Raw genomic sequence first — 113,109 nt, 5'->3', positions numbered from 1 at the left:
GTGAGCAGATAACATGACTCTTATCATTGCAACTGGAAAACATTACAGTCATGAGAGGGTGCATGGCTCAAATGTCACTTTGAGGGTATGGCTTTCCCCTGCATCTCTGACACAATTAATTACTGGCTTTGAAAGTACCTCTCTGGTGCAAGAGAAACACAGACCCGAAGTTTTCTGGGCTTCCTGGGCAAATGTCAGCTGAGGGGTAAGCCAGCTCTACATAAAGGTCATTTTATGCTAAGCAACTGATGCAAAATTTCTTCTTAAAGCTGCTCTGACCAATTCACTGAGATGAACCCAGTGGGACAGCTCCCTGACTCAGTGAAGATGCTGCAAGAACAGTGTTGTGAACCTCAGCAGCTGAGCACTGAGGTCAGTCCTGCACAGCTGGACTTGGCTCTGGCTCAGTTTGCTGACCAGGACTGGACACATTTCAGCAGTGAGTGGATCAACCCATGATTCATACAAGGGAGGCATGGAAAATTGTATCTATGCTGCAGGACTCACCTTCAGCCTCAGGCTGACTCATAGGGCTAAAGAGGGGAAAATTGGTTTACCACTAATCTTGTAGGAAGGGCTTTCCTCTCAAAACCAGTGTCTGTAGTTAATAATCACATACAGCTGCTTCTCTGCTGGGGATTCCCTTTCCTTTTGCCTTCTACTCTCTTCCCATCCCCTCCCATCTGTTTCTTTGCTAGTGGAAAGAGGTTATATAGATACTCTCAGGTCCAATTCCAGAAGGTCAGACTACTCAAAGCAAACTGTGAACTCTGGGCAAATCCAAACTTTCCAGCTCAATTGTGAGTGGTTGCAGGAGCCATGGAGACACTCCCAGCCAGCTGGCAGCAATGCTGAGGCAGGAATGCCATCCTCAACCCACACAGCCAAGGATTTTTTTCTGGCCCAAGAGCAAGTAACAGAAAGCAGAACCCTGGGGAGGACAGGGCTAACACCACCTCCCTCCTACAGCCTCTACAATTTCCTCACCTTTATCCATGTGACTAAATTTTGCAAGCTCAGTCCTTCTGCCGTCTGGATCAATACGCAGCAATCAGTTTTACATTATGTTCATGATCTCTTTGCTCACTTTATTGCTGCCGTGTCGTATTTTAGAGATTAGGAGTCAGGCAGACTCCAACTATTGTGACCCCCAGGGGGAAAAAACCCCAGAAAAACCCCAAGCCACCATGTTTTGCGCAAGAGGAGCGTCTGAGCACATCGGAGGCTGCAAGGCACAAAGAGATTTCTTTGCTGTGTAGGGGAAAATATACTATGAATATATTGTGAGTGACATTTACAGGTTGCTGGAGGGAAATCCCCACTGGCTTCCTAACAAGCATTTAATATTTAACATAGTTGTGTTTTTTGACTGCTCTTGCTGTTCTAGCTTCCTATGAAGCCTGTTCGAGCTGTGCTAATATTAACTACATTTAGCCAAGGATGGAATTCTGAAGCATGAGAAGATATATTTTTATTTTCCAAAGCATGTCTATGAAAGGTATAATGGATGGTCACTGACACTGAAGCCCACGGTTATGAAGTAATAATAATATCAAACTAGTCTGTCTTTCTGGTAGTGTCACATTTTTGCTCTTTAAACTCAACTTTATAAAGGGTGAGCATCGGTCAGGACATACACATCTCTCAAGGAAGTCATCAAGGAGTTCCTGACCCTGGTGATACTTATTTGGGATTTACTGGCTGAGTCCACAGAACAAATTGTACCGAACCAGCCTCTGCCAACCTTGACCACCAAGGAGAAAACAACATCTTCAGCCCAGTCTGTCTGGGCCAGCACCAGATACAAACACGAGTTAGTGAGCTGCAAACCCAGGCGTGAACCCGTGTAACCCATGGATTTCCACACTCGTGCCCATAGCCACACGCTTATGCTATTAAATACAGCCGGAATCGCTGCTGCTAATAATCAGAGTTTCCCTGTGTTTTCTTGACTGGCACAGCGCTACGGCCGAGAATTTAAGCCTGTTTAAGGCACGATCAGGCACGAGGCTGCTACTGCTTCAGTGCGACCCAACGCGCCCCTCTATTCCAGCAGCCTCTGTGGCCTGAGGAAGAACTGCAGCTTAAAATATAAATCTGACTCAAACCGGCTGCGGAGCGCCCGTGGGGGGTTCGGTGACGAGGGCTCCCAAATGCCGGCACCGCGGGCCCCCACGGGACCGGCACCGCAACCCCACGGCGGGCGGCAGGCAGCGCAGCCCCTTCCGCCGGCCTCGGCCGCGGCTCCTCCCCCGGGCGGTGGCAGAGGCGGGGCCTGGTTCCTCCCGCCGCCGCCGCCCGGGCCCTTCCTGCGCCGCCCTGCGCGGGGGCACCGACGTGTCGCGGCGGAGGAGCCGCGCTAGGCCGCGCATCCCGCTCGGCGCCCCAGGTACAGCGTGGGGGGCCCGCCCGCCGCCGGCCCCGCCGCCTCCCGCCCCCGCCCGCCGCCGGGGCTCCCCGGGGAGCGGCCGGGAAAGTTTAATTTCCCCGGGTGCCCTTTGTGTGGGCGGCCCGGGCGGCCTGGGCCGGGCGGCGGAGCGGAGGGACGCGAGGGGAGGTGGGCGGGGGGGCTGCCCGCGGCCCGCTTTCCTTCCTTCCTTCGTTCCCTCCCTGCAATTCCCCGTTCCGAATTTCCATGGTAACCCCCGGTGGGCAGCGGGCGGTGCCCGGCGGGAGGCGCGGGGAGGGCGCGGAGGTGTCGGCGGGAGGCCGGGCCTCCCTCATGCGGTCACTGTCCCGCAGGTCCCGGCAGCATTCCCGACCATGCCACGGGGAGAGATATGACGACGGCCTCCGGGAGATACTCCTGGCGTGTTCTCCATAAGGTATGGCCGGCTCGGGAGCTAACGCTTCGAGCAAGTATTCAGTGTTGGCGCATGGCAGCCAGGAGAGACTGGGATGTGGAGCACTAAAAGGGCTGGTTTGGTTCCATAAGCCGTGTAGGAAGGCGATGGTTCCTGGGTTTGTAGATGATCGTAAAATTGTGTGTTGGGGAGATTAATTTCTTGCATTTCTTTACTGTAATTTTTCAAAGACGGTATGTGATGTTGAGAGAAGTACACATATAGGGGTATAAAATACCAACCTTCTGCAATCCCAGCAGAAGCTTTCCCCTTCTGACTGCCCAGTTTAGGCCTTAGTATGTCGCTAAGTCCCTTTTTCTTCTCCGTTATTCTTGTACTCTCTAAATACTTAGGATTTCTGTTGCAGGACATAGAGTTATCACAATCCAGCGTAAAAAAATATAGAATGCCTGTTTTAAAGTTCATCAAAGTAATTACTGGGCTACAGATTTGTTTTTTTGTTGTTTTGTTTTGGGGGTTTTTTTTGAGTTCCTATCATAGGTGGTGTATTGACTTTCCTGTCTTACCTGTACTGATGAAGTCCTGAATGAGAAGTCCTGTGGACTTGTGTGGCTGTTGCTGTGCAACCCTGCTAGAAATTGCTCTCTTACTCAAAAACCCAAGTGCAGTGTGTTAATTGTTGTAGTGGCTGCAGTAATTACTGTTGTGACATGAGAGTGAGTGTGACTCTTTGACACACTCCAGTGCAGACAAAAGGCCTTGAAATGCTTTGGGCATTAGGTTGGTGTATCTGTTGGGTAGAACAGTGCCCAAAATGGACTGACAGACAGGAGATCCACGGCTGTTCACGAAAAAGTCACTGGGCAGCCTCACCAGTGAGGCCAGGAGGTTGCACAATGAGAAGCATCTCTACCTCTCCTATCCCATTTGCCAGTAACAAGATCTCTCCCAAGTGTCCCACTGTCTTCAGCACCATCTTTCTCTCTAGTGGGAGTCTGGCATGTGTGCAGGAATCTTGCCTTGTTGACGAGCACAAACTTCATGGGAGGAGAAGGAGGTGCACATTTCCAGTGTTGAACAGAGATATTGTTTGCCTGGAAAATGTCAGGCACTGCTAGAAATGAGTGGAGAAAGCTGAGTGCAGGCTTCTCTTTGGCAGTTTGAGCAGGAAGAGGTTGGGAAATGGAATCATGATCATGTAGGTGTTGTTTCTTCTTTTGGGGCAGCAACTCTGTGAAGAAGCCACTTCTGCTTTCCTTCTCCAGAGTGTGGGGAAAATGAGGAGCTGTGAGCCTGAGGAAGAGAGAAGGCCCATAAACATCATATTGTCCTTCCAGCTGAGAAGCTCACAATTTTTCTTTGGTTACCTTTTTTTTTTTTTCCCTTCACACTTTGTTTATTCTTGTCTTGTTTTATGAATGTAGCAGAAAGAGTGAGCAAGTGAGCATGAGTGTGGATGTTCTATGCACATTTTTCTGGGGCCTCATATGAGTAAGTCCAAATCATATTTACCAGCAAATCTAGGATTTGTCTTAATATTTCTAGCTTTTTGCACCCACCTCACATAGGTGCTAGATTAAAAAAAAAAACAAAACAACAAAACTGAATATTCTCAGCAGAAGGTAAAGAATTGTTAACATGGCTCCTTCATACTCAAAACTGATAGGTCCATGTACTGATCAGGTGTTCCAAGTTACTCATACCTAATAGCTTGAATATCCCAGCTTTTTCTCTGTCAGTCTGGTTCTTAAATTTAAAAAAAAAAGGGTGCCCTTTTGGATGTGTGTGGGTGTGTGTTAGGGCTAGATTATTAGAATTGGGGTAGCATGTCTGGCACTTCGCAATATGTTGGAGAGTTCCCATCATTTTTATACAGTCACTGTAAGACTGTATACAGCAGTATGGGCTTTACACAGCAGTGTAAGACCTTCTTTTTGGTTTTGGCATTCCAGGTGTAGCATGACCATGCTGGGTTTTATGCTGTGGAATTATTTATTCTTTTTGTCAATGGAAACTGTTTAAGGGATAAAAAGGAAGTGATGTGAATAGAGGTGATCAGTTTTGTTTGATCTTCTGTTGAGCAGGCATTAATACCACAAGGATGTCAGCAAACATGGATGGCATGCTCTGTTGCTCACCAGGTTAAAGTTTGGATGTTCTTGTTTGCAGAGTACCTGCCCTGTAGAGTGACAGTGGACTGGCATCCTGTGTCAGGACTTGATGTGAGGTGCACTGGGCCTACTTTTTGATAGTCTGGCTGCAGCTTTATGCACAATGTCAAACTCTGGAGTCTTTTTATGTGGCTCCCTCATAGCCATTTCCAGTTCAGGGCTTGGATAAGGCTTTGGAACACATGATTCCCATGGAAATTCATATTTTTAGGGAGTTATTTTCTGATGGACAAGAGCCTGGTCCTGCTGAAGATGGCAAGTGGAGGGGCTGTACAGGGATCGTGCTGTTGACACAAATTGCCGTGAGCATCTTGGACTCCTTTTATACGTCAGGACCTCGGTGTTGGGATTTTTGCTGGGGCTGGTGCAGTTCTCCACATGTCACTGCTCTGCAGTCTCTACCTTTACCAGACTTGTGGCAGGAATGGCTGCTGGGGCTCCTTGGTCTTTGTTCAGCTGTGTGGACATCTCTGGAGCTCTGTAAGATGCTGGTATTTCACTGTTTGCCAAGGGGATAGTGCACACTGTAATGCTGATGCCTGGAAAAAAGGGTACAAAGAGACTTCATTCTCATCTTGTGTGATAGTGTGGGCAACTAACCACAAGGCCTTTTCTGACACATATTTTTACTGCTTTGATGATTGTTTCTGAACAATTCTGAACCTCTGGTGTGGAAGAACTGGGTGCATAATGACCTAAATAGCTGTAGGTAGGTCTGTTTCTCCAGCACAGAATCTGCCTTCTGATTTCAAATTAGCGTTCAGCATTGGGAGCTTGGTTTTCCAGCTGAGAGGAAGTACATTTGCTACAGTGGGTACATCACAAGTGTTTAGGATAATTGTTTATTTGGTACCTGAATGAAAGTGAAATGCTACTTTCCAGATAGTTTATCTAAAAGGAGATAAATTGCTTTCCAGTTTTTGACAAAATGTTTACACTTGTGGATTTTATTAAATAACAAGATGTTATTCAGTGATGGGACCTTTTGGGATAATTCTTTTCAGAGGATTTTATTCCTGTGTTTAAAGAAATGAAGCTCAGCTAAAGCTTTTTAAATTTTTTTTTAAATCTGCTGTTCATGTGGCTACAGCTGGGAAGGGCAAAAGAAACCAGTACAAAATGTGATAATATGAAAGTCAGATGTTGTTTTATCCTGGCCCTGTAGGCTACCCATGGTGCTTTGCAGTGGAGATGCAGCTGTTCTGTTCTTTCTTTGGAGTCACTACTGTTTTTTCTTTCTCTTTCCCTGTTTGAGGAGAGTGTTTTGAGATGTTCTTATGAAAGAGACAATTCAAGGGGAGGGTGGTGGCATTACTCTTTGGGCTATTCAAGAGTTTTTGCTTTTCCACAGCCCCTGTTCTGCACTTTGGTGGGAAAGCAGCACAGTCTGAGGAATTACAGAGTCTGCTGGAGCATAACAGCAAGTGTGGCTAAGCAGGCCTGATGGGAAATGCAGATAACTTGTACATGGCTTTCTTGTTGGGTTGATTTCATCCCAGCAAGGCTAACCTGGATGGTCATCAGTGATGCTAACTTTGCAGAGAGGGTACACCCTCAGTGTGAGAACATGAGACTGGGGATAATGTTGGGGTGTGCAGAATGCACTCAAATATGTGGAGATTTTTTGTGAATACAAATACAGTTATATTTATTAGGCTCTCAGAGAGGCCAGGCTCATGTGGCCTCCTCTCTAAGTTGTGTGAAGAGGTTTTATGTTGGAGTGTGCTCCAAATGCAGGTGGCCTGCCATGGGGACAAGTCACAGCTCTCCTCTGACTCTGGCCTCATCATTGCCCTGAGAGCCATCACCTTCCTCCCCTGAAACCCCAGGGTGGAAGTAGGGGCTCAGAAAGAGCTTGGCTTAGCAGAACAGCTCCCACAGCTTTAACCTCAGTCTCTGAAACTGCTTAAATGTTTCTGCTTCAAGCTAACCTTGGCTCCCCTGCTGCAGCAGGGGTGTCTGTCTCAGGGCACTGGGAGCAAGCATGGAAATTTCAGCCTGAGGAATTAGCTAGTTGCTAAAAAAAGTGAAAGCTTGCACTAGTGCAGTCTGGCTCACATTGTCTTACAAAGGTGCTGTGTGCTTGGCTGGTACCATGGTTTCCCTATTACAGGGTGAAATCCTGCTGATTTAGAGCTCTGTAGTAATACATAGGGAAAGCTCAACCTTTGAGGACAGAGTAAATATGTTAGGCCAATAACAGTATGCCATTTATTAGCTGTTGAGGTCCTGGAAGCAGTCCCTTGTGTATTTTTATCTTTTAGTTATATTTCAGGAATGCTTTTCTTTAATAAATATCTTTGGTATTTATCACATCTTCTAGAAATGGTGCAATATCTTGCTTCAAAATAGCTTCTTGCTATTTTGACTTGTGGGTGGCTTCTGATAGTTTTCTCTTCCAAAGCATGTTAGGTAGCCAGAAGAGTGCTTGAAATATTTTAATTTCACTCTGTTGTTGCCAAAGCCATGACAAGCAGCAGGAACTTTAGCATGCCATTTGTGTTCACAGAGAAACTTCTCCTGCCTTACCTTTGGGATGCAGAGCATACCCCTTGAAAAGTGCCTGCTGGTGTCCAGGTGTGGCTTGTTGTGGACAATGGGGAATGCTTGAAGGAAAGCTTGCTCAGTGTTGCATGTTCAGTTGGAACCCTGAGGGCTGAGTGTCTCTTCTTAGCTGTCACTATTTTTGAAGCTGAAATAAAATTTGGAGAGCGGAATCTATAAATGATATTGGAAAAGCAAAGCATGTGAATAATTACACTCAGAATATGGGAAGGCAGTTTCTGAAGAACTTCTGTACAAGTCCTGATACTTAGAAAAACAAGCACATTCTCCAGAGTTACAACCACCCTGTGCAATCACTTCTGAGTAATACACTTTGTTGTTGTTGTGCTCTCTTCCAAGAGCTGAAACCTCGGGTGTGAAACTCCAGAGTCACAGCGCAGTCATCTCAGAAATAGCCTCATGTGATTAATGCAGTGCTGCCTCACAGAGCTGCTCTTTGCTGACTCTGCAGTGCCAGGCCTGTGGCTCTTCTCTCCTCACCACAGTGTTTTGTTCATGCTGTGTTGTACAACTGTGCCATATTGTACTTCCTGAGCGTGTTACTGAACAAGAATGTGTTTAAAGAGGAGGCTGTAAGTTGAAATACAACTCCTTGTGTGCTCAGACTTTAGGAATACTGTCAGTTCAGATAATCAAAGCTATTTTTGTTGTTGCCGTGGCTGATTTGGTTTAACTTCAGTGGTATTAAGTCATTACAGTGACAGTGTAATTTAATATAATATTTTTAAATAAGGAAATTAATACAGTGTGTACAAAACAGATGTAATATATTGAAGGCATGTTGCAAGTCGAGCCATAATCCTGGGTTCCAGGCTCCATCACTACTTTTGTGTCTAACCTCTAAACGTTTTCTTAATTGCATTAGTTTAATATACATTGCTAGACAAAATGTGAGTAAATTATGGTGATTACTAGCAAGAACACAGTTGATCTAACCCATTTTAATTGTATATAATTTAAACACTGATGTCATGAAGTTACCCAGTTGCATATTTTTACTACAGCCATATGTTCTTCTAAGTAAGAGACTCGGGGACTCACCATTTCATAATTGACTCTGCACAGTTAATGCAGTTAACTGCATTTACCTGCCTGTCATTTTGCACAGTTAGTGCAGTTAACTGCTTTTACCTGCCTTTCAGTTGCATGGAAAATAGAATGAGTTAAAATACTCTGCAGCAGTTTTGTTCTGTGTTAACACTGAGTTTCAGTTTTTTTGGTATGTTTAAATCAGCAAATTTGTTTATTTTTGTGTGTTTTAAAATGTTGATTTAGGGGCTAGTTATAGATTCATTTGTCTATAAAATGTTTAGTCGTGGAGCACAAGGAGCTGCTGTTTTGCTGGTGAACAAATTAAAGGTTTTCAATTATGGGTAAGGTTAGTGTACAGAGATGAGTGTAGGGCAGGATTTTTTGCCTTTATATGGGCTTGGCACATATTCCTTTGTAATGTGGATTTAATTCAGGTACTATTGCCCAGTTTTCTTTGTCTTTCTGAAGTTATACTTTGTTGGTCAATTTAAGGACTGCATTTTGAGCAATGCCTGGTTTTGGGCAGTACAGAGATGAGTTTTTTCCTGTATAAATGTGGTTGTTCATTGGGGTTAATTATCCATAAGGTCCTGACTTATGAAGGTACTAGAATAGCTGCTAGCTATGAATAATTTAGTACAGCATCAGATTGCGTGCCACTTCAGAAGGCCTCTGCCTATGAAGCCTTGTATCTTGTTGAAATCCACTCAACAGTATGAAGGTTACTGCTTGCACTGGTATTTTATTGTAGTCTTTCCTTTCTATTTTAAGATTTCTCATTAAATATTTCATGATGATAAGTAATGAAAATACCTGTGCAAGAGTAGGCCAAGCTTGTTTTTGAAATGCTGAGGTGTCGAGCTACTCTTCAGTCTTAACTTGTCTTTGAAATTTCTTTTAAATCTTTGGCTGGCATCACACAGATAGCATTTTCTCCACTCAGATTTATGTAGTTGAGACAATTTATATCCTAGACAATTCTTTGAGATGGTACTTCATTGTGGGGAAAGCAGAAATGCTTAATGAAAGGCTTGCAAGAGTTACAAGATTTCAGTGCTTTCTACAAATTGCTCGAGTTGCTCATACATCTGACTAGAGCAGACTGTGGCTCATATTACAGAGGCTTTTTCAGGAGGAAAAGTGCAAATACAGCACTTTGAAGCAGTTCCAAGTGCAGATAAATTTACTGTATGCCTTTAAGAGACTTGGTCATGGCAACATAGCACTGGATGTGTTTTTTAAGAATGCTAAAATAGGTGTTTTTTCATAATATACTAGATTTTTCACAAAACCACCCCAAACATTTGAGAAGACCTTAATTGAGAAGTTACTTTGGAAATGTCCAGGGAAGAACATTAGCAATAAAAGTAGTAGAGAAAAAGGTTTTTGTGGGGCTTTTGGGGGAGAGAGATTAATGCTTTATGATACTTAAGGAAGACCTGTCAGATGTCTGGAAAGGTTTTTTGTCTGAAGGCTTCTGACTGTTCCCATTCTCTGCTAGTAAGTTTTCCTTGCTATTGACCTCTTCATTGGGATGCTCTGTTATAGGTGAACATCTCTTTTAGAATTGTTTTGTAGGACACTTTTAACAAAGTAGAACCTGTTCCTTTTCTTTTCCAAATGAGATATGTAATATATGTGCTGCTGCTGGAAGCCAACAGGGTGAGATACAGCCATCCCTTGGTGCCTGCTTTAGCACTTGAAGATAAAATTGGCCTTTAATCTTTTTGTGCTCCTTCACAGGGTAGTGAGTGATTGAAGTGTCCATTAAGGGTTAGTAGTTAAATGCTAAGATCTTGCTAGATGTGTTTAATTTCTCCTTAAAGGTGAGGATCCAGACGAGTCCCTTTGAACAGGCACTCCTTGAGCTGTGCAGTTTTAATAAACTCTCAAACCCTAATAGTTGTGTGGTGTACTACTGTCTGATACTTTGATGGAAATGCAGTTTTGTTTACAGATGGAAAAAACTCAGTAAGTTCAGCCCTGGTGTAATATTTTTAAGGCTATTTATTTTCAAACTGCAATCTTAAAATTGAACTGAAAATTAGTGGGACTTTGCTTACTCTGGAGCTTTTTGATCTATGATTTGTCTTCTCTGCACTAATACATTGTGCTGGAATAAATTGTACTTTACTGGGCAGCCATAAAAGTTGAATTGTCAGTTTTTCTGATTCAGGTACAAGGTTTCCTGATATTTGAGAGGAAATTCTATTGTGAATGTATGCACTGTGGCTGCAATAGTTATGGCAAGTAAGGAAGAAGTGCCTGAGAGACTTTTTTTTTTTTTTTTCCCAAATGTAACATTTCCTGGGCACAGCAACAACAAACAGGCTATCCTCCAAACCTACAGGTGTGTGAAGAACAGACCATGAAGTTACATTCTGCCTTTTATTTTTGTGTTTAAAATAAACTTTCTCCTGTTGTTAAAATGTGTCAGTTGAAGTATTGCAGTTGAAAACACTACTGGAGTGTCATTGTTTTGATACAGTGTCTCTCCAGAGCTTTATTAAAGCCTTGATATCTGTTGTTTCCTCTTTAGCTTTTATCAAGTGGTGATTTTATGCAATGGCATCAAGCCACAGTTCCTCACCAGTGCCTCAGTCGAAGAGCAGCGATGCTTTCTGTAGAAAGGAAGCGGACGCCACGAAACGCTTTCGGCCTGTGCAGTCCCTGCCAGACGTGTGTCCCAAGGAGCCCACAGGTAATGCTGCTGTGCAGGCACAGGGACAGAGCAGCTCCATTTGCTGAGCCATTGCCAGCTATCCAGTAATATTTCTTGTATGCCGGGGTAGTGTACTAAGCCATAGTCTTCCAAGCATGCTGTGATTCTTTTTTATACCGCCCAGTGTCCCTTTGGAGCAATAGGAGAGACTATTTGCAGCTTGTTTTAAGGTGTCCCCATTATAGGAGGGACTTTGCTTGCATCATTCCACATTACAGCTATGGTCCATGCTCCATGTAAGCAGAGGGTGTAGTCTGACAGAGCTGGTAGCAGACGTGTCCAGTGTGCTTGGAGCCTGACTGCATTCCTTCTGGGAGACATCCCAGCCCTTCTGCAGGAAGAAGCAACTGACCTGCCTGTAGTACTGAGTCTCTGGTGCTGTTGTTAAACCAGATTTTGGTCATGGTTCCAGCTGTTGTGTTGCACTAAGGCTTAGTTTACACAAAGGAGTAGGTGGGATGGGATCTTAAAAATTATGACATATAATGCTAACGAATTGCAGCTCTCATTCTGATCAAGATCAGATTATTAGAAATATGTTTGTGGTTGGAATCTTTTTCTCTTCAGTAGAAACTAATGTTGAACAAAATCTGTTTAATGAGTGTCAATACACCACTTCTGTGTTCAAAACTTGAGTTGGTTAATCTCACAGAAGAAATGCAAAGTGAAATGTTGCAGGAGAATATCATCAGTCGTTTGCATAGATAATTCTAATCCGTATGTAATTGGTAAAATATGATTTGCTTAAGAGCCACATTTTAGCAAAAGCTTTCAGCTTTGTTTCTCACCCTAACAAACTGTCTTGTCTTTTGTGCTGCAGGCAATCCCAATAGCTTACATGACAGCCCATCTCTAGTTGTGGATCAGCAAAGATGGACTATTTATCATTCCAAAGTCAATCTCCCAGCAGCACTAAATGATCCTAGGTTAGCAAAAAGGGAATCTGATTTCTTTACAAAAACATGGGGAGTGGACTTTGTGGACACTGAAGTCACGCCTTCATTCTACCTCCCACAGATCACCAAGGAACATTTTGCATCATACCAACAGGAAATCACTCCGGTAAGAACCCCCAGTTAGGTGCACATAGTCCTAGGAACCAGAAAGAGAACCTTCTTCTAATTAGATTATCCTGGCTAGTAGCCCACTGTACAGTTAGTTGATAATTTATTTACTTTTTCAGTGTTGTTTGGGTCTTCATTAGACATTTCTGGTTTTATAATCTCCGAACCCATCGTGTGGAAAATGCTCTCTGAATTGTCCTGAGGCAATTTCATGTTATTTTTAACTTCTGAGTACCAAGCTCTGCACCAGGGCTTGCAGTTCATATTTATTCTTTCTGGTTGTTAATCCTTTTTTCCTGTAAGGATTGGGCTCTACAATGCAACATAGCATTCTCAGACCTTTGGATCAAATGACTACATGCTGCAAGGGTTGGGAATATTTTTAGGAGTCTTCAATCTAAACATTGAAACATTTATACATTAACTTCTCAGACTATAAAGAGGCCTATTGTCTTGGTGGTTTCTTTTGTAACAGGGAAGTGTAAGCTACACCTAAGGACACCAGGACCAGTAGGAGACTTCTGCAATCTCTTAAAAATACAAGTGTCAGTAAGTATGTAGTATTTTTTTTAACTGAAAGAACATGTAGAAGTCTCCTGCTGTTCTCTGCTTCCTTGGTTTGTAACTTCCTTATTTTTTTTTTTTGTTGGTTCAGAGTTAGCTGCAGGAAATGTTACTTGTGTAATTATAGTTAAAGACTGTAGAAGGGAATTGTTTATAAATGAACTGAAACTGAACTATTGCCTTTAACTCACATATTCAGCATTTAAAATGTTTTAAGATTTCATCCTTTAAAATTAGTACTTCATGCAGTGACTGCTAAATGAAGGAAGGTTTTGAAACTGGGACCTGAACTGTGATGTATCTTCTTGCAGAAATCTAGTTAACATTGGTGCTCTTTGGAAACATAGTTTATCACCACTATGGTCTCTGGTGGTGTTTCAAATTCGAAGCTCAGCATGATGAAACAAGATATGTGGTTTCAGCAAGGTACTCATTAGTAATATGTGCAAGTAATTTCTACTTCCATCCAATTTGATTTAGCAAGGAAAAAGGATTCTTTGTTAGTGTGATTCCTGGATTAGTCAGCAAATAAGTGTTTGTATATGTAATTACAGTTGATCTGTAATTGTATATCATTATGTGGAGAAGTTATTACACCTCTTCAATAATGTCTGTGTTCATTTTCTCTTGAGATGTAAAGATACAGGAAAAAAACAACACATCCACTGTCGGTAGAAGTTTTTAGTACCTTTCACCTGGACAAACTGTCTGAGCTTATAAGAGGAAGAAAATACTGTGAACTTGCCAGAATTATTTTGCATAATTTAATTGTGTTTCACTAAATGTTTTGCTTCAAATGAAAAAAATCTGGGTTTTAAGCATCAGAATAATTCTTTAATATATTTTCTCTTCTACAGAGAGAGAAGGTTCATGAAAGGTGCAAGAATATTTGTACTCCTAAAGATACCTTTGACAGGACACTATTACACACTCACGGTACAGTCAAAACCTCCTTTAGTCATTAAAAAGTGCTGTCTTTTTGTATCAGTATGTTATAACATCAGTAGCAAGTGTTATGAATGTTACTCATCATTGATTCTATAATGTGCTAATTGTCTCTGTTACTTGCTTGAGATCTTCATGTACAATAATAGCTGATGATTTCTTTGAAACAAGAATTAAAAACTCAGATGTGGTAGGCTGAGAGGTGTTCATGACCACTGCTGACATTTTGTAGGTCAGAATATTAATGATACCTGCTTTTAAACTTTTTCTTGGCATGTTTGGATTTGTGACAGGTCACTGTAGCCCTGGCAGTGTTTTCTTTAACTGCTTTTTATTAAAAGATCCATTGAAACTGGTGTGTCAAATTTGTATCACCTTGGCTTCTCAGTGAAGAACTGCAGTGCCATTCCTGTATCTCTGCCATGAGAGTCATATCATGGCTGAGGTGGGAAATTATAGCTCAAGGTGATGTAGTCTAGACCATCTGCTCAAGCCAGGGCTACCTATGGGAGGACAGTGTCCAGTTGGGTTGTGAATCTCACAGATGGAAGTGACACAATCTGTCTGGGCAACCTGTTTCAGTGTTTTGCCACCCCCACATTAAAATTCTTCCTTGTGTTCAAATGAAATCTTTCATGTATCAGTTTCTGCCCATTGCCTCCTGTCCTGGCACTGGGCACCACTGAGAAGAATCAGCTTTGTGTTCTTTGCACCTCCCCATCAGATCTTTAAGCACATTGACCTTCCCTGGGCTTTTCCAGTCTAAACAGTCTCTCCTCCTTTTTTCTTAATAATCTTTGTGGCTCTTGACATGATTCATTCCAGAATATTTAGGTCTGCCTTGTGCTGGGGGGCTCAAACCTGCACTTGAAGGCTGAATTTCAGGACTTCATGGAAGTGGTTCAACTAACAGGAAACTAGACAGGAAGGAAGGCAAGGGGCAAAATTAAAAAAGAAAAAATATACATAAAAGAAACACTCATAACTTGGAGGAAGTTTTTATTTTATATTTAAATTTACTTTCTCAAAAACATTAGCATAAAAGCGTTCATTTATCAATCTCTTTGAGTCTTATCTATGTCAATGTCTACAGGTAAAACAGCAAAAAAGATTCAGTAGTTTACTCCTTCTTATCAAGTTATTTCGGCTGACTTTCTTCCTCCTCTTCTGTGCAAAAGGAAGCCCTTCTGGGGGTTTCTCTCTATCGGTGTTACTTTGGAGTAGCTGTTGCAGAATGAGTCTGTCTGTGCTGCACACTGAGACATAAACTTTAAGGAATTTAGAGATTTTAGAGGAGCTAAGATTTTAGTTAGAGATAAGCTTTATTGGAGTTAATTAAAATAAGTGGGTAGGCCTTGATGAAGTTAGGAGTCAGTAGTTAACTAATAAGTGATTGCTTGTCAGCACAATGTTTGGTTAGCTGGGTTTATAATGAAGAATATAGAAACTGATAAATAGCTTTTAGAAACATAAGACAATTGTAGGCCTCCTCTGTTCTGAAACCAATTGAAGATGGGAATGGGAGTTCTATCAGTGGGTTCATTTGTCATATTTGCATTGAAAATGTAGAAAGGTCAGAACAAGGAAGACTTCATTTACTTCCTCATTTTGGGACCCCTCCTTGTGAAAGGGTCCACTGACCCATTTCAAGGGACAAACTACACATGCTTAATGGCTTTTGAACTAATTACCATACAGAGCAGGGAATGGGATGTACCAGAGTTATGAATATGCATTTGTGTTTTGGGTATTCAATACTTGTATAGATAAAAGGGCTCTGTAATCACCAGTAAATCACAGTGTGTATTTGGGAGCTATCCCCCATGCTGCCCAGAGTCACAATAAACACACACTTTCTGACTCTAAACTGTTAGAGAGTCTTTCTTTGTCACAGTTGGATATCGGTACTAGATCAATATCCATATTTTTTAAAATAAATCAATAGTGCAAAATCAAAGTGCCTTCTTCATCTTACCTAAATCCATCCTCAAAGAGTATGAGTGCGAGTTCTGTCCTCCCACAGATGAGTGTTTTTAAAAAGAGAAGGTTACAGGCACCAAAGTAACTGGGAGCTGCTTGTGTAGCTGGACAGTTCTTAGTAGAAGCATCATTTGGTAGACTGAAGCTTGTGATTTTCTATAAATTCTGCTGTTGCTGTTTCCTCTCTTCTTCTAACTCCATCCCACAAGACTTAGCCTTTCACTCCTGTAAGAATTGGTCTGTCCAAAGGCTGAGGACAGCAGGATGATTCCAAGGTTGCCTTCTGTACTTTGATACAAATAAAGTAAGAAACAAACGGAGTAAAAACCAAAGAGAGCAGTATGGGAGCTGATGCTGGGGTAGTGTTTGCCACCTTTGTCAGGGTTGAGCAGACTGTGCAGCACAGATATGGGCTTGTTGCTTTTAAATTCCTCAGCTTTTTTGTCCACCAGTGTGCCCCATCTTCATAATGCCCACTAAAGTAATGAGTAAGGGTGGGACAAGGGATTTTGGCTGAATCTCAAAAGTCTGAATTTGCTGTTTAAGTTTTGCTGGGATATAATGAATGAACTCTTTTCCCAGCTCAGTTTTCTCTACAATTTCTTCTACCCTCTACAATTGTCAGGTCAGCATACTCCATGGGAATTGGTGCTGCTGTGCTGCTTGGTCAGTGCTTGGGACTCTGGCCCTAGCCCTTGTTGGCAGTCTTTGTGCATCCAATCTCCAAGTGCCGTGCAAAAGTGATTATATGGGCAGCTTCAGTCTGAAGCATTAAAACTGGGATGATGTTAGAAGGACCTTTTACTGGCCCTTGCCAGTGCACTAATGAATGTGAAGTGCTAAGTGGATTGCTTTGTATGACAATCACTGACACTGCCAAAGCAGCCAAGTCAATCTCCCTTGAGTAGTCTGGGCATGAAACCTGAACTGCAAAGGACAAAAGAGTACTTCAAGGAATCAGAATATTTCAGGTTGGCAGGAACTTCAGAAGGATTTTACTGCAACTGCCATCTCAAAGCCAGCTCAGCTGTGAGGTCAGACCAAGCCATTCAAAGCTTTACCAAGAAAAATAGAAATATCCAGAAAATATCTCCAAATATATATCCAGAAAATCTCTGAAGTACCCAGCCCTTCTGGGCAGCCTGCTCCAATGCTTGACTGTCCTCATGTCATCAAGGTTCTCCTCATGTACAGAAAGTTTCATTTCAGTTTGTAAGCCTGTTCCCCCTCTGTGAGGAGCATGGGATCATTGTCTTGAAAACTTCCTCATGGGATTCACTTGTTCAAGGGAATTGTTTCCTGTTGTTTGCTCATGAATGACTACCTGTGTTTTGTTTCATTTTAGATAAATCCAGGACAGATCTGGAACAAGTACCTAAGGTATGGCTTCTGGGCACTTGGAGCTGTTGTAAGGCTTTCTCACATGAAGTGTTGAATATATGCATGTACTCTGTAGAAATTTTGTCCTCCCTGGTGACTTGGGTTGATTCTCAAGAGGATCTGTAGTGCTCAGAATTTCAAGACTAAGGATGATTTGCTTTGTCTTTTTTTTCCCTATTGTTTCCATGGTCTCAGTTTTTCTCTTAAAGTATAATACAACTACCATTATTTTTTCATCTTTAAATAAATGAAGTTAAGACCTCAGAGCTGAGCAGAATTAGCCAGTCTAGGAGGAAAGGAAAACTGAAGAATTTGAGAAAAGCTTGAATATTACCTGGTGTACAACTCGGCATTAGGTTTAACTACTTGGATCCTTGATTAGAGCTCACTTGCATGTAAGCATGGAGCATACATGATGTGAATTTTTGTGTCAGGTTGACACAAAAGGTACAGCTCCAGATTCCATTTTAGTCTGAATAATTTTTTTATAGGTGCAGTAAGAAGTCAGAGCATTAACATGGGTCAGCATCTCTGTGCCAGTTGTGTGGGCTCTGACTTGAGTAGCTGTCACTGCAGTGTTTAAAGTCCAGGAATAAGAATGCTTGAGTGTGGTGTGATGCTGCAGTCTGTGTTGAACCTTTTAAAATTACACTTCATAAATAAAAGGAGGAGAGTTTTCCTGCCTGCCTGTGAGCTCAGGGTTTTGTCAAGTATAAATAATGTTACCTGAGAGAATTTTAGATGAATAGTTCTCCAGGAGGTGTGGTTAATGTTATGTGTTACTGACTCTTCCTGTGCCCAGCACAGTTGCTACATCCTGCCTAAAGGATGTCAGGTTGAGGCTCTGCTCCCTCCCTTGCTGCACCCTGACAGCCAGCTGGATGATCAGCCTGGTGGGAGCTGTGGCCCCAGGAAGGAGCAGATAGCAGCAGGATGCCCTTGTTAGTGAAGAAGCTTTGCTCAGATCCTTGAGAGGTCCCACCTGCACTTCAAAGCTGCCTATGTTTGCACACTCGGGGTGTTTAGGTCATCTCAGGTGGTTGAATCCATATGTAATTTTGGAGCTGTGACTTGCCCTTTCAGAAGGATATGACTGTCAGATCACAGAAGCTTTTAAAGTACATTGGTTTGTAAGGTCTGGAATGAATTTGTTTGCCTGAATAAATGAAAATCTGGATTTTGAAATCAACAATTAAAGTCTCTGTTAGCTTAATGAGACAGGAGATATGTTTAACTGGGGCAAAAATATAGGGGTGAGTGAGGCACATTTATTTCTTTTGTTTTTCTGTTTCAGATTTTTATGAAACCAGATTTTGCCTTGGAAGATTCCTTAACATTTAATGCCGTTTTACCATGGTCTCATTTTAGTACCGCTGGTGGAAAAGGAAATCGTGATGCAGCTTCCTCCAAGTTACTTCAAGAAAAGGTACAACTTTGACACAAGTTATGGTTATCCATCAGTGCTGGTGGATACTGCAAAGGAACTCCATGGCTGCTGCTGTGTAGTGTTTCTTGAGACATCATTGTGGGCTTTGCTATCTCTCATTTTACATCAGGCTGCAGATTGTTAGGAAATCATGCAGGAAGCACCCTGCTGGAAGAGAGCTCTTTTTCCCTGCTCAGTAAATCTGTCAAATGTGGAAAAAAAGAATCTGTGTATGATGTAACAACTGGCTTTTCACGATAGCTGTGACTTACTGAAACAGCTGGATATGGAGAACTTCAGAGGCGTGGAGTAGTTTTCTTAGGGAGGAAGAGCAGTTCTGTGAGAAGGGAAAGCTGGATTGCACAGGTTGTACACTGTGTCAGACCTATTTTCCAACATCTCAGTGGTTTCTATGCTAAATCCTATGGTGTTTGTGTTTTAGGAGATTGCTCTTTTGTTGTTGTCTGCACTGATCTGTTTTTGCATTTCACAAAGAAGAACATGAAAGCAGAGTGGTTTCTTTCATATTGGAAACAGACGTCTCGTCTTGGTTGGTTTTATCTGTTTTTGCTAGTTATGTAATCGTAATATAGAAAATCTCATAATGAATCATCTTTACAGTACAAATGCCCATAAAATGCTTTTAGAAAATCTGAGTAGTGAGGTACATTAGGAAAAAATAAAGTACCTTAGGAAAAAATAACATGAGATTGTCTGGAATGTGTTTCCAAATTTCTGGGAATTAGTCTTCCTCCTCTCCTGCCAACTCAGGAAGAAGTTACAGGCTCTGCTGGGGGCTAACTCAAAGGTTTGTTAGGTTGTCCTTCACATCTAAAGTTGGAGGAAGGCTTCTTAGGAGTTTTTTGGGGCAGTTGCTGTCTGAAGATGAAAAAGCAATGTCTGGCATATGCTGTGAGATTCCCAAAATGTACCTGGAAGCAGCATGGACACTCAGAAAGGAGTTGTGTTGAAGCAGATCCAGAGCCCTCACTGATGCAGAGGAGTGAAAACACTGCTTCATATGACTGAAATGAGCCCACATTTGTTGTTTTACTTTTTAAAGCCTCTGAGCTGCACGAGGTTTACACTTACCACATGTAAATATGCACCCTGCTGCTGTAATTGTCCCTAGCTCCAGGCACCATTTTCCAACAGGATTTTGAAAACCTTGTCTTAAGTAAGATCTTTTGGACTGCTGTTGATCTACTTCAAAAATTTCCTCATGGTGTTTTCTTCTTTACCTCCTCCCATGTGTTGCCCTACATTGGGATTGTGAGCTTTTTGAGGCAGGTGCTGTTTGCTCTGTTTGTTCTACTTTGTTTAGCATAGTGAAGGGACCTGGGGCATCTGGTTGGTACAATCACATAAATAATTGTTTGTAATAGCCCTTTCTCTGATCCCTGTGTCAGAGTCTATCTTGGCTTTCCCTGTGGCTAGGTGTGTCACAGCTGGTTGGTGGAGGATGCTTTTGATTAAATTAGATGTGAACAAAAAAGAGGGTTTGTATGTTGTATAAATCCCTAGTGTATCCATGGGAAACAGCATGAAAATAACTCCAAGAAGGAGACATTCTCCAGCTGATTTCCTTTCCATCTCTGGTTGGCCTTTTGGAATTCAGCAGGAGGTTTGAATGCTTGGCACCTCTGAGAAACCAGGTCATCTGAGCATTAACATTCTGACGAGCATCCTAAAGCCTCAGTCCTTAGAGTTTGCATATTCAGTTTAAGCCAGAACACAGAGCTATTATAGTGAAAGAATCAGACCAGCACAGTGGTCTGGTAACTGTTGGACATAGAGAATTGGAATTTCAGGTTCTGAACATGTGGGTGTACTCTGTCTCTGGGAATCCCACAGTGCCAGCACACAGGAAATAGGCTTAGTACTAATTCCAGCTGGTTGTCAAAAGTACAACTGCAGCCAGAGACACTCTGGAGATTTTTGTACAAAGAAGGTATAACAGCTTGTTAAATAAGCAGAGCCATTCCAGTGGTGTGTCATCAAATATAGTGGCTGCAACTTTATCAGCTTCAGTGACCCAAATTTCATAGCTTATCTGAATGTATATATTGTTGCTTGCAAGCCAGTATCCAGAGCTGTCTCCTGGTTATTGCCTGTATTCTGTGGCCAGTGTGCAACCATGTGGTATAAAACTTTGAGTATTGTAGATTTATTTGCTTTTCTCACTTTTTACTTTCAAGCAGGAAAGGCATCAAATCAATCTTTCCACAGTGATTTTGAGTTAATTTAAAAATAAGTTACTAAACCAGAATGACAAAGGGATTTAACTTTTTATTAGCAAAATTTCCTTGTGATACAATGAGACAAATACTCTGAAAGTGTATTTGCATGATGATAAAGCTTCCAGGTCATAACAATAATGTTGATTTTTCCTCTTCCCAGCTGAGCCATTATCTGGACATCGTGGAAGTCAATATTGCTCACCAGATTTCTCTTCGTTCAGAAGCATTTTTTCATGCAATGACCTCACAGCATGAGTTGCAGGACTACCTCAGGAAAACCTCCCAGGCTGTAAAATTGCTTAGAGAGAAAATCTCTAAAATTGATAAAGTAATGTGTGAAGGATCGCTTCGAGTTTTAAGACTGTCACTCACCAGAAATAACTGTATAAAAGCATACAATAAACTGAAGCTAATGGCTACTGTACACCAAACACAGCCCACAGTACAGTTGCTGCTCTCCACTTCAGAGTATGTTGGAGCTTTGGACTTAATAGCAACAACACAAGAGGTGTTACAGCAAGAGCTTCAAGGTATTCACAGTTTCCGGTAGGTAACCATGTAGGAAATACATGAAATTCCAGCAAGAGAGCTGGAATGTGTTGAGCACATTATGTTGGCTGAAGGGATTTGTTCCACCTTTGTTCATTCATTCTTAGAAGACCTAATACAGAAGGTATAAAATGTAAGTGTGGCATAAGCAGTGTGACTAATGCCTTTGCCAGAGATGGGATGGGGTTTTTTTGGAGTGGAATGAAATTTTGACATGTAAATGCTTTGTCCTCTGTTCTGGTTTACAGATGTTTTAGGGTTGCAGAGATGAGAGCCAAGCTGTGGCTGGACTTTCATCTTGCATGGCTTCTAGCTGAGAGGTGTTTTCCACATGGGGGTCTGCCATGCTCCTGCAGGCAGCACCCCAGGGATGGGTCCTTGGGCCTGTGTCTTTAGTGGCTGACCCGGGCTGCAGTTGTTAAAGGAGCATGCAGGAGTTTTAGCACAGCAGAATCCTTCTACTTGTTGTAAAATAAGCTGTCATAAGGTACAGGTTCTTTAAAAGTGGTGCATGCAAAGCTGCCAGTGTGGCATGATGCTGGCAGAAGCAGTGTGTGGTTAAATCAGCTCCAAAGCTTGCATCAGCCAGCTGAGGAGCTGTGTGCTGAGTATTCTGAGTTGATGCTGGGTGAGGGGTGCCTTGTTTAGAGCTTTTGGGGTTCTGCAGCCCAGTGGTCCACAGCTTGCCTAATGGAGACATGATTGCAGCTCAGTACCTGCAGCATGAATGTTCAGAACTTTCTGTAATTACTGCTCTTGTCCTTCTCTTTTGTCAAGTTCCTAACACATCTTCTAGCTAGTTCAGAAAAACCTCAAATTTTACATAGAAAACATCTCAGGAAAAAGTCAGAGAAAAAGTATTAAGAATTAAAAAAAAATTTAAAAGCGCTAATAAATTATTGGGGTAAAGTTGCTGTAACTGTTTTTGTTAAAAAGCCTAGAAACAGACCATCTAAAAAGTGTAGTGTGTCTCTCTTCAGATGCCTCAGAGCAGTTTGTCCTCTTTAGTGTTCCTGCTATCAAGCACTTGATTCTGGTGCCCAGCCCTTGAGTGAGTCACCTTTGGATTGACCTTGGTGACAAGTCAGTGCAGTTCTACAGCCCTGTGACAGCATCACTCAGAATCAGCTGTGTTCTGCAGCTGGGTGACCTGTGTGCTCTGTCAGCAGAGAGTGCCATTCTCTTGTCATTGATTGACATGATGTCCCAAGAATGTGCCATTGTTTCAAAATTACCCTCAGGTGTGGAACATATTTAGATAATCATCTTGTCTGTAAAGAATAATTTCTGTGAGCAAAGCTTAGCTGGTTGTTCTGGTAGTTACAGACAGTGATGTGTGTGGGAAATGGCCTCTCTGCTTTGGAAGTGAAGGCTCACAAAGTTGAGTTAAGAGCTACCTAACTCATGTACCCCACCAGAAATGCAAGTGCAGCTGGGAAGCCCAGCACAGTTTCCAAATCTCACAGTGGCCTGTGTATAAGCTTTTGTGAAGAAATAATGTGCAGTGGAAAGATGGAAGTCTTGATAAAACTTCTCAGTAGAATGTAGTGTTTCTAAAAATAAATAAATTTTAAAAAAATCTGAATTGGTGGCAAGCATATATTCTTCAGTTTTTCCTAAGAAATACCAAAGATATCTTCTTGCTTTATTCTGAGCAAGAATGATATACTTGTCAAGTGAGTTAAATACCCAGTTTATTTAACAAGATACTTCCAAAGTAATAACACATTTTCTAAACAATTACTATTTTTTACTAAATATCTGATGAAAAAACTCCCAACATCTTGTTTTAGTGTTGCCATGGCAGCTTGTAGAATTTGGTGTTTTCAATTGAGTCATGTCAGAATCATTCAATATAAAGCAGTAAGAAAACAACACAAATCATAATTAATATTTCCCTTGTCATACTGTATGCAGAGAAAAATGTTGTTTCTAGTTGTAGCACAAAATGAAAAAATCATAAAGGTTGTGTGAAATAATATATTGGTGTCTTTAGTCTGGGTTACTGTCACCAATGATATGTGTCAGTTGTAACTGCTTGCTACTATAGGATAGAATTAAAGTTTTAGAGCTCTAACCTTTTCAAGTTCACCCTTTTAATTTTACAAAAGAAAGCTGAAGTGTTAATTAACTTAAAAATCTGTGAAAACACTTTCTGCATCCTTTTCACAGTCCTTGTTGGGGTGATGGAGATACAGTGATTTTGTTTGTTGGGGGGGGTGGTTTGGTTTTTTGTTTTGGGGTTTTTTCCCCACAGGTGTGCTGGCAAACCACACTTTTGCAGTATTTTATTCAGTAAAAGCGGATACATGGAAAAACAGTTCTCCTTTGTGTATTTTAAAAGAATCTTTACCCTGCAGTTGTCATTTTCCACAATAGAGTTGTCATATTCAGTATTCATTGAAAGGGTCTGATGTGTGAGTGGTACCTGTTAAAAGATAATTACCAAGTTGTTTTTCTGGAGTGTGAATTAAGGTTTGACTTGTTCCTGAATGTTTCAGGTTGGAGGGATTTTTGTGGCTGCTAGGGACTGGAACCTCTTGGACAAAGTGTTGAGGGCCACTGCTGGGAGCTGTTGTTGGATGTTTCCATAGCTGAGTTTTGAGAGGGCAGGTTTTTGGTGTGTTTCAGTGCAGTTCAGCACAGAAATAATGTACCAAGGAGCATCTTCATGCTTATCTCAGTAACAGCCTTTGTCTTGTGGCTCCTAGTCCTGCAGTCAGTGCCTATGATGCAACTGGCTTGAATTTTCTACAGGCTATTTTTATTTAAATTAGATATTTTGAATATGTTTGCTTTGTCCATTCCATTGAGTTATTGAACAATTTCAAAAGCAGGTACATCCCTGGTCATCCTGAAATTAAAATAAGTAAGTTAATCTGCTCAACTCAGATCCAGCAAGATTCCTGGCCTTCAGCTCAGTGCTGGCTCTGTCAGTTTCTGCAAGGAGGAGGAACCAGGAGTCATAACTTGTGACAGCAAAGGATCCAGCTACACCAGCACTGAATGAAAGCCATGTTCATAGCCCCCATTTTGTATCTAGGCTTATCTAAAATATCACAGCTCCACTTAATTCTGATTTGCAAAGTGTCTGTGTTTGTTTGGTTTTGTTAAAGAAAAGGCAGTCTGATTTTTACTGATATTTGTTCCCAGCTGTTAGTGGAAGTTGAAAAGCCTGTAGTGTTTGACATCTCTGAAGTTCACACTTTTAAAGGGTGGTTGACATTTCTGATGTGAGAAATTCCCTTGTGGTTCTGTATGACAACAGACTGCAAAATATAGTCTAAAATCTCCCATACTTGGGAAAAATATTTTTCATTTAGAGTAGCATAAAATATGGCAAATTTAAAAACTCCTATGTATTCTTTGAAAGCAATCCTGTCATGTGAATTTAATCTGTGATCACATCAAAAGTTCAAATGTTTGAATTAGAAGAACTTGTGGACTGATGATCTGAGGAACTCAACAAGCAAAAGAAGTATTCCTTCTTTTTAACACCTTTATGCTGACAAGCAGGGAGTATTCTTAGTTCTGGTTCATCTCATTGGGCAAAGAGGTACTTGGCACCTTCCAAAAAAAGAAAAAAGCCCTACTTCCAAATTTTATCCTCCATCAATATTCAAGTCCATATGTTTTGGTGTAAGGTGACAGTGCCTCTGAAAAATGCATGATTTCAGCTGCTCTGAGGAGTGAAACATTGGAGCCTCCCATTAAGCCAGCATTGATTGCATGGAAATTTCCTGCTGGGTGGTTATTTTCTTCAACTGTGAACTAATGATTCGTTTTCAGGTTGATTATTTAGCTCATATCTCAATGGCTGTTTTTCTTAGGCATCTTGGCTCACAGCTTTGTGAACTGGAAAAGCTGATAGATAAAATGATGATTGCAGAGTTTTCAACTTATGCTCGCAATGATTTAAATAGACCCCTAGAAGATGATTGCCAAATTCTAGAAGAGGTATGTCTGTTATTGAAATTAACTGTCTCATGAATATGTTTGCATCTTTAACATACTTAATTGGCACCAACAAATTCACTCAGGTCTCTAGTAGCAACACTATAATTTTAGACTATTTAACTTCTCATCCACACCTCTCCCCGCCCATTTATTTTTGTGCTTGATAAGATTAAATAATTCTAATTAAACTCTGAACTGCAATCGAGGCCCACTTCATTTTTTCAAAATAATCCGTTCTCTTTTCTGTGATTAAATGTATACTGAGTTCACTTCATGAACCTAAGCATGTAAGTGGAAAAGAACATGGACTCTGATCTACTTGGTTGTAAAAACTTAAGTTTTGCAATGAAAGCTGATATTTGTGTGTTGTTCTCATTCTGTCTCCCCATGGTTTTATGGGTGCTTATACCAAGCATATGCTTGCCCTGAATGCATGCTTTATTCCCTGTAAATATAGATATATATTCCTCATTCCTCTGAAGATCATAAGCATATGAGGATTAGGCTATTGTGGTTGCTTTCTAGCCCAGAAAAGATTTTTCTGGATTTTGCCTGTAGGGCTCTTTATTAATTGCTAGAGCCTATGACCTGTTCAGCCTTGTTTAATCCATTTATGAGATGTGGTGGTTGGCAGTAGCACTGCAATGCTCCCCTTTCTGCCCCTTATTTCCTTGCCCTCTGTGCTGCAGCCTCTCACTCGGGCTGTGCTTACTGTCAGCCTTGCTCAGGCTCAGGAAACTCACTCATGGTTAGAAATATCCACAGGTTTAAGCACTTGTGAGTCAGCCCAGTTCAGGAATTGGCAGGAAAAGGGGTGGGAGGAAGAGACTCAGCTGGTATTGCCACAGGGAACTTTTTTGTATAGGCAAAGCTTGGCATTAGTCTGGAGGAATTGGATTGACCTAAATGCTCTTCACTGTGTGCTTGATACATGAACTTTCTTACTGCTGTGCAATTTCTTGAAATTGTTTCTTGTCTTCACCTTGATATTTTTCATGTGTGGTTTGTTTTAATTTTCTTTTTTCTTGATAGGAGAGACTTGTATCTCTAGTATTTGGACTTCTAAAACAAAGGAAGCTAAATTTTTATGAAATATATGGAGATGAAATGATTAATACTGCAAAGAATATAATTAAACAGGTAAGACAAACATTTCTAATGTACCTGACAAGCTTTTCTCTACCCCTTGCAAATATTTTTTTTTAGTCATTAATAACAGCTCTGATTAAGTTTTTTGGGTGGCTGATGGTCTCTCAGTTAGAGCAGCTGAACTTGCAGACACTTAAAGGGCTCCCTGAAGCACAAAGGTCTTTACAGAATAATTTTGGGAGGTGTGGGTAACATAAGCTCACTGTTTTCTGTGTAAAATTAACATTGTTGTGAACTTCCCTTTCTCTTAACACGTGGCTCTCTGAAATAGTAGAGTTGTGTCATAGCACTACATTTCATTAAAACCTACAACAAAACAAACACTCCAAAACCACACTAAAAACCTCTCCTTCCCAACACACTGTAAAGCAAAACCCTGGAGTTCTTGGTGTAAACACATAAAGGAGAATCAAAGAACTTGCCAGTTTAAACAAATGAATTCCCTCCAAATGGTACAGAAAATATTTCTTGCCTTTATGTGAACACAGACCTAGCACAGGCGCATGATAAAAGGTTGGAGAATATCCTTGCCTGTTTCTGAGAGAGCAAGGTGAGGTAATGGAGAAGGTAAAAGTGCTTACCTTTAAAAAAAACTTAAATTAAACCCCAAATCCTTTTCTTCATCAGTGTGGTGGTTTGCTATTTAGGGCAGAGTATTTCAAGCCAAAAAACCTTATTGATAAAACCAGCTAAAATCAATAATTGAACAAAATTCAGATTCTTGCTTTGGGGGAAATACATTGGGTAATTTGGATAGTGACATGAAGACTTCTGTTTGCAAACAGATCTCAGGCTGAACTTAGGGGGTGTGTGTGGTACTTTCAGTTTTACTCACCTTGTTTGTTTTCCCATATATGTAAGAATATTGTGTAAGAATGGAGTTTTTTTCCTAGAGCTAGGTGATTTTTTAGAGTTATGCTCTGATGTGCTATGAACTCCCTCTGATTTATATCTCAAAGGCTGGGAGATAGGTGCTGAGTTGGGCATCTCCTGTCCTCATAGCATAGTCTGCAGTTCACAGCTGTATTGTGAGCTGGGTTGGGAACCTAGTTTTTAAAAGTTTGGATTTGGTTTTTTAATACTGTTATTTGAAGTTTTTGTTTTAAGCCAGACTTGTCTGTTCCAATCCCTTTCACATTGCAGCCTCATGGTTCTGTTGGTCTGCTTGTACAAGGTGGATAGGCCCATATTGCTAGTAAATTAAAAAAAAAAAAGGAATTAATGAATAACACCAGGATAAAGCTGTTCATCTGCCTGGCAGTCTCCACTGGCTTTTCACTTGCCTGTATCAGCAGTCATTAGGAGACTTCTTTTTCCCTTCAGATTCTTTGTTTGATCATATAATAGACAGGTAGCATGCCCTGTTTTTCTGCTCATTCTCAGTCTCAAAATGCTTTTCCCATTCTGCTGGGAAAATTTAAGTTGGATTTTCCAGGTTTCCCCTCTGCTTAATAGAAGACAATGTTTAATCAAATTCCAGTGTAAATTTCTGTTCAATAAGGAAAATAGGCAGGATTTGTGTAATTCCTGTGTGGTTTGTGCAATGCTTTTGTATGGTGGCCCATTGTCTCAACTCTTAGGGGTACTTTTCCTTAATAAAGGAAACTCTTTTCTTGCCACACCTCAAATGTGCTTCCTCTTCAAATGCATTGCTGGGCTGTTTTGGTCAGTGAATTTTAGTAGGCTCTGGTTGCCAGGCAAGTGTAAGAGCAGAGGTTTGTAAGCACTGAGCACACTGCATAGTTCAAGAACAAGGTTGTGTTCTTCTTCAGAAGCTTCTGTACTGACCACTATTATTCAGAACAGGGGTAGAACCCATGTAGCTTGAGATGGCAGCCCTCAGTCACCACTGGGATTGTACAAACTTGCTTAAAGGCAAGATGAGTTCACACTCTGCTACTCATTTTTCAGTTTATTGACTGGCATTTGGGGGAAAAGCCTTTTTTCAGTCTGAGTGGACTTGATTTGTACCTTAGGCTTACAAGTAATGGGAAAAGAGATGAATGAAATGGCTGTAGAACTGTAGATGTGTTTGGAATGAAAATCGGTTGTACTGGAGACCTGAAGAAGCTGGCCAGTTTTGTATGCACCAGTTGCTTTGGGGGTTTCTTTTGTTTTCTTTGGGAGGGGATTTGATTGTTTTTTTGGGTTTTTTTTTGGTGTGTTTTTAGAGAAATAAGTTGTTAAGTGATACAAGTATCTCTTTCTTTTCTTCTTTTACTTTTCCTTATTTAACTTAAGGATTAGTGTGTTTATTATGACCCTCAGCAGTGGTTAGAAAGAAGCTAAGATCTTCTTTTGTCTTGTTTTTTTTTCCGCCTTAAAATTTGCCAGTGTGTGGTTAATACGGTATCGCAGATAGAAGAAATAGACACAGAAGTGGTTGTTAAGTAAGTATGCAGCCAGATTTTTTTGTTTTGTGGTGCTGGTGGGTGGGGATAGTATGATTTTTAGCATAGATAAATTTACTGTTCTAATTTTTGCTTAAATTTCCCTATAATTAAGGATTATTCTTCTCTTGCATCCTAAGACTCTGCTTTTGTCCCCCTCTGGGTGGATATTGTTTTACTTCTCATTCGTATTCTAATGTTACCTTAAATTTACCCTTGAAATAAATACTAAAATTCTGTGAATCCCACTACATGAAGCATATATTTTTGAATACATCTCTACGTGAAAGTGTTCCCTGTTGCCAAAATCTGGGACTTTGTATTAAAACATGTCATGAGTTTAAGTTCCCCATAATCAAGAACAAGGGAGACCAGACAACTTCAGGAATGGTCCATCAGGGACCTCACCAAGCCCATCAAAGGCAAATGCCAGAGCAGAGATGGAGATGGAGCCAGACTCCTCTCAGTTTGCCCCAAGGGCAGTGTGGAAGAAGAGAAATTCCAGTTGAATGGTAGGGAGAATCTGTTTCCCAGAAGGCTGGTCAGACACTGGAACACAGCCCAGAGAAGCTGTGCAATCTGTGTTCTGGGACATGGGCAGGCTTTGACTGACCCAGAGCAGCCTCGTGTAGTTGGACCTGCCTTGAGCAGGGCTTGGCCAAGGCAGCTCCAGAGGCCCCAGCTCCAGGGGCCCCTGCCAGCTTCTGTTTTTTCTATGGCTTTATGATTCACTTGACTCAGCAAAGTGTTACCCCAAGATAATAAAAATAGTCCAGCTGATAAAGCAAAGTGAGTTGCAAAACCTGCATGGAATTCATACCCAGACTGAGAAATTATTTGGCACAGGGTCATTTTTACACATTGATATTTGGTCACCATTCTTTAGTGTTTAGTCTTCTGCTCTTGGGTCCTAACTGTGTATTACAGGGTTTAATTTTTGTTCTGTCAATGATTTTTCTGCCCTTTTGCCACAAACTGCTGACTTGTACTTTAATAGCAGAAGTGGTCTCATTGCAATGCCTTGCAAATAGAGCCTTTAAATGGCTTAATAACACAGCTTTTTAACACTAGAAAAGTATTTTCATGTAGATTTTTTTGTATTTTTTTTTCCTCCCACATGGTTTGTGAAAATGTTATTAACCCCGCCTCTTGTAGGTAACACATATTTATCCTAGGGAAGAGAACATTAGGCCTAGGAAAGAGCTAAAGGGTGAATGTGAAGCTTTCATTTTCTGATAGTGTGATCTAATGCTATATCCCTCCTTTCCCTCTTCACTTGCATTGTGTTGATCATGACTGTTGGTTGGGTGGTGTCTGTCCCTTGCCAGGTGAAAGTCTACACACATTTCCTTATATTTGCAATTCCATTTAAAGCATGTTTTCTTTTCCTTTATGTGCCAGTAGGAATCATGGCCAGCAAACAATTGCTGTTTTCTGAATACTGCTCTTTTTTTAGGCTTGCAGACCAGATGAGGATGATGAATTTTCCTCAGTGGTTTGATTTACTGAAGAATATTTTTTCAAAATTCACTATCTTCCTCAAGAGAGTAAAGGTAAGACATTCATCTACAAAGAACTTCATACAGTTCAGGCATGAAAGGGAATGAAGTTGCTTTTCCATTTGAAGTCTTAAGATGTTGGTTTTGCTTGTAGAGTTCAAACTTCTGATTGAAAGGAGATGTGCATATTGGCATCCATCCTGGGCAAAAATGATTAGTGCTAACCAAGAGAGCAGTGACAAAGAGATAATACCTCTTTTGCTCTATTACTTCTATTCTAAGCTGCTAGGGATTAGGACAGGACTTTTGTACGTGTTAGATTGCTCCAAATGAGGTTTCTTTCACCTCTCTCAGAAACATCAGATATTGGTTGCCATCAGACAAATGGATCTGCCTCTAAATACTAATTACACAACAAAGAAAATCTCTTTCTAGCACAAGCTTGTGGCACTGGGTTTTGGGGTGTTTTTTTGTAATAAAAGTTATATTTCATTCTAGGCAACGTTAAATACTATCCGTAGCGTGGTTTTCTTGGTTCTAGACAAGAACCAAAAAACCAGAGACCTGGAGGACACGTTGCAGAAGAACTCTGCTAAGGAGAGCCTGGTGGACAGCGAGGTGGCCTACCTGACCCACGAGGGGATGTTCATCAGCGACGCCTTCGGCGACGGGGAGCTCCCGGCCGGAGCGGCCGACTCGGCCTCGCAGAGGAACACGTCCCCCAACAGCGAGCCCTGCAGCAGCGACTCCGTCTCGGAGCCCGAGTGCGCCACCGACTCCTCGTCCAGCAAGGAGCACACGTCCTCCTCGGTCACTCCGGGAGGAGTGGACATGATGTGAGTGAACTCCCTGCCTGTCTCCGCCTGGCAGCGTGGCCGGAACCAGGGGTGAGGTGCAGGCGGTTGTTTCTGGTCACACAGTGCAAAAATGACTTTGGAGCAATGTGCTTTTTAGGTAGGTGAAGTGTAGTGGCTCTCCCCCTAGAGACTGCCATCAGAGTGCACTGTTATATTTGCCTTTTTGTCACCTCCATATGTAGTGATGCAGGGACTGATTTATGTCACTTCTTCCAGAAAAGAGCCCCTTCTCCATTAGTTTTTCTGGGGAGGTCACTTGTGTAGAGAGAAGGAAAGAAATGAGTCCCTGGAAGACAGATTGTTTGTCATGTCTTTAGCAGGCAGAAGCATTTCTGTTCCCTGTCCATGTGTCCTATGGTTATTTTTCCTGTTTGGTTTTTTTTTTTTTTTTTTTGGCTTGGTTTTTTAAGATGGCTTCATAGGATACACCTTGATCAATTCTAGAGAAAAATCTTCTCTTTGTCATCACCTATTTGACTTGCTTGTATAAATAAATAAATCCATCTCAGTGCTTTGGTTACATAGGCAGTGCTACCCTGAGGTGCTCCAGTCTCCAGAGTTCCAATCTTCTGACATCCTTTTGTGCACCCCTTACTTGTGGCTACGAGTAAGAGCTATCTTTTGAAAAGAACCAGGCATAATATGTGGGACTCAGGCATGAACCACTTCAAAAGCCAGCATGTCTGGATACAGAGTTATATGAAGCAAAACTGAAAATATCACTTGTTACCCTTCTGAGAGATGGAACACAGCAAGTGGCCTGCTCTTGCTGCTTGGTCCTTGAGTATCTGTACTTAGGTGTTGAAACAGGTGTTAGTTTTGATGGAGACCTTCCCCACCAAACAACAATGCTGGCTGAAGGAGATAGAGTCTGAATAATTATGCTGTGCATAAAACACAGGCCTTTGTATGTCTGAACATTTGTCGTGTGCATGAAGAGAAATGAAATGTGAAGAGGAGTCCAGGGTTACATGGAAGAGCAGGAAAAGGAAAGGGGGTTGAATCCAAACTAGTCTGGAACACTTTGCCAAGTTTGCTAAAAATACACCATCCAGCTAGAGCTTCTGAGAAGTAAAGTTGTTTCTGAGGCTGGTTGCATAACTTTGTTCTAAAATTAACTTATTTCATCACTCTTCTGGTTTTGTTTGCACCTTTGCTCTGTGTTTGGAGCAGGCTAGTAAAAATACACAGAACAATGTTGGCCCAGTTCTTGCTCTGTGGTGTTCTGAGTTCTCTTCTGTTGTGCTGTCAGTCCTTGGCCCAGAAGATTGTGATCTTCACTAATGGCTTGAACCATGAGCAGCAGAGCTGTGCTCAGTGCTGGCCTCAGAACAGTAGACAAGTCATACAAGGTCTTTTAAAAAGTACCACCTTAAGAGCCTGTAGTCCAAAGAGGTAATAGAATGACAGCCTGTAGATTAAGGCTGTGGGGAGTGCAGAACTATCTGTTTTAGGCCTTACACTTGCATTGGAAGGAAAGTGCTGTGTTTTATTTGTCATATGCTTGTGATGCTGAAGTCTCACAGGAGCTGGGTCAATTTTAGCTCAGTAAATTGTTAATTACATTTATTGTATCAGTAATGGCTATATCATGTTTACTCTTAAATCATTAATAGCAATCAGAATGCAAAATCAGAAAAAAATAAAGGAAAAGGATGTGCTGTAATGCATTTCCTTGCTATGAGGGGCTGACAGAACCTTGACAGCAGCTTAGAAGATCCCATCTGTATAAAGTGACTTTGGTGATTAACTGACTGTATTTGACAGTTGCTGCAAGGCTTTTTCTTTCTGTGTGCAAAAATACTGTTTGCTCCATAAACTGATGCTCAGCCAGCTGGTTCTGTCGTTTTTAGGATTGGTGAGGACATGAAACTGACTGACCTGGAGCTGGGCAGGCTGGCAAACAATATCCAGGAGTTACTTTATAGCGCCTCTGATATCTGCCACGATCGCTCGGTCAAGTTCCTCATGGCAAGAGCAAAGGTGAGGAGCTTGGGTCAGAACTGCTGGTGCTGCCTCATGCTTGGTGAGCATTTGCTTCCAGGTTACTGCTTTGATGAGGGTTCTGAAGTGGCATCCGTGAAAGGAAGCTGTTCCTGCTGCCACAGGCTCTGTATGGTAATGCTCAGAGCACACCAGCGTTAACATAAATTTTTTAATATTCTAATTTGCTGTCTTTGATGCTTCATGCAGAAAATGTGTGTCTGTGACAAGGTAGCAGCTTGCACTGCAGTCTACTCTGTCTGTCATGTGTAGGGTTAAATAATGTGCCTCTTCAAACTGTAGTAGGCCTCAGACATGCTGACTAGTTATTTCTGTATGTCTCTGGATTTTGGTGGTGGTATGTCTCCTTACAATGGTTTTCTTTGCATACAGGATGGCTTCCTAGAGAAGCTGAATTCCAACGAGTTCGTTACTCTTTCTCGCTTGATGGAAGGCTTTATCTTGGATACTGAGCAGATCTGTGGCAGGAAAAGCATGTCCTTGAGAGGAGCTCTTCAGAGTCAAGCCAATAGATTTGTGAATAGGTTTCATGAGGAGAGGAAGACAAAACTAAGGTACCTCTCTGGTAGACAATATTTGCGTTCTTCCATGAATAATTTTCTGTATCGTATGCCAGCTGAACACAACTTTTTGTTGCCTAGAACATCAGTAAGCTTGTTATACTTAAAAGCAGGGGGTGAAAAAACTGTGTTAAACCCCAATTATTTCCAGTTGGTTTAGACTTTTACTGTTTTCAAAACTTGATTTCTTCAAACTGGATTGTTCTACAGTTACTTAAATAAGAGCAGTAATGGCTACAGAAAGTACACAAAACTAGATTTGAAGAGCAAGATTGCTCTGTTTCAGGGGTTTAAGAATAATTCACTTTCAGCTGTTTTCTAAAAAAAAATACAAACCCAAACCTCTCGGAGAAACAGCCTGGCCAGTAACATCCATCAAGTCTGTTTGCTCTTCATCCCTCAAAAGCTGTTAAAATTCCAGTATTTACCCATTATTTCATTGGCAGTGATCTCATAAATACCTTTATTGCCTGGTGTAGTTTTTGGTCCCCTATGACAGGTTGAATGAATGAATTGTGAAATCTCTAGACCAGCACAGAGTTGTTCTGTTTTGCTGCTGACAATTGTCAGGCACCTCCTTCTCATGAAGACTGACATGACATCTTGGGCCAGTGGTTTTTGTTAAAGTTGTTTTTCAGCATTACAGTCAACAGAAATGTCAGGACAAGGTATTTCTTTCTCAGCCTCCTCTCTTTTGTGTTTGTCCCAGCCTGCTTTTGGACAATGAGCGCTGGAAGCAAGCTGAAGTTCCTGCCGAGTTCCAGGACCTCGTTGATTCGGTGTCAGATGGCAGAATTTCTCTCCCTGAAAAAAAACCAACAGGTGTGTCTTGCAGTCCTGCTGTGAAATGGATTTATTATCTGCACATTCTGCTGTTGAATGTTGATGAACATATTCTGATGACACACTGGATCTGTGTTTGCTCCCTGTCCTTTGGGGGGATGGGAAGAAAGTTGATAGCTCTTCTCTTATCTTTTTATTTTTTTCTGTTACTGGTGTTGAAATATCTTGTGCTGAAAGTTTATCTGTTTATTTTTTGGAAACACCAGAAGAGTTAGCACAGGGAGAGAGCTGCCTTTTTATACAAATATTCCCAGGGTAGAGGCTTGCAGCCTCTGCACAAATTCAGTCTTTTCCCACAAGGTACCACTGAGGAATTGCAAGGGACTGAGGAGCACGTGTGTGTGCTCAGCCCTCCTTGTGTGAAACAAAGCCTGCTCCTTCCCACTGCTTCATCTGCCAGTTCAAATGAAAGGCAGCATGCCATGTGGCTGCTCATGGAAGGAAAACTCATGTTCATTCAATTATTTACCTTGCCACAGAAACCTCATTTGACCTCAGAAAAGTCACTTTTTCCTCCTCCTTCCCCACTTCCACATGTGCACAGTGGGAATGCGTAATGTGTTCTTACCTTGTGGGGATGCTTATCCAGTATTGCAGTGCTGGGGGGGAAGTGAATAACCAGAAGAGGAAGAAAGCATGCAGAGAGGGGGAGAAAAATGGCAAGAGATTAGAAGGAAGAAAATACAGTGATGTCATGGTGGAGAAACCCTGATCTCCCAGAAGGAACATAGCAGATAACAGAGAGTGTATTAAAGCAATAATCACTCCAGTTATGGAACATGACACCAAAATGTTTGTCAGCCCTTGCTGGTAAAATAACCTCCTGCAGCCTCCTTCAAGCAGATAATTTAGCATGAAAAACTGCATCAGTAAGAGCTTCTGTTAGGAAGCCTGAGGAAAAAGTGATTTGAAGCTAAAATATTAATATACACAGCAAATCACTTGACAATGTATAGTAGAAAACCTAGTGGCTTTTTCTGCCTTTCTTCTATTTGTAACCTGTTGTATTTGGAGTTTTTAAGTCCATAATGACTGTGGGACTATGAGATTTTTTTTGATCTAAAATCATAGCAGATAATGAAGTAACTTTGTGGGTCATAAAAACTTTGATGGATGATCAACTATTTAATAAATACTGTAAAATTTAGAGAGAAGTGCTTGCTACAAAAATTGGGTTTTTTCAAACCTTATCAAGTGAAACTGCATTTTTATAAACAGCATTTTTTGCACTTGTTTTTAGTTCAACTCACTCTTTTTCCTGTCTTACTAAAATATCTAGCTACTGAAGAAAGAAAGCCAGCTGAATTCCTTATTGTTGAAGGACAAAAATATGCAACAGTTGGGTAAGATGCACTTTTTTCTTTTAGCAGTGGATTAGTTGGCAAGAACTTCGGAGTAGAACTGTGATGAATGCTAACAGCTTTAGCAATCGTGTTTAAATTAAAAATCCCTCTCCTTTTACAGACTAGTTGCTTTTTGATTCCCAGCAGTTATAAAACACTACAAGCTCTTAGCTACATTAAAATGCCATTTTTTCTCTTAGTGGCTAGGTTCTAATTTATAATTTTGTTTGAATAGTTTTTTCCAATTATTTCATGAAAACACACACCTGAAAATACAGGTTTGTCTTCTGAGCACATTGTTATTTCTTGCAATCTAGGTTATTTCTGGCAAAAATTGTAGGCTCTTAGAATGGTTTGGGATGAGAGAGACTTCTAAAGATCATCTTGTCCTGCAGTGAGCAGGGGCACCTTGCACTTGCTCACGACCCTGACCAACTCAACCTTGAATGTTTCCAGGGCTGGGACATCCACCACCTCTCTGGGCTGCCTGTAACAATGTTCTACTGTTCTCATTGTAAAAAATTTCTTCCTTGTGTCTAGTATGAATCTACCCTGCTTTACTATAAACTGTCTGTTGCTCCTTGTCCCTCCACAGTTTGTCCCTGTCTTTCCTATAAGCCCCTGTAAGTACTGAAAGGCTGCAATAAGTTCTCCCCAGAGCCCTCTTCTCTCCAGGCTGGACAGCACCAAAAGACCTGAGTCCTGCACTGAATGGTGGTTTATCTTATTCAGAATAAGATATGGGCCCTCTCAGAAGCTGCATATGCTATTTCTTAGTATCCTGGCTGATTTGAATTGGAAAGTGGTTTCTTAAAGCTGGTTATATCAGAGACATTTTAAAATGTATGATATTCACTTATTTCTTTCATTTAAAAGCATGCTGTGTTTCCAGAGACTGTGAGGCTTAAGCATTAATTATGTATGAGAGTGTTTTTGGAGAGGGAGTAAAGCCTGGAAGATCTCACTCCCCAGAGTTCTAACATCAATTTGCACCAAACTTAAAAGGTGTGATGTACAGGATGTCTTGGACCAGCTGTCATTTTATGAGTTGCTTCATGATGATGTGTCATTTTTCAATTGGAAACAGAATCTGATGGCTGAGAACTTCTGTGCCAGGCAAATGATATCACTGCTGAAGAGCATTTCAGGTCGAGTAGGAGCATTGCTCTAAAGGATAAAATTTGCTTAATATATGATGTGTTTGATAATATTCCTCTGCTCACTTGAAGCTTGTTAAATTTAGCTCTGTGAAGCAAGTGAGAGCTTCACAGTGCAAATATTTGTTTCATTCCTACACACTTCTACATCCAGTTTCATTGCATCTAATCAAATAAAATGCATTCATTACGAATGCCTCGTGTTCACAAAACATTCTCCAGGTGTTTCAGTTGACTTGTCATCTTTTTGCACTCTACTGCCTTAAAGAAGAAAGAGTTAACTTTTTGAAATTTTAAAATATCTACTCTGAACATTTGATCTTGCATCAGTTTTCCTGCCTTTTGTGAATTTGAATTCTAAGGAGCATGCTTGCTCTATGGGAGCCTTCTTAATTCCATCCAGTAGCTCCCAAATTCTCCAGTGCCTGCTGACTTCAGGAGAATTACAGGTGTTGAGCATCTTTGAATATTTGGTGCTGTTTCTTCACAGCTGCCTTCTCTGTTTGTGACTCCTTAGCATTTTTATGTATTTTTCAGAGATTTTCTTTCATATAAAATACTTCTTCTACACACCACCTTGTGGAGTGGGTATTGGTTGTAACTTGGTTTATCTCTATGTAAATCTCCTTTTATGTTACACTTCTGCTCCACATCAGTTAGTGAATTTATTCAATGCTATGATCTCTAGCATTGGGTAGCTTTCTATCAACATGGCTGGCCTGTGTTTGACTTTTCAGCTTCTTTTGTGCACTGAGATGACATACTTGGCTGTTTCCTCTCTTTCAGGACAGTATTGCTGCTAATAAGAATAATCCTGGAGTACTGCCAGTGTGTGGATAACATTCCTTCCATCACCACTGACATGCTGACCCGCCTGTCGGATTTACTGAAGGTATGGCTCCAGATGTGCCCCAGTGCCCAGCAGGGGCAGGCAGGCTGCAGAGAACATGTCTTCCTCTCAGTAATGCTCATGTGTTTTGGGGATTTCATTTAAATTATAAAAATTATCTAGAATCATTGTGTTTGCCACTGTGCCATAAGGAAAGCTTTCAAGCCAAAGGCATTAAAGATGTAATTTGTTGTGGGAATTAACTCTGGCTGTTCACCTGGAATATTGGAAATCCTATCTAGTAGTATTTGACATAGCTGCCTGTCCTTCAGGCTGGGTGTAGAATTAATGCTGCTGAAAAAAAAGCAATTTGATCCCAGATGCCACAGAAATATGTATGTGTATTGAGGAAGGAAACAAGTCCCTTGGTTTTTACAAATCAGTAGAAGTATAGTCAGTAGAAGCATGAAAAATAGTATGGGATAAAGGTTCTGTTTTAAAATGTAAAGGTGATGAAACACAGGACCTCTTGGACATTTATTTCTCACTAGAGAAGAGGAAAGCTGCTAAAGCCCAGGCTTTTACTGCAAGGTAAAATAAATAATCAGTAATAAAAGAAGCACATTAATGCACCTTAAAACTGTCATATATATATACACACATGCATACACACATAGATATGTGTCTGTACAGGCTCCAAACCTTAGCAGCTAATTTATGTCAAGGTGTTCATTTGTACCTTTGCCCACAAAGGTCATATCAGGTATTTGAGTTCTGAACATGAGCATAGTCAATGAAAGGTAAACAGATTCAATCTCCAAAAGGATATTTTACATAAGGTGGGGGACAGGGGAGGGGAAACTGTAGGAGACAAACCTTTAAATATTTGTCCTATTGGTAGCTGGTATTTGAATAACCAGATGCAGGAAGACTGCTCCCTGCAGTTGTCTTTCATTCATCCACAAATTTTCCCTTTTAAAAACACTATCCAAGGCAAATCAGTCTGTCTGAGCCTGTCCCTGTTCAAGTCTCCTTCTCCAGCTGCTGCTTCCCTTAGGAATTGCAGGACCTTTTCACAGGTAGAATAGCAGTGGATGCATCAAACTTGGCCAGATTTGCATATCTGTGTTACTTCCCTCACATTATCTCACTCTAGCTCTGTCATTTGTGATTTATTTCTTGGTATTCAAGCATCATGTGCAGTTTATTTGCTGTATTTTTTATCTGTCAGCAAGGTGCCATCAATTGGAGAGACGTCAAGAACAGCTAGAAAAAACAAAAGCTCATTTATTACACTTTGAACAAAATAGAGCTACTCCAGGTGTCCTGGCACTGTACTTTTTGTTTGACAGCTGTCAGAACCAGCAAACTTTGAGAGTAGCAAGAGCTAGACTTGATTGTAATGGAATTTGGAAAGCATTCCCAGGTAATGAAATTCCTGGTTCTGAGCTGTGACTGCAGCCTGAGTGAAATGACACCTGTGTATGGGAGAAATCATGGAATCCTTTACATTGGAGAAGACCTCTAAGATCATTCCAGTCCAGTTGTTTACCCAACACTGCCAAGGCCACATCTACTCATCTTTTAAATACCTTCAGGGATGGTGACTCCAGCACTCTCCTGGGCAGCCTGTTCCAATGTTTGACAGCCCTTTCAGTGAAGAGATTATCCCTACTATCCAGCTTGAGGCTGTTTCCTCTTGTCCTGTTGCTTGTGGAAGAAGAGACTGACCCCTACCTGGCTACACCTTCCTGTCAGGGAGTTGTAGAGAGCAGAAAGGTCCCTCTGAGCCTCCTTTTCTGCAGGCTGAGCACCCCTGGCTCCCTCAGCCATCAGACTTGTGCTCCAGATCCTTCTCTGGGCACACTCCAGCCCCTCAGTGGTGTGAGAGGCACACGTGGCTGGAATTACTGGGGTTGTCCAGGTGGTGCAGACAGGAGAAGGCTCCTGGCTGGGTGCAGGAATGCTTTCCTCCCAGCAGGCACAAGGAGGAGGTGTTGCTCTTTTCCAGGCTCCCTCCCTGCTCTGTCTGCACCAGGCCATCTGGGAACAGTCATTGCCACAAAAGGCAGGGACAGTACGTGTGGCCAGCACCCTTTACAGACCAAGATTTTGCTGGTTTGCCTCACAGGCAGCACTAACCTGAGCTAAATACCTCAGAGGAGCTTAGGCTGTGTGAAATGTGTGAAGGGAAAATCTCCAAAAAACTCCATGAAAAACTCTCAAAGTTTGAAGGAAAATTCCCCAAAATTACAGGAAAACCCCCTGAAGCTTGACCAAAAATCCTCCAAATTTTAGGAAAAAAACCCCTGAAAATTCCAGAAAAGTATTGAAAAAAATCAAGGAAAAAGGGCCAAAATTCCAAAAAGGCCAAATTCCAGGAAAAACATCCCAAAATCTCCCTAAAAACCCCCAAAAATTCCAGGGAAAATCTGGTAAAAATTCCAGGGGAAAGCCTTAAAAATCTGCTGAGAAAAGCCCCAAAATTTTAGGAAAAATCTCCAAAGAAATCCAGGAAATCCGTGCAATATTTGAGGAAAAATATTTTTTAAAAATCTTACAAAAATCCCCAAAATTCCAGGATAAATCCCCAAAATGAAAAAATAATGAAAAAAACTTTTTCATGAAAAAAATCTCCCAAAAATTTGAGCCTTTGGCTCAGTGATTCTATTCAAAATCCACTCAGAGGTGTAAGGAAAGTTGTTGCTTTCTGGAGAAGTGGAAGTGAGGCAGTTTCAGCCCTGCCCTGTCTGAGGGCAGTGCAGGTTTTGCCTCTCTCAGATCAGGGGCCACATTTGGCTTTGGGTCTGTTGTGGGATGAGGTCTGGGTTGCTTTTCCAGCCCTGGATGCACCCTTCTGGCAGCCCAGAGTTGGGGGGTGGTTCATGGTGCCTCTGTGGGCCTGCTTGTTGTGACTGACATCAGGCAACAGCCAGAAAATTATTTCCCCTTTTTGCACAAGTAGGGTTGAAATTTTGGGTTTGTTCTTGTGTTATTGTGAAGCAGAATAATGGCCCTGCCCTCAAAAAGGAGATCTTTGTGAGGGCAGTTCTCTGTGTGGCAGACACAAGCTGCAGGGCAGCCTTGTCACATTTCTTCTGCATCTTCAGGTGTATGAGAAGGGGTCAGATCTCTCTAAGCTTTGCCTCTCAATGTCAACAGACAGTTCTGTTCAAATATGGGCCCTAGGATTTCTGCTCTACATTCAGTGCAGGAGGTGGGGACAGCAGCAGTGGCTTTTCTGCTGCATCACCCAGGCCCAGTCTGGTGTCTCAAGCTGGGTGAGGAAGCAGAATTCCAGTGTAAGACAGAGCCTTCTGATAGCAACTGTCTTACTGTCCAGAGGCTTTGTTGGCCTATGTGCTTTTAATGATAACTTCTTTTCTCCTGGAAGTAAGTTAGGAAAATCTCAGCATGAGTTGTCCACTATACCTGGAATTCTTACAGAATTGGCTTTTCATCTTCTGTGCACTGTTTGTTAAATCCAGTATTCCATAGTGTTACAAACATAGATTCAGTCACCTCAGCAGGAGGGAGGCTCAGTGCCTTCAAGTTTCCTTTAACATCAGCAGTGGAGAAGAGAGCCTGAGCAGAAACCTTTTATCTTGATGTTTTCCACTCTGATATTATGTGGTTACTCTGCTGAGAAAAACTAGTGAAACTCTGGAACTGGCCTTCATAATGACTTAGTTAATCTTGCAAAATTCTATTGATGGTGTTTCTAAACTGTGAGTTTGTGTAGATGATCAAAAGTCAACAGGCATTTTCACTGTCCTTCTTTTCTCACAGTATTTCAACTCTAGAAGTTGCCAATTAGTGCTTGGAGCCGGTGCATTACAAGTTGTTGGCTTGAAAACAATCACTACAAAAAACCTAGGTATGGATTTCTGTATTTAAAATGTCAAAATTTGTTCCCCTGCCTGTTAAAAAACCCAACTGCAGAAAAGCCCTAAATATCTGTGATAAGCTGGGTTTGAGTTGTGGGGCTGTGCATGGGCACAGAGGGTGGTAAGACCTTGCCAGTTACCTGCCTGGAGTGTAGTTTTAAACTTTCTCCTGAAATGAAGAGCCTTTGATGGGTTGGAGCAGGCATTTAAACTTAGAATTTCCATGTTTCAGAGTGAGAAACAGAAATTACCAGTCTGTGAAATGACCAGACTGCATTTCCCTTTTGGAAAGGGAACAGCCTGATAAGAATGGGTTGAGAAGCTGTGGGCCACAGCTGGGTCAGGTTTTTGCTGCAGGATGTTTGGCCAGTGACCACACTGGCACCAGTGTGTGTCCTGCTGCTGGCTCAGGCCCTGTTGGAGTTGGGAGAAGCCTGGTTTTGGGATCCTGCTGGCACTGCAGCAGGAGCAGGTTCAGGGCAGGTCAGTGCTGGCAGGGCAGGTGTTTTGTACACCACTGCAGCAGAAACACTGCTGCCTTGAGAATGTGGTTGCTGAGGCTAAGCAGCTGATGAGTCAGGTCTTTAGAGATCTCCCCGATGTCTGTGTGTGCTCAGGGCTCAAAATGTCGAGTAAACACTCGAGGAGCCTCTTGGAAAATCAGTCCCTTATCCCATCTTACAAGGCTGGGTGTGAGCTGCCAGGTACCAGCCTGGCATCTTCACAGGGTGGGGGTTCCTGGGGAAACAAACGTGTACCTCCATGCTTTTAGAACAGACCAAAGCCCACCATGTGAAGTTGTGTCAGATCTGTTACTCATGTCACAGGAGACACAGTCCATACAGAAATGACTCTTCTGTGTAATAACTGTTATTTCTCCTGGGTTCACAGCCCTTTCTTCACGTTGCCTCCAGCTCATCGTACACTACATTCCCATTATCAGGGCTCACTTTGAAGCTCGGCTGCAACCGAAGCAGTTCAGCATGCTCAGGCATTTTGACCACATCACAAAGGTAACTCTTCTGGCATTTCCTGAAACACAGAGTTCTGCTTTTCAACTGTGCTCTGAAGAACATGAATGCCACTAGAAAATGAAACCTGCTTTCTTCCCTTACAGGATTATCACGACCACATAGCTGAAATTTCAGCAAAGCTCGTTGCCATAATGGATAGCTTATTTGACAAACTATTATCAAAGGTAATGATTTATGGAAATAATTGTACACTCTCTGAATTGCAACTGGAGGTCTCATTGTATACAGTCTAGATGTTTCAAATGGAGTCTTAAACTTTCCTAACGAGGCCTTGTTTGAACTTCTTTTAATTATATAGATGGAAAGCTCTGTGCTGTTCTCATGAATGTGTCTTGTGTTCACATTTGCCACCTGGGTGTCAGTCACCTTCGCTCCCAGGAAAGTGAAATGTTCCATTGGCTGTTTCAGCAGGAATGGCAATGCTGTGGCTGGCACAGATGCTCGAGTGTTCAGGAGCTGAAGTGCTCTCCTACCACTGACAGCTCTTGTCTGCAGCCAGGCTCAGCAGATCCCATTTCCTGCTCTTTCCAACAGCGAGGGCGGCATTTCCGGCACCTGAGGAAACAGCAGGAAAGTGCTGAGGAGGAAGGGTTTTGGAGGGGAAGGACCAGCCCATCTGTTGGGCTGCAGGCCTGGGGACTGGAGGTCTGTGCTCAGCAGTTCCTGCTCTGGAGCACCATTAGGACTCCTGGTGTCTTTTGGTGTTTGAACAGTGCTACAGTGCGGTCTTGGGCTGGATCTGCTCTGGGTCACCTCAGGGTAGAACACACATCCTTGACCCACAGATACATAAAGTACATGACCTTTTAAAGCTTAGTGTTGTGCTTTGGACCTTAGGGTTTGGGCGGAAAAAAGAGCTGTTTCATGACAGGGATGAATTAATTTTTTAGTGACAAATTTGATTGATTGGCCTGGGCCTATATCTTCCTTCAAGGAGCTCATGAGAAGCACAGGAACACAGGCTGGGGACAGGCTGATGAGAGCTGTAGTGGAGCAGTTGCAACAGGCAGCTTTTCTGTCTTCCTTGCTGTTTCTGTTATTGTATTGTTACTTCATGTTGTGCTTTTTCGTTTCATCTGTTTCTTTGGTCTGTCAAGTAGTGCTGCCTAAACTTAGGGTGGAAAAAAAAAAGCATTTAAATTGGGATTTCCCACTCCTGTTGTGTTTACTTTTTAAAAAAAATGTGTTTATGCTCTTCTCTAAAGACCAAAATGGTCTGCTGGTTTTTGGGGGTTTTGTTCCACATAAATTATGTGAAGTAACATGGCTGTTTGGTCACTGGATCTCTTGAGAATAAAAGACAAATGCAAGAATTTACATTATTGATACTAATCAAGTGTAGCCCACAACAAAGCAGGAATTCAATTTATGTTCTTGATGGCAGTTAGTGAGAGCTCATCTCTTACTGTCCCTCCATCTTCACAGCCCACTGTCCCTTTGGGAGCTGACACAGGATGTAAACTGGGAGTTTAAGGTTCTTGAAGGCTGAGTGGCAGTGCTTGTTCCACATGAATGCAGCCCACAGAGCCCAGGACCAAAGGATGGTTGATTTGCTTCCATTCATAGCACATGCCATCATTTGGCTCATCTTGTTCCTAAAAAATGAAATCTTGGTACTGAAGGCTGTGAAGAGCACAAACCCAGGACATTTGCAAATAGGCATGTCAGTACAACCATGCCAGTGTGTTCTGGATTCAGGTGTTTTTCTGAGTCCAACTGTTTCAGTGTCCTGTGGATGAAGTGGCCAGCTGCTCTGAGGTGTGTAAATCTGTACAAGTGAGTGCATAGCAGTGAGTGCCTGGCACACCTCAAGCCCAGAGATCCCAGCTCTGTAGGAGATGAGCAGTTGGTGCAGTGGACAGGATGTTGACCTGGCACTGAATAATGGTAGCAAGTTACTCCTGCATTTCCAGGCTGTGCTTCCCCTGGGAGCTCCATGGCATGGCAGCTGTGTCACCCAGTGCCACTGAGACACGGCAGTTCACAGCAGCATGGACACTTCCCAACAGCTGCCTTTGGCAGGGAAATACAACAGCAATGGGGATATTGAACAGTGGAAATAATAAATTCAGCAAATGGGAAAGGCTCATTCATTACCACGAATGAAAAAATCCAGTACGAGTTCTGAGCTTCTCTTGGAACTTGCTGCCTTGTGACTGTTTGGGCAGAAGAGCAGTGAGGTTCTTTCTCATCCCTTGTGGTTTTAAAGCTGTTGACCTCAGCTGCACATAAAAATGGCCAGGAGATCTTGGGGTTCTTCCCAGGGCTGTTGATTTTCCCCATGACAATGAGAAGAGTTGGGTGTGGCTGTAGTCATGCAAGAGCCACTGCTGCAGCCTCCCAGTTCCCCCTGGTTTAACAACATGCTGGGAAATTGGAAATAATTTCTTGCTTAACTTACTTGTCTTGAGGTATGCTTGATCCCTCATGCTGGGTGGTTGTTCCCTGGAACAAAAAGCATTTTTGTCTGCTACTTCTGTCAGAATTAGGTCATTGGTTTGTATTTTCTGTAAAGACTTTCTCAAAACTCCCCATTTCTTTTTTTCTCTTGTGCTCAGACAAGCTTTGTTCTCTTTTACAATTCAGGCCTGCATGAAAGCAGACATCTCCTCCAGTCTGTTTGTAAATGATGTAGTTACAATGATTTGGTTCGTTCCTGACCTGTGCAATGCTCCCTGGGGAAGTGTCACCCTCCCAAAGGTGACCTGCCAGTGTGTCACCCAGGCTGTGATGGCACAGCCTCTCCACCTGGAACTGCAGAGCTGGCTTCACTGTTCCTGGGATGGGTTTTCAGTGTCTCTGAAATCCTGTTCAGATCCTCCCTATCCAGAGTGGGAACATAAGAATTTTGTTCCCTTTGTAGCAAATCTCTTCCCATCTGGTGTTTTCCAGTGCCTTGTTTCTTGGATTTCAGGCACTGGGAGGAGGGACTTTTTTTTTAACTCTGCTTTCCAAGGTATTTGTGCAATATTCTTGTGGGGTTGTGATGTGATGTGGTTGGGTTTGTTTTTTTTTTTTTTAATGGGAGATAGAGATTTCAGGAGTTTACATTTCTTTATGGTTTCCTTGATTCTTCAGAAATTTGGATATGTATGATCCTAGACAAGCAGATTTCTTGGGGAAGTATCAAGGGGCACATTTCTCAGAGGCAGAAGTGCTTGTCTGTCCTTGGCTTGTATCAGTCTGAAGGAGAGGGCCAGCTCACAGCCACAGGACTTGCATCTGCAGCTCCTGGCTGGATCAGATCATGCCCAGCCACCCTTTTAATTTGTGGTGTGCTAAATGGATCTTGATTCCTGATGTTATTAGCAAAGCAGAGCCCCAGGTGGCTGTTGGGAGCTCTCCTACATAAACCATTTTAAAGTGGCAGAAAGGAGTTAACTGGTTGTGTGTTTATTTGCAGTATGAAGTGAAAGCCCCTGTTCCTTCAGCATGCTTCAGGAATATCTGCAAGCAAATGGCAAAGATGCATGAAGCTATATATGATCTCCTTCCTGAGGAGCAAACTCAGGTGAATGTTATTTTTGAGCTTCATCTCACAGCTCGCTTGCACATGGCCTTGGGAACAGGAGAGACTTTATCTGGGGAGAGGGAATTCTTTTTTGAGTCCTGGTGAAACCCACACGTTAACGGGCTTGGCAGCAGTCACACGGACAGCTTGGGCTGATACAAGGAACTACAAGGAATACAAGAAGTATTCCAGTGTGTAGGGAGAGCAATGAGGTACACAAAAAGAATGGATTTCAGGATTTTGAGCTGCTTTTTAATGTCTAGAGATGACAATCCAGGAATTAGTGCTGAAATGCTATGCAAATGGCAACACTTCGGGCTTGAGTGCAGCCTTCTGAGAGGATTATTCTGTAACGCTGCTCAGAATCAGTAGCTTCCAAAAGTCCCTAAATGTATTACACACCCAAATTTTACCAGATGTGCTTTTGCAGGAGTCTGCTGCAGTCATTGCTACTGCAGAGTTGCAAACCTTAAGGACAGGAAGGACAGATTTAGTCATTGAATACAAGTTGTCATTTCTCTTTCACATTGAATTAAATGGTCCCTTCTAGCACAGGAAAGAGATTTGTTATCTTCTAGGCTTAGTACAAGTTGCTAGATACTTCAGACATCAGAAGAGAAAAGTTCAAAGTTCACATTCCAAAGAACATGTCCTGCAAGTGCCACACGCAGTGAGTGGGTGAGGGTGTCCTGTGTGGCACACACTGTGTGTGGCCAAGGGTGAGATTGAAGCACTGGCAGGACGAGGAACCACATGAGTGGCAGAAACAAAACCAAAAGTCAGTGACTGAGGGTGCTGGCAGTGTGTTTCACCTTTGGAGGCAGCAATGTGAGCAATTCCTTACTCTGCTGCTGTGCTTTCTTCCAGATGCTGTTTTTACGAATTAACGCAAGCTACAAACTCCACCTGAAGAGGCAGCTGGCCCACCTCAATGTGGTCAATGATGGAGGACCTCTGAACGGGTGAGCTGGGCTCTTCTCTCCTTTCACTGATTAAATAGGCAGGCATTGGGAGGGCATCTTCTGCAAGGAAGTCATGATTCCAGAATCACAGCTCCATATTTTAGTATGTCCCATTTGGAGCTTGCTTACAGTAAAGGGCATGACTTGTGCCATTCCACAGTGACTAGGAGTGCAATCCACTTGGTAACAGACTGGGAGCTGGACATTGTCTGACTGGAAACCTGCTGGTAGCTGTCCTCAGCTCATGGATTGCTTTCTCTCCCTTTGTGTGACAGCAGCAGCCACAGTTTAATTAGCAGGAATTGTGTGATTCCTGAAGCAATTTTGAAATGTGGATGGTGACTCATGATGCTGGCAAAGTAAAAATAGGAGAAAGCAGTATTTCATCTGTGCAGTGGGCAGCTCTGCAGGAATGGAGAGCAGAACTAGATCTGGAACAAAGATTATGCTCACAGCTTTTCCCCTTCCCTACCACAGCCCACTCCATCCCCAAACAGGTCTGTGGTACCTGTCCTGAGAGAGGGTGCCTGGCTGTGCCTGCTGTCCCCACCTCACAGGAAAAGCCTCTTGCAGGCTGAATTCTGTTGTCAGATGGATTGTCCCCTGAAACAGTGGAGTTTTTAACTGTTCCTGATGACCTGGGGGCAGTGATGTGTTTGCAGTGTAGCAAGGGTGAATGAAACTCATGGGCCTACCCACATGCAAGAAGAGATTGTCTTAGGTTGCAGGAGTCAGAGAAGAAAGTTGATAATGCTTCAAGTGTCACTGCAATGGAAGTCTTGTTCCTTTCCAGTTTATTGCTGCTTCTCCTGTTTATGTGCATTCCTCCTTGTACTTTGTGCAAGAGTTTATCTGAACTGGTTCTGTGTACTCGTGGTGTGACATTCCATTGCCTTTGGTATTTATTAAAGGTGTCAGTAACCAAGCTCACAGAGTATCCTCTGCAGCCCCAGCTGAAGAGAGGCCCTGGCTGTGCTCAGGGTGTCTCTCACTGGCATTTCCAGCCCCACATGGTGCTGTGCTCTCTTCATCCTGTGCTGTTGGTTTTGTTCTGTCCTCGTGGCTGCGTGGCCTGGATCCCTTTTGGAGAGAAGGGTTGGGGCAGGTGTTCCTGGTGACCTGCTGAGGGTGTTTCCCTGCAGTCAGGAGGTCTCAGCTGGCCCAGGACTGTCTGATGGCAGCAGTTTTGTACTTCAGACACATCTCCTAGCGAGCTGGGGCTGTTTGACAAGGGGAACATCAAACCCTGGATGGCACTTGCTGTTGTTGCAGCAGTCTTCACTGACCAGGTTTTTAACATGGTTTTCCGATCCTCATTCTGTTTAAACTGCTTGTTTCTGTAATAATAGTAAAAATCCAGTCCTGTGAATCCTGGTTAACTTTTTTGCTATGCAAATGCAGCTTCTGTTCCTCCTACCTCTTGCTAGCAAGAAGCATCATGATCCCTGACATGTTTCAACAGTATCTGAGGGATTTTAATTCTGTATAAACTGTTAATACAGCTGTTGTGCTGTTCAGTTGCTTTTTACATTAATGCTAGAATCATAGAATCATTACCCTCTAGAATACAGAAGTTAATGTTGCAATAATTAATATTCTTAGTTAGAATGGAATGGGGGGTTTAAGTCTAGATAAGCCTGGGATTACAGCAAGAGAATAGAAGTTTTAAATGCCTAATTCCTGCTGAGTTTTCTGAACTCATGGTTTGATCTCCCTTGCCTAGAACTAGTTTTACACCCAGCACTAATCCTGTTATGGATGATCACTGCTGTAAAATAAACTACATCCATAGCATTGAGTTTTGAACTGATACTTCAAATATCTAATCCAGGCATAGGATTTGAACATGTATTGTAGCAGTTGTGTGCCAGAGTCCTCGACAAACCCTGTCTGCTTGTCCAGGCGCTCCAGATGGATGTGATGGGGTCACATTGTAATCTTGTCCTGTGTTTCACTGCAGGCTGGTTACTTCAGATGTGGCTTTTTACACTGGAAACCTTCAAGCTCTGAAAGGCCTTAACAACTTAGATCTAAACATGGCTGAAATCTGGGAGCAGAAGAGGTGATAATCCATTGGGAGCAGTCACTTGGCTCTGACAACAGACTGACTCTTCTAAGCAGCGTGACATGGTGAGGTGAATGCTTGAGCCCAGAGCCCCAGGAAGGGCAGGATTGAGTCGGGGGAGCTTAGACTCAGAGGGAGCTGCAGGGAGAGATCCTTCCGGTGTCCTTCAGCAAGAAACAAGTGATCAGCTGTCTGTGCAATGTTTTTTCATTCTCTCTGGAAACAGACTCAGGTTTCTTTGGACCAAATCCAAAAGAACACATAGCTGTAACACAGCTGTAGTTGTCTAGAATGCTCTGTATATCTTTATATTAAAAAGATGCTTTGCATTTCTTCTAGTGCAATGAAATTCACATGGTGTCCCACCTTATTTAATGATGGTACAATATAAAAATCTTGCAGTTGGAACTCTGTAGAAAATGTTTTTCTCTATGAAACTATGCTGTTCTAAAATTTATTTTTTTACAGAACTTTATATAAATAAATGTCTTTTGATTGCTCGCATATAGGATTCAGCTTTGTTAGGGAGCAGTCCTGTTCCAGGGGATTTCTCAGGGCCTAAAATCTGAAGACAAGATTTTCTAAGCAAGGGCCAGTTCCTCAAAGCTGTTCCTGTGGGGGAGAGGAGTGACCTGACCCTGGTTGGCAGTGACAGGGTAGCAGTGGGGGAACTGGGAGGTGGGAAAAAAGCTGGTGGAAGGATGGCCACCTCCAGCTGCCCAGCGCCTCTGCCAGAGGGGAGGGACAGGGACACAAAGAATGGGCAGGAAGAATTTTAAAGTTTTTAGGCTGCTTATAAAAGGCTGCACCATTAAGAAGAGTGCAGCTGAAATCCATCTCTTTTGGAGTTTTTAATCCTACCTTTGACAGACTGGAGGCTGCCAGTGCTCAGTACAAGTGCCTGTGATTCTCACCTCACCCCTCTGTACCTGACCCCCGTCGAGTGCCTAACCCTGAGATGATCATGTCTGATGGAATGGTCTCTGCTGCAGTGTGTGTGTGCCTGTGGTGCCCTCAGCCAGGCATGCTGACCTGGTAGCATAACACGTGTCATTCATTGTCAGTCAAAATAAAGCTCTAAAATCACAGTTGTTTTTAAAGACCAACTTCTTTAATGATACATACCAGTGTTATACTAAGCTTATAAAATAAAGTTGTCTGCATGTAAATACAAGAGAAACATTAAGAAATCAATAGTGATCAGGACAGGGATTTCGATTCCTGTACAAATTTAGAAACTCAAGAGAAGATAAATTAACATACATGGCTGTGACAATATGAACATAGGTGTAGTCAACGTGATCCATTTATTGAAAAAAGAGGGCAGATCGAAGATTAAGATATTGACAGGAGATCCAGTCTTAAATGGGATGTGAAAAAGCAAACACCACACGTGGCTACTGAGGCATTTTTCTCAAGTATTGGATTCTTTGGGCAAGTTTGGAACACGGATGATTCCCACTCTCACGATACGGAAATGGAGGTATTGACAGCCTTACCCCAGTACCTCGCCGTACAACTGGGATAGGACATCCCACTTGTACTTTGGGGGGGTTGAAGAGGGCTACAGCTTGTGAGCACATGAAATACAGGGTTTTAAGAGCCTGTTTAGCAGTAGTGAAACTTTTGGTTTTCAACTGTGCCTTCCTAAAATGTCACAGGAGTTGCCAACCATGTTGTCCCTCCTGTATTGCTTCACAGCTTTATTTCTGCAGTTACAAGCAATTCAAAACTACTGAATGGTCGAGGGCGAGCCTCTGAACTTCTTATCAAAGAGGATCTGTCCATCTTCCCGCAAGACAAACAGTATTGCACTTCAAGGTTGTATTAACTGAGTTACAGAATCTCTTTAAGGACTGAAGCATTACTTACGCACATCCATGGCGCTTATGTGGCTGCTTAAAGATAAGCAAGAGAAATTAATTTTAAATTAATACTGCAGGGTACTGTGAAGATGACAAAGCATAGGCCCTCTGTGTACTTAGATTTCTAATGCTTAAAAGGTTCTTCCACGACAAGGCTGGTTGGGCACAGCAGCCCCAGCCCTGACCGTGCCCTCTCCTGGACTCAGTGGTCCAGGATCCGCAGGTTGCCAGACACGATTTTGTTCTCTAGTAGAGCTCCAGCTGGGATGTCAATCCTGTCACCATGGTTTGCAATGATGATGACTGTTCCCTGGGGAGACAGAAAAGAAACAAGGGTTCAGAAACCTGTTACCTGTTGACGTGGAAGGAGGGCAGAGGTTGTCTGGAGGAGCAGTCAAGTGTCAGCTGTACCACACTCAGAGCCTGAATGCATTTAGTTGTATTGTTTCTGCATACACATTTGGGGGTCTTTTTCCCCCAAAACAAAGGTTTTAAACAAGCATTACTGGAACCTCTCTAATTTTACTATGCTAGAGCCCATTGGCCTACAAGCAGAACTGGTAACTTAGTTGAAGACGTGGTTACTTTAAGGGCTCTTGTCTGCTTGCTTTGAAGTGGAAAAATGTTTCCCCCACCCCAGGTGTGTCCCAGGAAGGCTCCTATTCCAGCTGAACAGCAAATGTGGGGACAGAGGGACAGCTCAGAGCCCACAGCCTGATCCTGTGCCAGGTGATGCAGCACCATCTTTCACCCCTGGCAGCTGCCAAACTGCCCTAGAGAACTGCAGCTGCTGCCAGGACTATCAAGATCCTAAGGAAGAATTTGAGAGAAACTTGCTCAGCTCCAACATTTACTAATAAATAGAGAACCCCAAAGTGCTGCAAAAGGGCCTGAAAAGGGGTGGTAAGGCCAGCCTGGGAAGGGAGTTGGGACTGAGCCAAAGGGCAGAGGTGGCAGCAGTGTGTGAACAGAGATGTGACGTCTGTGGTGCTTTCAAGGTTCATAAATAAACCTCCTCTCAGCCTGAGCCTGCATGGAGCAGCAGCTCTGGCAGCAACATCCTGCACCCCATCACAAGGGTCACTGTCCGGCCATGGCCTCTGCCACCTTTGGGCCTGTTACCCAACTCCCAGGAGTGCTCCTGTGGACTGTGTGTACAGGCACTGCCTCAGAATCAATTGCCAAGGAGCAGAGATCAGTCAGGATTATTGCAGCAGCATCCCCACTGCACACTCACCTTTAATGAAACATTCTTCCCAAATGTAACATCACCTGAAACCGTGAGATGATCCAGCTCCAGCATATCTGGAATACTTTCAAACCTCCGCAGGTAATCTTGAACCTTTTGGAAAGAGAAAATAAATAAGCAGTATTAAAGTCATCTCTGGATTAAGACAGGCATGGGAGAAGCCTCTTGAATACTCTTCAGGAACCTTCCCATAACCTACATCTGCATCAATATAAAAGTTGCCACTTTGTAATTGTGATTTCTTTTAGAAACAAGTGTGAGAACAGTAGAACACAGAATGCATGTGGAGCACCGAGCGTGCACAGCCAGGATCTGAATTCTCACAGCCTTCACAAAGGGCAAAAGGGAAGGCCCAGGTGGAGAGAGGTAGATAAAGCAAACCTCACTTTTCACTCAGTTATTGCTATGAGCAGTGTCTTCATTCAGAGCTGAGCACCAGGTGTTTACCTTTGTGAAGGAGCTTCCCAGTTTGACAAGAGGCACTGTTGGGAATTCACGCTTCTCGCTCATGGTTAGAGACCCCGCGTTAAGGCTGTACAAATTGGACATCACGAGCAAGAGATCCGAGGTGGTCTTCACAGGCAGGAAACGACTACGAGGGACGTTTATCCCCAGAGAGTTCTCAAAACTCTTGATAGCAGCACCAACTGCGGTCTCCAGCTGGATAACGTTCAAGCCTCCATCCAGAGTCTGGAAGAGAAAACTCACATGAAGAGCAGGTTCTGGCACTGAGAGCTGCAGCCCGACGCCCCCAGCCTGGCTCTGTGAGGCAGCAGTGCCAGTTACCCACCCAGAAACTAAAGGTTTGTTTGGGTCAGTGTTCTCTAAACCCTTGCCAGCTGATTACCTTTGGGTTAACAATGATCTCCATGTCAATGGCGTTCTTCTCTTGCAGCCTTTTAATTGCAGACAGAGCTATCCACAAATTGTTGGTATTGAATATTTTGAACTTCGACACAGACTTGAATTCATCCACGTGTGCTTTAGGGACCTGAGCTATCTCCACCAGCCTCAGCTTGTTCTCATACTGCGTCAGCGTGCCACCCTGCAAGGGGCAAGTGAGAGGGTTTAAGTCCTGTTCATGAGAAGCCAGAGAAATCTTCCCCTCAGCACAGGCAGATGCACTGCTCTGTTGGCATTTGATGTTGAACCCCAGAGAAAACACACATCTTGTTTTTAGTAACCAGCTACCAGGTTACTAATTATAGAGCATGTTTAAAGTACAGTCAGGACTGCCCAACAATCATTTCAGCATTCCAAGATCTTTAATTCCTTTAACAAAGGTTGTTGAGAATATTTTGCAAATGCTGCTGTTGTCAAAAGTCACCCTCAGCAGTACTTTGTCAGATGATGGAGCAAAAGGTAAATTAAATCTAAGTATTCTTACAGTGCATTGTTGTGCTTTTATAGGGTTAAGTCAGAGCTTCCCAAATGAATACAGAGAAAATCCAAATCTTGTTCTCACATACAAAAGAAGAGAGGCAGAGCACAGTAGCAGGACAAATTACTGCAGGCTACAAGTACTTGATACATGCCATAAACCTCTGAGAAATGCCACTCCTGGACTGGGTACAAAGCCAGGGGCTAGGGCAGGAGCAGGTGGGCAGCTGTGCCACACAGAGCTGTGCCATGCAGGGTTGGAAGTGGCTCAGGCAGTTTTCTGTGAGACAACTGCTGCATCCCAGCCCTCAATGCTGTTTTCAAGCTTCCAGCTTCTGCCCCCAGTGTATGTGACAGTTTGGAGAAGGTGCAGAGGTTGTGACCTGCACCCTGCACATCCCTTGTGCTTCCAGGCCAGCCCAGGCTGTCCTCATCTGCTGCTGCCCAGAGCACAGATCAAATCTGTTCCATGAATTACAACTTCCTAAACTTGCTGATTTTGTGCATCTCAAATTAGATCTGAGCTGATGTGTTAAATGGTGCCTAAAATAGCTATGAGGAGACTGGGTGTATGCCTGAATCCATGGATTCAGAGGAGGCTGGAGATGGCCACCAACACACTCAGACTCTCACCCATCTCCCTTTACCTTCACATCCGCCCGGGTTTTGTTTGTGACTTCCATGACAAATTCACAGCGTTTTCCATTGGGTGGGTTCATGAGGTGGTTAAGAATGTAAAGGTCCACAGTGGCACCCAAATTATCTATATTGGACACAAAAATATATTCCTTCCCCTCTGCAATGAGGTTGTCCAGCAGCCCAGAGTTGTAGAAGCTGGCGTAGATGTCTCCATGGCCTGGAGGGTACCAGCACTCCGTGTTCTCTCCTGAGTAAGAGACATCCTTGGCTATTGGCAGCAGAGTTTCCTTGTTAATTCTGGGGTACCTGTGAGGACAATGGGTCTTGTTACATCCTCACCAGCATCAGAATAGCATAAAATAAAAATATTACAATTAAGGTGCAGCTCCCTGGGCTTCTGGAGGTGTGCTTTTCCTGAGTATCTGAACTGAATGACCCTCCCACATTCTGAGCTGTCGCTGAGAAGCTACAGAATGCAATCTACTCAAGGATGTAAAGGCACAGTTCTCAGGCCACACTGCAAACCAGCTTTCCTCTGACAGGCAGGTCCAGAGCATATCAAACACCCCTCTGACCCCAACAGCCACCTGGACTAGAGTTTGTTCTCCATAAGGAGAACAACTCCAGAGCCCAAGGATACTAACAGCAAATTCAGGAATCAAGGGGCCAGCAGCCAGTACACCACTATTTGTACATTTCTTGGGAACTGGGGCCCACACACCCCCTCTCCCCAGCTTTAATACATTGCCCTTGACTCTGCCCAACCCCCTGGGTTCAGTCTCAGCACGAGGCCCAAAAGAGACTGAACACAGGTACAGAAGACACCTCAAATTCAATCCACCCCATCTGGACTGTGGAGAAGCAAGCTGTTTTCTTCTACCCCAAGTGGAGAAGTCTTTTGATACCTGCTTTGATTAAAAGTATATATCTTCACACGGCTGTGACTGTATTTCTGCAGGATTTTCTTTGTGTCATCGTCTGTGTTAAAGGAATTCATGAGAACCAGAGGAACATCGGTGTTGTAGGATTTGTTTAAATGCTGAGATGGGAAATAAATGGTAAATTCAGCATGTATTATTAGCTTTAACTCCTGACACCTGAGATTTTGGGAGAAAGAAATTAGGTGAAACAGACTGGAAATAATGAATGCATGAGGAAAAAAAAGAGATGCACTTATGCTACAAAAAGAATAATCAATCAGGTAAAGGAAAATAAATCCTTGTTAGTTGTAAAGATAAGACCCACACTAATTAATGTATCTTTAATTAGTGAATCTTTGTTTTTAAACCTGCATTGAGGTCTAAAATTTGAAACCACAAAGCCACAAAATGATCACTTTAATTGTTGATTACAAAAGACACGTTTTCCATCGAATCATTGCAGTCTGTCAAGGTGACATTTCCACACTGTCTCTGCACAGGAAGCACTTCCACATTTTCTTAGCAGAGAGAGATGGACAATTGTATCAAGAGCACATTATAAATCAAATGTCACCATGTTAATTATTTGGGAATCTATAGCATGGAGCTGAAATACATAAGAGCATTTCTATGTGCACAACAAAGGCAAAAAAAAAAAAATCAGAGATCACAGCAGTTCCACTGAAAATAGAAGGGGTAGGTGGAAAAGAGAAAGACCCTTGAGTGAATTTTAAGCTTTGTGTATCAGCTCACCCTCCTGTGCTGGAGCATTTGGGGTCATTACACTTTGGTGGAGTCAGAGACTTCCACAGTGATGCTTTGGAGAAAGGGCTGCATCAGCTGGATGCAAATTTGAGTTTGTCATAGAACCATCTAACACACATGGGAGAGCCACTCCAAACAACATCACACTGAGGCAAAAACTGTTGGCACTCCAGAAACCAGGGAGCAGGCACACCCCACCTCCTACTCTAATAACTCTGCCTTCCTTATCCGCTCTAAGAGGAATATTCAGCATTAAAAACATAAGCCAAAACGTCCTCTCCCAACACCAGCAGCTGTTATTTTCTTCTGCTCTTCTTTCTTCAGAGGAAAATGCCAACAATCTCTTCCAGTGCAAGAGTTTAAATGCATGAAGGAACTTGGAGCTGCTGTGAAAAGCTTTGTTCTAATGCACATAAAAAATCCCTTTTTGAAAAGATAAACTTGCAGCTGGAGGAGTCGGGAACAAGCCCAGGAGTTATCCAGGCCAGACAAGCTCTGCAGTGTGACTGCTTGTGCTCCTGATCCCCCTGTCCAGGCTGCTGTGCACGGCCTGGGTCACACTTGTGCTAACACATGTGAGGGGCACAGAGCTCAGTCTGACTGCACCGTCCCTCTCGTGGGAATTCTCTGCTTCACCCAGCACCAGACCTCGCCTCCCTCTCCTCTTCCTTTTGGCAAGCCCCCACTGGATCCCTGTTAACAAGCCATGCAGGAGCAGCTCAGTGTGTGCTGGCTGCTGCAGCGTTACCTCGATCTGCTGCACTGTCAGGTCCAGGAAGGTGTTCTCGTTCCGCACCCCGATGAGGCTCTTGGGGCCTTTGCAGCCCATGCTGGTGCCCAAGCCACCATTGAGCTTCACCACCACCAGCTTGTTCAAGACAGAAGCAATGTTATCAGGCAGGCCTCTGGCCTTGATCTTCTCATAGGGCTGGATCTGGGAAAACAAACAAACAAACAAAACAAAAAAGACCCAAACCCAGCAGTCAGATATTTGGAAAGAAATCGATTTCTCTAAAAACTTTCAAAACTTACAATTTGATGATAAAACCCACATTTATTCACGTGCCTTATGACACTAAAGAACATCTGCAAAGTGAGTCTACAGTAACTGTTTTGTTATGATACAAATAACCTGGTTTGTTACTATAATGACCTCTTTTTCTCAAGAGGTTCTAAAGACTTTGTGACACCAGGAACCATTAGCTTCATTCAGATGAGAAATCAGGCCAGTTACACCATTTGTCACAACCCTGTTCCTGCCCTGCAGAAGGGCAGGGGGTTTCCTTGGGGACCATCTGACTCACTGCCCCATGGGATGGCCTCTCTCCCCCTCCAGTCAGGCCACAATTTAAGAACCAGGCCCTACATGCAAGGCACATATAACTTTCCTTCCCTGAGCAGCTTAAACTCATAGATTATTTTTTTCCCCTCTGAGGTTGTCAAAGGCAACATTCTTGGGAAAATGGGAAAATGTTGGTTCTTTAACTCAGTCTACACTGATTCTCATTCCAGCCACTACTCTGATACAATTCATTTCTCCCGATAGCATGATACAGAGTGGAAGAGAGTTCCCAGTTCTTATTCTGCTCTTTTCAGAATGTGCTCATCCAGCTCATAACAGACCTTACAGGAAGTCTTCTACCTCATTGACAGCTGTTTCCTACAGGTTTAAGAACAGAGTCTGGGCTACATTTGGGGCTCACGATGGAGAGCAAAATCAGGCTCATAAGAACAGTGTGTCTCACATTAGGTACTGTTGCCTCCTTACTAAAAGCACCTAAGTCAAAGAAATAATGGTAACAATGCCACAGTAACAATCATGCCAAAACTGTTAGACCAGAATCAATACAATTATCTTTTAGCCTGCCCTTTTAGAGATTTTCTTTTGAAGAAAAGCCCTGGTGTTCCAGCGCTGTAGCATTCTAGCTGCTAGAACATTATTTTAATTCTGATAAGGGGTGTGTAAGATCCAAAACTGGTTTCCAAAACCAAGTACATACAGAGTAGTTTTCAGAGCTGTGTTTGCTTTGGGCAAGGGCTGGGGTTCAAATGGAAATTCACACTGCCCTGGAACAAGAGTCATGTTTCTCACCGGGATACGCGGGCGTAGAGAGGACGCCTTGCGCAATTCCAGCGTTCGGGACATCACGGGCAGCACATCAGGGCAGATCCCCCACAGGAGGGAAATTCTGCCCATGGGATCTGGAAAGCCTATAGGATGCATTGCAAGAGAAGATAACTCCACGTGGAAGTCTCATGGCTGGGACAGAAACAGCACCACAATCGCTGTCATTTCATGAGGACACAGGCAGGAGCTTCCTGCAAACCACCAAGAACTTTTCAGGAACAGAGGTGCACAGAAAGTGGACTCTTGCTGTGCCTGTCTTTTGAAGAAAAGTCCTGGTGTTCCAGTGCTGTAGCATTCTAGCTGCTAGAACATTATTTTAATTATGAGATTATGCTCAGGCTGAAGCACCCTGAAAAACTGCTCTTCTCATTAACAAGGAGATGATAAATCCTGGGTTTAATGTCTTGGAGGTGCATCAGGAAGCTCAATGAACATGCTGCTACCAGCAGCACATACAGAGACTTATGCACAGATTTACTGCTTCCCATCCCCTCCAAGGTCAGGAACACCCTGCATTGGACTTGCACATGGATTAAAAACATCTCATCTCAAGCTTTAGCTGGGTGGGATGTGAGTCACATCCATGATGTTCTGACACTGTCTGAATGTCCAAAAAAATTATCTCAACTTTCAAGTCTCACTATGTTCTTCTTGCATCACTCACAAAAAGCAGAAAGTCTGACACACAGTTCAGGGCCAGACTGCCTCAAAAATCATTTGCTTTTGCTAAAGTGCCAACTACCTTTTGATGCTTTCACTATCATGCCTGAAACCAGCTTTTGCAGGATGTTCAGAGTAGAATTCCTGAAGAAGGTAACAGTTCCATCAAGGACTCAGTTCACTGCATGTTTCACCAGTTACAACACAAAATTTATGACTCAGCCTCACTAAATGTTTCAGTTTCTTCTGGCACAGGCATTGGAAACATCAACTTGGCAATAAAGCCCTGGATCTTGAAGGGTCTTTAATTCAGAGAATAACAAATGTCAAAAAGTCAAGTTCCAGCAGGAACGTTGCAGCACCAGGACTGCCGGATGCCAGAGCTATCGATCCAGCAGTTCCAGCCATGTGCAGGCACTGATATGCACAAATACCTCATCACCTACAAGCCCATACACAACTGGAGAAGTGCTCCACAGCAATAAAAATCAATTCTTGCTCTAAGGGTTTGGAACTGTGTGCTTGACAAGTAAGTGCTGATGGGGAAATGTTCAGGAAAAGCCAGGGGCAGGAATGCCATGTCTTCCAGATGCATGGCTGCAGTGTCACTTGCTTGAGACAGCCTGGCAGCCCTGGTTTGGGACTGCTCTAAGACGACACATGCAGCTTCTTTTGTTTTTCAGCCAACGTCACAGAAGTGATTTCTTGGAACAGCCTGGATGAGGCAATGTTGGGAGTTTGACTAACAGATTCCAGCAGCCTACTCCTACTGCAAGGAGCCTTGCAAGAGTTTGTCAGAGACAGACAGAATGAGCATCAGGGCTGTCACCGTGGGCAGGCCGGAAAGGAGGACGCCCCTATTAGTTAATGTGTACTTACAGCTTGAGGAAACATTTACTCAGCACCAAGGGACAGTTCTGGAAACAGCACCACATTAAGAGGTCTCTGCCCTCATGAGACCCCACCTGCAGTGCTGCCCCCAGATATGGAGTCCTCAGCACAGGAAATCTGTGGACCTGTTAGAGCAGTGCAGAGGAGAGCCACAAAGGTGATCAGAGAGAGAGAGAACAGCCCTCCTGTGAGGTCAGGGTGGGGAGAGCTGGGGGTGGTCAGCCTGGGGAAGAGGAGGCTTTGGGAGGCCTTCCAGCACCTAGAGGGGGCTTACAGAGGAAGAGAGACTCCTTACACAGGCTGATATGGACAGGAGAAGGGGAATAGTTTCCAACGACAAGGGGTGAGATTTATATCAGATCTTAGGAAGAAGTTCTTTACTCTGAGGGTGGTAAAGCAGAGGAACAGCTCAGCCAGAGAAGCTGTGGCTGCCCCATCCCTAGAGGTGTCCAAGGCCAAGTTCAATAGGGCTTGGAGCAGCCTGGTCTAGTGGAAGATGTCCCGGTGCAGGGAAGGGGGGTGGAACAAGACAACTTTTAAGATCCCTTCCAAACCATTCCATGATTCTATGAACCCTTAAAACTTGTTTCCAAAGTTCAAGATTAAGAAGATATTTAGCTTTTGAGTAAGGGCATAACATTCATTCTTTTCTTTCATGATATAGCTCACTGAGGTGACAACCTGAGCTGCAGATAAGAATCCAACTTCTGGGGAAGAAAAAAACAAAGGCTCTAATAGACAAGCTCCTTTCACACTCACATTGCTTCAGATGCTCTCTTTACATCCCAGATGAGGTTCTGCATTGGTGTTCTGAGGTTAACTTGATCACTGCAGCTCTCTCAGAGGCCTCCCAGCAGGACTTTGCTATTGCTTCCAATTCAAACAAACAGATGGCTGTAATCTACATCGAGGGGATTAAGTTACACTTGCCATGTCCACATTCTTTACCTCCTCTCCCTGTTAACTGGCACTCTCAGTGAACTTTCTTCTCTGGAGACTGTAACAGTAATGGGAGCTAACTATGCGAGCTATCACTGTAAGCCTTTGGACATATGAAAGCAAAGCATCTGGAAGGAAAAAACAAGTCAGAGGTTTACCAATATGGTGTGAAATGGGTTCAATCTTCTGTTACTGTCATCAGTATAAGCTGTTACACTGAAAACATGGAGGTCAGGGGTGGAATCTCCCATTGCAGAGAAAAACAGGAATACTACAAAGCAATAATTTCTGTTTCAATTTACTGACAGGAGACTTTACTTGTCTTCAGGAAGAAGCAGAAGCTACATTCAGAGAACAAATACAATAGGTAACACACTAGATGGCCTATAGAAGTCTCATCAGAAATTCTGCTTCTGCACAGCACTCACAGCACTGCCCCTTGGCACTGGGCAAAAGCCTGAAACACTCTTCCCCACCTAAAGGACAAAGCCATATATCCAATAAACTATTCATGTGTGGCAGCAGCTCTCTGGCCACAGAGAGCAGGCACAGACTTCCCCAGGCATTGTCCTGGGGAGGGCTGTGAGATCAGAGAAAAGAATGAGAAACAATTCTTATCTCCACTTGCTGCACCTGTTGTTGTGCACATGTGAAATGTGTTATGGAGATTGTCCACCAAAGGGGGATTTCTTAATTGGACACTGGATGGTGTTTGGATGGATTGACCAATTAGGTCAAAGCTGTATGGGACTGTCTGTAAGGGTTAGGGGCTTCTTACTACCTACAGTAGAAGACAGAACAATGAAACAATTGATCAGCCTTCTGCAATCATGGAGTCAATGCTAATTGTTACCCTTTGGGGAGTCACACAACATTCATGAACCTTTTTAAGCTGCGAAATAAATAAAAAAGCAACAAACCCACACTTTGGCAGATGATTTGTGTGCCTGTTTACAGATACACATGTATGTCTGTGTGTTTATACACACAGAGGCACATAGATACCTCAACATATGCCTTTTGCTCTACTAGGGATCAGCTGAAGATTAGAGTTGCCAGAATTCCCAGCAGCAAAGCAAGTCTCCAAAACAATCACAGGCAAATAAATACACACTGCAAAGAATTTGGTGCTTTCTAGGCCATGATCCTTGCAGTGTGAAATTGTCCAAGCAGCCAAGCATCCCACCACCTCATAAAACAAGGTCATTCCTACAGGCAATTATAAATCACTTGCAATTATAAAGGACTTGCAAGATTACCAGCAAACACTTCTTCCATACACCAATCCCTGTGCTGTTGTAACAAGAGCAGGAGGAGAATATGCTCTGAGGTTTTATAGGAAAAGAAAACTAAATTGGAACTGAAGCACTCAAACTAAATATGTGTTCACAGATGGATACCTGTCCCAAAGAACTCAGTACTGCAGCCCTTCAGAAGTTATCCCTCTTTAGCCCTTCTAAAAGCTCACACTGTTCTTACACATACTAGCTAGACCAGTAATTCTGAAATTCTGGTCTTTATGAAATCAACTTTTATTTAATAATTCCATATTGCATACTCCTCAGTAAAGAACAATTTGGGAGAAGGTCCCTTGGAATGTGTCTTATGAGGAACCCTCTTCATTTTCCACAGTATGTCCCTAACATGACTGATGCATTAAAAAGGAGGGAGTGGATACAGCAGGGAGAGATAGAAATCATATGGTCAGCAAAAAAGAGAAAGGAAAAAAACAAAGACATTTATCTTTGCTCTCAGTTTTCATAAGCACTCAAACCCACGTCCTGTCGGATCAGGAAGTCCAAGCATCCCTAGAGAAAGGGGTATTTTCTATGAAGTGAAGAAGGCATGGAAGGAAATTTGTTAGCAGATATTCTGCCCCAGCTCTCTTCTGTGGCACTTACCAACAAGCATGGTTACTTGATTTAGAGTTCATGCCAGGAAGCGAAATTTCACTTCCCGTCATGCACGCATCTCATCAGACCAGAAGTCACCTGATTTTGCATGTCACTGATTTTGCAGAATTCTTACCTTTCTCTCTCTCTCATCAAAAGCTATTTTGCTACCTAGCACAGGGACCCATTTGAGAATGAGCAGTACATGCCATAAGGAAATAAGAGAGATACTCTTTCTAATTCTGCCATTCTCCACTCAGCCCTCTGGGACCTTAAGTTAGCTCTTTTTCAGCAGCTTGCCATGCCTGGGAATACCCCATACCTGGGAATATGCCCCCACTCTATTTCAGAGCCTTGCCAACACCTCCAGTTTGACATCTGCTCCAGATGTCCTACCTGGGTACTTTCAGACCTTTACAGAACCTGTAAGTTTTTTCACTGAAGGTGTGCAAAACTTGAAAAATAGACAGCAGCTCTTCCTCTCCACAAAGCACCCATTCACTCACATCAAACTTCTGTAATTTAATCCCTTCTCTTGGCACAGGGAACAGTTTATTCCTTTGATTGTCCTAACTACCTTCTTACATATTTAAAAGACATCCCCCCAGAGTCTCAAGCCCCTCTACACTGAAAGAAATCCCCTTTTCTTCAGCCTTCCTTGTAAGTCATCTTATCTAGAACTCCAATTTCCCACCCTGGCCTCTTCATTAAGGGCAGGCTTCTCTCTCCAAAGCAACACTTCATTCACTGTTACAGTACAGAAAAGAGAGACATCACATGTTTTTGAAGTTAAAAGAAAACACTCAACCTTGGAAAAACCCTAGACTTGCTCTAAAACAGCATCATTCTTCAACGCTTTACAGAGCAGCCCTGCATCTGTTCTGGAAGTGACTGGACAGCCTGCCTTTCACAGGGAACAGAGCCTCGATTGAGGCACACAGAGAGCCTCAGAGAAACCACAGGCCTGGGAGCACACAGAGCTCCTGCAATATGCCAAGATCACTAGGCTGGGAAAAGCAAGAATCCGTAGCACAACTACACCGTTCGTTACACAAGAGTCAAAGGACAGCCTAAGGCCACTGATGAATCAGTAAAATGAGGTTAGGTTTAATAGGAAGTATTTATTTCAGTACTAAACAGTGCTGAAAAAATACATAGTGCTTTTTCAGTAGCAGCTCAAATTATAGGTTATAAGTTACAACAACATAGACAACATTAGAAAATCAGGCTCCAAAACCCCCTACAGTCAACTCCTTGTTCCAGATCTCTCACTTTTGCTGAGCTGCTGCAGGTTACAGAAGTTGCTAAATGAGCTCTATTACCCAGCCCACTTGCCATATGTCCCTTTCAAATTATTAAACATAAAGGATTGCTGGAAACAGTCTCATCTGAGATGTGCAACCCTCTTCTACAGGCAGGAGGGAAATGGGAACAACAAAGGTCCTCCCTACTTCCCCTCTAACACAGGTTTCCTCCAGAGAAGGCACCAAATGGTGAGGTGGCATCTGTCCCATTTTGTTCCCCTGCTCCCAGAACAGCTAACAAAATAATACCAAAGAACTTGACACATATGGTAAGCAGAACTTGATATTCAGGAAGACATACAGCATATGTCAACAAATAATTATTTCTCAGTTAGAACCCAAAGTGTTGTCCTACATGGTTTTATAGAACCACAGCAGACAGACCCATTCAATGGTGAATACATCATTTGCCTTAAGTAGCAATTATCAGTTTTATTTTCCTTACACACCGTCACTTAATCACAACTTACAGAATCTTCTGGAGGTCTCTGGATCTTCCCCCAGTCCACAGATGGTCCCTTTTCTTGTAGAAATCTGTGAAATAGCTTCTTAAATCCTTCCAGATCCTTTTTAGTGTGCTGCAAAGAAGAAATGCATTAGTTAATGCTGGCATTCAATGCACACCTACTCAATCACAGAAGCATTTCTACAAATTGATGTACAGTCTATTCACGAGAGTAATTTCATGAGCACTCAAGTAGACATGCTAAACTTTAAGTAAAATTCCAGAAGTTACCAAAAGCTCATTTTCACTAAAACTCAGAGTACAAAACCAGCTTGGATACACAACAACTCTTTTGTCATTACAATTTGGCCCAACATTTAAGATAACAGCTTTACCCTCCCTTTCTGTAATCCTTTGAAGATTACACAGAACCTTTAATAACTAAAGATGATTAAACACTTAATAACTCCGTCACCCAGTCTAGAGGGAACCAAAAGTCTCCTACTGACATTGTATCCTGGCTACTCTTCCACACAGGATCAGAGCACATCCTAAAAATAAGGACCTGGAAATCTGTGATTTATCTCCTTTCTGAGATTTGCCTCAGTGTCCTGCATCCCGTTTCTCATGCTCTGAGCAGCACCCACTCCGTGCTCCTTACCTCTATCTCATTTGAGTGTGCGGTCGCAAGGATCTTATCAAGTTCTACTTTCATTGAATACTCCAGCTCCTGCCGAATGACTTCCTGAAACTGTGAGGAGCCAGCTTGAGACATTGCTTGGCTGAAATCTTGAATAAAAACAAACGAAAATTATTAAAAAAAAAAAAAACAAACTAACTTATTTAGACTACAAACAGCCTTCAATTTTCTTTTAAAAGACTGATAAACTCATAAAATCCAGTCGTGTTTCATCACTGTGCTAGCATTCCAGGAATCTAAAGTTTTTGTTCCTAGTTACTTGGGGAACAGATCTTAAACTGGGCCAAAGAATAATGACCCTTCTTTCAAAACTCAAAAGTACCCCAAAGGACCAATGGTCCATCTCCAGAAGTATCCAAAAATCTGCAGCACTGCACTTTTTTACTAGAGAAGTCACATCCTACCACATCAACACACTTTATCAAGTAGAAGTGTGAAAAATAAGAATTTTCTTACTGAAAAGTTATGTAGAAGGTATCCCTCTGCTCTACAAGCAAATATAAACATAAGCTTTAATTATTTACACAGTGCACTTTCACAGGATCTTCTGTTTGTTCCAGTAAACATTCCCTTACTTTGTCATGATTATTTTCACACTACAGCATGCATTTCAGTCACTAAGCAACCTAGAAAATTGGGCTGTCTATCACTTCAGCATTTGTTTTGTTTTTGAGAGTGATAAACTCCACAAACATGAAAAAGACTAAAGACACAAATATGCTATAAAGTCCACCCTGCAGAAAGAACCAGGAGAGAACATGACTTTATTTTCCAGCAGAAAGCATTGGAAGCGAGTGTATTCTCAAAAGACATTCTGAGTATGTTCTCTAAAGACCTCAGTTAATTTAATTTCTGCCAAATCCCTTGAGTGATCACTTCCCTGTAACACAGAGAGTGATGCATTGCCAAATATAGCTGGATTTTAGAAATACCCTGAATAGTAGTGCAAAAAAGGGACAGGAGGGAACTTCACAAGTGAACAGAGCAACACTGACAGAAAACATTGTTAGAAGAGGAACCTGCATTTAAAGGCTACTTATTGAGAACATGCATTAAAAGGCTCTTCTATTGAGAATGTCTAAGAAAACCAGAAACGGTTCATTTTAATGCAATTTTGATTTTATTTTATTTTTCTAAGCAAAGTATTGCACAGCCTCAGCCTCAGTGACAGTATGTAATCCTTGCTTTGAAGCCCACAGAAGCCATTTTCCTGACTGCACTGTTTTGCAGGTAGGGGAGGGAGAGAAAAAAAAAAAAGACAGACAAGTGCTGCAGTGCACATAGTATGTGTGGTGCAACACGGGAAAACGCCAGCTCAAGATGAACAGTACACTGAACAATAGGTCCTTTTTTAAACCAAATGCTTCATTTAGTAGTAAAAGCAGGTAAGAGTTGAAAGCCTGTTAGGCATATCTTTCCGGGTCAAATGTGTGAAAACACAGGCAGCTCTCCACCAGGAAGCACTTTTTCCTACAGAAAAACAAGGAGGTCTGTACCAGCTCCATGCTTAACACCAAACTGCTACAAGTACTCCCTTCATTCCCTCCCTTTGGGGCGGAAACAATTGCCAGGAGAAGCTTTCACATGTTTCCAATCCTCCCTGCAATATGTTACAATACACCACTTCTGCTACAACAACAACAGTGGCCATGTCTCGTTTCTGGCCGGCCTGTAACACATCCGAACCTCCCAGAGTGATGCAACACATCTCGTAAGGAACTCTGCAATCCCCAGTCTCGGCAGGGACCGTCAGTCGTGCTCTGGAGCACACTGGGGCTGAGGGAGGCACAGCCAGCCTCCCTGGGCTGCCATGGAATAGGAAAAGATTGTTCTGCTCACATTAGCCAAAAGACTCATGTCTACCAGAAAAAAGCACTTGGAGACAAAGCAACATCACAAACAAACAGAGATTAAAAGGCATCATAAAAGTAAATATATGTCAATGTCCTGGTTTAGGGGTCTTTTTTTTTTTTTTCTGGAATATTCTAAGTTCTTCACAAACAGAATGAGCAAATGCTAAACACGTTTGACCACCAGCACCCTCACAGGAAAGCAAAGCAGACCTGTTGCTTTTCCCAATGCCAGGCACGCTGAGCAGCAGCTGGATGGGACAGCTCTTACTGAACCCCAGCCTGCCAAAGCTGCCACCGACGTACCCTTCATCAGCAGTGAGGGATATTCAGGCTTTGCATTTAACATTTATCAACTTCTGCGACCCCTCAGCCTCATCCAGAGCCAGGGCGTCAGCACACAGCTGCTCAGGCAGAGCATTCCTAATGCTGTTAGTCCAATTATTATTATTACAGGGAAAGACAGAGGAAGGATATGGCTGGAGTCCATAAAAGCACGTGCTTGCCTGGTGCGAGAAAAGTATCTGTTCTGCATAGGTAAGAATGTGAATTCTGTAACTAAGAGAAGTGACAGCTCTTCTACTCTTAAGGTGCCACTGTGAGGCAAAGGCTTTGAGCATTTATCTTGGAAATAACCACCAGGACTTGGGCTGCACTCTGTAAATGCTCCCCAAAGCAGTATTGGGGCATGATATGAGTGAACGTGGCTCTCGTTGTTCCTGCTGCCCCTCAGAGCTTTTGGGAAGGAGCTGGCATTCACACATCCCAGCCTACAGCTGGCAGAAAGAAAACTGCAGTCCTTTAACACAAACTGCAGCTGAATTTCACAGCCTGGGTGAAGACTGATTTCCCTTCCCACCCAGCAGCAACAAGGAAGTTGAAAGGCCAGTGCAACCGCATATCTGAAAGCAATTCTTCCCTGCAGGTAACTAAAATTTCCTAAGGCCATAATGAAAAGTAGTTACTGTGCTTCTAACAATCAGATGGAGGCTGGGGTGCTGGATAACCGCAGGAAGAGATTTCCAAGGATACACGTGGCCATAAAATCCCAAATAATGTTAAAAGAAATGCCTCTTCCAAACTGTTTCACAATCAATGCCTCATATTTCAGCCTAAGCCCACTTTTATGAAACCAGTGTTCTTGAACACTCATCAGAGTAAGAAAAGGGCGGGATAAGGTAGTGGAAGACTCTTGGGGGACCTGCCCACACAGGAAATGAGCACAGGCCAGAAGAGCATGACTAAATAGCTGAGACTTCGGAGAACACTGGGCTCTGCAAAAACAGCCACGCAAGATATCTCACATTAATGCCTTTGGTAGAAAGTGTTCCCCCCAAGCAGCAGAGACAGGACGGCACCTCAGTCAAGTTCACGGTGGTGTTTGATGCACGGAGAATTTCACTCCAACCCTCCTGCCCCCACCCACTGTTATTTCTAGCAGGCTTTTGTGCTTTGCTCTCTGGCCCCTGCCCTCACAACACGAGCTACAGCACACAGAAGAGTACTGGCAGGTTTATGATGCCTAATTTTATAACTGACATGTGAAAAAACAAATCATGGTATATCAGAGCAAGCTAATAGAAAGGAGGACTTTGTACACTACCAGAAACAACACAAAGGGCAGATCTCCTCAGGAAAACTGCACATGAACAGAACAGTGGTCACCTCTTACTGAGGGGCTTGCACATATTTCCTTTCTGCTGTCCTTCCTCTTATTCCACATTAAAGGCAGAGAAAAACGTTAAGATTGATTAATTTTGTTCATTAATCCAGCAGAAGAGAACTTTACTGCCTTGGTACTACAAGGAGGCGGCACAGGAGGGAGTTGTGGGACAAGTCAAGCAAGAACCTCTCTCATGAAAAAGTAGGGAATCTCTTGGGCTGAGGGTTATGAACTGTGATTACTTTTACAGCCCAAGTAAGTATACAAAAAGACCTACAGCAGAAAATTATTTAGGTCTCCCTGGAGCCAGAGCAATGCATAAAAACCAAGAAGGGTGGCCAGTAAGTTACAACACTCAGCTAAACTTTAAATGCTCTACCCTTGAACTCTGTGCTCAGGGTACAGAGTGAATGCCTTAACTTCCAATGATTCCGCTTAAAGTTCAAGGCAATTTTTATCTCTGGCAGGGATAAAAGTCTGTCTCTTTAAATACCCACACTATAATGTGCAATGCTAACAAACACTACTTCGAATTTCAGAACGGAACATACCCACTCAGCCTCTACAAACATTTTCCTACTACCAGGGGCAAAATTTGCCAACACATGCAGGACTGAAGCATACGTGAAGTGAAACCTTTATGCCCTGACTCTTCTTGACAGATGAGCACATTAGCCTGAGCTAACTCAGAAATTTGCAACCTGGGAAGCTGCTCTGCCAGCTGCACACACCAAGAATTTAGGTTTTACAGTCAGACACAGCTGAATTTCCCAGTTTAGCAGATGAGCCACACACTAAAAATATCATTTGACACGACAACATGTTTTAGTACTATTGGCCTGACCAAAGAGTATCTAAAGAGTGAATGGCTTGGGTTTTTTTTTTTAAGGCTCCCAGGGTTGTCAAATCTCTGGTAATATTTTAAAAACCAATTACGATCATTACATAGGTTTCTACAGCTTTCTGTTCCAGAAATAACAGCACTTCTCTGCAAGATGGCTACCTTCAGCAGTAGTCTGAGATAAGCCAATTCTATTTTAAAAGAACAATTAGCAATATATTTTCCTAATCAACTTCACAAGGGCTTTATCTTGATAACTTTCAGAGTGGCCGGTTGAGCAACGTGCTGGCAGCACTTTCCTCCTGCAGCTGCCTGCTTTCTGCCCAGGTGTTACAGGGCATTTCCAGACAGGTGATGCCTCCACACAGCCAGCATTGTCCAGCCCCGGACACCCACTCTGTGACGGACACTGACTTCCCAGAGCCTGCCAAAGCCCTCAGTTGCCTGCAACACCCAAGTCTGTATAGCAAACGACCTGCTCGTGTTCCCTCTGCAGGCAGCATGCCATTTGTTGATAGGCCTGCGTGGATTTATATTAAGGAACCCTATAGGCACGTATTTCATTACAAAAAAAAGCACACCCGCACCACGAGGAATACAGGAAAACAGGGGAAGAAAACTGCAACGGCAATGCACCAAAGTAATTTTTCTTCCCAAAATGACTTCTTGCAGGCTGGTTCCGTGTTTCAGAGGGAATTCGAAACTCAGACCACGTACACACAAACACTCACACATGCGGAGAGGAGTAAAGGAGAGCGCCGGAGCCTACCGGGATCAAAAAACGCCAAAAACACACTCAAGCCTCAGGGGAAAAAAAAAACAAAAAACAAAAAAAAAAAAAAGGAAACGAAAGAAAAAAGAGAAAAAAAGCGAAGACGTTCAGCCTCGGCATGCATCCTCCCACAACTTTGCCGGATGGCTCAGCGGACAGGGGCGATTTGTGCTGGCGAGGTCCCGCAGGATCCCCCAGCCCCTGCCGCGCACAGCCCCAGGCGCAGCCCCGCCGCCCGGTCCCGCCGTGCGCCCGCACAGCCGAACCGAGCCGAGCCGAGCCGGGTCACGGGCAGGGCTCCCGGCAGCCCGGGCACATCGCAGCGCGGCGGCTGCCCCCGAGGCAGCGGGAGCGCCGACCCAAAACACAGCGCAGCCCCGCGTACGCACGGCGGAGGGGCCGGGAAAAACACAGCGCGTCAGCTTACCTTTCAGGAGAGCCGACATTTTCGCGCTTTAGTAAATAAACAAGCACTTGGGTCAACGCGCAGCGCCTCGCTCGGGGGTTCCGCCCCGCGAAGGGCCGGAGCGCGGCTGCCGCCCCTGCGGAGGCTGCGGCGGGAGAGGCGGCGACCCCGGCCTCGCTGGGAGCTCCCTCCCTGCCGCCCGCCCGCCCGCCCGCCGCGCTGCCCCTCCGCCGAGCAGTCCCTCCCGGGCCGGCGGGCGGGCGGCGAACCCCGAGCAATTTAAATTTCATCAATGGAAGAGGCGGACCCGCCGCGCCCCGGGTTTCGCCACCCCCGACCCTCCCCTCCCCGCCGGGCCGGGCCGCCCACCTCCCCCGGGGAGCTCCCGCGCGGCTCCTCCCCGCTCCGGGACGCGATGGGACGGGACAGGCCGGGCCGGGCCGGGCCGGCGCGGCCGCCCCGCGCTCCGCCCGCCCCGCGCGGCCGCCAGGCCGGGGGCGGCCCCGCCCCGCCCCACCGCCGCCCCGGGCCGGGCCGCGCCGCGGGGCCCCTTACCCCGCCCGGGCCGGGCGGTGCCGGCGGCGGCCGCGCCGAACCCACCTCGTCCTGCGGCACCGCGGGCGGGGGGCGGGGACCCGCCTGCCGCGCGCGCCCCCGCCCACCCCTCCCCCCGCGGCGGGGGCGGGGCCCGCGCCCATCCCGGCGGGCCCCTCGCGCGCCGCCGCCGCCGCCGGAAGTGGGCGGGGCCCGGGAGCCGCCCCCCGGCCCCGAGCGACGGCCGCGTGAAGCGGGGCGGGAGCGACGGCCGGGGGGACGCGGGGCCAGCGGAGCACCCGGGGCACGGCCCCGCTAAAAGGGGGCTCGGGGGCGGCCTCCTCGCCCCACCGCTCCTGGCAGGCGGCTGTAGCCCGGCGGGACTCGGCCGCCTCTTCTCCCCCTGCCGCTGTCCGCCTGGGGGAGGGCATGGCCTCGAGCCGCGCCACAGGAGGTGCACGCTGGCCAGCAAGAGGAGTTTCTGCACAGACCGGGTGGTTCGACACTGGAATGCGCTGCCCGGGGAGGCGGTGCAGTCACCGTCCCTGGAGGTGGCACTCGGTGCCGCGGTCTCACCGACCCGGTGCGCGGTCATAGGCTGGACTCGGTGATCCCAGAGGGCTTTCCCAGCCTGACTGATTCTGTGATTCTGTTAAGTATTTCTGATTTGTGGAGTGCACGTGAGTTAAAGCATCTCCACCCATCGCTTTCCACCCCGGGTTCATGGGCACATTCGGGTCCGGGGAGGTGCCGGGGCCCTGGGAAGCACGCAGGTGCCAGAGGCCAAGTCTCAGCTAGGCTGTGATTTCTCTCTTTGTCAGCTGTTTTCCCTATTTTTTCCTGCAGACACTTCCCAGCAGTGCTGGGGCTTCCCTGTGCACTGTGGTGACGCCAGTCGTGGTAGATACCGCAGTGACCCTGCCTGCCATAAATACCCCCCAGCTCCCTGCAGGTAAATCACCACCCCGGTTTTCACTTTCTCTTTTGTTTTTAAATCAGCTCTATATGGCCTTGCAACACATGCTTGTATATAAATCACGTGCAATGCATCACTGAATCCCTACACCCACAGAGTCAAGCTGCAGGCCAGTCAAACAGACAGTGCCCTGTTGCCATGAGGAGAGGGCTGTGGGAATTGGCAGGGTGCTGCTGAGTTCCAGTCTCAAGAGATGGATGGGTGCAGCCTTGCCTGGGATGGGCAGGGCGGTTTTCATCTTCATCCCTCCTGGCTGAAGCTCCCTGTAAGTTTACTGGGATGAGCCAGTCCATTTGGGGGTGGGATGGCTCACCTCTGCATTTGCCTGTTCTTTGGCTTTTAAGAAAACCAAAAATGCAAAGACCCTGTGAATTTTACATCCCAATCCACTGGACCTGGGAGAATCCCTTTTTATTTTGTACCATCAGACAGTACAGGGCTCACTGCATGCTGCCTTCTTGACATCAGGGAAGATGCTCCTCTTTATGCCCTGGATTTACCAGGAAAAAAGTCCTGGATTCACTCCAGAACTTCAGCAAAATCCTGATCCTTTTCTCTAAACATTGATGGGAGTTATCTTAAATGCATGATCAGCCCCACTCCTCTCCTTCCACTGTTAATTAAAATGCTTTAATTTAAACCTGCCTTTCTCTTCCTACAGCTCAGCTCTGCTATGATGTCACATGCAACACCTGCAAGCCAAACACAACCTAGGTAATCTCTGGATGGGACTGTGCCAACTTTTGTACAGCTGTCCTTTGAAAGGATAATTGTAGGCATGACTTTCAGGGTAATAAGCAGAGATAACTTTTTATCTGCCAGCAATAACATGAATTCCAGTAACCTGTCTCACTGCAGTGGAACCAGGGGAAAACACTCCCTCCTTCACTGCATTTTATGGAAGGAAGGGAACAGGCAAGACTGAGCACCGGTCGAGTCAGTCAGTGTCACTGAGGAGGTAACCAGAAACAATCTGTCCAAAACCAGCAAAGTTTGGTGAAGCTCTTGAGCTGGATTAAACTCAGGAGGGGTTTATCTCACAGCACACAGGCAAGCTGCTCATGCAGCTCCTGGTGCTGCTGCTCCTGTAACACCAGCCAGGGATGCACAGAGAGCAGTGTCCTGGCAGCCCATCCACCTACACCAACATCTCGGGTTAAGAGGACATGGGAACCCCAAAGACAGGTCTAAATGCCCCAAATGGCAAAGAACCTTTTGCTCCCCCAGTGCCTGATGTCACCATCTCAGCCAGGGGTTCAGCATCTTCCAGGAACCCGGGGCTGCATCACAAAGGAACAGCGGGACAGAGGCACCGAACCCAAAGCACTGCCTGGATTTATGTCTCAGAAATAAACTGCCTCGTAAATATGCCTTGTAAATAAAATAAATACAGTAGTAGTGATTTCTTTTGGTCTCATCAACTGAGAAGTTTACACCAGTGCAAGACGCTGCCAAAAGTACTGCTCTTGTTCCCCGCCTTACTCCAGCCCTTCTCCCCATCCCAGTTTTGGCTCAGCACTGGCAGTTTTTGACTGGGAGAGTTGGCTTTTGGATGGGCTCATTCCTGGCTTGCAGGTGGGTGGTGACAAGGGGAGGTGGAAAAGCCCTTCTGAAGACCCAGCATCACCCTTTTATTTCACTCATTTATTTATCTCTTCCTTAGCTCTCCTTACTAAGTTTCCCACTGTGGACATTTATTTTCCCTCTCTCCTTTGTTTTTCAGCCGCTTCATTTATTGCCAATGAACTGACTTGTTTGAGCTGAGAAGGATCAACAGATAAAAGAAATCTGTGTGTTTGTGGGGGAAAGACAGGGCAAATGCCAAGGAAATATGGCTGGGAGGCAGCTGGAAAGCCAAGGTGTGAACATTTTAATTTACTGACTAGGGAAGAATAGAGAAATCTTTGTTGTTGTTGTTGTCCAAAAAATATAAATGGTAACACAGCTGCTTTATGACCATTTCTTTCTAAATTATAGAAATTTAATAGTAATTTATGCTATAAATAGAGATGTATGTGTAATATACATGTTACATAATACAAATACACGATATATAATATTGCAACATGTATATATGCAATAATAAATATATATGTAATGATATGCATATAAGCAGTCATAGGTAGATGTGATTTCTATATCTTATGTGTATTATACAGATATGGTATATTTTTCTCTATTATATAAATATATATTTACAACTTTATCTACAATATAAATTCAGGAATTTGTATTATATACATATAATTACACGTGCATCCAGGCATCCAGCAAAGTAGACATGATACACACACAGATCCCCAAGGATGTGTGTGTGTGTATAATATATTTATTACTTAAAGGTTTATATATATTTTATCTATATACATTTATATTACAGATGTATGTATTTGCACATTCTATAAAACCTGTGTAATATATATAGTTATATGTTGTAATTTTTCTTTTCATTTTTTCTTTTTTCAATCTGAGTTTTGGCCAGAAAGGGCAGTGAGTGACTGGCAGCAGAGCAGTAAAAGGCCACCCCTGGGCCCTTGGGTGGGGCACACAGGGCACGGCTGCACCTGAGCCCTTCCTGCTCCTGTTTGTCCAGCAAGTGCTGGGATGTGCCCGACACATTCCCAGCTGCTCCGGAGCTCTGTTTCCTGACCAACACCCGTTTGCAGTATTTCCCAAGCAAGCGAGGCTCATCACCATTGCTCCCACTCCCTCTTCCCCTTCCAGTTATCCCTGTGGGCTGGGGAGCAGCCGAGTTCAGGCAATCCATGCTCGGGCATCAGCCAGGCAGGACGTGAAGCATTAACAAGTTTAATAGCACCAAACAGATAAAAGGTTTCAAAGTGCATCATTAAAAAATATCCCTGTGGCACCGGTCTGTGATACCCCAGGTCTTCAACATGAGGTGCAGAAACCTGTGACTGCCTTCTGAAATCCTTCCCAATTGTTTAAAAAATTATAAAAATCCACATTTCATTTCATTTTAGGTTAGTTTAGGAAACGGGGTTCTCCCTGCCCATGCTGTGCTCACAGAGCCATTGTTCAACTCCACATGGTTCAATGCTGGAACAAAATAAAATATTAAATTAAATTAAGAGAATATTTTTAATTCTGTGTCTTTGTCTCTTTTCCATGCTTAAAGCAAGGACACACAGCACACCTTTGGGGCAACAGCTGAAAGCCACTGAATCCCAAAAGCCTGGTTGCACCTAAAAATCTCCTGTTAACAGCCTCAGCAGGGACTATCTACAGTTTTTGGGTGCTCCCCCTTGGAGCAGCAGCACTCCTGAGTAGTAACTTATCCAAAGAGGAGCAGAACAGAGGCTGCAAGGGCAGGGTCTCCTGGTTTGGAGGGAGTTTGGTGGCGCTGGGAATGGCTGGAGCTGCTCAGGCCTCACAAGGGAATGGGGATTATTTCGCCCACAGATAGGCTGGACAAAAGGTCTGGAATAATACAGGGTCTATTTTTACCTCCCTTCTTGCAGGAATTTTGTGGTGGCTGGCGCCTGGAGGGACGCAGGAACGCAAACCGCACTGAGGGGCTGGGAGGGGGTTTGGGAACAACGCAGCCCCCTCTGCTCTGAGCTGCCGGGGGGAGGCAGCCCGAGGGAAAGGCAGGGATCCTATAGGTCCTGTCCTGCCAGCTGCTTCTCTGCATGCTGGAAGTCTTCCTACTGGTTTCTCACAGAAAACAAAACCCTCCTGACAAGCCCTTATGACGAACGACAGATGAGTCTTGTCCTTATCACCACCCGGTTGTCACCCCTTCACATTTGCCCCTGGACCTATTCCCACCGCTATAATTAACGGCAAATCAGGTGTCAGCTTGCTCTGTTGGACACAGCCGTGGAAATTCTTGGCACAGCGCTCTTCCTTTCGGGGCTGGAAGCCAAGTGCTGGAGACATGGGAGAAAAACGGCTCATTACGCCTGCAGCGGGGTGAGAGCCTTCCCCTTCCTCCCCTGGACACCCAGGGCTGGATCCAGGACCTAGTTCAGGCCCAGTGACCACGACTGGACTTGTGTGTGCCCACCCAGCAATCCCAGGCAGGGAGAGCCTTACGGTGCCAAGCCAGGCTCATCCACCTCCCAAGGTTTGCACCCGTGGTCAGGCAGGTTCCCTGCAGCCAGGAGCAGGTGGTGCACCTTGGGCTACTGGTGCTGAGGGCCCAGCCTGGAGGTCTGCAAGGGATGGGGCTCAGCCACTGGGTGATAAGCCTCCCTCACTGCCCCATCGAGGCTGGCTGGGCTTGGTGACACCAAAGCTTCCTAGCCCAGAGGATTAGGGACAAACACTGCTGGTGGCTCCTCCTGTGGGTTTGGTGAAACATCTCAGTAGATTTTGGTGCCTGCCTGGCAGCTGGAGTCAAGGGAGAGAGATGGTTTCCAGGTCACTCCACTTGGCCAAGTGGAGCATGAAGAGGTGTTTGTCCGGCCAGTAATCAGGTCTTAAATGTTGGACATGCAGAAAGAAAGGATATGCACTGGGGCATGGTGAACCTGGCTATGAAAAGCACCAAACAGGTGAGTTAAGAGCAAGGCTAAAGGAGTTACTGTAACTTTTCAGGTTTCTCTACCAATAGACCACGGGGTTTTCTTAATGAGTCATAGATCTGCAAAAAAACAGAGGCCAGGAGAGACCTCTGGAGCTGGGACCTCTGGAGGCCCCCCCTCCAACTCCTGCTGGATCAGGTTGCTCAGGGCCAAGGTTTTCATATCCCAGGACAGATATTCCACAGCTTCTTTGGGCTCCATTGTTGGATCACTCTCATGGAAAACACATTTTTTTCCTGGTATCCAGCTGAAATTTCTCTTCTTCCGTATTGTGCCCACTGCCCCTTGTATAACCTCTGAGAAGAGCCTGGCTCCAACCCTGTATCTGCTCTGGCATTTGCCTTTGCTGGGCTTGGTGAGGTTCCTGATGGACCCTTTCTAGGGCTGAAATTTCTGGTTATCCTCCCTGGACAGCTCCTGTTCTTGATCATGTGATCATGTGGGAGAAATTTAAACTACTGACATACCCTAATACAAAGTCTCAGCTTATGAAAACAGGGAATATCTTCAAGCAGTTAAGAGACACATGCCTAAATGCACTAGTTTATGCTTCATACCACAAGATGCAGAGAATTTTAGTTTTTATTTTGGAGTTTAATAGTAAGTTTTAAAGGAAGATTAATTTAAGATAAAATTAGAATCTGGATGAGAAGAGAAATACGTAATATTCTCATGGAATTGAACAGCAGCAGAGGCTTAGGGTGAAAGAGAAGGGTTAACCCTTAGTTATAAGGGTTATAATATAATTTATCCACAAATTAGAAAAGCAATTTTATCCATATTAAAAATGTCTGTCTCCTATCCCCCCAAAAATAATTTGGCTGCATACTTACTTAACAACTACCTCTATATCCACTTCTTCCACCTGCAATTCTGTATTAACCATGTGCTATCAAATACAAAGAGAAAAAAACTGGAACAAAACCAAATCTAAGCTTCCTTCTAACTGCTGCTGAGTTTATTAACACACACAGAGGAATCCCTGAGGCAAACAAGGAGCAGAAATTCACAGGAAAGACCTACTGGCATCATTCAATGCTCTGTTTGTTCAGCAGCCCTTCCCTCCCATGTGCTGGGATCTTGCCCAGGCTCCTGCAGCAGCCCCAGCTTTGCAAAACTGCCTTCCCACCAACGTCCCCTCCAGAGAGATGACTTTTTTTTTTTCCTATTCACCACATTTCTGAATATTTTTTCTTGAACAGTTACCCAACCAGTTGGTTTCTGAGGGAAAATTAAACCTGTGCTCACAAGCTCATGTGCAACAGCAGAACAGTTTGTCCCAGAGAGGGAATGGTGCTCTTCAGCCAACTCCTAGTCCTGCAACGCTGCAAAACCAAGCAGAGGACCAACCCCAGTGTGTCCACATGATCCTGTTTCTCCCCCTGAAATGCATAAAATAAATTAATTTCTGTTTTATTTCTTACAATGGTTGTGCCCCTTACTGGCAGAGCACCAGCCTCCTTCCCTCTCACACGCAGGATTATATGCCCCACTGCTGGAGTAAGGAACAAAACATCACCTGTTTTCAAGCATGTAAAAACCTCTCAAGGCCACCAAATCTTTTCTGGGCCCGTGGTTCAGCTGGCAGAAGCCTATCCCATGATGGTGGTGCTGCCAAGCACCGTGAGGGTGGAGCAGCCCCAAGGGCCAGTGCTGAGCTCCCAGTTTCCCCCTGCTCCACATCCTCAGTGCTGCTGCTGAGGGGCCAGCAGGAACAAAAGGGACTCACTGCTCTGCTTTATGTTAGTGGGCTCCAGGCTGGGGTGGCAGGATTGGGAAGATCCAATGGAAAGCCACGACCGAAGCTGCTGCATCCCAAAACTCCATCAGCGACGCGGGGCTTCCCAACAGCTGAATGCTCTCCACAGCTGCTTCTCCCAGACACAACTCATGGTGTGAGAGCCTTCCCGAGGTCACATGCAGCCACTTCATGGAGCAGGGATGAGGGGTCCTCATGGGATTTGGCAGGCTCTTGCTGGACCAAATTCAGGATGGCCTCAAGCCTGGTGCCATGGCTCCTTGGGGCTGTCCTGCCCCTCAGACAAAACTGCAAAGAACCTGTGGTCCCGTTGAATCCCCTCAATTCCCTTCAGGTGCTCATAGTTAGAGAGATTCCTAAATCAGGGAGTACCAGCTGCTAACCCATTTCAAATCAGAATTGTCATCAGTGACTTGTTGCTTTCATTTTGGTTTAATTTTAGACCTTCTCATTTTGGGAGCATTCTCTGAAAATACAGTTTACAATAGAAAGGAAAAGATGATGTATTTATTGCCACAAATGGACATGTTTTTCACCTCTTCCATGTTCTAGCCAAGTCATCCATTGCCAGGCAAACTCCCTGGAGCCTCTTGGAAATGTTCTCAAGGACTTTTGTGGTAGGACAGTGACTCCCCACAAAGCCTGCCCTGCTTTTTTACCCCTTCTCCAATGGAAATGGGTGGATTTCATCCCTTTAGTTCTTGCCTGCTCCACATTGGACTTCATAATCCCATCTCTGTGAAACAACCTTTTTCACAGTTTCTAATACATCCTTTTATTTAAGGCCACATTTTTTCCCTTCCTTAGTTAGAGAGAGACAAAATACTTCAGCTGGAACCCCTGCTAAAATGCTTTCTTTGTGCTACTAAATAGTCATGGAGAAGCCAGATGAAACATCAGAAAACAATTTATTTCTAATGTCCACACCACTGCACATCAGTGTCCCTGTCCAGTGAGGGAGTGGTTTGGAACTTTAAGGTCCCTTCCAATGCCAACCATTCTAGGACTCCATGATATTGCCACCAAAATTCCCAAAGTCAGAATCTCGGATGCTTTTGGATGACCTCACAGCTGTTCGGGTTTTGCTGGATGCAGCACAAATCCTCTTGGGGCACTATCAGCTGCCATCCTTTCCAACCAAGCTTGGGGTGGAGAGGGTTGAAGTTTGCCCCCAATACTGTTCTTTGAATGTTGAATGATAAATCTATCTGTTAACTGTGAAACGTGTTTAATGTTTTATCCATTTCCAAGGACATGCTTATTGCAAATGCAGTCAATGCAGTGAAACTGTGCCTTGAGTGCAGCCATGAAGGGTGAAACATCACAGATATAAAGCCAGACCCTTCTGTCCTGGGTGCATTTTCACAGAGGAGGTGTCCTAAAATTTTCAGCCCTGATGAAGGGGTTGAATATGCCATATGCCCCCATATGCCACTGGGGTTGGCATACGATGAGCCCCAAAGATCCTCGCCCAAAAAGCCCTTGTCAAGGGAAGCACAGGGAGTGATTCCTAAGGATCATTGCTCAACACCTCAAAAACAGAGGTCAGGATAGGAAGCCAGGTCTCTGAATGACAAGATGAGGCCAGTGAGGAGCCGGAGCAAACAGCCTCATTCCAGCAGCAGAAAGAGCCACAGCTACTGAGGGACAGGAGACCTGGGGTGCCTCCACTGCCTTGGGCTGTGCTTATTGCCAGGAGCATGTAATGCCATGTGCCCCACGAGCTGTATTTTGCCCCATCAGCAGCTCCTGAAAGCCAACAGCATTTCCCATTCTGCAAATGGGTCCTGGTCAAATTCCTCCAAAAATATCTTATATCTCAATGACCTTAGGGACTCAATGATCTTTTCCAATCTGTGATTGTGTGATTCTGTATGAAAGTGGCTGCTCCAAAGCCAGGCTTTTCTCCACGGCTAAACCACACCTGATCTGTCAAGAGCACTTTCCCCCTTTTTTTTTTTTTGCCCTAGTTTTGTTAAGCTCTGGGGCAAAACACGAGCTCAAGTTTAATCTTCTGCTACATGTCTTTGCCGGAGAAATCCAGAAGCAGCCAGAAATGTTTTACGAGCTTATCAAAGGCAATAAAAGTTCTCTGCTTGAGTGAGGAGGCTTTCCCAGGAGTCTGGCTGTACAGACAGGGAGCTGCAGCACAGGCAGGCTCCCCAGCTTTGTCCGGAGCTGTGGGAATGCCCTCGCACGCTGCCAGGCCGGGGCTGCGCGGAGCCGGCACTGCCACATCGCGGGTGCGAGGAGCCGGCCCGAGCAGGGGCTCCCACTCAACACAAACGCCACCGAGGAGCCAAATCCTGTGGCTTCCAGCAGAAAACTTTGGGAAACGATTTGTTAGGAAGGGCACGCCGCAGGAGCTGCAGTGTTGCCAGCTGGAAGCCTCAAATAAGGCAAGGAACAAGCTGATTTACTGTGATGGGCAGCGTTCCGATGTGTGAGGGGATGATGCTGTTGGCTTTGTCAGCCCCGTGGATTTGACCCAGTGCTGGGCCAGGCAGCAGCTGGAAATGCTCTAGATGTACAATGTGACCAAGCTAGCCAGAGCTTTGGCAGCTCTCATCCACCCTGGGGTCTGTATAGCCACTATAGGGGTCCATATGGACCCCTATAGGGCCCTAGGGGCCCCTATAGCCTCTGTGCAGCCCCCAGGGTCCATATGGCCCCTATAGGGGGTTTATATGGACACCTATCGAGCCCTGGGGGGGCCCTGTAGGGCCCTGGGGTCTGTACGGCCCCTATAGGGATTTTATATGGCACCTATAGGGCCCTGGGGTCCCTATGGCCCCTATGGGGATCTATATGGGCCCATATAGGGGTCTATATGGCCCCTATAGGGATTTTATATGGGCCCCTATAGGTTCCTGGGGTCCCCTATAGATCCCCTATAGGTGCCTGGGGTGCCCTATGGCCCCTATAGGGATCTATAAGGACCCCTATAGGGATCTATATGGCCACACTGGGCTTTGAGAGAGGCTTTGTCATTCTTCCCCTTTGGGAAAAAAAAAAACAACTTTTTCTTTTTTTTTTTTTTTTCCCCAAAGGGAAGTAGGCTATAAAAATCAAGACCAGAAAGTCAAGCAGCCATGCAAGAGGTTAAGCTGGCAGGTACTCCATCTCCAGGGGACGTGGCATTTTTGCTTGGTGCTGTTCCTGCTGAGCCTGGAGCTCAGGGGGCTGATCCTCAGCTCGTGGCAGCTGCGCCCAGCCCAGCCCAGGTGCCAGCTGTCCTCCTTGCCCTCTGTCCCAGTGTCACTGCTGAGGTGGCTGTGCTCCAGCAGCTGCATGGCATGACCAAACCCTGCCTCCAGCTGCACAGCCACCACCCTCCCTCACCACAGCCGCCTCTCCCTGCCCCCAGGTGGCTCCAGCCTCTCGGGAATGCAGTGGGGTCCCCCAGCATGGAAAAATCCACCCGCCAGACCCTCTGGAGAGCTCATCCCTGAGGGACAGACATCCCAAAAGCTGGCATGGCAAAGCAAGGGCTGGTTAAGGCAGGCTGCAGGGCTGTGGGAGCACCACCCCTTGCCCCTGCTTGCCCAGGGTCCCTCTCTCAGGGGGCTGCCATGAGGAATGCAGTTATCACAGCCAGGATTTATGGGCACAAGGGGGCTGCAGCCCCCACCGCCCCCCAGCAGCCCTGCACAGCTCCACACAGTGCTGCAGGCCAAAAGCTGCAATGCCTGCACTGCAGGGCTGGGCACAGCAGCACCCTTGCTGCTACAGACGATTTTTTACCTGCCCAGCAGCAGAGAACCCTGCAACAGGCATTAAAATCCTGAATTCTCAAGTGAATGACACCTCCAGCATCGGGCTGCAGCTTCTTGGGTCCCCCCTACCATGTGTTGGTTGCAACCCCGTGGGACAGTGGATTTCATCTGGCTGCCTGTGGAGAGGGGACACAAAGCCACCAAGCTGGAAACACGACAGCTTGTCAGGAAATAAGCACAGGACTTTTTTCCAGAGATGGAAGTTTGATGAGATCAGCTCACCAATTCATGTGAAGGCACAGAGCAACTTCTGCATTTTTTAGAGTCCTGGAAGATTAGAAGCTCCCATAAACTTTAATGAGATACTTCTGCAGAACCATTAGTAGAAGCTGTTGAAAAGCAAATTATAGCCATTTATGGGGACCCAAGAAACTCCAGCAGCTATTCACTCAACGAGAGCCAGAAAAGCAGCTTTCCTTTCAAATTTCATAGTCCCTTTTGTCAAGAACTTCCTCCATTCTCTTGTCAGGCTTTAATTAAATTTGTGCAGAATGGACTCATTTCTTCTCCCAAGCCCCTGCTCCATGGACCAGCCTGGAGCTGGATCCAGCCAGGCATATTACCCACTGCACTCCAGGTGCCACAATTCCCTGGGGAAAACCACGGTCCTGAACAAACCCAGGCCTCACCTGATGGATCTGAAATGATGATGTAACCGGTGGCCTCCAGGAAACTCAAATGATGGGCAATTGTATATTTTAAAGCTAATTTGGAGGGACACCTGATCTGAGCAGAAGAGAGGTGGATATGGCTTTTGAACATATCAAATAGCTTTTAATGCCTTTGATGAAACCTGGGGAGAGGGTGAATTTCTTGGCTGCTCAACTCTCCCTTTAAAAAAAGAAACAATACATCTCAGCCTTTCCCAGATAAGAGAGCAGCTCCAGCATGTCACCCTTCACCTTCAAGAGTTGTCTGCAGGGCTGAGTCATTAATGCAGCTAATTAGAGACTTCAAGCTGATTATGAGAATTGCAGTAAGTGGAGTTACAAAATCCCTGGGCCTGATACTTCTTAATACAAAAGCCACTTTACACTGACCCAGCCTTAAAATACCCTGGGAGGATGTAAAATGCTCTTAAAGCAAATGGGATCTCCATATGCATTTGGAGGGACTGGCACACATCACAGACCACCAGCAGATGAGGCTGATGGGGCCCTCAAGGGCCCCACCTGTCCCCAGGTGAAATGAAAGCATCTTTCTGGTCAAAGAGAGTCAGGTCTTTCACTACAAATAAAAACAAAACAAAATATATTCAGACAACTACCTGAAGAGCTGGCTGATATCGATTCAATAAAAGCAGAATAAAAATGTTGCTGACTCCATTTGCAGGTGCCTCCTGGGGTGCCTTAACCTTAACAAGCCAGTAAAACTCCTCTCAGTGTGGACTCTGACAAACTTCCATCACTGAACACTCCCTAAACTTCAGACCTATTTTGAACTGGAAACAAACCTGAAAAGAAGAGCTCAACTTTTCTGTATTAGTAGTACTGAGAAAGGATCTTTCTATAGTATTTTCAAATAAAGCAATAGATTGTCCACAGAACAAGATTTGAAGCCAAAGTGCCAGGCATGCACTTGTGGCCTGGAAGTGACCATTTGGGCACAAGGTGCCAGTGCTTGGCTTTTTAAGGGGGAAGAGCCCTCTTACAACAGAGAGGATCCCACCAGCCCCAGCAGCCCAAGGGCTGCCCCTTCCTCAGGCCTCAGGATCTCCCAGAAGCTGCCAGTGGTGTGTCCCAGGGCAGAGGGCTGCACACACCATGATCTTTGCAGAGAAAGGCCATGATCTTTGCAGAGAAAGGAAGCTGCAAGGGAAGCCTTATCCCTGGGCTAAGCACAGCTCCAAAAATATGACAGCAGTCATGAGACCATGAGACCCGCGACCCCGGTCACCTGATGTAAGGTCACAGCTCCGGTGACATTTGGATTGCAGCATCATCTATCACAGCTTTGAGTCAGCAAAGAAGTGCAGCCAAAGGTTTACATTTCCCTGCCAGTAAAATAATGCAGGAAAAGTGTTTTGCTGGCAAGTGTGTGCCATCCCATCCCATCCCATCCCAGCCTCCCTGAGCCTGTGGGGCAGCGAGGGAGGGAGGGAAGGAGGGAGCTGGGGTCTCTGGACACGTGGGAATGACACCTCCACTCACCCCAGGCACCTCCAGGTCCTGGGTGCCAGCACTGGGGTGGCACAGGAGCTCAGACAGAGGAGCCCAAACTCTGCATTCCCTCCCACTCACTTCCCAGGGCAGATCAGCCCTGTCCTGGGCTGCTCAGGAGTAACCTGTGATAGGTAAAGGAATGGGAAAATCCAGCCAAACCAGTATGCCCAGCTGGCAGTATCAGGGACCTGGACCCTGTGGAATGGCTGGGGAAACTGGGGCTCCAATTCCTTCACACCAGGAGTCCTGCCCTCTCCAGCACCAGCGCTCCGGGCAAAGGGAAACTCTGTGGCCACCTTTGCTCCACAGCAGATTAGAGATCTCAGGGAGGACTTTTGTCCTGCAGTGGGAGGTTTTGCTGGGGAGCAGTTATGAGCTGTGGGATAACAGTGCCAGCCCCACATCCAGTGGGTTGGTGGAGGGATGGGATCAGCCTTGTTCCCTCCATAAACAGAGGGAGAGCTCCATAGAGCTTTATTGCTGCCAGGGCACTCAAAGGAAATATTACAGTTAAGTGGGATGAAGAACTGAGAAGCAGCCTGTTTCTGCATGGGGGGAAGAGAGGCTTGTATATAAATAAACACAATTAGGTATGTGTATGAGCATTTTTCAATTTAAATAAAAATACATGTTTACGTGACTTAAATTAAAACAAATAAAAAGATGCAAAGATTTCTTCATGTCTTGAAACCTTCCTGTTACCCTCACCTGCCCAAATATTTGATCCAGAAGAAATGCTGTTCTGGGGGAGAGAGAGAAAGAGCAGACCAAAGGACAGGCACTGTTGGATCTTGGAGTATTTTTGGATCATCTCCCAGTCACAGCCAACACAAAAGAACATTTACAGACCTTCCTGCAATCACTTTGGTGACCTGTGGTCTCTTATTTCCTCACATTCATACTTCGCTTTTCTTCCTATGACTTCTATCTGCAGATATTTCCCACTCTTAACCTAATTTTTCCCCAGCCACTGTCTTCTGCCATGATGCTTTTCCCTCGCCCTCCTTCTGTTTCCCCCAGGTAGCTTCATTTTTTTCAGCTGCAATGTCTCTTCTCTCTCTATTCTCTCTGGAACAGCTAGGAGGACAAGAGTCCTGAATCCCCTCCTTGTCCCAGATGCAAGAGGATAATTTTGGACCATGAGCAGCTCAGGGAGCACTTCCAGGTGAGCTGTACCTTTGCAGGAAGGCTGTTCCTAGCAAGCTGGACCTCAGATCAGCTCTCTGCCTCTCTGCTTTATGGCGAGCAGTGTGTCTAAATTCTCCCATATATTAAGTGTTTAGAGCCTGATCCAGGGTTTCTTCTAAAATAAGGACCCAGCTGCTTCTTTGTGATCCAGCTCCTCTGAAGCTTAGGAGGGCTCAGGTGGAGACTCCAACCAAACCAAACCCAGAGACATCCAGCCATGTGTGAGTTGGCAAGCAGAGAACACAAGAACAGAATTTCAATTATGAGGGCTGTATCTCCCACTGCTGTGAGTCCTGCAGTTCTGCTGTGGTCACGTCAGCATCACAGGGTGAGGATCACTCATGACTTCAGCACAGCCCTTCAAAGCATCCCAGCCCGCAGCCTGCCTGGTGACCTTCCTCCAAGGCAGCTGGGATGTGCCTGGGGGCTAAGGCATGGATGTGCTTACAACTTGCTCTTTGCCACTTGGCCCCCAGTACCAAAAAAGCCATCTCAAATGCATATTCCCATCTTGGGCAGGATGATTGTGAAGCTGTGTCTAACAAAAGCATGAAGAAAAGGAGCTGCAGAAATATTCTGCAGCTTCATGCTTCCCAAGGCAAGGAGATGCAAGCTGTCAGCTCCCCTTGAAAAGGAAATGTCTTTGCAGGAGGAACCACTCCATCAACTCAGTCTGGACCCAAAATCTCAAGAGGAAAAGTCCAAAACCTCTACCCTGGACCCATAGGCTGTTTTCACAGCAGCACATACTAACTCACACTGCAGAGGTCGTCAGGGATATTCCCAAATTATCATCTCTGCAGTCATATTGTACCACAGCCACAACAGTTTTGGCCAAGCCACCCCTCCCTATCCCAAGCCATTCCCAGCACCTCTTCTAGCTCTGTGATGGGAAAAGGGGTGTCTGAGTAGAGAGGGTGCTTTGCATAGAGAAGAGATCCCTGGTGTTTTTGGGCAGGCACCTAGAGAGAAAGGCAGACAGGAACTGCCAGAGTTCTTTCAATGTGCTTTGGAAACAGCCATCTGCAAGTGCCAAGGTGGAGCAGAAGCAAAGTGGGAATTGAGGCATTTTTCTCCCTGGCTCAAGTGAACCTCTGCATTTGGTCCCACAAGTGCACCAGCACCCAGCTGAGCTGCCATGGAGGAGCCAGCATGGAGGAAAACCAAGAAATCTCTTCCCCTAGAAACCCTGCACAAAGTAGAGCTGCCGCCGTGAATGCACATAAATAATAGTAAACCAGCATGGGAAAAATATCCATGGTTGCCAGGCAAATTAATGCTCCAGCATAAACAGCAAATATAAATTAGGCTCATAACAGCCTTTGTGGGGGCACTGGATGCTTCAGAACTAAACTCTGGGCAAGGCAGCAATGCTTGTTGCTAGAAAAACGGGGCTGGGAAGGAGGGGTGCTGCCATGGGAGGAGTTTGGCACTTCATGGCTCCCATTAAACCTTTCCCACACGTGTTTTGGGTGGAGCTGCAGCTAGCTGGGCTCCTCTGTACCTTTTTTCAAGCATGTAATAAGGTAATGGCTTGTAATTCCTCGTGCACAGCTTTCCACGTCTTCCAGCTCAATCCAGCACTCCCATTTTGCTCTCCTGGAGCAGGCTCTGGCTGCGGGGCTTTGGAGCCAGGCTGGTCCCATGAGGAGATGGTTAAAAAGCACCAGAAATAGCGGGGGCTGCTGAAAAGGGAGATCTGTGCCGGGAACGCTGCAGACGGACCTCGGGAAGGGAGGGAAAGCTGCATCACAATCCTGGCATTGATGGCCCCTCCTGCTGAGTGCGCCTTTCATCGCTGGCTGTGCGAGGGCAGACGGGGAAGGGTGAGAGGGGAGACTGGGAAGGGCTAGAGGGGAGACAGGGAAAGGTTAGAGGGGAGACAGGGAAGGGTTACTGAGCCATTCCTCATCCAAACCCCACCGGCTCCTGCGGCACTGATCATCTTGTACCCCTTTCAGGTGGGGAGGAGAAGACAATTCTGCTTTTTTTTTATTTAAAAATACACACTTGTTGGACTCAGCAGCATGCTAGGTCCTCAGTGGAATATTTTCAGTGGCTGTGAGTTGTCCTGTGGTTCAATAACAAACACAGCAGTAAAACACCAGTACATTTTCCTAGTGCAGGCGACAGAGCATCTATTGTCATCAGTCCTTAAGAAATGCTATTCTTATTTGTGGTCCCTGACCTCCTTTTTTATCCAGTTGTCCCCAAATGCTTTATTGGGAGCAGATGCCAAATATGTATCATTAATTCTTACCATATATTTCTCTTTTGATATTCTGCAGTTGCTGTCAATGAAATGAGAAGTGGAAATTAGATAGCCAGTGCTATTCAGTTAAAGAGATTTAATTTCCTAATCCTCTGAAGAAGGATATAAGCAGGCAATTGTACGCATATGAGCAGCACTTGGACTGAACCTGTAAAAGTTGATCCTTTGTAATTAATTCTGTTCCTAAGTGTTAACTGGCAAAATGCAAGGAAAAAAATTGAACACCAGGAGGAATTTAAGGTTTAAGATGCTGTGATGATTAAAACTCAACATTGCCTCTCTGAATTGTACAATCATAGAATATCTTGTGCTGGAAGGAACCCACAAAGATCACAGAGTCCAATGCTTCCTTCCAATAATTCTAAGAGGAATTTTTCCAGTTAAATAATTTTCTTTTTTCAAGACTGAGCTGTAAATTTGGACTTTAATGAGACCCACTAAGAGATTCACCATTTTCATGAGAAATAATGGGGCTAAGCACGTCTGGGCTTTAAAGTACCCACAGAAAACTGCAAGGGACACTAACCAAAATCTGCTCCACAGGGGCTCACATCCAGCTGGTATTAAAGAACTGTGTGCTGCTACCAAGGGGCAGCAATTCCTGACGAAGCAAATAAATCCATCTGTAGTGTCCTGGGTCCCAGCTCAATGACAGCACATGTGTTTGACTATGCAGAGACAGAATTTGGCCTTTCACTACCACCACATGGAAAACGACTTTAGTGTGATAAATGTGTTGATGCCAAACCCAGACAGAGGATGACTTGTGCTTAATTTTCCCAGTATAACTCAGCAAACTTCTATCCACGAGGCTCCACATGACTTTTTTTCATTAAGCTGTACAGCATGTACCAAGCCCCCTGTCTTTAAGGTGACATTTCAAACCCCCGTGGAGGAGGGACAGTTGTCAGGGCTGTGATTAAAATAGAGCCTTGTTTGTTGGCGTGACTTTTCCTCAGCTCCCGGGAGATGTGGCAGCGAGCCCTGCCACCTCTCCCAAAATGAGAGATGACCCAGATGGAGGCACATATAACACCCTGCTGGAGGCTCTCTTCCAACGTGCCCTTGTTTGCACTCACTGTTTGGGATGGCAATCCCCTGTTACATGGCTTTGCAAGGGTTTCTCAGGGTGAGAGAGATAGACGAGAATCTTGACTTCATGATCAGAAGGCTGGATTTATTATTTTATTATATAAGTTACATTATGACTATACTAATAGGAATAGAGAGAAAAGTTGCAGAAGCTTCTAAGATAAGAATAGAATAGGAATCAATAACAATGGAGCTCTCTCTGATCTGTCCCAGAGAAAGGCTTGTCTTTGATTGGCCCTTAATTGTACACAAGCAACATGGGCCAATCACAAGTGCACCTGTTGCATTTCACAGCAGCAGATAACCATTGCTTACATTCTCTTTCTGGGGCCTCAGCTTCCCAGAAGAGGGAAAATCCTAAAGAAAGGATTTTCCACAAAAGATGTCTGTGACAATCCCCTGCCACCAACATTCCACCTTTTCATTCCACAGGGTGCAGGCAAGAGTCTCCCATGGGTTGGCACGGCCCTTCCGCCCTCTGGGGCAAACCTAAGGACCTGGTACCACCCAAGGCCAAGTGGGAGCACCAAGAGCAATAATTTGGGATCCTAAGGGTGCATTTTTTTGTGCTTATGCGCTTCAACGCCTTTTGGGGGACTGCAAGGATTTGTGAGGTACCTCAGAGGATGACGTCCCACAGCGTGTCCATTTCTTGGCACAGCCCTGGTGGTGAACTCAGCTATAAATAGAGCTGAGCCTCTGAGGCTGAGCCCCCTTAAGCAGCTCTAATACAACACCTGCTAATCACTGGCCCCGGGGTGAGACAGGCATGTGGAGCTGCCCTGCCAGAGCGGGTTCTCAGAGGTAATGCTGGAAGGCAAACCATTTTCCAGCGTCACTTTTTCAAATGGAACAAACGGGATGAGGCGGAGCAGCTGTGGCATTTTTTGTGTGGGACACTGGGACCTTGGAGATGCTCACATGCTGGCAGAGGCAAGGCAGAGATGAGACATAATGATTTAGTGACTTACCATCTTCTTGAAAAAGCTCTGTAAGAAACTTCAGCTATTTGCTGAATTAGAGATGGAAAAACAACATAGATTCCCTAAAAGCAACAATCAAGGATGTGCCCCACACTGTAGAGTGGGTTGTTCCTGGGCTGTAAATTTAAAAGACAGATTTCATTGCCACTCTTCTCCATAGATGCTTTTTTACCAAATCTCACTCTGACTTGGGTAGGCTCCTGACAGGGATGTGACATTTGCCATTGTCCAGACCTCATCACCTGAAGTTGTCCAAGTGTCTCCAATCTCCTTTTTTTCATCTCATCATGTATCCCTGTTGGATCAACAGCTTCCTTGAAGAAGAAGATACCCTCTCCTTTCTAATGTTATGTCTTCCACCTGTCGTCCACTCCTTCTCTAAATCCTTGGAAGTCAGGACCCATATTTTTGGCTGTGGTGGCAGCAGACAGGACCCGTGACACCATCGCACGTCTCTCCTGAAGGTGAGAGCTGACGAGGGCTGGGCAAATGCCAGTGCTGGGAACCAAGGCTGGCTTGGCTCCAGCTGATCCGCCTCTCCCAGATGGCCGTGGGTGACCATGTCTGTCCATCACCTGGCAGCCCTGCAGATGGGAGACCAGGTGAAATAAACACAACTCAGCTTAAATATTGCTTTAGAAATTCATTAGGTGGTTAGAAAGAGTGGGATTTTTTCCTCTTTGTAACCAGGGAAATCCCTGGTTTTCCTTCAAATCCAGCTCATTATCAAGAGGGACAACTGCAGAGAAAGCAGAACTCACTTTTATTAGTGTTTTTTCTAGGAGCAACAGCTCCCAGGTCGACTGAGTTTCCGTTATCAAAGGGACTTTGAGAAGTTTAAGGTTTCATCCTCCGTGTCACCGGGGCAGTGTGTGTTCACTGTGAAGAGAGGGCATGCTCCCCAGCTCCAGCTTCTGCCCGAGGGCTGGAAAACTCCTGGTGATTAAATATTAACAGTTATTGCAGTGCCTCCACTTTGTTCTGGATCTAACACATGCTCTTTCTCTCCAGGAATGTGGTGGTTATGGTGAGCTGAGCAATGTGGGAGCTCAGTTTTAATGCACAGAACTGACTGTGAATAAAGCCTTCAGCGGAGCTGAATCCATCCTGCCATTTGGGAAGGGCAAATAGCTACATAAATAACATAACAACATCTAATCTACCCTTCCAGCTCTGATTCAAGCTTGAGATTGATTTGTAAGCTCTTTTCAATTACAGTTCTTTTCTGTCTGTTCTACAACTGCTTGGGAAAAGTTGTTTGAATAAAACTCTCCAGGAAGAGAGACCCAAAGCATTCCTTTCTCCCAAGCTGACATAATTTCTCTTAAAACTCTTACAAAGTGCTTCATTGGAGTATCACTTCCAGTTTTATATGTTGCAAATATAATCTGGATTCACCTGTGAAATGGTCACTTCTTAAATGATACCAATTTGGAATCAAATAATAAAAAACAGGAGGAAACCACACAAAAAGAAGGGCTGGTAGATACTGGATGCAAACATAGTTAAGGGCTTTCTATCTTATGATCTTCTTCCCATTCTTCTGCTTGGATGAAAATTGAAGACCACTTCAAGTGCTCCAATGTAGTACCAATTACACAGCTATGAAGAGAGAGGATGTTAAAATAGTTACTGAGGGAGAACAAACAGACCTGGAGTGCGGAAATGCTTCTCAGAACCCCATCATATCTTCCATGACATGACAAGAGAGAGATGGGAATGGTGTGGATTAATAATTTGCTTTTTCCTTCTGCCCCTCATGTAAATGTGACAGATCTCTGAAAAACTTGTTCCTGTGTATAAAATCTAACACAAATGTGTTAACCCCAGGGAGTCTGGAAGGCAAACAGTGGTTTGGCCAAGCAATTTGTCTTTTTATAATATTGATTCAGTCAAAGTGGCATAAATGGAAGAGAAGCCTTTAAGTCTGAGTACCAAAATGCAGCCTCCATTTGATGTAATGAGCACATGGTTTCTGGAACTGTGGTACCCTGGGAGCTGCCTCCCTCCCAGTCTTCTGGCAGCTCAACTCATGGGCTCGATTGAACCTGACTGAAGGATGGTGTCCTGAAAGATATCTCAACCTTTTGCTTCTGTGTACCCAGTGTACCACAGCAGGATATGAGTCAGGAGAAAAGGTGAAGCACTTCCTGATTGCTCCATGTTAGCTAGGTGTTCTCAAGAGCACCTAATTTACGTGCTCATGGTCTGCCTTAGAATAGCAAGGGTAGAATATCACATGGGAACAGCATGGATGGCTTGATGCTAATTTCTCCAACTCGGACTCTTGCCTCTTCTTGCGTTGTCTTTTTGCTGCAGATTTGCTGGGGGGTTTGGCCGCATTTCCAAGCAAGCCACAGCCCCAGGGTCGCTACAGGACACGCCAGGCATTCACATCTTGGAGAAGGAGCCAGCTGGCACCTGCTCGCCTCCAGCGCCTGCACACCTGGGTGGGACCGGGCATGAGGTACGGCTGGCTGGCTGCTGAAACTGTGCCCAAAAAGGGAAGAAATTCCTGTCCTCTGCCCTGCAGGCTCTCACCTTGAGCTGTGCTGGACTCCTGCTAGGTCCAGATCCTGCTACAGAAAGGGCTGTGTGGGAATAAGGACAAGAGTCTTCTCCAGCACAGAGGTCCCTACAGATCCCATGTGCTCCTATAAAGCACAGAGTTTTGTAAAATAGCTGGCTTGGTGGGGATGAGAGGAAGATCCTCTTTCATGGAATTTTGGGAAAATTTCATAAGCCCTGCCCCAGCTCTGTACCCAGGGACATTTCCAGCTGTGGGCTCTCCTGTTGTCACTGCTTGAGTCTTACTGTTTAACCTGCACAATTTCCTCCTCAGCCTTCCCGGCAACTTCCATTGTTGGCTTTTGCCCAGACCTCTCCCTGGGAGTGTCAATTGGAGTAGTCCGAGCAACACTTTTCCCTCTGTCTCTGCCCTCATGCTGTGACTCCAGTGAGGCAGGACACCCCAGCCCACGCCCAGCCATGCTGGCTGCCGTCTGCACTCTGCTTCTCTCCCCCTTGATCTCGTTTGCCTTGCCGACGCCAAAGCAAACACAGCGGAGGCACCGCGCGACACGGACTGACACGGACGCGGACACGGACATTTCCCCTGCCACGTGCTCCACAGCTGTGCCCTTGTGGCCTTTGCTGGGGCTTGGTGACTGCCAGCCTCCCTCAGAGACATGCTGGGTGTGACACTGCTGCTGCTTGTCTCACACCTGCCTGAGCAGTGGGCCGCTCCTGAGAGGGACATCGTGCAGCTGACATCTCCACATGCTGACCCCTTGTCTGTCCTACTTCCACCTCCCACCAGCACCTTCTGTCCTGTCTCATCATCTGCTTTCTCCTCACCACAGGGCTAATTCATCCTCCTCCTCCTACATTCTTCTAAATTCTCTCTGTTTCTGCCCATATTCCCCTTCTCCCAGATTCAGTAGCTTTTGGGATTATCCCTCAGACCAGCCTGGCTCACTTTCCAGCCTGGCTCCTCTCATTTCCACTTAATCAGCTCCTTCTAAGTTGAAGTGACGTCCTCATCCTCCTGGCCAGGTTGTCTTTCTAACAGTGTCACACATTTTTTTTTTCTGTCACCTCTCTTTGGAGTTCTGCCAGTGTTTTTGTGCACTTTGGTCACCAGTATCTTTGAATACATCTACTTGTTTTCTCCCATTTCTTGAAATCCAAATTGTTGTTTTTGACTGACTTGCTTCACTTTGCTTTCAAAAGGTTTGTTAACTTGTGCCAGAGCCTTCTGTAGAGGCAAAAACAAGGGAATTCATAAGCTCACTCACACAAGATCATTCTCAACATATTCTAAAATGGGGGACAAAAGAACAAACCTTTTATCTGGAGTAAACGGAAGAAGATGGATGAAAAAAGACACCATGCAAAAAGAAAGGGAAGGGTGCTACAACTGAAAATGAGGGATGTCATTACAGATAAGTTGTTTGGAGAGTACAGTGTTACCTACTGGAAAGGCATAAAGTATATTAAGACAAAGCACATTAACTAACCAGGGGAAGATAAAAACTTGTCATGATGAAAAATACCAGGTGCTACCAATAGCATATAATGGACTGAAAAATACATGTGAAAAGCAGCATTGATTTTGTGTCTGGCCCTGCTTTTATCAAGGTCCATAACCAAACTCAGTAAAAATCAATAGCAAAAGTGGCTGGGAAACCACAGGGCAGCTTTGATCAGGTTGCATCTCTGTGGCTTTGATTTTCAGGTTGAAGTCACTCAAACTGCATTTCTTGACCTTTTTCAGTCTGATATTCTTAAAAAAAATGTATTAAGGAGTCCCTTTGTGCCATGACACCCCAATATTTGCCTTGTCAGTGGAATCAAAAAAAAAAAAGCCAAGATAAACACTGAGTAATCTTTTACTATTTTTTTACTACTCTTCTGCTCTCTTTTGTTCCGTTGTTTGCCTGAGGATATACGTGGTTTGTGTTTTTTGTACTCGCTTCCCTGACCGTTCCCTCCTGCTTCCCAGCAGTGCTGCCAGAATCCCAGGCAGAGGAGCACCACGTAGGAGCTACGTGAATTAGGTGACAGATTATTTGTCCCTTTGCCAAGAGACATTTTACACCCAGGTAGGTGTGGGCTCCATCACCTGCTCTGTGAGCACACCAGGAACCAGGTGACTCATAACATGAAGGAAATGTTTGCAGTAGGAGTCAGGAACGTGGCAGCCCTTCTCTCATGGATGAAGAGTTTGGGGATTTCTGACTGGTACATTTCATAGTAAGGAAACCTTTGCAGTCATATTTCCCACAAGATTTTTCCCCTGTAGAATGCAAGCATGATTATCTGTGTGATGAATGTGTCAACAAAGCACATCACTGGGGTGCTTCAAGTGTCAACTCCCAGAGGTTTTGCAGTGTCACTTGTAGCCTGGGATTTGGAAGAGGAGCTGCAGTTACCCCTTGGCTGTGGGATATCTCCCATAGCTGATATGGGACAGCAGTAAACTTGCGTGCCCCTTCAGCTCCCTGTATTCCCTGTCAGCAATTTCCATGCCAGGAGCCAAGATAAGCCCACTTATCCTGTGGCCAAGGTCATCACCCAGGTTACAGAACCAGGTTGAAGGACCAGGGACTTTGAGCAGAGGTTACTCTGAGCCCTATCGCAATGCAGGCAGCTTGTAGGTTTGGAGAGACCCTCCAACAGGTATTTTTTTGTCTGTTTGACAGACATTTCTTCTGTTGACTTCTCTAGTCTTGAAGGCAAAACAACGAGTGCTGAAGAGCCCCATTATCAGCCAAACCCTGTGTTATATTTTAGCATAAAAGCCTCATTCAATTAATAGCAGGAAGCGTGGGAGGCCCAATAGTCAAGCGCAAAATTGACACCTTCTGAGACACCTTCTCTTCCCCACCACTCACCAAAAAGAATGAAATGAATGAATCTCTGGGGTTTTATTCCATCATCAAAGGTTTCTCTGTGCACCAAAATGAAGCATGTCATTTCTGTGCTTGGGTGAAAAGCAAAAAAGAAGGAAAGGCTGGTTTCACATCAAGGTGGTGCTTTTGGTATTGTCTACCAAATAGCTCAGAACTTCACCAAGGGCTCTTGCTCCTTCTGTCCTCTCTGCCTGAGGGGATTTGAGCTGTTCAGAAAAAGGCACAAATTCTGCATATTTTGGGACACAAAAGGAACTCTTCCTAATCTCACCTTGTAGAAATAACCATACAGCAGCAAGAACTGGGACCCTCAAGTCCCATTTGCTGTCATCTCCATAAGGAGTTGGTTAGCCTTAATTGCTCTAATTAGCCCTTTTGATCTCTGGATGAAAAGACTAGGAACTAGGATGGACACTTTCTGTGCCAAAAATGGTCATTTTTAGGGAAGTTACTGTTTGGCCAAGAAGCATAATTTCTCTAGATCACTTCTGTACCCCTGTCTGGCAGGCACACTGAGAACAGCAGAGCAGTGGGACCAGAGAAGGACAAGGAAAATGGAACATTTGATTTCCTGTATCGCACCTACTGCAGCTAGTGGTCCTAGAGAGACTGGGAAAGACAGGATCTTTTTCTCCCGAATGGGAGGGGAGGACAGTTTCTAGCAAAAGCCAAAAATAGACATTCACCACTAAAAAAAAAAAAAAAAAAAAAATTTAAAGAGTCAGAACTTCATGCCCAGCACTGCAGAGTTGTGTCTTCTCCCGTGGCTCCCCTTTAAGTCCTCCCAAGGCCGTGCAGCTGCCCTGTGGGGACACCTCGTGGCTCAAGTGGCACCTTTGGTTTGCCTTAAGGGATCACCTCTTCATAGCACCACGGCCCGTGCAAAGTATTCTAGCTGCCAGTGTGACAGCCGGGAGGAGAGATACGAAGTCAAATGTGGGGGAAAGAAGTACAGGGGACAAGTGTAGACCAACTCTTCTAGTGATTTCTTTAGCACCTAGTGAAATTGTAAGTGTCTGAGTTTGAACCCCCCACCCTTTCAGATGCCCTTGACCAGCAGTGCCTGGCTGCTGCCTTCTCCTGCTGGCCAGTGCAGGTGAGTCCATGAACAGCAACCCAGCTCCACAAAGGGCAGGGAATGGAGGCACTGGGGAGGTCTTGCCAGGAGTTCACTCATGGGGATGTGGTCTGGGATGGCTGAGATCAAACATTTTACCAGATTTCACTGTTACCAGCCTGGACACTAACAAGAAACTTAATGTACCCCATGTCTAGTTTCACAGTGATGCAGCCAGACAGGAGTATAGCATACAAGGAGTTTGTATTAATTGTTTCTCTGTGCAACATGCAGAGAAATGCCAGGCACCTGCCAAGAAAAGCCAACTTCATCTCCTGTGGCTTTGCAGAGAGAAATGGGAATGCCTGGTAACCATGTCTGACTCCTCCCTTCTCCGGGTATTTACATTTAGTGGCATCAACAAGCCCTAAACACACAGAGGTGGCCTCTGGCTCATCTCCTTCACCTCTCCTCAGGAAGGCAGAGCTCCAGGTTCTCAGAAGAGGCAGATGTTTATCATGCCCTGCCCTGCACCAGCACCAGACCACACCAAAGAGAAGCTGCCAAACGCCGTTGGGTTTTCTCATGATGGTATTTCATAATGAGGAGGATTTGTGCTTTTCTCTTGAAAGCCCACAAAAGTAGCACAGCCATCTTCACCTGGATTTATCTTCTCCAGTTAGGAGAAGTTAATGGGTCTGGATTACTTGTCTTGTGGTCTACTTGCTGATGAAGAGATGCCTGTGTTTCCTGTTCCATTTGCCTCTCAGGCACCATCCCACCTGGCCATTCCACCTTTTCCAAAGCACTTACAAAGGGGACTGACCATGCCCTAGAAAGCATCCTCCAGCCAGGGCTTTCAACTTCTTTTGCAAATATCTGCTACGAGAAGCTGAAGGACAAAGACAAATCATCTGGCTGCTGTGGGCTCCTGCACAGCCAACAGCAGAACTTGTTTCCTGAATTTATAACTTGATCTCAAGTGCTGTTTTTACTGGGGAATGGAAGAGAGGGACATCTTTCAAGCAATGGTAGTGCCAAATGCATCCAAAGGTTATTCTCCTTGTCCTGGAGAAGCCACCTTGATGTAGACATCTCAAAGGCATGGAGACAGGTGTCCACACTGGTGAGAATGTGGGTATTTTGTCAAAACCTTCCCTCTCCTGTCCAAGAGTTTCCTGGGCCCCCAGCCCCTTGCAGAAGGGGATTTGTTTGCTTTCTCATGGACAGGTATTTATTCTCCAGGGTTACCGGTTGAGGAGTAAAAAGTTTTCAAAGTCTGACTCCCTCTCTACTAGCTCCATCTGGAGGCTCCAAGAAAACTTGCACTGTAAAACTACTTTTATTTGTATTTATTAATTTTATAATTTATTTAGGATTTAAGGTGGTCTTGGCATTTATGATTATGGTTAGCAGACTTGAAAAAAAGAAAGCATCTGTGCAATTAAGTTTTTAGTTAGAAATTAATTAAAGACTCTGTAAAATCAAAACAATGGGCTTATTTCTGGCTAAGCTGAAGACTGCATCTCTATCTGTTCACTCCTCTCTTTACCTGCAGTTACAGAGTTTTATTTTAAGCAGCTGACTGCTCAGCCTCTGTTCTAATTCAGCTGCATTTTTATGCTGCTATGCAAAGCTGCCACTTAAGAGCTGCTGGAATATTGTTTTTTTTTTTTTTTTAATAAAATGTGGTACTTAAAATATCTGCTGTTTTAGCTGCAAATAGTTACATTTATGTAACTTCCCCTTTTATTACTACTGCGGTATAGCTATCCTCTAGGATTTGCTACCTGGAATTCAAAATGTGTCTATAGATGTAAAAAAGACCCTAAACTACAGGAAATGGGGGTTGGGAGGCTGGGGAGTGGGAGGAATAAAAAAAGGAAATCATTCTAATAAGCACATTCAGGACATCTTTCCTCTGGTTTGTAAATCCAGTGCTCTGAAAGCACTTGCCAGAGAAGTTCTCCAGCCTTCCCTGGAAGAAAGTGAGATTCAAACCTATTGATTGGAGATGATGTGATGCCTTATAACTCTGCCCAGGGGTGAAGCTCTGTGGTACCACCAGTATAATATTAAGATTCACTTGTTGGATCTGGGGTTTACAACTTCACCTGAGTTACTGTAAGAAATAGTAGGAACAGCTGTACTGGGAGAAGAATGATGATGCAAGACAAACTTGGAATCAGTTTTTTGTTCATTTGGGGAAAAGTTTTACTTCTTCTCCCTGTCAAAAGAATTCTTGCTGGGAATTAAAGGCTGTCAAGAAAGCTCAAAGAGATCAGATCAGCAGCCTGCCTTGTGCAGTTTCAGGAGCATGAAGGCAGGATTTGGGATGCAGGGATTTGGTATTCCACGACAAGGCATGCCAGGCTGAACACTTTCCAGCCTTCCCTGGGAGCCTTTCTGCTGACATACAGACTCAGTGAGGAGCTCTAATGTTCTCAGCTGCTCCATCTAGAAACCTTCCAGAAGTGGATCTGACAATTTCAGCCCTAATTTCCCCGAGGATTTGTTTCTCAAAGAATGCTTGTATGTACTCACTCAGGAGTTGCTGATTGAAGTCCTGGCTTCTGTTCTCTTGGAGAAGTAGTCAGCAAGTAATGAATGGATGTGAAATCCTTTCCTGCACAGGAAAGTCTTCATATCCTGGAAATACCTCATCAGTAACTGGGGAGTAACTTCCAATAGAAAGAATATCCACCACGTGGTAGTTTGTAAGTAGGAGGATAGCAAAGCATTTGGACAATGAGCAGGTGAGAGATTTCCCGTTCAACGGCTCATGGAAGTGCAGAGGGAACACAAACAGTGCTTAAAACTCAGCGTGAGGAGGTAAATGTCAGTGCAACTGTTAACTTTAGTGTATCAGGGGAGAGAGATACTCTATCAAGTGAAGAGCTTCCGTGGAAGTGTTCTGATACATTGTTAGAAGGATTAATTTACAAGAAATTAGTTGTCTTCGGCAGAAGGCTACTGTAAAACAGACATCAAAAAGCCCTGAAGAGACAGATCTTCCAGATTTTCTTTCCTAAAACTAATTCCCTGTGTGGTGATGCTACAGTAGGTATGGCACAAAGCACACTAGCAGCATTTATCATCCTTTATTTATATTTATCAGGCATAGATGTGCACTTTTTCGTTTACTTAGCCTTTTTATACCAAGTAACGTTGTGCACTGGAGCCATCTCCTGTAGCATTCACTGCAAAAACACCTTATATAAAATAAATTGTAGCATAGTAATTATTGCAATGAATTCCTTTGATCCCTGAGCTCATGTTGAAATGAGATTTTACTGACTTTGCATGGAACTGCCAGAAGGCAGTCAACACACTGGCAGCTTTTCTTCCCTCCCTAATTTCTGCAGAAGTGCCCAAACTGTCATGACAAGACAGGTGTATGAAACTTTCTCCTGAAAACTAAACTCTAAGGGGCTCAGAGGAATGAGAACAGTGAAGAAAAATACAACAGTGTACACTTCCTGTCTATTTTAAGACTGCAGAAATGCAAAAATGCTTGCAACAGCTGCTTCATAAGCATTCACAGTGTTCACTCACTGTGGCCTCTGCTGCAGCACATTCCCGTTTTCTGAAATGCTTCTCTCCCCTTACACCTCTACATATAATAAGTCTCTGATGCATCATTGTCACTGAACTTAATAGGTACAGCAATATTCTGGGAGCAGACTTATTTTTCTGGATAAGCTTACTTATTTATATTCTGGCTGGTAAATCTCCAAAGAAAACCATTCAATTTGCTTATAATTCAGGTTAACCTTTCCCTTTCTTGTCAAAAATGTTTTGTTTTTCAAACCCACATTAAATGAAAACAGACCAAAAAGCAAAAATGAGATGACTCCAGGTATGACAGACCAAGATTTACTTTAGTACAAGGCAGAAACTTCTAATAGAACAGGAGAGACACCAACTCAGGCAAAGGGAAATGTTAGTCATTGCAAAAGCTAGTAATGCTTAAAGCTTAAACTAGTTTCCCTCAGTTTCCTAAAATAGGCTTTTAAGTTTTTTTTTATCTTGTACTATCAAATTGTGTTAGTTACATAACTAAAACATGCAAATAAAGTGCAACAGACTACTCTTAGTCAGTATCTGATTGAACAACTTTTAATATTTCTATTGACAAATATTGTAAGCATAACCAGAGTGAAACGTATTTACTAGAAGTCTGTGCAGTGACAGACCTGGGTCACTGAACTATCAGTGTAAAGAGAATTACTGACATTCTAATTTCATTTTCAGTTGATACAGAGGCTGCTGAAGTGATCACAGACGTGTTCCAGTAGTGCCAAATTCTAATCAAAACTCAGATTGTGCGTTAGTAGTCAAGGCCGAGGCAAACAATTATCCTGTACCATACACAGAAAGCAACTAGTATTGAATGGACAAAAACTTTGGTCAACAAACTAGTTTTACTTCTTTAATAATATTTTGCTAACAACTCAAGAGGCACAACAGTACCAGTAAGCATATGAACTTTAAAATGCACAATGGCCACAGACAGTTGACTTGGATACAGTATTGGTGCTTGGTAGCAGACCTACAGACGGCTTTTCGATTCTTCCACTCTTAAATGATTTTGTATTTCCTCCTGACCTAGTCATGCACTGGAGAGGAATTCCACAGCAGTCTCCTTCTCTTCAGCTAACTCCTTAGCAGTAATTTCCATCTTCTCACGAGAAAAATCATTAATAGGAAGACCCTCAACAAACTTCCAGGTCTTGTCCTGATGGAAAGCAAACAAACAGAAAGCCCTCCATGTAAGAACAGGCTTCATTCAGTCTGCATGAAAGAAACTTTTTGGCATAAAAACACAGTTTATGGTCCTAAGAACCACATCAGGCAGAAGTTAATTTTATTTCAGATAAACAATGCAACCAGCACCAGCTAGCCATGTCAGATTGTACTTGTCTAACCACCAGCACTTAACTGACAATCAAGTTAACTTGGTTAATAAGAGTCCTCTCCATGAAAGGGAGACTGCTAAACCCCCATATCCCAGCAACTGCAGTCCCACACTGCTGTTAATAGGCTCATATGACAGTTTAATAAGTTGTGCAGAAGATATATGGATTTAAATACAGCCTAGTTACCTTGATCACAACTGGGAATGAATACAGCAGGTCTTCAGGAACACCATAAGAATTGCCATCAGAAATGACTCCCATCGAAACAAACTCCCCCTGAAACCAGAAAGGCAGAGATAAATACATTTTTCACTGCTAGAAGCAGGCAAAATTTCCATGATTTATGATATCCTTTATCTCCTATGGCACAATTTACTCCAGAAAAAGACAGATTCTTTCCTCTGAACACACATACACTCGAGGTCAGTGAGGGGCACAGAATGAAAGCACGAGGCAAACATGCACTTTAACAGCCACATCTTACCGCTGGAGTGCCAAACCAGATGTCCCTCACATGATCACAGATAGCTTTGGCAGCTGACATGGCACTGGACAGCTTCCTGGCCTTAATAACAGCTGCTCCACGTTGCTGAACAGTCTGCAATTAAGAAAAAAACCCAACCATAACTAAATTGTAAAGCAGAAAAACCATGGCTTGGTCTACATGCTCTTAGTAAGTGCCATCAAGAAAGACTGTTGTATGTAATTATTTAATTTTATCAGTGAAGATACAGTTCTTTCACTAACAAACATGGCATACAATCCAGAAATACTATCTAGAAGAGTTGTGCCGACACAAATGTTTCAGAGGCTCATTCCTTAACTTTACAGCTGGCTGACTACTCTCATACCAACCAGATGCCTCAAGCTTTTCCCACCAGGAGACTTTGTGCATGTCAGCAGTGGCAGATGTCTCAAGCAACACATTGTTGATTGAGGTCTTCTGCTGAATACCAATTTGAAACACTTGCTGGTCTCAATCCCACAATACTTAATGCATACAATTTATTTAATTCCTGAAGATAGTTGAACCTACCTCACCATACTCAAGTTAATAGTTTTAAAATTTAATAGTTTTGCTAAAGCTTTAATCATCTAGGGCTTCAGTAACCCATTTCCCTTCACATTCCACTTAGATAGCCTGTGCTCTTGATCAATTAATACCATTACTTTGTTTTACTAACTTACATTATTATTTATTACTACTCTACTTTGCAAGCATTTCCTAGATTTTTCAGATTCCTTTTCAGAAACTGTTCTGATGATGCCACACACTTTGTGTGTGTGTCTCTGTGTGTGTATGTGTGTGTGTGTCTGTGCCCATGCATGAGCAGGGAAAGATTTGCTGGCCGTTTCTGGTGGGTGGGGAGCAGCAAATGGATCAATCCCACTTTATCTACAAAACTGCCCCAAAAAGTCACCATAGTGAAATGGCAATGGTGCTCCTGTGTCACACAAGTTTCCCAAGAGTTGTGATCAAAACTCTTTGCTGAATCATTTTAGCATTCCAGCTGGATTTTTCCAACACAAGTTAGGTAGACTCTCCTGCCTTGAATTTTCCAAGTCAAATAACTGATGGCAACAAGATATCTGAAGATGGCTTATTCTAGTGAGAGAAAAGAACTGCTTCACTACATCAGTTACATTGTTTACAATTTCAAATGAGGTAAGGAGAAAGCACAGAATGAACTATTAAAAAAAATTAAAAATGGTATCTTACCGCAATAAAGTCTCCCTTCAGCCAGCTGTCATCTTTTATAGCTTCATAGACTCCAACCTCCTTTCCTTTCACATTTACCTTCGCATGGTTAACATCAGGATATTGAGTGGAGGAGTGGTTGCCCCAGATGATGACATTCTTCACATCATTAGCAGTCACACCAAGTTTCAGAGCAATCTAGTTGGAAATTAAACATGTCCATTGCATTGACTTCAGCTTCTCAACTCACAGGCTTCTTTGAAAGCATTGCTCTGTATTTAGCATAGATAGCACAATATGTCATTTTTTACCTGAGATTTGGCTCTGTTGTGATCCAAACGAGTTAAGCAGCTGAAGTTTTCCTTTGGTATGGATGGGGCTGACTTTGATGCAATCAGGCAGTTGGTATTGGCTGGATTCCCAACAACAACAACCTAAAAATGAAAAAAGGAAAGATGAAGTAGGTATTTCTGCAAAACACCTCCCTTCAGTGAAACACGCTGCTTGGCCTTCAAAGAAGCTATCTAAAAGTTAAGTTTTCTAATCTCTTGGTTGTCTCCAACAAGATTGTCTTTTAAGTGTGCCATTTGTAGTCACCCAATCTTCTATAACTGCACATAAAAATATTTTCCAGATAGGTACTCTCTTTAACTTGACATCCAATGTGAAAGGGAACAAGACTTCTAGGGAGACCTGTACACTGACCTACAGCCTGGCATCAAACCTCATGATGCCAGATATGAGGAGATAGACACAAGCACACTTTAAACCAACCACTTTTAAATGCTTTCTGGGCTGGCTGCCACTGCTTTACATAATTGCTTTATAATTAAGAAACCCAGAACATTTACTTATCTCAATGTGCATGGGCAGTTAGAAGTTAAAACACTGCCTCAACTTAAATCAATTTATTACTATGCAAAACTGATTTTTATTCATCCTTCATTTGTGCCTCAAATGACTTATGTCAGACTCCATACACTCTAAATCACACAAGCTGATCTGCAAACCTCCCTTTGTATTTCCCCTTTTGAAAGTGAGTTCAGTAAATTTTCCACTACTCCACAATAGTTATATTGGTAGTTTTTATTCCAGCTGGATAAAGAAGCAAACACGTCTCTAGAAGCCGTAGGAAGTTCATCAGCAGACATTAAAAAGCCAGTTACAAAGCTCAGCCGGAGTCTGGGCCTGAGATTAAGAGCAGTGGGAGAGCAGCCACATGATCCCATTAACTGTGCTGAAGGAATCTGAGAGAGAACAATTAAAATCTTCTAATGCTCCAAGTAAGATGCAAACAACCTAAATAAAGCCAATTTTTGTGCAACTGTAATTCCATATTGATATTGAAGTTAAGGGTCATTATGTTAAAGGACACAGATGGATATGAAGTAGGCAGCTGCATTTAGTTAATTCAGTTCTCCTAGAGAAGAGTGATAACAAGCAAAAGACTGCTTATTTTTTTTAAACGTGGTTTTATGGGGTTGCTTTTCAAATTGGTGGTAAACAGAGTATGTGTGGAATACAGCAATACAATGTAGGACTCACCTTTTTCACCAAACAAATTAATGACTAAATCATCTGCCTATTTAACATTCTGTTTCTTATCTACCCTTGACTGTGGTCTATTTTCCAGGGCATAAGGAAAGGAATGCCCACACTGAACAGGCTCCTGCTTGTACAATATTTTTCTACAGTGTATCCAGGTCTCTACACAGCAGAGAATTAATGCTTTAAATTCAATTCCTATATTCACCTTGACAGTCTTTTTGGCATACTTGTCCAAGGCTGCACCCTGAGACTTGAAAATTTTTACATTTGCTTTGAGTAAATCCTTCCTCTCCATTCCCTCTCTCCTTGGCATGGAGCCAACCAGAATTGCTACGTCAAGGTCTTTGAATGCAACTTCCTCCTTGTCTGTTGGAATGACCTCTAAAAAAATAAAGGAAAGGGGGGAAAAGAATTCAGCAAGATAAATACTCATGGCATAGTGCTAACAGGAATATTCTTTTGTGCATAAATAGTATATAATCTAATCTGACAATACCACCACCTTCCCCTTCCAAAAATACAAGTAACAGTCATTTGGCCCTACCTCCACAGATTAAATACATCCCAGTAAACAGGTTTTACATACAAATATTTATGTAAAGCGGAAAACACAGGAGAAATCTATGTAAAAAGATACATTTCATTTGCCTCTAAAAATGTGTATATAAGTACATGTGCTTTTCTTTACTTTTACAATAAAATTTCAGTGGCAAAGACCAACACAAGTTAAGTTTTGCTGCCCCTTTCCAATTCAAAGTAGAGAAGGTTTGATTTGTACCAGAGCTGGTACCTACATGTTTCTTTTGTCATGTGTTATCGTAATTACACTAACTCCTACTTGCTCCCTTTCTTCTGCTTATTTAAAATACCAGAACTCAGCTTGTTTACATGGCTTGAGGAGTGCTTTTTCATTTTGTATCTTTATATAGAAGATATTTTTAAGACTAAGTTATTTTTTTAAAATTTAGCAATAAATATTATATACATAATACAGCAATGATATATTTTATATATTTCATGGCTGGGCCAGAACACAATGCACATATGCACAAGTATCTGACAATTTCCTGTCCAGGCTTAAAGCCCAGGATTAGATGATATAAACCCAGGGTATCTCCATTGCCAATTCTGTCCACAAGACCTATTTGATGTCCTTCTTCCTAGCTTACAGGCTAAGTTAAATTGATTATATTCCACAAAACACAAAACCAAGGAAGGATCATCTAAGATTTTCTTCCGCCTAACTTCCTGCCAGCTAAGGGACTCATAAATGCAAGAATTGTACTGCAGCATCTTGTAGGTATAAGAAAAAATTGTTTTGGCCACCTCTGAGCAGCGGCAGAGCACAGTCCTGCAGCTCCATCACCACACCTTCCAGTACTGTCATCATAGGAGTGATGTCCAGCAGCACAAGAATAAGAGGCTGGAAAGAAAGAAAAGATTTAGTCCAAGCTGGGCACAATGTGTCCTGAAAATGAATTTGTCTTGTACTCGGCTGTTACCTCATGCAAGATTTAAAACCCATTTGAAGAAAACAACTTCAGCACAACCAACAACTGACAGCTTGCTTAACAGAGCAGAACTCCCATTTTCCCCACTTAAAGAAGAAATTACTTGCATATTGGTAAACCATTCTGAGTGTCTATGAGGAAACCAGTCCCAGGCACTGCAGTTCTGACATTCATTCATTCCTGTGCCAGCAGGAGCAGGGAGGCCATCCTTCCCCTGTACTCAGCACTGGTGAGGCCACACCTTGAGTGCTGTGTCCAGCTCTGGTCCCTCAGTTTGGGAAGGACGTTGAGACACTTGAGTGTGTCCAGAGGAGGCAACGAGGCTGGTGAGGGGCTTGGAACACAAGCCCTGTGAGGAATGACTGAGGGAGCTGGGGGTGTTCAGCCTGGAGAAAAGGAGACTCAGGGGTGACCTTATCACTCTCTACAGCTCCCTGAAAGGTGGCTGCAGTCAGGTGGGGTTGGTCGCTTTCTCAGGCAGCAACCGACAGAACCAGAGAACACAGTCTCAAGCTGTGTCAGGGGAAATATAGGCTGGATATTAGGAAAAAGTTTTTCAGGGAAAGAGTGATAAAGTTCTGGAATGGCCTGCCCAGGGAGGTGGTGGAGTCACCATCCCTGAATGTGTTTAAAAAAAGACTGGATGAGGCACTGGGTGCCATGGTTTAGTTGAGGTGTCAGGGCATGGGTTGGACTTGAAGGTCTCTTCCAACCTGGTCATTCTGGGAATTCTGTGGATTCTGTGCAGAGTTACCTGGTCTTTGCCGAAGACATCACCCTTGGCAATGCTGTAGAGGAGGGAGTAAGCAATCTGCCCAGCTGCTCCAGTCACCAGCACTCTGACAGGTTCACCCTGCAAGGAAATGACACTGCCTTACCCACAGCTCCACACCTCAGCCTCACACCAGTTAAAATTAAGTTACTGCAGCAATAACGTTACAATTATTTAACCTGGATGAAAGCCTGTGCCTAAAGGTGGATCAGCCCCAGCTCCTGGGATCACACTTCTGGTTCTGCTAGAACCACCAGCAATTGCTCTGCTTGGTGTTACAGAAACACACCACAATTGCAAAAAGATCTTTAAGAATTGCTCCTGGAAAACTTGCAAAATGCCAGGAATAGCAATATATTTGAAAAATTTAGCATTCCCTTTAACAACACGGCCTTGTTAACATAAGACAATACAACATACACCCAACCATTCATACTTGAAATTTACTACAGAAGTTTCACGAGCTGTGACAATTGACTGGTTTTCAGATTCTTTCCATTTCAAGGGCTGTTCCCACTAAGCATTTTGAATGCTTATTTGCAACCAAAGACTTACTGAATGCCAGAAACCAAAGAACCTAGGGGACTTAAAATTACTGCCTCACTAAACCGTTAGGCAGCAAATTTAACTAATCCACAGACAAAAGCCACATTATGAACAAATACAGACACTATCCATAATACAACTGTCTTTTGTCAAACTGACCCAAAACTCCAAAAGACTGGGAGAAGACTGCCAAAATGTTACTATATTGCAAATAAGAGGGGAATAAGGGTTTGCCCTGTAGCAAAATGACAGTTTGCTAAGCAGAACCAGGACTGGGAGAAATCCAGAAGTTATTTAATTTTGAAAATGAAAGGCTGCGAGAGTTTGGGTTGGAGAAGAGCCTGGAGAGCTTCTTCAGCCTGGAGAAGAGAAGGTACCAGGGTGGCTTTTCAATACTCAAAGGGGATTTACAAAAAAGATTAGGACAAACCTTTTAGTAGGACCTGTTATGAAATGACAAGGGGCAATAGTTTTAAACTAAAAGAGGATAGACCAAGATAAGAAATAAATACTTTACAATAAAGGTGGTGAAACACTGGCACAGATTGTCCAGATAAGTGGTGGTTGCCCCCCCCCGGAAACATTCAAGGTCAAATTGCACAGGTCTCTGAAAAACCTGGTCTTGTTGAAGACGTCCCTGCCAAATGCAGGGAGGTGGATCAAAGACCTTTAAAAGTTTGTTCAAACCCAAAGGATTCTATGATTCCATCAAAAAGGGCCGTGTGGCAAAGGACATTAATAACCCAGTATTTCGTAAACCTGTTATTTGTATTTCCCTTTTTCTCTAGAGGCAATAGGGCTGGGGCAGACTGTGCTAGGACAGGAACAAGCAGACTGACCAGTCTGCTGGAATGCCAAGCCCACTTCTTCAGAAAATTAAAAGATGAGCACCTGATACAGACCAGGCATAACTGAATGTAAAAGAAGTGTTTTAATTGCATTCTGGGCTACATTATGAAAAGTGTAAGGTGCAGAGCAAAGAGTGCTGGTGATATTGCAGATGGGACACTGAGTGCAGTTCTGGAAACCTGAGTTCTGTATGGTTCTGTGGTCTGTAAGATGAGGCTGAGGGAAAGCCAGTCAGGACAGAGTCTAGAAAGGTAGAGGAAAAGGGAGATCTAACAGCACACCACCACACCTTCAGAGAGTGTTAGAAATAACACTGCCCCCAACAGCTCTCAGTAGTGGCAGAACAGGGTGCAACAGCTACAAATTAAGAGAAAAACTCTTGATTATGTGGTACTGTTGCAGCAGAACAGGATACCCAGAGGGTCTGTATAACCTTCACCCCCAGCAGTTTTCAAGGCCCAGACTAAAACACCTATGACATGATCTATCAGTGGCAAAAGTCTCACTGTCAGGCTGGACTGGACAACTTCCAGACATGGAGCAAGAAGGAAGGCAGACTATGACCTCTACAGATCCTTTCCAACCAGCATTCCTGTCACTGATATTTATAGGAAAACCATGTGGGGCTTCCAGTGTATTCTCTCTGCAGAATTAACCGGCCAAGCACAGCTGCATCACACTAGTGTTAGATAACTAAAAAAATTAGGCTACCTACCCCATTTTATCACATACTAGATAAAATCAGGGCATAAATTATGAAGGTAAACTACTGAACTTGCAGATTTAGACCTGGCCTTCGTTATGGGAATGATTCTTTAAATATCTCGTTACCCACTTGCCCATTACACAGTGTTGAAGTGCATTATTCTCTTTTGAACTCACCCTACTACGAGTCACACCCCTCTAACTTCACTGAAATTCCACTATGAGGGGAAGGAGAGCAGACAATCAATTCTTGGTGGTTTAAATCTCAAAACTAGTTCTGGTACTCTATTACTGAGCAGGGAAATGTACCATGACATCTGAATAATCATGAGCAGCACGGATTAGGATGTCTATCAAATTTTAAAATCAACTTTTCAGCATGTTTCTAAGAAGAATCTACATTTTATTTATATAAATGGAACAATGAACACTATTTTAAGGTGGCTAACCACACTAGTTAATAAAATAAGTACTGAAAAGTTACAGTGCTGCAAAACCTTGGCCTGGCAAAATCCCCATCATATAAAAAGTGATCCTGTGCTAAACTGTTCCAGAACTCACACAGGTAGCAGCAAAATATGTTTTCTTTATATTTATAGGGTATCTGAAATCAATTGTGAATTGATTTCTGAATTTCCAGTGAATAGAAGAAAGATTTTAAGGCTCTTTCTTCTAAAGCAGTGTCACAAAATGGGGAAAGGAAAAGAGATTTTTTTTTTCCATTCTATGAACTTTATAAGCCAGTCTGATTGAAACATAAAAAAAGGCAACCTATCCACTAGCATTATGGTGAGTATTCGGCCTAACAACAGGAGAGGGAAGGAGGAGAAGATAGAAAGGTAAGAAATAGGATTATTTATTATTTTTTTACTGAGACAAACTTAGCATTTTTTCTAAAAAAACCCAAACCTTCAGTCATGACTCAGCTCCACCTTCTCAAAATAATTATGTTTGCTTACTACCATCCTTCCTGTTGTCCCCCATTTGGGGCTGGAGGAAGAAAACACACAAGCTAAAATAAGGTGAGGAGTGCTTCCTACTTGTTTTTCCTTTCCAAACCTTCAGTACCTTGGATTCAGTGCATTCCCCAGACCCTTTTACTTCTGCACCAATTGTGAGAATTTAGCATCAAAGAAACTTCCATGCTCTCTCCTAAATCCAGAAGCTGGATTAACAAACCAAAAACTCTGGGTTTTGTTGTGCTGCTTACAAAATGTGGATAACTCTCACCAAAAAACCCTTACATCTCATATCAAAATTGGTCCCACTGAGTGTCTGAGGCTACTTTTAGAGAAATGAGAAGCTCCCCAACAGAAGTTGTAGGCTCCAGACATTCATGTCCAGACGCTTTAACCCGTGACTTGGCTCCTGCAGGCCTTCCATGCTGTGGTAACTGCAGGGGTGACCTTTACTCACTCTCAGGTATAAAGGAACCAGAGGACAAATTAAACAACAACTAGCTGAACTATTTCGCTCCAAAGCCTTCCCCACTCCACATTCAACCAATGTATAGTTAAAAAGCTTTAGGAAAATAAAAGAGTAGCAAAAGTAATGGTAAAAAGGATGAGGAAAAAGCCCTCAGCAACTGATCATTGCATCCCCAAGTACCCTTCTTCATCTAATCCAGCAAATGTAGGATCTTTTCCTCCTAAACTATCACAGATGAAAGCAAAGCCTCCAATATCAAGTGAGGAAGTTGAGGTCTTAGCACCCACCCCACACACTTTGGTTTAAGAACTCAGTGCTTCAGTTATTCCTGTGATTACAGCTGATATCAGCACAACTCAAACATCAGTGCCATACCTGCAAACAGCACTGCACTGCAAAACTGATTCAGGAGGTTATAAAGGTAAGCAAAAGATAACTCAAAACCTATCAAATGTTGTGACAGGAATATCCTGGCTACATGAGTGATAGACTTTGCATTGCTAATTGCAGTTATGAAAGATCTCCATAAAGATTATTGCTGATAAGCTTGTCTATAAAATACCACCAGCTTAACATTAATCCTGAATATCGAACATTACTCCAGCCAACTAAGCTATCCCACCTTGCTTTACAATAATTACTCAATCATTAAAATAAATTTTTATCTCTTCCAAAGTCTAGAGTCTGCCTAAGGAACTTTCCCTTTGCTCTGCCTTCTTTAAAGCAGAGATGTGGGGACAATAAACATGTTTGGAAATGCAGCAGAGAGTCTCAGCAAGGCAGCTGAGTGCACTCGAAGAACACCACCAGCGCTGTGGTTCAGAGACCAAAGCAATTCCAAAGGCATTCCTCCCTTAAGGAACGACCTTGACACAGGTGCCCTGTAAAGCTTTTTCCATTTCATTGAGCTAATGGTGGCTGCACTGACAGATGATTTTATTTCAAGAAATTTAAAGCCTCTGCCCAACACCACATGCATAATCTGAACAGCAAAGGCAAGCTAAAAGCAGTGACATTCTGAAAGGTCTGGACATCAAAGTTCTTTGTGAGATCAGACCATCCATGTCAGCTCATCCATGTCTCAATGCTTTGAGAGTTCAAATACAAACTAGAGCTTGCTGTCATGTTGCCACTCCTGCAAATCCTCATTTTAGATAGAAGGAGTGGAAAAGAAATATAAAGTTTACAGATTTCTGTATTTTTTAGGGTACAGCTGAAACAAGCCACATTTCAGAGCATGCAAGCATCCTTTCCATAGCAAAATACTGAAAATGAAGGTTTGAGTAACAGGGCATTGAGTCTAGAAAAACACAGAGATGCTTTCATGCCTAGAAAGGAAAGCAAGGTCTCTGTGCAGGTTTATATACCTATGTACACATGCTGCAGAAAAGCAAAGCACTGCAGTTCACCTCTGTAACCTCAGAGCAGAACCAGAAGGACTTCTTGACAATCTAGCGAGTCTGAACAAACAGCTGGATTTCCGACAGCAAGCAGGTTGAACCAATATAGACATTTCACAAGCACTTTCCCTTGAGCTAACACAGAGCCGCACCAAAGCCTTTCACGCCTCGCGAACAAGGCGCTGACAGCCCCCATGTCGCGCAGGCAATGCCGGCAGCCGCGGCGCCGGGACAAGGCGCGATCAGCCCCGGAGTGCCAGCCCGGACCAGGGGGGCTCGCTGCCCGGGCACATCCCGCCCTCCCCGCACGGCCCTGGGGACAGGCAGAGGCAGAGTCGCCGACAGGCCGGCACCGACCCCACGTCCCCGCCTGGAAGGTCACCCCGGCGCGGCTCGGCGGGGGCTGCAGCGAGCCCTGCGGCGCCACCATGTCCGGCTGCTCTGGGTGCCGCGACCACCTCCAGGTCACCCCTGCCCCTCATCCCCGGGCCCTCCCGGGAGCAGCGCGGCCAGGCGGGGAGGGCGACGCCATTTCGGGGTCACCTCCCTCTGCCAGAATTCCCTGCCCCGAGCCGAAGGAACCCGAGGGGCGCGGTACCGCCGCGGGCCCGGTACCGACCATGTCTGCGGGAGCGGCGGACGCGCTCGCTGCTCGAGGTCACCTCTGCGGCGCGACTGCGGCCGTGGCAGCGCTGCGCCGAGGTGCCGTGGTGGGGCGGGGCGTGCGACCGCGCGCAGCCGCCTGGGGGCTGTAGTCGTGGTGGCCGCCAGCCAGCGCCGCTCGACTGCCGGACAGAACTACAACTCCCCTCGTACCTCGGGGGTGGCCCACCGCGCCCCCGCACGCTATTGGCGGTTGCCTCTCCTCTACTCGCCCCATTCATTGAAGCGCCGCGCGGCGCTGCAGGGCTGGGGCCGTTAGGGGGCGACGCGCGGCGGCCTTCACGGCGCGTGCGCGCGATTGGGAGGGGTGGGGGCTGCGGCAAGCGCGGGCATCTTTGGCCGCGCATGCGCGTTCGGCGGCGAGGGTGCGGGGGCGGGGGGGCGGCTGTGGCGGCGCATGCGCAGGGGGCGGCGCGCGCGGTTGCTGCGGTGACGCGCGGGACAGGCCCCGGTGCCGGCGGCGCTGCTGCTCCCACGGCCGCCCCGCGAACTCGGAGCGCTCGGTGGG

At 44.3% G+C, this 113,109-nt stretch overlaps 4 protein-coding genes across 7 annotated transcripts in view; 2 read left to right on the top strand and 2 right to left on the bottom strand.

Moving 5' to 3' along the window:
* Positions 1 to 2,308: 2,308 nt before the first annotated feature.
* VPS54 (VPS54 subunit of GARP complex) lies at positions 2,309 to 50,577 on the top strand. The gene is made up of 24 exons (XM_054290149.1): positions 2,309 to 2,389; positions 2,743 to 2,825; positions 11,112 to 11,273; positions 12,115 to 12,356; positions 13,780 to 13,858; positions 17,193 to 17,227; positions 18,522 to 18,653; positions 21,054 to 21,439; positions 25,273 to 25,399; positions 26,432 to 26,539; positions 28,883 to 28,938; positions 30,395 to 30,491; positions 30,936 to 31,273; positions 33,148 to 33,277; positions 33,671 to 33,852; positions 34,568 to 34,680; positions 35,981 to 36,044; positions 37,988 to 38,093; positions 41,820 to 41,907; positions 42,809 to 42,930; positions 43,035 to 43,115; positions 46,355 to 46,462; positions 47,330 to 47,424; positions 49,385 to 50,577. Exons 3-24 carry the CDS (start codon positions 11,138 to 11,140, stop codon positions 49,488 to 49,490), a joined length of 2,931 nt encoding a protein of 976 aa, XP_054146124.1. The 5' UTR covers positions 2,309 to 2,389; positions 2,743 to 2,825; positions 11,112 to 11,137; the 3' UTR covers positions 49,491 to 50,577.
* A 1-nt stretch (position 50,578) lies between these two features.
* On the bottom strand, positions 50,579 to 71,453 carry UGP2 (UDP-glucose pyrophosphorylase 2). Of its 3 annotated transcripts, none has more exons than XM_054290152.1 (10): positions 71,399 to 71,453; positions 65,228 to 65,355; positions 64,592 to 64,699; positions 57,056 to 57,241; positions 55,528 to 55,661; positions 54,631 to 54,928; positions 53,451 to 53,648; positions 53,051 to 53,293; positions 52,592 to 52,696; positions 50,579 to 51,664 (listed from the first exon to the last, which is right to left on the bottom strand). In XM_054290152.1, exons 2-10 carry the CDS (start codon positions 65,339 to 65,341, stop codon positions 51,557 to 51,559), a joined length of 1,494 nt encoding a protein of 497 aa, XP_054146127.1. In that variant the 5' UTR covers positions 65,342 to 65,355; positions 71,399 to 71,453; the 3' UTR covers positions 50,579 to 51,556. The 3 variants fall into 3 exon arrangements, with proteins under 3 accessions (XP_054146127.1, XP_054146128.1, XP_054146126.1); XM_054290153.1 differs by lacking the exon at positions 71,399 to 71,453 and adding an exon at positions 71,171 to 71,189 and having other exon boundaries at positions 65,228 to 65,357; XM_054290151.1 differs by lacking the exon at positions 71,399 to 71,453 and adding an exon at positions 70,820 to 70,956.
* A 28,968-nt stretch (positions 71,454 to 100,421) lies between these two features.
* Positions 100,422 to 112,658, bottom strand: MDH1 (malate dehydrogenase 1). The gene is made up of 9 exons (XM_054290404.1): positions 112,558 to 112,658; positions 106,993 to 107,091; positions 106,054 to 106,150; positions 104,933 to 105,108; positions 103,491 to 103,613; positions 103,201 to 103,377; positions 101,965 to 102,078; positions 101,667 to 101,756; positions 100,422 to 101,299 (listed from the first exon to the last, which is right to left on the bottom strand). The coding sequence occupies exons 1-9, from the start codon at positions 112,558 to 112,560 to the stop codon at positions 101,174 to 101,176; spliced, it is 1,005 nt and encodes a 334-aa protein (XP_054146379.1). The 5' UTR covers positions 112,561 to 112,658; the 3' UTR covers positions 100,422 to 101,173.
* A 369-nt stretch (positions 112,659 to 113,027) lies between these two features.
* Positions 113,028 to 113,109, top strand: part of WDPCP (WD repeat containing planar cell polarity effector) — a 148,202-nt gene continuing 148,120 nt past the window's right edge. For both annotated transcript variants that reach the window (XM_054290333.1, XM_054290332.1), the window contains exon 1: positions 113,028 to 113,104. The gene's annotated coding sequence lies outside the window, so the exon portion shown is untranslated. The remainder of the gene's footprint in view (positions 113,105 to 113,109) is intronic.

This window comes from Melozone crissalis, unplaced genomic scaffold, assembly GCF_028551555.1.
Source record: "Melozone crissalis strain CALT ecotype California unplaced genomic scaffold, PUWL_Pcris_2 ptg000081l_1, whole genome shotgun sequence".
Lineage (NCBI taxonomy): Eukaryota > Metazoa > Chordata > Aves > Passeriformes > Passerellidae > Melozone > Melozone crissalis.
The sequence above is the reverse complement of the archived record's forward strand: the minus strand, read 5'-3'. Positions and strand labels throughout refer to the sequence as shown.

Bases quoted from the DNA above. Each gene is read 5' to 3' on its own strand.
- UGP2 (XM_054290151.1), bottom strand. The intron at 53,649-54,630 runs GTAAAGGGAGAT...TGCCCCTTGCAG, and splicing joins AAACCCGGGCGGATGTGAAG to GGTGGCACGCTGACGCAGTA. The intron at 51,665-52,591 runs GTGAGTGTGCAG...CTGTCTCCCCAG, and splicing joins GGAAGAATGTTTCATTAAAG to GGAACAGTCATCATCATTGC.
- MDH1 (XM_054290404.1), bottom strand. The intron at 105,109-106,053 runs GTGGCCAAAACA...TTATTTTTTTAG, and splicing joins TGCTCTGCCGCTGCTCAGAG to AGGTCATTCCAACAGACAAG. The intron at 101,300-101,666 runs GTAACTAGGCTG...GCTTTCCATCAG, and splicing joins CATTCCCAGTTGTGATCAAG to GACAAGACCTGGAAGTTTGT.
- VPS54 (XM_054290149.1), top strand. From the start codon at position 11,138: ATGGCATCAAGCCACAGTTCCTCACCAGTGCCTCAGTCGAAGAGCAGC. The intron at 13,859-17,192 runs GTACAGTCAAAA...GTTTCATTTTAG, and splicing joins GACACTATTACACACTCACG to ATAAATCCAGGACAGATCTG. The intron at 36,045-37,987 runs GTAAGATGCACT...CCTCTCTTTCAG, and splicing joins CAAAAATATGCAACAGTTGG to GACAGTATTGCTGCTAATAA.